Below are 143,824 nucleotides of genomic sequence, written 5' to 3'. Positions count from 1 at the left end.
TCATTTTGGACTATCCAAATGAATAAACTGTCAGTCCAAGGATTACGTACTCAGTGGTTTAATAGAACCAATAACACTATTAGCAATAATTGCAATTATAGAGCAGGCAGAAAACAGGTTTTTGTTTGTTTGTTTGTTTATAGACAGGGTTTCTCTGTAGCTTTGGGGCCTGTCCTGGAACTAGCTCTTGTAGACCAGGCTGGCCTCAAACTCAGAGATCCACCTGCCTCTGCATCCCGAGTGTTGGGATTAAAAGCATGTGCCACCATCACCTGTGTTTTGGTTTTTTTGTTTTTTGTTTTTGGACAGGGCCTCACTGTATACCCTTGATTGGCCAGTCTGGAACTCACTATAGATCAGGCTGGTCCCTGCCTCTTCACTGCACTGCTGTGATTAAAGGCTTGTGGCACTACACCCAGCAGGTACAGTCAAAATTTTTTTTTAATTGAAAGTGGGTCTCTACATATCCACAGCTAGCCTCAAGTTCATAATTCTCCTTTTCCAGCTGAGATTACAAAGTGTTGCCAATTTTTACTTTAGAGCAAAATAAACATTTGGATTTAGGCACTAGCATAATTATAATTCCATTTTACCTTCATTACACTTTGGTGAATAGCTGCCTAAAATTAAGTATCTCGTTCATCGGTGAACCCAGACTTGAAAGCAGTTTCTTCTGACTTCAGAGCTTTGTGTTTAATCCTACAAACCCTCACAGTAACTGTTAAATGTAGGTATTTTTTACTGCAATAGAAGTTTTTTTTCCAAAATGCTCAGAGAAATTAAGTATCAATAACTTGTAAAAGTAACCTGTTAAAGAGTGGCTAAGACTGACACCTAGAATCCATACTGTTTCATACCTGAGTATAAACAGAGATAACTCTCTTGAAATATTTATTTATGATGGCTAGTCTCGTACTGTTTAAAGAATAGTACTATGAATTCTAATAATGTAAGACCATTTGAAGGCTAGTGCTTATCTTCCACAGGAAGCGGTAACACAGCAGGAAACAAATATAAACTAAGGAGGATACTAGCTATCACCAATACTAGATATTACTTAAGAGAATAAAGGAAATCACAGACAAAAGCATTGCAGCAGTCCAAGAGATTGGAGCAGGACAAGCAGCTCTGGAAACCTTAAAATCTTAACACTGTGAAAGATGTTAGCAAGAGCATTTGAACTAGGACTGTTCAATAAAGTGCAGGGTTACGATATCACATCATTGTTCTAGTATCTTAGCACCTGCTATTTACACAGGGATACTTTGCATCAGTCCATTTCATTGATTAAACATTTTTAAAGAAATGTGTATGTGTGGGTGTTCTACCTGTATGTATACGCATCAACTGTAAGCCTTATGTCTTCGGAAGCTCAAAGAGGGCGTAGCATCCCCTGGAACTGGGGTCACAGTTGGGACAACAGCTACGTAGGTTCTGGGAACTGAATCCAAATCCTTTGGAAGAGCAGTCAGTGCTCTTGACCACTGCTGAGCCATCTCTCCAGTTCTCATTTCATTTTTCTTTTCTTTCTTTCTTTGTTTTGTTTTTTGAGACAGGGTTTCTCTGTAGCTTTGGAGCCTGTAGCTCTTGTAGACCAGGATGGCCTCAAACTCACAGAGATCCGCTTGCTTCTGCCTCCCGAGTGCTGGGATTAAAGGCGTGCACCACCACTGCGCAGCTTCTCATTTCATTTCATTTTTCAAATAAAGCTTATTTATTAATTTTGTTTAGTTTTAGCTTTTTTCTCTGTGTAGTCCTGGCCATTCTGGAACTTGCTCTGTAGACCAGAATGGACTTGAATTCAATGATCCCCCTGCCTCTCAAGTGCTGGATTCAAAGGCATATGTGACCACACCTGGCTTATTTTTATTTGATAAGCATGAGCGTTTTTGCCCCCGTGAATGGTATGCACGCCCGATGCCTACCGAGGCCAGAAGATGGTGCCAGATCATAAGAAACGAGTTATAGCTGGTTGTTAGCTTCTATGTGGGTGCTGGGAATCTTCTACAAAAGCAGACAGTGCTCTTAATTAGAAAGCCGCCTCCAGCGCCTTTTCACTGATTCTAACATTCCCCTTTGCACAACTTTAAGACGTGCCTCTAACTATAGCATGTGTGGTCTGATTATACTGTTTCAGTAGTATACAATCAATATCATGTTCATCTTGGTGAATTCCACGTCAGTCCTAGCTTTAAATGCCGTGTAGTATATACTCCTTCTCATTCAAGCTTCCTAATGGTTTCATGCAGCTGGTGTCATTACCGTTTTTCTAGACAGCACAGGCTCAAAGATGTTAAAGAGTATATGCAAAAGCGACTGTCAAGCAGCAGAGCCAAAATCGAGAATTTGGCAGATTCCAAAGGTCACCCTTTTGTTCCATCTCAACATTTACCTTGGGTGATGTACAAGGTTGAATAAAAACATAACTTTGTCTGAATTACTCTAATCAAGACTGAGCTCAGATGTGACCTTTGTAAATACTCCAGGAAGAACCAGTTCTGCTCTTAACCTTTTAAGTATAACTCTATTATAGCTTACTACTAGCACACAACTTCCCTGGGGAATTTTGGAACCAAGGAATATTATCTTAACCCATCTTTCTGACCCTATAGTGCCCAGTACTATTCCTGACACATAGGAACTCCTTAGTGTCTGGTAAAACGGCTGCTGCTAAGTACATGAGAAAGGAAAGGGAATTTTAAAACTAATGTTATGGAAGATTTATAAATCGTGCACGGTGGATATGAAAGAACCAATGCCAGAAAGAAGTCAAGCGGGGCAAGGTGGCACACACCGGTATGGAAAGCTGAGGCAGGCGGATCTCTGTGAGTTCCAGATCAGTCAGGGTTGTCTCCAAACAAACACACAAGCACAAATCAAGATCACTGAGTCTGCCTGAAGTGTTTAGGACCTCAACAAAAGGTCCTTTCGGAGAAACCGCGAGCTCTTATCCGTCAGAGGACTTCCCATCATCTTCTTCGGTCCAGCTTGCACAAGGTAACTTACAGTCCCTCACGGAGGGCACTGGAGTTTACGACCCTCTCTAGAGACATTCTATTTGCTGCTGCTTTTACACACCATGCATTCTCAAACACCGTATCCCGTCCCGTCGTCCCGTCCCCGCCCCGCCTTTCACTTTGCCTAGAAAGTTCTTTGCTTTTTCTAAAACCACTTCTCATTCTCGAATTCAACGTTTCCATGTCTTCCCAGTCAACTGTGCCACCGCAGAACTCTGGCCCTGCTTCCAATAAAACCTTAGCCTCGGCGTGTGCAGCTTCCTCCGGCGCAGTAACGGTTTCTTTCAACCAGTGACCCATGGCTACCTCGTCTTGTCGAGCCCAGCTCCACGACTGGGGGCGAGCGTCCAACCCCTGGCGTTCGGGACGCGTTGCCGAACTTTTCGGAGGTCGGGAGTGAAGGCAAAATCCAGACGCCAAGTGACAGGCGTCTAGTGCCGAAGTAGGCGGGCAACCGGAGAGGAGCGGACCCCGACGCCGCCATCCTCCCAGAGGACTGGACTTCCGACTCTCGCGAAACCCGCCGAGACTTGCGGGTTGCTTTCTTCCAATACAAGCGGCCACACAGCAAGCGTGAAACTTGCAGTTCCGGGTCAGTGTCCCGGAAGCGGAAGCGCGGTCTCCGTGCTGTCAAAGTTGTAGGGTTCCTCGGTCCCGCGAAGGCTCGTCCAGGTCCCTCTCTGGCTTTGGAGCGCTTCCCCCGTGAAGGGTGGGAGCGCCGGCACGGACCAGCGAGATGAGCACCATGTTTGCAGACACGCTGCTCATTGTTTTTATCTCCGTGTGCACCGCGCTGCTCGCCGAGGGTGAGAGGGGCTGCTCCTTAGACGTTCGATTAGGCTCAGGGTGGAAGGGCACAGGGGTCCCCTCGCGCCCCGCGAGGGAAGATTGGGAGCCTCACTTCCTGCGGCCTGCATAGTCTGCTGCAAAAAATCCTGGGCGCTTCCTCGAGAAAAGCGTGAGGATACTGTGGTGGAATCTAATTTCCTTTGACATATTTGTGGATATGTTAAAAAATAAGTAACATGTTTTGATCTGACTTTGGAAGAGGTTAATTACTGATATAGAGCAAAATGTTGAAATCCTTTTGTCTCCATCAGTAACAATTAGAGATAGTTTGTTGTGACCATTCCAATAATTCCTCATTTGCATGTTCCTTTTAATATTTTAGGAATAACGTGGGTCCTGGTTTACAGGACCGACAAGTATAAGAGATTGAAGGCAGAAGTGGAAAAACAAAGTAAAAAATGTGAGTATGATACGTGTTGGTGGTTTCAGTTAAATTCATTGAGTGCATGTTCACAGTAACTTTTTTGATTTTTCGAGACAGGGTTTCTCAGTAGCTATGAAGCCAGTCTTGAAATTCGCTCTGTAGACCAGGCTGACCTCAAACTCACAGAGATCCGCCTGCCTCTGCCTCCCCAGTGCTGGAGTCAAAGGTGTGTGGCACACATTGCATAGTAACTATTTTAGGAGCACCAACTGATGCTAAGAATATTTAAAAATAGTTCAGTGTACTTGGTTGGGGCACACGCTGAAATCTTGGCACTCAGAAGATCAAGACAGAATTGTGAGTTCCAAGCCATCGTGGGCTACATAGAAACAGCAGTCTCACATTACAGATAAAAACCATAATCCAACTTGGTAAAAATAGAATTCGAAGATGATAGGGTTTCTGTGTTACAGTCCTGGCTGTCCTGGAACTCCCTTTGTAGACCAGGCTGACCTCGACCTCACAGAGATCCGACTGCTTCTGCCTCCTGAGTGCTGGGATTAAAGGTGTTTACTACCACCACCTGGCTTGAAATCAAAAACTTTTGTGCATTGTCATTAATAAAGCTGAAAGGAATCTGTGTGTGGTGGAGCTCCACTGTCATCCCAACACTCAGAGATAGGGCAGGTGTGGTCTATGTAGTGAATTCCAGGCTAGCCAGACCTACATATTGAGACTCTGCCTAAGGGGGAAACAAAGCTGAAGGGGAAAGGGGGTCATGGCAGATGTATATGTGCAGTCTTCATGCTAAAGAAGAGGGCCTGTTCTGCTGTGAGGGACCATGGAAGCCTCCTGATGCAGGTGGTCCTATAGTCCCTTGTGGGCTAGTTAGAATGTAAATAGAGAAGAAGCCAGTGGAGAAATTCTAGGTAAAGGAAAAATCACATTAGTAAACATGGAGATTTTACTGTGTAAGTTGTGTTTGGAGAACTACAACTAAGGGCATTATGATTAGTCTCAGTGTGAGTGGTACCCTTTAGGGAAGCCAAGTTTCAGTTGGGTGAGAAAGTTGAAAAATGTTTGAAAAAAAATGATGAAAAGAGCTAAAATTCATTGCCTTTGAAGTAAAGCTAAAAATGAAACAGGGTACAACTTATCACATAAACAAGGCCTAGTATAGTTCAGGCAGGCCTCAGATTTATGATACTGCAACCTCAGCTCCCCAGTTACTGGGACTTGACTACTTGAATGATTCTTTTTGTTTGCCTTTTGTTTTTTTTGTTTTGTTTTGGTTTTTGTTTGTTTGTTTGTTTGTTTTGTTTTGTTTTCAGACAGGGTTTCTCTGTGTAACTCTGGCTGGCCTGTAACTCACTCTGTAGACCAGGCTGGCCTCAAACTCATGAGATTCAGCTGTCTCTGCCCCCCTGAATGCTGGGAATAAAGGTGTGTGCCATCTCCCCTTGCCTTTTTTGAATGATTCTTTATAGGCACAATTGGTATGCAGTATTCTGTTTTGTTTTCTGAGGTGGGTCTCATTTAGCCCTGGTTGGCCTTGAACTCACTGTAGCTAAGAATGACTTTGAACTGATTGTCCTGACTACCTTCCAAGGGATGGAATTACAACCATTCACAACCACAGCTAGCTTGTTTTCTTAGAATTCCTACAGCTATCTTTATTCTCATTTCCTTACATCTTTGTAAGATTTTTTTTTAATTTTAGACAGGATCTTTTTTTTTTTTTAAGATTTATTTATTTATTGTGTACACAGTGTTCAGCTGTTCAGCCTCCTTGTATGCCCGCAGGCCAGAGAGGGCACCAGATCTCATTATAGATGGTTGTGAGCCAACATGTGGTTGCTGGGAATTGAACTCGGGACCTCCAGAAGATCAGCCAGGGCTCTTAACCTCTGAGCTATCTCTCCAGCCCTAGACAGGATCTTTTTTGTTTTGTTTTGTTTTGTTTTGTTTTGAGACAGGGTTTCTCTGTAACTTTGGGGCTTGTAGATCAGGCTGGCATCGAACTCTTGGAGATCCTCCTGTCTCTGCCTCCTGAGTCCTGGGATTAAAGGTATGTGCCACCACTGCCTGCCATTAGGCAGGATCTTAGGTAGGCCAGGCTAGCTTTGAACTCTGTTTAGCTGAGGTTAACCTTGAACTTCTGATCCTCCCATTTCTGCTTACTAAGTGCTAGCATTGCAGGTATGCGCTATCGCATCCAGTTTTGGGGGTGCTGGGGATTGTACTCAGGGCTTTGCGAGTGATAAGTAAGCCCACTCTACCAGCCGAGGTATATTCCTTGCCTCTCTTTCCATTTCTTCCCCCTTAACTGATCTTACTCGAGGGGCTGGAGCATAGTGCTGTGATGGAGTTTGTGCCTAGCACATTCAAAGCCTTGAATTCAGCCTTCCGCAGTAGTTCACATAGTAACCGCTGTGGTTGGTTATATAAACGTCTCCACCTTATGGGACAGGAGATTCAGACACAGAAAGCTAATGATAGACTTACATCACAAGAAAACAAAGAACTGGAGACTAAACTCAGACTTTTGTTTTGAAGCCTAGACTTCTACAATTACAGTTCACCGTTCTTTATTCAGTGTTGATAATGGCGGCTCACCATATCTAAGACCATTGTATTTACCGTCACAAACAGGACTCTCTTCCAGGATTTTCTTACCTTGGGGAAATCCAAAAATCTTTTAAAAAGTCATAAGATTTCTTTGTTGCTTGCTTCTACTTTCTAGCATAAAAATGCTACTTAGGGCAGAGTTTTTTTTTTTTTTTTCAGCGTAACTTTCTTGTAATTCATCTGTGATAAAGCATCTTTTTAAATATGTAGTTTTATGTGTTTATTTTTACAGTAGAAAAGAAGAAGGAAACTATAACAGAGTCAGCTGGCCGACAACAAAAAAAGAAGATAGGTGAGATAGTAACCTAAATGAAACTTAAAATTTTTATTATCTTTTTATTTTTGACATATTTTTAATTAGAGTGATATCACTTTACCCCTTTTCCTTCCTACAGCCCCTCCCAGATACCCTCTCTAGAACCCTTCCCTGCCCCCATGCTCAAATTGATAGTTTCTATTCTTTATTATTGTTACACACATGTATGTCTATGCATGTATAAGTATCTAACTACATTCTGTTTTGTCTGTTTTTGTTGTTTGTGTGTATATGGTTTCAAAGCTGACTAGTTTGTATTGGATAAACAGTAAGGGGGCTCATTCCTGAGCAAAGCTTGTTCTCCCTCTCCCATTAGTTGCCTAGTCATTTAGTTCTTTGTCTAGGGGGTGGGACACTGTGACATTTTCTCCCTTCCATGTTCATGTGTAGAAGGAATGGCGAGCAGGTCTGCTTTTTGTCCCGCCTGGATCCTGCATGGCTAGCTTTATGCCTGAAATAACAACACACAAATTGTATTCATTTAAACACTGCCAGGCCCATTATATCTAGCCTCTTCTTGGCTAATTCTCATATCTTATATATATATATATATATATCTTATATATATCATATAACATTTCTATTAATGTATGTAGCACCACGAGGTGGTGGCTTACTGCGAAGATTCTAACCTGCATCCATCTCGGAGAGGGGAGCTATGGCATCTGCCTCATTGCCTTCCTCCCAGCATTCTGTTCTGTCTACTCCGCCCACCTAATTTTCTGCCCTATTAAAAGGCCAAGGCAGTCTCTATTAACCAATGAAAGTAACACATAGACAGAAGACCCACCTACATTCACATCTATTGATACCCCATTGTTCTGGTCTTGTTTATGCAGCCATTTCTAGAAGAGACTGTTTAACAGCAGACTTCCTGGTCCTCTGGCTCTTACAATCTTTTCGCTCCCTCTTTTGTGATGTTCCCTGAGCATAGATGCAGGAGTTGTGATGTCGATGTAGTCGCTGGGATCAGGTTCTCCATGATCTGTTGATCTCTGCATTGTGTCCAGCTGTGGTTTTCTGTGTTGGTCTTCATTTGCTGCAGAGCAGCTGCTTTGATGCGGGTGGTGGCTGCACCTACCTGTGGTCTAAGGATAAGATGCAGAGTGTAGTAAGGAACTATGCTGGCCTAACAAAGTGGCAGTAGTAGATTTTTTTTCAAGCTTTTATTATGTGAGCCTCCATGTGGATGCTGAGAAGTAAACATAGGTCCTTTGGAAGACCAACCAGCGCTCTTGACTGCTGAGCCGTCTCTCTAGCTCCAGTAGTCTTTGCTGTGACCGCACTAGCTCCAGGAAGTCGGCTAGGTTTCTAAGCATGATTTTCCTCTTATTTAGTAAGCCTTGAGTCCAATCAGACAGCTGTTGGTTATCATCAATCTTTGAGCGCCACTTAGAGCACTTTTATTTAAATGGGAATATTTTGGCACTCTTCTATATTTAAACATTCTGTTAGTACAAAGTAAGTACTTACTTTGCACTTATTCACTTCATTTTGTTGAATGATATTGAAACAAAATGCTTTTATAATCTCCAGACAGTGTTAATTTATTCAAGAATTATGCTGTGTTCAATACTTTGTACTAACCAGTTTATTAATTCTTTTCAGAGAGACAAGAAGAGAAACTAAAGAACAACAATCGAGATCTGTCAATGGTGAGAGTCCAGAGAACCACATAAGCTGTTTGTTTGTTTTTTTAAGCAAAAGTCCTATTTGCATCAAATGCATTGCATTTTTGTTTTTTGTTTGTTTTTTGTTTTGAGACAGTGTTTCTTTATGTAGCCATTGCTGTCCTGCAATTTGCTTTGTAGACCAGGCTGGCCTCGAACTCAGAGATCCTCCTGCCTCTGCCTCCTGAATGCTGGGATTAAAGGTGTGTGCTGCCACTCTCGGCTACATTTAAGTTCTTTGGCTGATTTAAGTTCTTACAATTTATCACTTTTCAGGGGTGTAAGTAATAATAATAGGTATTATTGGACTAAGTAGAAAAAAATGTGCTGCCACATTTAAACTTCATTTTGAAGCTGCCATGGTGGTGCATACCTTTAATTCCAGCACTCAGAAGCAGAAGCAGTGGAATCTCTCTGAGTTCCAGGCCTTTCAGGGTTCCATGGGGATACCTTGCCTCAAAGAAACAAACAAGCACCACCACCCCGACATACACACACACTCAAAACCCTTCATTTTAACAGTTTGGTTATAAAGGCTGCTTTGAGGAGTTATATTTGTTTCCTTCAGAAGTGTCTTGCCCTTTTTTCCCCCTGCACTGATATATCCAAGTTTTCGTATGCAGTGCAGTGATGAGCACAAACAGTCACAGAGATAAAATGCCGGCACAAATAACATGTGCAGTTGTTTCCATCACTTAGGATACAGTAGTTACTATGACACACATGTCTCGTTTTTTTTGTTTTGGTTTGTTTTGTTCTGTTCTGTTTTGTTCTTTCGAAACAGGGTTTCTCTGTGTGTCTTTGGAGCCTGTCCTAGAACTTGCTCTGTAGACCAGGCTGACCTCTAATTCACAAAGATCCTCATGTCTCTACCTCCTGAGTGCTGGGATTAAACACATGCGCCACCACCGCTCTGCTCATGTCTTGCTTTTTAAAAAAGTTCTTTTTAAAGTTTTACTCTTTTTTAAATAACTATTATTACTTATTTTATGTGTATAGACATTTTACCTGCATGTGTTTCTATGTACCATGTGCATGCCTAGTGCCTTCAGATTTGAGTACTAGGAACTGAACCCAGATCCTGAGCAGCCAATGATCTTAACCACTGTTTCATATATCCAGCCCCTTTTTAGTTTTAAACACAATTATTTTTCCACCTGTGTTCATACTGAATCTGGGGTTTATGCTGTTTATATAGGGGTTGGCATGTTGTAAATATTTAAGAGTCATTGTTCATCGTACAAATGTGAGGAAAAGTGATTTCCTAGCCCTCTTACTCCTCACTTGACTCAGGACTGCCTTTAAGTTCTGTGTATTAAGCATGGCACATCTCAAGATACAGAGAGATCTTGGCTATGCTTCTTCATTTTCTAAAAATTCTTTTCTAGGATAACTATAATTTACAGATAGTACTTATTTTTCCTGACACATGGTCCTGCTGTGTACCCCTGGCTGGCCTGGAACTCACTTTCTAGACTAGGTTGGCCTCAAACTCAGAGAGATAAGTCTGCCTCTCCCTCCTTAGTGCTGCGGTTAAAGGTGTGTGGACCTGGCTACAGGAAGATATTTTATATTTTAGAAAGTGAGTTTTCTCACTTTTTAAAGCATGTTCTCACTTTTTAAAAGCATGTTCACTATTTGGAAATTATAAAAGATAAAATTGCCACTATCTGAAAACTACATCTTTATACTTGTTTTTTCTATATGTATTTATGGGATATGGAATTTAATAAGAATTTAGTTGCACGTAGCAGGATACCAAAATCACAGTGGTCTACCATGTTGCTTTCTTTCTGTTGCTCATGAAGTCAAGAGGTTGGCAGCCCTAAGCTTAGCATGCCCTCAGTCAAAATTCTCTTGTCTGATTGATGCTTTTCCTTGAGGCATTTTGTTCTTCATTCCAGCCACCCCAGCCCAGCCCTTGAAAAAAATCCTACGAATATTCAAGTGTGTCATTTTAAAAAGTGCTTTTCAGATCTGGGTATTGTGGTTGTACGTGTCTATGATCCTCAGCAGGTTTAGGCAGTCAGTGAGATCAAGAATTCAAAACCAGCCTTGGCAACATAATAATCAGACTTTATCATAATAATAAGAGAACATAGATCCCAGTGAACACTTGTTATTACTGACTGGCCATAAAGGGGCCGCAGAGCTATCCCAGTTCACACAAGTAAGGAGAGGAGAAACTGAGGTGGAAGAAGAGCTTTTGGCCAAGGAGAACTTTTTGTTTTTCATTTGTTTGTTTTTGAGACAGGGTCTCACTGTGTAGCCCTGTCTGACGTCAAACTAACAGATCAACATGTGTCTGCGTCCCAGTGTATGCCACCACACTCAGTGGAAACCTTTTAAGAGAAATTACATGACACTTCAATTTTGGGAGTATGCCTTATTTATTTCTTTATTTTTAGTGTGAAATGATTTTTTTTTTTTTTTGCTTTCCTTATAGGTACGAATGAAATCCATGTTTGCAATTGGCTTTTGTTTTACTGCCTTAATGGGAATGTTTAATTCCATGTGAGTAACCCTTTATCTTCTTCTGCCTAATACATGTTATTCTATGTTTGTATGCAAATGAGCGTAAGACTTTTAGCAATACTTTGTCAGAATTTTAAAGTTATAGCCTCATATTTGGAAAGCTGAAGCCATAGTATTCTGAGTTTGAGGCCTGCCTAGAATTTCATAGCCAAATCTTCTCTCAAAAGTAATGGAAGAAAGAAAACCAAAATTTCACAATTAAAAACGAAGTTACAAGAATAGTAAATCTGTTATCCAGATTTACAGTTATTATTTCACCTCAATTGTTTTTTCTCATATACATTATTGTTTTTCCTAATAAACATTATTCACATATTAAAAAACCCTTTTCATTGTATCTTTTGTACATGGTACTATGTCACAAGTATATACTGTACATTAAGCGTATTTCCCCTATACTGTTCACCGTTTTTGTTTGTTTGCTTTTTGTTTATTGAGACAGATTTTCTCTATGTAGCCTTGGCTGTCCTGAAATTCACTTTGTAGACCAAACTGGCCTCGAACTCACAGATATCCACCTGTCTCTGCCTCTTGAGTGCTGGGATTAAAGGCTTGTGCCACCACCACCCTACTTCCTACAGAGATTTTTTTATGAATATATAATGTGCTTTGAGCATATCCTCCCATCATATGTCTTTAATAATCATCTGAGAATATGTAGTAGGCTTCATGCTTCTGTACCTATAACTACTCATGCCTGTTAAAGCGCATGTGTGAAGGTCAGAGGACGACTTAGAGGAATCTGTTCCTTCTTTCCATCAGATAGGTCCAGGGATTTGAACTCAGGTTTTCAGGTGTGATGGCAAGTGCCTTTACCCTCTGGGCCATGTTGCCATCCTATTTTTTTTTAAAAAATAACTTCGAGACCAGCCTGGTCTACAAGAGCTAGTTCCAGGACAGGCTCCAAAGCCACAGAGAAACCCTGTCTCGAAAAATCAAAAAAAAAAAAAAAAAAAAAAAAAAAAAAAAAAAAAAAAAAAAACTTCAAAATAATTATCTAAATAAAAATTTTATTTTAAAAGAATACAGTCATATAGTACTTCTCAACCTATGGGTCATGACCCCTGGATTCCAATGATCCTTTCACAGAAAAGATCTAAGATCATCAGAAAATACAGATATTTACATTATGATTTATAATTGTAACAAAGTTACAGTTATAAAGTAGTAACAAAATAATTTTATGGTTGGGGTCACCACAACATGAAGAACTGTATTAAAGGGGTGCAGCATTAGGAAGGTTGAGAACCACTGACATATTTTTGTGGGCTTTTTGGTTTTTTTGAGACAGAGTTTCTCTGTCTAACCCTGGCTGGCTTTCCTAGAACTCATTTTGTAGACCAAGCTGGCCTTGAACTCAAGAAATCCTCCTGCCTCTCTGCCTCTCAACTGCTGGGACTAAAGAGTGTGCCACTAGTCCAGGCTCATAATAACTTTTTAAACCTACTTAATAGGGAGAACATTTATTTTTTAGATATAAACTTAGGCTTATATAATTCAATGTGCTCTTCTTTTTAAATTGCTTACTAATATGCTTCTCCAAACTGAAGGTATTCATATAAAAATGTTTTGACTCTTAAAATAGTCTTAACAACTATAATCTTGTTCAGCGATGAGGTACTGTTGTTTAAACAAGCATGTAGCAGACCGGAGCAATTATGGTACTGCTTTGACAGAACTAGATAAACATCCAGAGTTCACCTGAACTACAGCATGTCAATAGAATTGCCCTGGCTTTCTTGTCTCCTTACCTCTCGCTCTCTTTTCTCAAGCTTCCTTTTTATCTCTTCTTCTGTTTTTTCTTCATTTGTTTCAGTGCTATCACAATTTTACAGGAAGGCTAGGCCGTAGTGGTGCACACACTCAGGAGGCAGAGGCATCATCTCTGAGTTCGAGGCCAGCCTGGTCTCCAGAGTTCCAGGACAGCCAGAGCTACACAGAGAAGCCCTGTCTCAAAAAACAAACAAACCAAACAATTTATAGGAAGAGAAATAAGACAATGATACATTGATGCATATTATGATAGAAATGTGTGGAGGTATACTAGGGAAGGAAGAAGAAAGTGGTTATTTTTATCTAGGTGAGGGATTTAAAGAAAGTAAAATTCCTAGCCAGACATGATGGCACATGACTTTAATATCCCAGCACTGGGCAGGCAGATGCAGGCAGATCTCTGTGAATTCAAGGCCTACCTGCTCTATGTAGTGAGTACAAGTCAGCCAGAGCTACATAGTGAGACCTTAACTCAAAAACAAAACAAAAAATCCCCACAAATTCTCCTTAGATAATCATTCTTGGAATCATAGGCCTTTAGAAGTGGAAGGCATTGGGTAACTTTCCAGGGTATCTAAAAATCCCCACGATGTCTTTTATTATATTTCCCCCATTTATTGTTTTTGTGTATGGTAATGAAGGGCACACCATGGTATTCGTTTGGATGCTGAAGGACAACTTTCAAGAACTGATTCACAGCTTCAACTATACAGCGAGACCCTGTTTCCAAGAGGAAAAACAGCACCCAACATTAGACTAAGAAAGGGAAGGTGCATACTCGTAGTGCTAGGGAAGCAGCTGGAATGCCAAAGGGTGCTTTCTTTCCAAGTTGCTCCTCTTCTTGACTTGATTTCATTCAGTGGAAATAAAAGGTTAGAACTAGGAAGCTGTAGGCAATGCTCTAGCAATTAACTTGAAAATTTTAGTTCTATAAAAGGAGCATAATGTTTCCTGAGAGCCATACTTTGTGAACGGGTTTTCAGGTCTGAAAAATAATTCCTGGGGCTGAGTTGGTAGAGTGCTTGCTTGCCTGGCATGTGGAAGGTCCTAGGTTTACCACCTAGCACTGCATGAACTGGGCCTGGTAGCCTATGCCTGCAATCCCAGCACTTGGGAGGTGGAGGCAGTAGGTTCAGAGTTGTCTAGGGTTGCCTAGGCTAAATTTGACTGTTATTTAAAATGAAAATTGTTCCTTTCCTGAATCCAAATACGCTTCCCTGTACCTCTACTCATGAGTAGCAGTCTTGCCCTGGATTTGCAAAGCTTAAGTGAATTTAAGGAAACAATCTACCTTGCCCCAACTCCTTTCCTTTCTTAGGTTGGACACAATGTTTAGCTGTTTCTAATAAAATCTCCTAGTTCTTTTTTTTTTTTTTTTTTTTTTTTTTTTTGGTTTTTCGAGACAGGGTTTCTCTGTGGCTTTGGAGCCTGTCCTGGAACTAGCTCTTGTAGACCAGGCTGGTCTCGAACTCACAGAGATCCGCCTGCCTCTGCCTCCCGAGTGCTGGGATTAAAGGCGTGCGCCACCACCGCCCGGCTAAAATCTCCTAGTTCTATGTTAAAAAAATACTACAAGTAAGTCTTTGCCAAGGAGCTCAAGAAATCTCTACAGCTGGATGGTAGTAGAACACACCTTTAATCTCAGCACTCAGGAGGCAAAGGCAGGTGGATCTCTGAGTTCACTATCAGCCTGGTCTACAGAGGGAGTTCTGGAACAGCCAGGGACACACAGAGAAACTGTCTCAAAAAACACCAACAACAAAGAAAGAAAGAGAAAGAGAGATGGAGATATCCTTGCAGCGGGAGAGTTTTCATAATAATCCCAAGATGTTACTCACATTCACTCCCATTGCCTCCTGAGCGTGCTGTGGATTTTATCAGTTTGCAGCATCCTGAAGACTAAGAGAATTGTGAACCCAACAGTTTCCTATGAAACCAAACATTAAATTCCAATCTATTATGAGTTCTTTGTTTTAGAATATATTTTACCCAAAATACTTTTTAAAGCTTTAAAAGATTTAATTTTTTTTTTGAGGTTGAATATTTATTCAGGGGAGTTATGAATGGGGAAGGGGGAGAGAGAGAGACAAAGAGAGAGACAGAGAGAGAGACAGAGAAGGGGAAGCAGAGAAGTGGGGAGAGAGGCAGAAGCGAAGCTGCCTCTCTGAGAGGAAGATGGAAAAGAGAGATTTAATTTTTTTTAAACTTAAAAAAAATTGTTTGTATATGGTGGGAGAGTTGCCTGTCCGGAAGTCAGAGGACAATTTGCAGGCGATTCTCTCCTTTGTCATGTGGGTTACAGGATGGAACTCAGGTCATCAGGCTTGGCAGCAGGCACCTTTACATAAGGAGCCATCTTGCTGGCCCCTAAAAGTTACTTTTCATTAAAATTTGCATGTTCACTTGTGGGTGATACTTATGGGTGTTTGCCTGCATGTATGCGCCTTGTGCAAACATGATGTCTGCAGAGGTAAGGTGACATCTCTTGGAACTGGAGTTATAGACTGTTGTGAGCCATAATGTGAGTGATGGGAACTGAACTCTGGTCACCTGGAAGAGCAGCAAGTGATGGCAACTGCTGAGCCATTTCTTCAGCCCCCCCACCCTTTCTTTTCTTTCTCTCTCTCTCTTTTTTTTGGGGGGGGGGGTGATAGGATTTTTCTGTATTACCAGCTCTGGCTGTCCTGGAACTCACTCTATAAATCAGGCTGGCCTTGAACTCACAGAGATCTACCTGCTTCTGCCTCTTGAGTGCTGGAATTAAAGGTGTGCACCACCATGCCTGGCTTAGTTCAATTTTTAATGTAGCATATATTAATAGCTATAGTTGGCACAATAAAAGTCTGCTGGGTCCTCTATAATTTGACAGGTTCTGTTCTTCATACCAGAAGCATGGAGAACCACTTGTTTAGAGAGCACTGGTTAGCCTGGATCCTTTCCCACATCACTGCACTTTCAGCCTTTGTCAAAGTGTTCTAGCTGTGCCCAGATGTTTTTCTAAACATAACAGTTCTTTGTTTTTATTTTTCCATTTTAGATTTGATGGTAGAGTGGTGGCAAAGCTCCCCTTCACCCCTCTTTCTTACATCCAAGGGTTGTCTCATCGAAACCTGCTGGGCGACGACACCACAGACTGCTCCTTCATCTTCCTGTACATTCTCTGTACTATGTCAATCCGACAAGTGAGTATTCGTACCCTGCATTTTATATGTATAGCCTTCCTTTCTGTCCGTGCTCAAGCTCGCTGTACTTCTGAAATGCTGGGAATGCTTATCTGGGCTACTGAGTTCTTTCAGTTGCTCGTTTTAGAATTCTAGTGTATTGTTTACAACTATATTAAATGCCTGAAAATCTAGATTACCGACTTTAGGGAAAGCAAAAGGAAGCTTTAGTGTCCAAGGCTGAGAGCAGCACAGAATATGGGGTGACTTGCTTTCACTGCTGCTCTGAGTGTCAAGGTTAAGTTCCCCGCAGTAGCACGACATCTTAGTCTGCCCGCTCAGCATCTTGTTTCTACAAGCAATTTTTCCTTTCCATTTTTCTCCTTCATTTCAGTAAACCTGTCATTTAAAAGCCATCAGAGTTTTTAAACTGGTTTTTATTCTCAAAAATGACAAGGACTCATTTAATTGACCCCTGTCCCTGCAGAATAACTGAGCAAAGATTCCTTGTATGTTTTGTCTAGAATTATATTGCTATGTTTGTTGGCTGGACAAGTGTGGTATCGTTATGTGTTCTCAAATGTCTTATTTCAAATTGTTCTTATTTCTCAGAATCCTTCGTCTAGTGCTAAATACATTGTAGGTGCCAAGGAAATATTGTCAGTTTTTGTTGTTTTTAATTTTATTTTTTGAGACAATCTTATATATCTCAAGTTGGCGTTAAATGCCTAATCCTCCTGCCTGTACTTCCCAAGTGCTGTGATTACAGGCATATGCCTTCACACCTGGCTTTTAATGCCCAAATTTTAAAAACTGGGAATTGGTCAGGTATGGTGGCACATGCCTTTAACCCCAACACTCAGGAGGCAGAGACAGGCAGAAGGAAGAAAGAAAAGAAAGAAGGGCGGGGGAGGGGGGCTGGAAAAAAAAAGAATCATGTTTTTGCCATGTTGTGGCAGTGGTGGTATTCACCTTTAGAAGCAGAGGCAGGCAAATCTGAGTTCAGGTCATCCAAACCTGGTCTACAGAGCAAGCTTAGCCAAGGCTACATAGAGAGACCCTGTCTTGAAAAACAAAAACAGAAAAACCCTAGAAATTGGTAGCATATTACTGTTTTGTGCAGTGGCAATGTTTTTGTTTTTAATTTTTTTTTTTTTTGGTTTTTCGAGACAGGGTTTCTCTGTGGCTTTGGAGCCTGTCCTGGAACTAGCTCTTGTAGACCAGGCTGGTCTCGAACTCACAGAGATCCGCCTGCCTCTGCCTCCCGAGTGCTGGGATTAAAGGCGTGCGCCACCACCGCCCGGCTGTTTTTAATTTTTTTACACATATATGTGAAGTTAATTAATTTGATTTTTGGTTTTCAAGACAGGGTATCTTTGTGTAGCTTTGGATCCTGTCCTGGAACTTGCTCTGTAGACCAGGCTGGCCTCGAACTCACCATGATCCGCCTGCCTCTGCCTCCTGAGTGCCTCTCGGATTAAAGGTGTGCAACACTACTGCCCTGCTGTGAAGTTAATTATAAAAGTAATACAAATTCAGATATTTCTTTCTTTAGCCTGACCTACTAATTATTGGTCTTTCTAACTCATTCTAAAATTTTTCATTAAAATATGAGTTATATTGTATGCTACATATATTTAAATGCTTTGTGATAAAAGGGGTCCTTTAAGTTATGTTTGTTGCTTCATTATATTCTGAAAAGGGATTAAAGGGAGTTTGTACTTCTAAAGGAGCCTAAGTCTGGGCATTTTCTGTGTCTTAATTGCAACAGATAATGAAGGAGTAATGAAGGATAGGTAGTTGAGGTGTATAAAACTGTCTACACTGAATATCATTTGTTAAGCAGAATTTTAGCCTAGTAAGGGTGGTGGAAGAGAACCCACTAGACTAAGAATCAATTGTGTAGGTTTAAATTATAACTTTTTTGAGATAGGTCTAATGTGGCTCAGGCTGGCCTTGAACTCTCGATCCTCCATCCTTCACCTCCTGAGCACTGGAGTTACAGATGTGTGCCACCACATCCACTTCACCTCTGCTCTCAGCTTAGCTTTGTTGTTCTGGAGCATCCGTATGCCTTTTCAGAGTTTAGTTTCTTCACATACCAAATGAAGGAATTGAGAAGAGAAAGGAGATAATCCCTGAGGTTTTTCTTAAAAAATGCTGGGTCACTGTTGGCCTTTACTTCACCTTGGCTCACTCATAAGCCTTCTCCATTCTTGTTAAAGCATATGCCAATTGATTTTCTAGTCAGCTGTCTGTTCATGAGTGCTCTTTAGCACACCCACGCCTGTCTGCTCCAAGAGTCCATTGTTTTCCAAAACTTGTTTATACTGGTTTTGCTTGTTATTGTTGTTATGTAATTAAATTTAATGTTATATTAGCCAAAGAAATCAGAACATAAAATACTTATTTTTTTTGTAGGATCTTCTTCAGTACTTTTTATAAAACTAAATAGTTTTTTTTCTTAAAAAAAAAAAAACTATTTGTTGCATTAGATACTGTTGACAGAAGTTTCTGTCCCACTACCAGCTTCCAAATAAATACACTGAGGTTTATATTACTTATAAATGCTTGGCCAATAGCCCAGGCTTGTTACTAACTAGCTCTTACTTTTTAAGTTAACCCATAGGCCTTATTTATGCTCAGCCACATGGTGGTACCTTTATTAACATCCCTTGCTCCCTCTGAGTCGGCCTGGCAACTCCTGACTCTGCCCTTTTTCCTCCCAGCCTTTTCCTAGTTTGACTCTCCTGTCTAACCTTATTCTGTTCAGCTTTTGGTCAGTCAGCTATTTATTCAACCAATCGCAGTGACATATATTCACACAGTGTAAAGGACTGTTCCACAACAAGATACAATTAAGATAAAGAAAAAGATGGAAAGGATGCATAAATATAAAAATTCGACAGGCAGTGGTGACTCACACCTTTAATCCCAGCTCTTGGGAGGCAGAAGCAAGCAGATCTCTCTGAGTTTGAGGCCAGCCTGATCTACAGAGTAAGTTCCAGGACAACCAGGGCTGTTACACAGAGAAACTCTGTCTTGAAAACAAACAAAAGGCCAGCTGTTTGGATTAGCAGACCCAGGTCCTGTCAAGTATGTACGGCTCTTACTTTTGTGATCTTCATTATTTATAAATATGGCATAGTCACCCTATTGCAGGTAACAGGTAAGTACTTTGAGTTTGTGTGCATTCTCATTGCTGAGAAGGGTGAAAAGCACTTTTTATGGCTTTTATTAAAATCAGTTATTAATGTGCTTGCTTTACAGAACATTCAGAAGATCCTTGGCCTTGCCCCTTCTCGAGCTGCCACCAAGCAGGCTGGTGGATTTCTTGGCCCCCCACCTCCTTCTGGAAAGTTTTCTTGAAAGAAAGCAGAATTCTTTATTTCCTGTCTACTTTCTAGACATTCATATTAGACTGCCAAGGCACCTGTCTACATTCTAGTTTTGAGTTATTTCTCAGCTTTTTGGATATGATCGGAATGAGAATGGCGTTTAACTAGTGGGCTAGCACTTTCAGTCATGATGACTTCTTTAGTAAGTGGACACATTAGTCAAATTTGGGTGATTTTTATGTAATCACAAAGATCATCTTCTATCACTTAAGTATTTCTATGGGACAATGATCAAGCCTGTGTATGTGCCATGTACCATAGAAGCAGACTGTCTAGACTTCTGTTAGACAGCTAGGAGGAAAAACAGTTGTGTAACAACTTAATAGGAAGTTCTTGTTGTTTTTTAAAAAGCCAAATATGTCACTTATGTTTGGTAACAAGCCAAATTTTTAGCTGTTTCATTTAGAGAGATATTTGATTTTTTTGAAAATTTAAATAAAATATTTTCTTTAATCTGAACATAAGGGTAAGCATTGGCCCAGAAGAGCAAAAAAAAAAAAAAAAAAAAATTGTCATGTGTTTCTTTACCAACCTTGTCTCATATGTTCAAAATATGGAATTGTCCTAGCGTGCAGTTTGAAAGTGTTCTAGTTTGCTTTCTGTTGCTTTGATAAAGATTGTGGTCAGAAGCAGCTTAGGGGGGAGGAAAGGATTTATTTCACCTTACACTTCCAGGTCACGGTTCATCACTGAGTGAAGAAATTCAAGAAAGGTTAGAATTCAAGCAGGATCCAAAGTAGACGCTATGGAAAAATGCTGCTTACCAGCTCACTCTCTGGCTTGCCTCAGCTAGCTCTTATACAGCCCTGGCCCACCCTATCTAGAAGACTCCACATTACAGAGGCCTGGACTAGGCCTTCCTACATCACTCATCAGTGGAGACAGTCTCTCCCAGACATGGCTATAAGCCAGTCTGACCTGGGCGATTTCTTAAGTTCTTTTTTGCCAGGTGACTCTGGGTTATGTAAAGTTGACAATAAAAACTTAACTAGCACAAAAAGTAAGAGTAAAAAGGAAAGGGAGAATGCCATGATTAGATAGTCTGTGCTTATCTGGTGTGATCCTGCTTGACTTGAGAGAAACAGCTTCATGGGAGAGGGCTGGCTTCTCTTTACTGGAGATAGTACTTGGAGTCTGATCTCAGAGCACTGCTTATGGAGACCGTTTCTGTGAACATAATATTTGCTGTTTTAAAGCAGATTACATCATGAGCTCATACTGTCCAAGCTACAGCATCTATTTTACTTCTCTGGTTTGTATTTCCTTTATCAAACCATGTTTAGAATTATAGTTTTTAGTTCAGACCACATGGAAGTGGAATACCACACAATTGCCCTCTGGCATATTCTCAGACACACTCAGAAGTCTCAACTGACCGCAAGTGTTAGCCAGCAAGGTAACTAAAGCTTCTAGAATGTATTGATTTGGGTAGGGAACAGTGCATCGCATTGGGAACTTACAGTCATATAACAAATTTTCAGTAATATTTCCAAGATCTTAATTTTCAGAGTGATTTATTTAGCAGTGTCGGGAATACCACCCAGGCCTTGTGCATTGAGTGCTCCATCACTGAGCTGCATCCTGAGATCCCGAGTTTGCATTTGAAATTCATGTTACAACTGTACAGTGTTTTAATGGGTTTCTAGGCCACCAGCAAAATCCTAGAAATGGAGGTGGTTACACTTGTGTAATGAGTGTAACTCTGTTCTTAAGACTCTACCTGTGAGAAGATGGTGCAGAAGGTTACCCAAAACAATTTCAATTTTAAACTAGTGGTGGGGTCATCAAGAACACCCCTGAAGCGATACTTCTGGGGAGCACAGGAAATCTCGAGTGAGTGTGTGCTGTTGATGAGTACAGCCATGTCAAGGACCCCCATGTCTCAGACGCTTGAGTATGGAAACAGGCTGTGTTCAGAAAGTATCAACCGCAGCTTTCTCTCTGATGACTTCAGTCTGAGTCCATTCCCCTACAAACCCCTCACCCTCCCCACACTAATACTAGCTAGAGATGAGTTAACCTGCCTCTTATATAACAAACACCGAGTTTCTAGACCGTTGGTGTGTCTCTATCAGAGTGCACAGCCCACCTGATCTCAGATTTTCTCTGCATGTCTGTCATTGACCATTTAGGGCAATCCCAAATGCCATGCTTGTCTTGGGAGATACTGCTACCTTATTCTTTTCCAATATTTGATGACCCACAGACTTTGGTTAACGAAATCGCTATAAAGGGGATGTCACCAACACTTGCTCACTCATCTCCCGGCTCTCAACCTGGTACCCCACTCTTCTTCCTTCTTTGGCAATGATTTTTATGTAATCGTATCTGATTGTCTTACTTCTCTGAGAACAGCCACTCCATGGCTCCTGCTATCCTCTAAGTCAATTTAAACTGTTGAGCACACATCATCACCCCAAGCCAGATCTCAGTTCTTCCTCCTACACCTCTGTTCCCTGCTTCCTGAATCCTAGGCTTCAGTTATCAAGGCTGACTAAATAAATTCTTTATTTTTCTTGTGGGTTTTTTGTTTGTTTTGTTTTGGGGCTTTCCTGTCTGTCTGCTCTTTCTGGTATGTTGTGTCTGATTTTCTCCTGCTGTCCTACAAGTCACCATCATCTTGTGCAAGGTTTCTCTGACCTTGACATGGTTGGGTTAGACTTCCCTCCTTATACTTCTGTTTATGCTTCTCATAAGTTATTTGTTAAATGATGAACAATGACCTATCTAAACCTCAGTCTCCTGATCTGAAAAATGGGACTAATAACCTTGGGAAAGCTCTTTACAGTCTCTATGTATCTGAGTCTTTGGATAACCTATCTTGATGCTTGCCCACCTTGCTTTGAATGCTCTCCATGTTCATGTTCTTTGGTTCCTACAGTGGTTGCATAAGTGTTCTACTTGTTATTTTAATAAGTTGGTTACATCTTATATGACTTAATGAAATACACAAGTGAGTATTTGCTTCTATGAAAACTAAGTTGAATGGTTTAGAATGACCTAATAAATCAACTTCCTGCCATGCCACCATTAGAGAATAGTGTCCATCACCCTTTGCTACTTCATGGTCATGGGCCTCAGCAGGAGCTACAAGGTAATAGAATGTCAGCAAGCTGGGGCATAACCCATTCCACCAGAGCCCCCCCAAACACACCAGAGTCCTGCTGGACATGATCCTGGAGGTGTGTGACTTCACAGGAATGCTGCGTGCACTCAAGGTCTCCAAGGACAAGCATGTTCAAGCTCATCAGGTAGAGGATGAGGAAGTAGAGCGTCATGTGATAGTGGCCATGAGCTGCTGCCAATGATTGATCACCCATTGTCCCCCTGTAACCATTTATGCTGTACACATGCAAATCAAGTTGTTTACTTGTAACTGACATAGCAAAGACTTAACAAAAAATCAGATTCTCTGTATGATTTGCTTTCTTAGGTGTTTCAGTTCTTATTACATTTTAATGAAATCAACAGAAATCAGGTGATACTCTCAGCATGATTTATGTAGAAACAGTGAGAGTCCAATCAATAGACTAATAGATGAGCAAAAGAATTGACCCTTCATCAACCAGCTGGAGGGAAAGGAAACCAGAGAGGATAACAATTGAGAACAAAATACAGTGACACAGTTATGCAAATGTCATGATGAAACCCAATACTTAGTTGTTGAAGCCCGTGTTGCTCCAACACAGAAAACTATCTTCCCTAACCAGACTGGTACGGAGACGCAAAGAATATTCAGACACAACTTACAGGGTCACCATTGAAGGGCATCTCACGGTCTTTTTCTCCTCACAATCTCCTGACAATCCCTGTATTTATTCTCTAAACAACTTATATACCATCACATCAATGGGGGGGGGGGATACATTAGGCTGTCTCCTAGGTAACCAGGTGAATGGCCTTTTGTCATGTTTGCATCTACCTGTTTGCGAGTATGCTAGCTGTCATGCAGGTCTGAATTAGCATCTCTATAAGACATCCTCCAAATTACAAAAGAAGAAGCACCAAACATCCTGACCAGCTTCAGCTAACACCTCTTCTCAGGAGATCTACATTAATAACAAAAGTGGAAGGAGCAGCACATCCTGGCTATTGTTAGGCAGAGACAGCTTGTCTGCAGAGCTTTGTGACCACCTCAGATAGGGCCTATGGCTTTTGTGCCTAGTAGCCACACCATACAGAAATATGGGCCTACACTTAGTATGCTAACCTAAAAGTTACCTTAAAAAAAAAAAAAAAAAGTGGATGCTGGGCTACCAGGTGGCTCAGTGGGTAAAGGGCTTGTTGAGCCAGGCATAACAGGTTATGCTTGTAATTCCACTTATTTTTACCATATACTAAGTTCTGATGACACTAGACAGGAAAAAGAAAAGCCTATCCTAAACAGGAAAGAGATTTTTTGTTTGTTTTTTGTTTTGCTTTTGGAGACAGGGTTTCCCTGTAGTTTCTAGAGCCTGTCCTTGGAACTAGCTCTTGTAGACCAGGCTGGCCTCGAAATCAGAGATCCCACCTGCCTCTGCCCTCCGAGTGCTGGGATTAAAGGTGTGTGCCACCACCGCCCGGCTAGGAAAGAGTTTTCTTTCTCTGTGGACTTGAAGTATTAGAAGAATCGGGAAGTGAGTGTGGTATGGCGATTTGCCCTCTCTTGTAGTCCTGCTCCCGAGAGACTGAAAGGGGAGGGAGGGTCACATGAGTCAGCGTCTGGGACACCCATCACAATTTTTGTCATTTTGTTGTTAATCTTGGGCACTGGAGAACACTGCTCACCTTAGTTGTGATGTTGTTTTTTAAGGCTTTAAATGTGTTCATGGATAACTAGGTGAAAAAGGTCAAGCCAAAACAACCAATTTTCTAGAAAGGCAGCATCCAGAAGTGTGACTTCTGTCCTCAAAGATGCAGGAGTCTACCTTCTGGCAGCCTCTGCCACTGTAGGCATCAAGGTATGACTGCATTCCTTCCTCTGTGGACCAACAGTGTCTGACACATCTGTGCAAGAATCTGCTTTGATACCTTACAACTAGTAGGTACTATGAGAAAAGGACAAGGTCCAAAGTGATCGGAGTACTCAGACAAAAGCCAGACAAAGATGCCATTGTGGTGCACGTCACTGACTCAGTACCTCCTGACTTTTCCTAAGACTTCTGGACCACAGTCAATCACACCATCCCCTGAAGGGTTTAGGTGCAATTAGTGATAAAAGCAGACATACCTCCAGGAGGAGACTGGAGGAGAGCCAAGCTGGGTCTCTCAGGAATTGTACGTGAGATAACAATATGTCCGTGCTAAGTCCACACCACAGTTACTGTATCAAGCTGCTCCACAGCGCTCTCTGGAGTTGGACATATTTCCCTGGGAATATGGTCTTCCTTTTCTTTGGTCTGCACTAGTGACTTGGTCCAATGATAAATATGTGAAACATTTTGGAGGAGACAAAACAACCCAAGTTGGATATGGGTTAGTTTCCTGCAGTCAATTGTTTTACCAAAGAACTAACTCCCGGAGACCTAGATTAGTCTGTTAGGTCCCTTTGTCCAGTAGATCTTATTGATAAAGTGCTAGGCTGGGAGCATGCACATTCCATTTCTTTCAAGGCTTAGTTACACTCAATGTTCATTCATAGATAGTTTAAGATACACCATTTAAATAAAAAATCTTTCTTCCCTTGCTTATCTCAGTAGAGAAGATTTACTGGTGCACAAGAAAGATTAAAACACCTAGAAGACTTGAAATAATGATGACTCCTGCATCTTCTCTGGACAAAGTTCACGGCTGCAGATCATCTCAGCTACAACTCAGTCCTCAAGTGTTCTTGCACTGTGAATATCACCTTCATAGAGTGATTTTTTTTCCCACCCTTGTCAAAGCAGCTCAGCAACCATTAATAACACACAGTATCCTGGGTGGGTGGGGGTAGATTAGCAGTAATGCTGGCAATACATTCTGCTGTGGAGGTAGGTACACAGAGAAGGAAGCCACTGATTCTGTTTGGGGAAGTCTTGAACTATTGTGTCAGTGAAAGTTAGTAGACCTTCAGGCAGTGGTGATGCACACCTTTAATCCCATCACTCAGGAGGCAAAGGCAGGTAGATCTCTGAGTTTGAGATCAGTCCGGTATACAGAGCAAGTTCCAGGATAGCTAGGAATACACAGAAAAACCCTGTCTCAACAACAAAATAAAAAGCTTTGCCTAGGAGGAGAAGGAGATTGGTGAGGGAAGATAGAAGAGGGAAGAAGGAATATGGGTTTATCAATGTACAGTGATACACGTGTATGAAAATGCCATATCAAAACATTGTTTTGTTTTTGTTTTTGTTTTTGTTTTTTCGAGACAGGGTTTCCCTGTAGTTTCTAGAGCCTGTCCTGGAACTAGCTCTTGTAGACCAGGCTGGCCTCGAACTCAGAGATCCGCCTGCCTCTGTCTCCCGAGTGCTGGGATTAAAGGCGTGCGCCACCACCGCCCGGCTCAAAACATTGTTTTATATGCTAACCAAACTGGTACAGCATAAAATAATAGTGAGGCACAGTGGCACAGCCTGGAATTTCAGCTCCTCAAAAGGCAAAGACAGGAGGATGGAAGTTCAAGGTCTGCCTGGGCAACTTAGTGAGATCCTGAATCAAGAAGTAAAAATGGAAGAGTATTTGCCTATTTCTGCTGTCCCTGGCTGCCTGCCAATTCCTTTGGGGAACCATTAGACTTCTGCATTTCATGGCCAAAACCTTAGAAAACAACTTGAAAGAAGGAAGGCTCATTTGGACTCACAATTCCAGTCCACAGACACTCAGCTACTTTCCCAGCCTTGATGAAGTGTATATCATAGTAGAAGAACACGCAAGTGCAAAGTTACTCACATCGTGGTGGCCAGGAAGAGAGAGAAGGGCGAGATACCTCTTCTCAGGACATGCTCCTCATGACTCTACTCCCCACTTTCACCATCTCCCAATAATGCCATCATATTATTTCTCTATCGGAATCAATCATCGATGAAGTAGGAGCTACCATGAGCCATTCATTGCCTAAAAGCCTGTCAGTTGGCAACCATGTTGCTAACACTTGACCCTGTGAGGACATTTCATATTTAGACTATGGTAGGAAACTATCTCCCCTACTTCAATGACCCTGGGTGGCTGTGACGGTTAATACTGACTGTCAACTTGACAGGGTCTAGAATGACACAGAAGACAAGCCTCTGGGCGTGCCCGTGAGAGATGTCTAGTCTAGATTAGGTTGAGGTGGAGGACTCACTCTAACCACTGAACACAAAGGGAAAGATAACTAAGTGGGTTTCGGCCTTCACTGTTCTCTGCTTCCTGGATGCAAGGGCAATGTGACCAGAAGCTTCAAACTCCAGCTGCCATGACTTCTCTGTCACAACAGTCTACACCCTTGGACATTAAAACCCACATTAAGTTGCTTTTGCCAGGTATTTTATTGAAGCAACAGCTGAGTAACTAATACAAAAGTTATTAGTCACATTGTCCCTTCATCCAGAATGATGGCTATTGAAAGACCCCCAGTGTGGGGAGACTTTCACTCAAGTCTCGGGATAACACGGCCCCCCTCCCTCATAACTCACGAGAGACCATCCTTGCTGCAATCACACGAGGTTTAATGATGAGACGAGACGGGAACCAGTGCACTGGGGCCGAGACTCATAACCCACGCAGGGGAAGAGTTCGACCCCAAGTGACAGGTAGAAGGAGTTTTTAAGGGAAGAAACCACAGCCCAGTGATCCGAAAGGGTCAGGGAGGGTGCAGAAAATTCCGAAAATACCAGTGATGGTCACAAGGGGGCAGCTCCCTGCCTCTCAAGATCACTCTCAGGGTCATAATCAGCTAGTTCCTGAAACACAGTATTCCAAAATCCTGATGATAATCACAAGGGGGAAACTCCCTGTTTCTCAAGATTATTCTCAAGATTACAATCTAACTTTATCTTCAGCTAGTTCCTGAAACACTGGCTAATCCTAGATTTCTGATTCTTCTCTTCCTGCTTAGATTTTTGGCTATTTTCTTCCTGCTGGGGGTGGGGTGGGGGAACCTGGATTTATCCAGGTCTTTCACTATATAATCAGGGTATCAATCTTGGCCCAGTGACTGGGTTCTAGGATGGTAGGAAAAAGAATGAAGGTTCTTACTGTTTTTTCTGGGTATGTGCATACGTTACTAGGGACCAATTCCAGGTTCTTATACACATTAGGCAGGTGCCACGCCATTGATCTATATTCTCAGACCTTTTATTTTATTTATTTTTTTAAGTTTTAAAGATTTATTTATTACGTATACAGTGTTCTGCCTGCATGTATGCCTGCAGGCCAGAAGAGGGCACCAGATCTCATTACAGATGGTTGTAAGCTGCCATGTGGTTTCTGGTTGTTGGTTGCTGGGAATTGAACTCAGGACCTTTGGAAGAGCAGCCAGTGTTCTTAACTATTGAGCCATCTCTCCAGCCCCAAGACCTTTGATTTTAGGAGTTAAAATGTTCTTTTCTTAGAAGATGCTCCATCTTTACTACTCCTTGGCTGTTTACTAGGAAAGGTTAAATGTTTTTCACACACACACACACACACACACACACACACTCCAAATGCTAACCATCAGAGGTGATGGACAATCATTAGCTTGACTGTGATGATCCCATCACTATGTGTTCTCAGAAAATCCCACTCTAAACCTTACAAAAAAAAACCTTATTTAAGAAACAAAAATATTTATGTTATGTGAACAGGTATTTTGCCTGCATGTTTATCTGTGTACTACATGTGTGTATTGCCCTAGAAGGGAGAAGAGGCTGTCGAATCCCCCGTAACTGGAGTTATAGACAGCTGTGAGCCACCATGCAGGCGATGGGAATTGAACCCGGAGTAGCCAGTGAGTGTTTTTTAACAGCTGGGTCAACTCTCCAGCTCCCCAGAACAATTTAGAACTACAGGTATAAAAGGGAGAAAGTCTACAACTCTCCGAACTCTCTCCATAAAGCTCCCTTCTTTCTGATACCGACTCACAGTCTGGCCACCTTTTCCTTTCTGACCTCTTCCTTTTGCTGCACTTTTTTCTCTTTATTTGTTTCAGACTGCTCACTTTATTTCCTCCCTACGTTGAGTTACCTGAAAATAGTTTTTTTCTGTATTTTTTTCTGGTTCCTCAAAGAAAACTGGCCCTAGGTTTCTCCAGGAGTTGGAACCTGTAGTCGGCTGAGGACAGCTGAGGACATGGAGCATCGTGGATCCTAAAGCACCACCCAGTGGCTCTGGTGGGAACTACATGGTGGGTTCTCAGATCTTCACACACTCCCTCAGCAGCTCCTCAGATGTGCGGAAGCCCTCATCACCTGGAGTATTTGGTCTTTGCTATCCCTTTTCTGCCATCATTTCTGGTCTCTATAGTATCCACACACTTGGTCACTCCTATATAAATACCTGCCACTTATCAAGGCCACAATGCTGGGTACTTTATAAGTCTACTATGGCACACGGCTCCTTACAAATGGTTATCATCTCCTCTTAATACATGAGTGAAGACAGAGGGACGGGATTACGCATCAAATTAAAATTAATTTGTTAAGGGACAGAACCAAGCCTTTTTTCTTTTCATTACATCATCTAAGTAGTCCTTATCGAATCAATGTTCCTTTCCAGTTCACTCCAATGATGAGTTTGCATGAGCTTATCTAACCACCGTCTAAAACTTTGCATTATTAAATACAGAATCTCCAAACTGCACCCCCCCACCCTGCCCCGCTACAAACCCGCTGTTCTTCCACCCGGGAGTCTCTGCACCTTTAATCCTCCTCTATCTTCTCTTTTTCCATTTTCTGCCAACCATAGGAAAGTCAACAATTCTGCAGCACATTGAAAAAGGCCTCAGCTGTTGTGAGTGTGCTTCGTGTGTGTTTATATTAAAATCACTTTGCATGCTTATTACTAGTGTAAGAAACCATAAATAAAGAAGGATGTCACTCAGCTGTGGAGCGCTTGCCTAGCTTTGACAGGATTCAGGAATGAATCCCTACTACTGCAGATATAGAAAAAAAAGTTTTTTGTAAATTCTGATTCAAAAAAGACTTCTCAACTACATCATTATAACAAGAATATAGGGGCTGGAGGGATGGTTCAGTGATTAAAGGCCCTAGCGGCTCTTTGAGAGGACTTAGGTTCAAGTCCCAGTAACAAGTGTCTCTAACTCCAATTTCAGGGATCCAGCGCTCTCTTCTGGCCTCTATAGGCACTGCAGTCATGTGGCACACAGACATGCACGCCAGCCAAACACCAAAACACATTGTGTTAGTCACTGTTCTGTTGCTGTGAAAAGACATCATCACCCAGGCAACTCTTAGAAAGAAGAGTATTTGATTGGGGGTTGACTTACAGTCTCAGAGGCTTAGTCCGTTATCATGGCAGGGAGCATGGCGGGAGGAAGGCAGGTGTGCTGGAGAAGTAACTCAAAGCCACATCCTGAACAATGGCAGAGAGAGAGAGAGAGAGAGGAGAGGATGAGAGAGAGAGGAGAGAGAGACGAGAGAGAGAGAGAGAGGAGAGAGAGAGAGAGAGAGAGAGAACACCACACTGGGGGCTTGGCTTGGTATGGGCTTTTTGAAACATCAAAGCCCCATCACCAGTGGCAGACTTCCTCCAACAAGGCCATTCCTCCTAATCCTTCTCAAATAATGACATCCCCTGATGACTAGGCATTCAAATATATGCTTCTATGGGGGCAATTCTTACTCAAATCAAATCACCACACACATAAAATAAATGTTGCAGGTAAAGTTTGTAGTCTTTATCATATAAGTTTTCTATTGTATTTGCTTCTTTTACTCCTATTTCTTTGCAAAAGTTTCCTATTTTAAGAGTAAGAAAAATTCATATACCAGAAATATTTCCAGGAACAAATATTTTTGTTATCAACAAAGATTAAAGTTACATGATCAGATATTAAAATAAAGGGAAAATTTATAAACCAGAATAAGTAAAGGACTCAACATTTAAAGTTTACGTTTAGCTAGACCCATTGTCTTAGCTAGGGTCACTGTTGCTGGGATGAAACACCATGACCAGAGCGAATTGGGGAGGACAGGGTTTGTTTGGTTTATATCTCCACAGCACTGTTCAGCAGCAAAGGAAGTCAGGACAGGAACTCACACAGGATAGAAACCTGGAGGCAGGAGCTGATGTAGAGGCTAGGGAGGGGTGCTGCTCGCTATTTTGCTAATCATGGCTTGCCCAGCTTTCTTTCTTGTAGAACCCAGGACCACCAACCCAGGGATGGCCTTATCCACAATGGCCTGAGCCCTCCCCCATCAATCACTAACTAAGAAAAGGCCCCACAGGCTTGCCTACAGCCTGATCTTATGGAGGCATTTTCTCAATTGAAGGTCCCTCCTCTCTGATGACTCTGGCTTGTGTCAAGTTGACATAAAACTATCCAGGGCACCTATATTCCGGTAGCCCCAACAAAACTCAGTGGTTAACCAGGTTGGACTTTAGTGGTATCTATATTTTGGTCTATTGTGGGTTCCCTACCTGGGGTGCAGAGATGTTTGTGCTTTGTCTCCCCTGGAAAAGTTTTGTCACACAACAGCAGCTGCTAGACGACATCACTACTGAAATAAGGGAATTTAGAAGAAAGAGAAAGATTTCCAAAGACTGAGACAGGAGGCTGAGATAAAGGAAGGACAGTCTTTGGGCAGTAGCTCGGAAAGCAGCTTGAGAGGGTCCAGTAGACATGGAGGTTAAAAGACTCCCAACGAAAACCAACACACCAATTATCTAGTGGGTTTGCGCATGTTGAAATTCTGTTGCTTCACAGAGCGGCTCTTACAGCCGTGGGTCAGAGCTAGAGGTTTCTAGGTTCTTGTGTCCCAGAACAATTAATTGGACCAGAGACACATGGCTAGCGATAGAAATAGAAGCAATGGATTGAGAAATAAAAAGGGGCCGGGCAAAGTGGCTCAGTGGGCTAAAGGCTGCTAAGTGTGAAGGCTTGAGTTCCATTCTTGGGACCTACATGATGGAAGAAAGAACTGAAGCCCATAGCTGCCCTCTGACCTCCACACTTGTAACATGGCACATTCACCATGGGATGCCCCTCGTTCCAACCCCACACACAAATGTAATAAAATTTTTTAAAGGTATTCTGAAAAGTAGAAGTGGTCTCGTATGCTGGGAAAAGAGATACTCAAAGACCCTATATCACGTGATTTCTGATCTTTAAAGTCACCTACGCAGCACCAGCATTTTCCAGATCTCTGGGGCTCTTCTTGTTTTGTTATACGGAGCCCTGGTAGGGATGGATTTCCAGTTTTCCTACTGTATTGTTTAACTGCTAATCTTTTTCTAAAGATTGTGTATGTGCACATTTGTGTGCGGGTGTACACACCTATGGACACATGCAGAGGCCAGAAGAAGGTATTGGGTGCCTTCTTCTGTCACTTTCTGCCTATTCCTTTGAGGCACTGCCTGTCCCTGAACCTGAGGTCTCCATCTGGTTAGGCTGGAAGTCTGTAAGCCCACGATTCTTCTGTCTGCACTCACTGCAGAGCTGAGGTTAAAGGCGTTTGTAGGAATCCTTGCTTGTTGCTTGGGTACTTAGACCTGATATGAGTCGTTATGAGGGCAGAACGGTACTTTCTCCATCCCCCATTGTAGATTTTTTTTAAACACTTTGCTCTTTGGGGGCCTGCAGCCCAGCTCCCTAATAAATACATGGAGACCTATTCTTACTTATGAATGCCCAGCCTTAACTTGGTTTATTTCTAGCCATCTTTTCTTAAATTGTCCCATCTATCTTTTGCCTCTGGGCTTTTACCTTTATATATACCTTTCTTTACTTTTTACTCCATGGCTTGCTGTGTAGTTGGGTGGATGGCCCCTGGAGTACTTCTCTCCTTCTCCTTTTTCTTTTCTTTTTTTTTTTTTTTTTTGGTTTTTCGAGACAGGGTTTCTCTGTGGCTTTGGAGCCTGTCCTGGAACTAGCTCTTGTAGACCAGGCTGGTCTCGAACTCACAGAGATCCGCCTGCCTCTGCCTCCCGAGTGCTGGGATTAAAGGCGTGCGCCACCACCGCCCGGCTTTTTTTTTTTTTTGGTATTCTCCTTTTTCTTTACTCCTTCCTTTTCTCTCTCTTCCTTTTATTATTTCTGCCTGCCAACCCTGCCTATTTCTCTTTCCTGCTTAGCTATTGGCTATTCAGCTCATTATTAGATCAATCAGGTGTTTTAGACAGGCAAAGTAACACAGCTTCACAAGTTACACAAATGCAACATAAAAGAATGCAACATGAGCCAGAGCCAGAGACTGCTGAGGGTCCAGACATGAATCTGGGACCTTCAAGGGAGTAGACCTAAGCCAACACCCCGGTGGGTCTGGGCAAGAGTCTAGGACCTCCCAGGAACTAGGCTGGAGTCAGGACCTTTGTCAGCCTGGGTGTGAGTGAACCTGGGTCCTCCAAGGGAATAGGCAGGAACCAGATATCACGGGTGGGGCCAGGCGCGAGTCTGGGACGTCAGAGAGAGTAGGCCTGAATCAGGTTCTGTGGGTTCGAGCATTGGTCTGGGACATCAAAGGGAATGGGCAGGAACCTGGAACCCCCGCGGTTCCAAGCTTGAGTCTAAGACCGCTGAGGAAGTAAGCAGGTCCTCTGTGGGTTTGGGCGCACCCAAGCCTGGGACCTCTGAGGCAGTAGACCAGAACCAGAAACCTTTTCCTACCCCAACCCAGGGACTTCTGCAGGAGGGAATCCAGACCAGGATTTACAGATACAGGTCAAAGCCAGTAACCTAAACCAAAGTTGCCCTGAAGCAAGGAATTGTACCCTGGGCAACAAATTCCACAGGAGTAGAACTGTAGCAGACTCCAAGGACAGAGAGGGCCAGAGGAAACAAGCTCCACTGGGAGCAGAAGCCAAGAGCAAATCCAGCCCTGGGAGCTAACCCAGTCCTGGGACACTGGCAGATCAGGATTGAGCCAACCACCTGACTCAGAGTCTGAGATCTCCACCGAACAAGAGTGGGACTGAATCAGTTAACTAAGACACAGAACAAGCTCCACCAGGAGCAGAAGCCAGAAGCAAACCCAGTCCCGGAACATGGGTGGATCAGGACTGAGCCAGTGACCAGATCCAGAGTCAGTGATCTACACCACAACAGATCCAACTCCAAGATTTACAGAAACAGATCAAAGCCAGAAGCCTAGGCCAAAGTAGGCCTGAAACAGCAAACTCTAAGAGAGCAGAGCAAAGCACAGGAGCACTGAGTGACCTCTAGGAACAGGAATAACCAACAGGGTAACTAGAACTGTGACACTGACTGTAGCATGAGGAACAACCATCTGAGCTTTGGATTCATTGACACCTAGAAGACTATTCAACAGAATCTCAGACAGCCCCAACCACACCTATTAGAGGAAAAGATGAGTAGAAAAGGTAAGATCACATGATACACCACAAAGAGCAACATAATATCAGTAAAACCTAAAGACCCTACAACAGCAAGACCTGAACAACCAAATATGGATGAACCAGAAGAAAATGATCTAAAGAAAAACCTCAAGAGAATGTTTGAAATTCTTAAAGATGTAATGAGAAATTATCTTAAAGAAATGGAGGAAAAAACAAACAAAAACTTGGAGGATATCAACAAATCACTTAAAGAAAACCAAGAAAAAGAACTCAAACATATAAAAGAAAATATTCAGGACTTGAAAACTGAGATAGAAAAAAATAAAGAAAACACAAGCCAAAGGAATTATAGAAACAGAAATCATGAGAAAAAGATCAGGAACCACAAATGCAAGCATGAACAACAGAATACAAGAAATGGAAGAGAGATCTCAAGCACTGAAGATACAATAGAGGAAATAGACTCATCAGTTAAAGAAAATATTAAATCTAACAAAAGCTTTATCCAAAATATCCGTAAAATATAGGACACCATAAAAAGGCCAAATCTTAAAATAATAAGTATAGAAGAAGGAGAAGTTAAACTCAAAGGCACAGAAAATTTATTTAACAAAATCATAGAAGAAAACTTTCCCTACCTAAAGAAAGATATGCCTATGAAGATACAAGAAACTTATAGAACACCAAATAGACTGGATCAAAAAAAAGTCCTCTCACCACATAATAATCAAAACAATAAACATACAGAGTAAAGAAAGAATATTAAGAGCTGCAAAGGAAAAGGCCAAGTAACATATAAAGGTAGACCTATCAGAATTACACCTGACTTCTCAGTGGAGACAATGAAAGCCAGAAGGTCATGGTCAAGCATTAGGCAGACATTAAGAGACCACAGATGCCAGCCCAGACTACTATATCCAGCAAAACTGTAAATCACCATAGAAGGACAAAACAAGATATTCCATGACAAATCTAGATTTCACCAATACCTAGTCACAAACCAAGCCCTACACAAAATACTAAAAGGAAAACTCCAACCTTGTTGCGGGAGCTCCTTCCACTCCTTCAGCCAATAGCTGCTGAGATACCAGCCCATTAGGGGCATGGTCTCTCTCTTTAAAAAAGCTGCCACTGCCCTCTGCTCTCTCTCTGACTTCCGGCTCGGCTCCGCTTCCTGTGACTAGTCTCCCTTCCTGATTGCACAGAGGGCTGTTGTGTGGGATGGTGATCTGTAAGTTTTCCCCCTTTAAATAAATAACCATTCTATTAATCATAATTGCAAACTGGTGTGGGATTGTTTGTGACTTACGCCTTCATAACCCAAGGAAGATGGCTACACCAACAAAAACACAGACAATTGATGATCTCATTACAGCAAACCCCAAAGGAAAAGAAATACACAAATTAACATCACCAAGGATGAAAACTAAATTAACAGGAGATAGCAACCACTGGTCATTAATATCCCTTAATGTAAATGGACTCAACTCACCCAATAAAGGCACAGGCTAACAGACTGGATACAAAAACAGAATCCATCCCTCTTCTGCATACAAGAAACACATCTCAACCTCAAAGACAGACATCATCTCAGAGTAAAAGGTTGGGAAAAAATATACCAATCAAATGGACCCAAGAAACAAGCGGGTGTAGCTATTCTAATATCTAACAAAATAGACTTCAAGCTAAAATTGGTCAAAAGAGACAAAGAAGGACATTTCATATTAGTCACAGGGAAAATCCATCAAGAGGAAATTTCAATACTGAACATCTATGCCCTAAATACAAGGGCACCTTCATATGTCAAAGAAACACTTCTAAAGCTTAAATCATATATTAAACCCCACACACTAATAGTGGGAGACTTCAACACTCCTCTCTCACCACTGGACAGGTCAATCAGACAAAAAATGAACAGAGAAATAAGAGAACTAACATGTTATGACTCAAATGGACTTAATAGACATCTATAGAATATTCCATCCAAACAGAAAAGAATATACCTTCTTCTCAGCACCTCATGGAACCTTCTCAAAAATTGACCACATACTCGGTAACAAAACAAACCTCAACAAATACAAAAAAAAAAAAAATGGAACAACACAATGTACCTTATCAGATCACTGAGATAAATCCAGACCAGGATTTTTTTTTTTTAAAAAAAAACTTTAAAACTAGAAGTCAACAGCAATACTAATTCCAAAAAATCCACAAACACATGGAAATTAAACAATGCTCACCTGAATCATCAATGTGTCAAGGAAAAAATAAAGGGGGAAATTAAAGACTTCCTAAAATTCAGTGAAAATGACCACACAACATACCCAAATTTATGGGACACAATGAAAGCAGTGTTAAGAGGAAAGTTCATAGCACTAAATGCCTACATAAAGAAGCTGGAAAAATCCCACATTAGTGAATTAACAGAACATTTGAAAACTTTAGAACAAAAAGAAGCAAACTCACCTAAGAGAACTAGATGGCAGGAAATAATCAAATTGAGAGCTGAAATCAACAAAATAGAAACAAAGAAAACAATAGAAAGAATCAATGAGACAAAGAGTTGGTTCTTTGAGAAAATCAACAAAATAGATGAGCCTTTATCCAAACTAACCAAAAAGCAGAGAGAATATCCAAATTAACAAAATCAGAAATGAAAATGGAGACATAACAACAGACACGGAGGAAATACAGAGGATCATCAGGTCATATTTTGAAAACCTATACTCCATAAAATTGGAAAACTTAAAGGAAATGGACAACTTTCTGGATAAATATCACTTACCAAAATTAAGTCAAGACCAGATAAGCATATTAAACAGACCTATAACTGCTGAAGAAATAGAAACAGTCATCAAAAGTCTCCCAACCAAAAAAAAAAAAAAAAATGCCCAGGACCAGATGGTTTCAGCTCAGAATTCTACAAGACTTTCAAAGAAGAACTAATACCAATACTCCTCAAATTATTCCACACAATAGAAACAGAGGAAACATTGCCAAACTCTTTTTATGAGACTACAATTATCCTGACACCCAAACCACAGAAAGACAATACTAAGAAAGAGAATTACAGACCAATCTCACTCATGAACATTGATACAAAAATACTAAATAAAATACTAGCAAATCGAATCCAAGAACACATCAGAACCATCATCCACCATGATCAAGTTGGCTTCATCCCACAGATGCAGGGATGGTTCAATATACGAAAATCTGTCAACATAATCCACCATATAAACAAGCTGAAATATAAAAACCACATGGTTATCTCATTAGATGCCGAAAAAACATTTGACAAAATACAACATCCCTTCATGATAAAGGTCTTGGAGAGAGCAGGAACACAAGGAACATACCTAAACATAATTAAGGCAATATACAGCAAGGGGGGCTATTAGGAGGTAGCTTTATCAAGAGTATGGCTAATTCATGGCTGGAGCTTGTGACTTCATAAGAGAGTAAAGTAAAGCACTATTTACAATAGCCAGGCTATAGAACCAGCCTAGAGGCCCACTAACAGATGAACAGACAAAAAGCACATGGGATAGATACACCATTGTGGCGCCTGCACCACCTGGAACCGTGATCCGGCAAGGGTCTGGGGATTAAAAAACAGACATGGGTTACTCTGGAAACAAGAATGCCAATTTTATTATGTTCCAGGGCAGCTTATTTAGGGCTCTCCTAATGACTAATGGCCACACCCTAGCTCTCGGAATTTCTCAACTGCAAACCTGCCAGAAACCACTCCCCTGCCATCAGGAACTCATGAAGGTCTCATGCCCAGAGCAGCTGCAAGCACAGGAAAACAAGCTGTTTACTCCAGCAGACAAGGGGTCATAGAAAATTCAGGGTCTGAGGCTCGGCAGTCCCCAGCAGCTCCCTGTTTTCTATGTAATCAACCTGTCCGGCTAGGGTATCAACAGTGTCCGGCTAGGGTATCACAGCCACCATCTGGCTAATGGCAATTCCAGTTGCTGCGGTGGGGGCTGCAGCGATGACAATAGTGGCCACTACAGTTATGGTGATCCAAGTCTCTGCAGGATGGCTCAGCACCTGCTATTTCACTGGGATAGGTACCAAGCCTGGAACCCGGAAAACAGTGGCAGTCATCTCATTAGCCCAACCATTGCTTAAATGACATGAAACTTGAGAGCAGTTAAGGGCAGAATCATTGAAGGTATGATTAGTTACAGACAGCAGTGTGAGAAGCCTTATTTTGGCTCTGGTTTAACTGCCAGGTATTCATTCCATTTTGCTGTGCCATTAAACAAGGTAGAATCCTGCGCAGCCAAGGGTCTGAAAACACAAACTGCCATATAAGTTCCACATACCAGTAACATTAGTGGGTCCCCAATTAATGGGAATGGCTGGCTGTCCAGTAGCCCAATCAATGGAAACTATGGGACTATCCAGGCCCACCAGCATCAGCACTGGTGGATTCCTGACTGGGGCTTGTCATACCTGTTGGCCATGGCTGATGGTATAAGCCCAATGGCCTCCCCAAGCTGCTTCCCAACCCCACAGCCTTCAGTGAACAATCATTTAGGGAATTTGAGCATAGTTGTCTCCAAACTGCTTCCTGTTTTTTATTGGGCAAAGTAATTTTTGGGGGTGTTCACTGCAACCTTTTGGAGGGCTTTGTCCATAACATATCCCTAGACTCAAACCTTAAAGTCAAGATACATAAACCAGATTTAGGCTGGTTTATCTTAGCAGCCCATACAATAAAATGTCTCTCTGTGTGTATTTCATTTTTACATGGCTTACTTTTCTTTACTCCGATTACTTTTTCTGCAAGCTTACTGTCTCTTTAAAGATTTTGTTTAATCCCGGTATCCTGTTTTTTTCAGTAGTACCTGCAATTCCTTGAACTTGGAAGAATCCGCTCCCATCCTTACAATTCACCCTCTCGCCTTTTCTTTATTACTTTCCTGCTGGCTAGTCTTCCGGAGGGTGTCCCTCAGAGTGTCCCTAGTTCCCTATCCAAGTGGGGCCTCCACCTGTAGCGCCTGCACCACCTGGGACTGCAGTCAGGCAAGGATCTGGGGAGTAAAAAACACACAGAGACACGGGTCACTCTTGAAGCAAGAATGACGATTTTATTGTGTTCAAGGGCAGCTTATGTAGGGCTCTCCTTGACTAATGGCCACACCCTAGCTCTTGGGATTTTTTCAGCTGCAAGCCCGCCAGAAACCGCACCCCTGCCATTAGGAACTCATGAGGGTCTTGTGCCCAGAGCAGCTGCAAGCACAGGAAAACAAGCTGTTTACTCCAAAAGGCAAGGGGCCATAGAAAATTCAGGGTCTGAGTGTCTGCAGTTTGCAACACACCATGGAGTAATAAAGAACAAAATTATTGCCATTTGCAAAGACAAGTGAATGACACTAGAGATCAGCATGTTAAGCAAATAAACCAGACTAAGAGAGACAACTGTCACGTCTTTGATTGTATATCCAATCTAGATTACATATACATGTATACATGTATATATACATGTATATATATATATATATATCACATATAAATCATGAAACTACAAGTGGGACTACTGAGGACTGAGGTGGGGGAGGGAACCAAGGGACAGCAACATCAATCATAGGGAAGAATTTGAGCAAAGTAGATGCTACATATCGTTAACAATACCATTGAAAGACCCTAATTTCTAGGGTTCAGGGAAGGATCTCCCAGACTCAATAAGCCACGCCAATGGATGCAAACAGCAAGAGATTCTTTAATGTTGAAGGCACCAACTGGGAACTCAATACTCCAGTGAGACTGAGCCCCCTTGGTATTTTTCCAGCAAGCATTTATAGGGTCTCAGGGTTACATAACAGGGAACAATAGCAACAGCAATATCATTGGTCAACTCAAATTAACATATGGGGGGGGGAATCAACATCAGGATGAAAACAAGTCTAACAGGATAAAAACAAGTCTAACAGGATAAAAACAAGTTTAACAGGACAAAAACAAGTCTAACAGGACGAAAACAAGTCTAACAGGAAGAAAACAAGTCTAACAGGATAAAAACAAGTCTAACAGGATGAAAACAAGTGCATTTCCTTTTGGTAGAAATGGTCCACAGCACTAACAGGTAAGGCTATTGTACAGTAAACTGTCAGTATTCTCTGGTTTAGCATATCTTATAACCTATATTAACTGTATAGATTGTGCACTTAAAGCTGTTACCAAGTTGTCAGAACCTTAAGAACAAAAACAAGTCTAAATTAAGCCAGTTTTCAGCCAGTTTCTGTCTCCTGAGCTTTTTGATACACAAAGGACTGGGTGTTTTTCTCAGGACTGCTCCTGCCGCCCACAGATATCCTGTGTTGCCCCCTTGGTAGGTGCAGCTGGTCTCAAGGCTGCTTCTGCTACTCATAGGTATCCTGTTTTTCCCTAGTTGATCACAAAAACATCTTAAGATGGAGACTAAGGTTGGGGTCTTTCACCATAACACAGCCTATCACTTTGTACAATGCCTACACACATTTTTTTTTTTCTGTAAAAAATAGATGCACAAGCCAAGTGGTGGTGATGCATGCCTTTAATTCCAGCACTTGGGAGGCAGATGGATCTCAGTGAGTTCGAGGCCAGCCTGGTCTACAAAGCAAGTTCCAGGACAGCCAGGACTGTTACAAAGAGAAACCCTGTCTCAAAAAATCAAAAGAAAAAGGAAAAGGAAAAATTCATGAGAAACCCCCCTAGCTCCTTTATGCAATAAAAGAACTTGGCAAGAAGGCAGCAACTTTGGAATAGAGCAGGTACACAGTAAACACTAAATCTGTGGCTGACCTGGGTCTAGAACTGTAAGGAATCGATTTCTGCTTTTTATTACTCATGAAGCTGAAGGCATTTCCTTATAACACCTAGATAGACTAAGACAGCATGGCTAGCGAGCTGTAGCTATTACAATTATTTATGGTCATAAAATTATTTATGGAAGTAGTTTAATTTTTTTTCTTAAAAAAAATCCTTGTACTTTTACATTATGGCATGAACCTGTAATCTGGGAGGTTGCGGCGGGAAACTCATGAGTTGGATGCCACCTTGAGCTACAGAGGGAGCATGAAACCTGGATAGTGAGATCTCGTTTCAAAAAACTAAAAATATATGAATTAATCACAACAAAACAAAAAGCAAATAAACAAAAATCCACATATGTGGTTAAGGGCTGGGATTCTAATTCTGGCACAGCATTTGCCTAAGGTGAAGAAGGCCATGTGGGTTGTTGTACATGTGAGTTAGCAACACCAAAAAATAATCACATTTTAATTGTTTTATTTTTAGAGTGACCATGAAGTCTATTTTTTAAGCAACTGATTTTGAAATACTATAGACATAGAAAGTTACACTAAGTATTTGCTTAACTTCTGAAATTTTGTTTTTAGCCGACTATATAATAACACATAGAGATTTAGGATACTAAAGTTCTTCCTGGTTCTAGAATAAACGCTGAGATGACCAATTACGGATATAGCTAACACAGATAAAGGGAACTGAAATAATTCCTGCTTGCTCAGCTAACACATGTTGTAAATGTTTCTGGGAGCTGCCTGCACTTTCTAGGTTATTATCAGCTCTAAGATCAAATTCCGAAGTGAATGACTCTGAATTTTCTTTGGAAAAAAAAAAAAAAAAAAAACAGGACGACCTGATCAACCATGGAGATTGTCCTTACTTAAATTGTTTTGGTTTATTTATGTATTTTTGAGACAGGGTCTTAAAACCAGGACGACCTGATCAACCATGGAGATTGTCCTTACTTAAATTGTTTTGGTTTATTTATGTATTTTTGAGACAGGGTCTTACTTTGAAGATGTGGCTGCCCTGGAACTCAGTATTAGACCAGGCTGGCTTCCAAATACCAGATATTCACCTGCCTCTGCCTCCCAAGTGTATGTGCGTTGCTCGTATAACAGTTATACAGTGTTTCCAGCTTCTGTACCAATACCTTACATCTCATCCAATGCCATGTGAGCATTAGGTATTTAACCTATCATTCAAAACTGCTGAAAATAAAAAGACCATCCTCTTAAGTTAGAAAGCTCTAACCGATCTGAGGGGACATCGTCACTGGAGTGGTGGGTTCAGGCCTTAACGGGTTTCAGGTCTGTAACAGCTCTGGTTTCAGTTACTTCTCGTTTGCCCATTCAACACATATTCATGAAGGACCTGATCCAAGTGATAGGCTGTGTGGAAACCTACTAGGCCCTGAATAAGAGAGTTATATTTTATATGTGAAGAAAGCGAGGGCACTCACACTTAACATGGAGTTCAGCATGGAAACTGCTTTAAGAAAGAGGCCCACGGACATGGTCTGGAAAAGGATTTGGGAGAATCTTTTTCTTGCTGTATTTCTTTGTGAAGAGCTTTCTGGCTTATGGAAGGAGTAACAAGAGTGATAGTCATTAATGTTTAGGGAATAAAAGCATGTGTGGCCTGGTAATGGTGGCGCACCACTTTAATCCTAGCGCTTGGGAGGCGCAGAGGCAGGTGGATTGCCACTGTGAGTTTGAGGGCCAACCTGGTTTACAAAGTGAGTTCCAGGACAGCCAGGACTGTTACACAGAGAAACCCTGTCTTGAAAAACCAAACCAAACCAAACCAAAAAAACCCAAAAAAGTGTATGTGTGTAAGAGTGTAACTAATGGGAAACTGAGCCCTAACAATACAGAGCTTGACACCAGGATGCTTGGGGATTGTGGTTAAGAATGGCCTTAGATGACAAGGTGGATTCTCAAAGACTTTCTCCTTGGGAGGCCTGGAGATGGGAAGGTGACCAAGTTATACTCTTTATCTCTTCCTTTAACAATGCTGGCTGGGCCCAAGATACTCCCCCTCATGCCACTCCCCCCACCCCCCCATCCCCACCCCCATGGGCCGCCTACGCGCGGTCTCGCCCTCCCCACTGCCCCTTCCTCCCAGCAGGCTCTTCCGGGCTTTCCTTGTTCGCCCCATTCCCGCCCCCTCGCGGTCCAAACTCGCCCAGGGTCGCCTCCTTCCATAGGTCCCGCCCCTTCGCAACCCCGCTCCTAATCGGTCCCGCTCCTCCGCTCCGCCCTCCCCGCGTGTGGGCTAGTGGGGCTTCCCTCCGAGCTGCGCACTCGACAGATGTTTCTCCGTGCAGTTGGCTGTGGACCGACGTTGCTCTTCCGCACTCCCGGGCTTGCAGCGGTTGCCGCCATGAGCACTGGCACCTTCGTCCAGTTGGAGCCGCTCAACTACCGCGGCGGGGCCCGCGTGGAGCCCGTGGACAGCAGCGGCACGGAGAAGGCCTTCGAGCCGGCCACCGGTAACCGGGCTGGACGCGGGTGGAGTGGGCTCTCCTTGGCCCAGTGCACTGAGTCTGCTGCCCCTTGTCCGCCTTCCGAGCACTCCGCAAAGGGTTGCTGGACTTGCACGGCCGCAGTGTGGGGCGCAGAGTGCTGCGGAGGCTCGTGGAAAAGTGGCAGCTGGGGCAAATGAAACCCATCTTAAATGTTTACAGCAGTTTTTATTGAATGGTTGGTAGAGCCCCCTGAGCCTCGTGGTAAGTGAGCAGTCCAGGGTTCTAGGGTTCTCAGATCTCTGCTGCTAACTTAGACTATATTTCATATATATATATATATATATATATATATCACTTATGAGAGTTTGTTTTATTTTTAATTTTTTTCTTTTTTGAGACAGGGTTTCTCAGCTATGGAGCCAGTCCTGGAACTCTGTAGACCAGGCTGGCCTTGAACTCACGGAGAAATGCCTGCCTCTGCCTCCCGAGTGCTGGGATTAAAGGCATGTGTCACCATACTTGGCTTGTTTTTATTTTTAAAATATGTGTTGAGTGTTTTGCCTGCATCTGTGTTGTTTACTACCTGGAACTTTATTGGACTCGAAAGGGATTCCTGGTCACAAAATTAAGAACGAAATGAGATCATGGTCACAGAGATCCCCCGGAGAAGGCTGATAGAAACAGTTTAAATGTGTTTTGCAACCACTTGCGATAAAACGGACTTTCTGTTTCTCTCTAGGCCGAGTGATAGCTACTTTACAGTGTTCAGGAGAAAATGAAGTAAGTTTGGCTGTTAAAAGTGCAAAGGATGCCTTTGAAATCTGGAGAAAGAAATCTGGCATGGAGCGTGGCCAAGTCCTTTTAGAGGCTGCCCGGATGATAAAGGTGTGTTATCTGTATCGATACTTTCCTTTTGAGCCAAACTCCATTCTCACTGCTCTGAGGGTGGTCGCAGTTAACATCGATGCAGCTTCAGGTTGGGATAGCTCGTGTGAAATGGAGAAACGTTCATTCCCCGTGCTCACCTTGGTATATAAAGCACACGTCCGCCGAGGGCTCCCTGGGACCTTAATTGCTTGGGAAGAGTTCAGAGATACCAAAAAAACAAAAAAAAAAACCTTATCAGAAACTTAGAAGACTCAGAGTGATGTACATCAGAACGTGAATTCTATCTTTGGTGGGAATGTCGGGTTTCTTTGTCTTTTTTGTCCTAAGTATGCTGTGAGAAACCTTGAAGGGTCTGAGAGTTAACCTGTTTGCAAGAATGTGTTTATATGTATAACCAAATATCTGTATGCACACTTACCAGTGGTATCAGTGCACATGTATTCTGATAGATTGCACGGAGCTTTGGAGTTCAGGGAAAAAGGCTTCTTACAGCACACTGTCGCAGCTTGTAGGTGCAGGGGTTTTCACTATGGGGAAATTCGAGTATCAGAAGACTTCACTTGCATCTTCTCATCATATTCTGGGGGAGGTATTGAGATTAATTGCTCATCAAGCAAGTCTGTGGGACTGAGAGGGAAGAGCCACTGTGGTTATTATTACTACCTTGGAGGATAAACAGATGGCTCTAGGAGCAAGAAATTATAGCTCCAAAGGTCTCTCTGGGGGCATGCAGTCTCTTCCGAGATCTTTGCCCTTCAGTTAGCGTGCCTGTGTTCCGTGCGCAGATAGCCTGGGCCCTGTAGAAATGTCAGAATATATGCTCATATACGTGTTCTCATTCATCCACGTGCACATACTTGTTCTTAAAACTTCCATTTTCTAACTTATCCTGACGTGGTCTCCATCTTTGTCCCCTGATGACCTGGAAGGAGGACAACAGGTGTTTGTCTCCCAGCCCAGCACCGTTATTCTGCCGAGGTTCCTCACAAGTGCCAGTCTTTTCTAGGCTTGGAACTTGAGTGACACATTTCTTTTTAAGCACTGGCCATTTTGAAACATCATAATATGAATTAAATCTCCTCTTCTGTTTTACCCAAAGGAACAAAAGGATGCAATTGCCATCATGGAGACAATCAACAATGGAAAGTCCATATTTGAGGCCCGCCTGGATATTGACACTTCGTGGCAGTGCCTGGAATACTATGCAGGCCTGGCTGCATCCATGGCAGGTGAGCCCTGGCGTGGCCTCAGGTGACCATCTAATCAGAGGGCAGAAGAGCAGAGCCTGGTGGTGAAGGGCAAAGTCTTAAGTTGATTGTTACCTACTTGGGTGGCTTATGTTAGCTTATCATTCCTTAACTAAGGTGGAGATAGTAACAATTTCTTGGATTGTTCTAAGGATTCAATGAGATAGCACATGAAAGCATCCAGTATTAAACCTGAACTGTAGACCAAATGGTTCGAGCACTAGTTTGTAAGAGTCTGCATGATGCTTACCATTGTTATCCAGTTCAGGCCAGGAATGTAGCTAAATTGGAGTGCTTGCCTAGTATGCCTGGAGCCTTGGGTCCAGTTCCAAATATCGCACACTCCTGAGTGTGGTGATACCCACTACCCATGTGTAATCCTAGTATCTAGGAGAGGGATGCAGGAGGGTCAGAATGTTAAAGGCATCCTCAGCTACATAGTGAGTTTGAGGCTATCTGAGGTAAATGAAACATATCTCAAACAAATGTTTACAGCAGTTCATATTGAATGGGTGGTAGAGCCCACCTGAGCCACAAGTGGTAAGTGAGCAGTCCAGGGTTCTAGGGTCCTCAGACTTCTGCTGAGTTGTCCCCCATTTCTATATTTGTCTAAGTTACCCAGTAGCACTTAGGAGAGTTTGTTTTGTTTGCTTTTAAATATTTATTTTTGAAATGGGGTCTTATTATATAGCCATGATTTGCTTGCATGGAATTCGCTACATAGACCAGGCTGGCCTTGAACTCAGAGACCCACCTCTCTGCTTCTCCAGTGCTGGGATGAAAGGCATGCACTGCCATACTTGGCTTGTTTTTATTTTTAAAATTATGTGTGTATGGGTCTTTTTGCCTGAATGTGCGTCATATACTGCTTGCATGTCTGGTATCTACAGAGGCCAAAAGAGGGTGTATGATCCCCGGGGACTGGAATTAACAGATAGATGTGAGCCATCACGTGGACGCTGAAACCTGAACCTGGGTCCTTTGGAAGAGCAGCAAGTGCTCTTCAATGCTGAGCCATCTCTCCAGCCCCTACAGAAGAGTCTTTGAGAGTTAACTAGGATGATCTTGTGCTAATGAAATTGTGGGAAGCATAGACTTGCATCATTTCTTACTCTATTTTACTCCCAGGAGAGCATGTCCAGCTCCCAAATGGGTCCTTCGGCTACACCAGAAGAGAGCCACTTGGGGTGTGTGTGGGGATAGGAGCATGGAACTACCCCTTCCAGATTGCCTGTTGGAAGTCTGCTCCTGCTTTGGCATGTGGTAAGAATAAGTCACTTAGCCCTCCGCAGACAGCAAGAGCTGCCTTGGGGCAGTCAGTCTAAGAGGATGTGGGTCTGTTCCTGCCTTGCCTTGCACCTGAAGGAATTAGAGTTGAGGTTGCACACACAGGTCATGTCTTGGGGTTTCTATTTTGCATCTGTCCAGTTTGTTTCTGATGTAGGAACTGGCTGTGTATTCTAGGCTATCCTTTTTTGGGGGTGGGGAGAGGTGGCTTTTGAGACAGGGTTTCTCTGTGTAGCCTTGGGTGTTCTAGAACTCATTCTGTAGACCAGGCTGGCCTCAAACTCATAGAGATCTGTGGGCCTCTGTCTTCCGAGTGCTGGGATTAAAGGTGTTTCCACCACCACCTGGCTAGGCTATCCTTTTGATTCAGCCTTCTAGTGTTGGAATGAAAGGAAATGGAAGTTTTTGGTCTTCAGTTAACTTTTATGAGACTAATTATCCCTACTTCACATTGAAGTTGCAAGCTTTAAATAGGATAACCCATGTCCAAAGACCTTGATACATGAGAACCGAAGGTGGGGAAACAAGGTATGTCCTTTTGTAAAAAAATAATTTTAGGTTTATTGGTTTTTTATGTATGAGTGTTTGCCTGCATAGATAGATAGGTAGGTAGGTAGGTAGGTAGGTAGGTAGGTAGATAGATAGATAGATGATAGGTAGATAGATAGATAGATAGATAGATGGTATATAGTATACCATGTGTACCACTAGTACTTGGATTCCCTGGATCTGGAGTTACATCTGGTTCTAAGCCATCCTTTGTGTACTGGAAACTGATTTCAGACTCTGCCAGAGCAACAAGTGCTCTTAACTAATGGGTCATCGTTTCAGTCTCATGGTTCTAGAATTAGTAACATCGTTGGTTAATTTAGAGGACCAGGAACCAGTTGGAATCGTCTAGTCTTGTCTGAGAGGAGCATTTGCTTTTCTACAGGTAACGCCATGATCTTTAAGCCTTCTCCCTTCACACCCATGTCTGCTTTGCTCCTGGCTGAGATCTATACCAAAGCGGGCGCGCCTCCTGGCCTCTTCAACGTGGTGCAAGGTGGGGCTGCCACAGGCCAGTTTCTGTGTCAGCATCGCGATGTGGCCAAAGTCTCCTTCACTGGAAGTGTGCCTACTGGCATGAAGGTACAGACGACACCAGCTTTGTTCGACACAAATGGCTGAGTCTGGCAAAGCTAGTCCTGCCCACTGTGTATTTTGCAGATTTTGAGTTTATGTTGGGAATGGGTCAGGAAATTCTACTCTTTCTGTGCACGTGACGGGGGAAAGAGGGCCTGTGTGGGTGGTTTGTGGTAGGCCAGGTGGGGTAGAAATTCTCACCTGCTTCAGGAGATGATGTGTGTGAGGGATTGGGGCCTGGGCTGCACTGTGCTCTGTTGGTGAGTTAACTGTATTGTATAGAAGAAGGAATATTCTCTTAGGTTACTTCGACCTGGATTTATGTTCCAAGTTTTAAATAGCCCTAAACATAAGAATGCAAAAAGAATTCCTGGCTGCAAGAATCCTATGAATTGTCAGTATGTTTTAAAGGAACTCTTGCTTCAGGATTTTATGTGATGTTCTGTAAATTCTTAGAAGCTTTTGCCAAAGAATATTCTAAGTGTATGAAGAGCCCAGTGCTCATGAGGACAGGTTCTGGCTCCTGTCAGACAAAGATAACCTGGTAGGTTCAGGTTGAGTTGACCTAGCATGCAGGCTGACTTACGTTAAACTTCCGGGTGCTTTGTTTGGTTCTGTAGATCATGGAAATGTCCTCTAAAGGAATCAAACCTGTCACCTTGGAGCTTGGAGGCAAATCTCCTCTGATCATCTTCTCAGACTGTGACCTGGAGAACGCTGTGAAGGGGGCATTGGTGGCCAACTTCCTCACACAAGGCCAGGTATGAACTCTTCCTGGAAGGGCTGGGAAGGAATCCCTGCCTCTCCCCCTGGCAGCATGCTGACATTCTAGACACACTGAGAAGTACAGGGTAGTTGTGAATAAATAGTACCAAGAGTTCCTGTATATCTCTGAACCAGATCCCTCTAATACGGTGGTCCTTGGCCTTCTTGAGGCTGCCACCCATTAACACAGTTCCTCCTGTTGTGGTGGCCCACAACCGGAAGATGATTTTCATTGTTATTTTGTAGCTATAATTTTTGCTACTGTTATGAATCACAATGTAGGTATTTTTGGAGATAGAGGTTTGCCAAAGGGGTCATGACCCACAGGTTGAGAAGCGCTGCAGAATCTAACCTGTTTGCTTCACCCTCCTTCCAGTCTGTGTATATACATCCTACAGAATCAGTGTCTTCCTGAACTATCTGAGAGAAAGTTATAGACACAAGGTCCCTAACTATCAAATACTGTAGCACAGCCCCCCAAACCACATTCTTTTACATAAGCATAGTGTGATTAATACTCTATGAGTGTTAATTTATTGGCTTTAATCCTGGCACTCGGGAGGCAGGGGCAAGCGAATCTCTTTGAGTTCAGGCCAGTGTGCTCTACAGAGCTAGTTTTAGGACAGCTAGGGCTCTTACATAGAGAAACCCTGTCTTAAAAAAAGAAAAGAAAAACAAAACAAAGTGTCTCACACACACACAGATATGCATTCCCTAGCCCTGGTCTGAGAATTATGAGCAACATGGACACAGTAGCAGTCAAGATCCTGACACTGAGATCTTGGTAGGATATTTTTTTTCCTCTTGGCAGTACTGGGGGTTAAACTCGGGATCTCAAAACCAGCAGGTAAGCCTTCTACCACTGAGCTACATCCCCAGCCCTAAAGCTTGGTTTCTAGGTCTCACTTTGCACTTAACTGAAACCAGGGCTGCCTAGACAAATGGCCAATTCCAGAGTTTAGTTGGAAAAAGAATGAGATGGGTCTAGAATACCTCAACTGCCAGAAATCAAAGAAGTTACTCAGGTCAAAGAGTTAAAACTAGGCATGGTGCACATGCCTATGACCCCAGCACTTGGGAAGCTGGAAAGTCAAGGACAGTGTGGGCTATACAGAGACCTTCTCTCTCAAAAGAGCTCACAGTGGAAACAATGCTAATTACTCCAATTATTCCAGATTGTACCCACTGGCTAGTTTGATACATGTACCAAATGATCACATTATACCACATAAACATGTATAGTTAAGAGAAATAATAACAAAGGTGGGAGAGAACGTTGTTGTTTTGAGACAGGGTTTCTTATGTGTAGCCCTGGCTGTTCTCTTTGTAGACCAGGCTTGCCTCTTAAGTCAGAGATTCTCCTGCCTCTGCCTCTCAAGTGCTGGACTAAAGTGTGTGCCACCACTACTTAGCCTTTTTTTTTTATACAGGCCGAAAGCTATGTTCAGAAGTTACATAGATCTGTTCTATTCCCCCTGCTTTCACATGATGATCCAGTGTTTCAGATGCCTGTGTTGTAGTTTCCTCTGAGTTCTACATCCAGAGCAGTCCAAGGCTGCTGGCTGAGACGATCCAGGAGGAAATGCTGTGGGATAATGCTCTTGTACACTGTAAAGATTTGTCATTCATGCTAGTTTAATAAAACACTGATTGGCCAGGAAGGAAGTATAGGTGGGGTGACCAGACTGAGAGAATTCTGGGAAGAGGAAAGACAGAGGTAGTTACAAGCCAGACACAGACGAAGAAAAATGAGAATGCCTTATTGTGAAAAGGTACCAAGCCATATGGCTAAACATAGATAAGAATTATGGGTTATTTTGAATTGTCAGAGGTAGCTTAATAATAAGCCTGAGCCAGTAGAACAAACTGTATAATTAATGTAAACCTCTGTGTGTTTATTTGGATCTGAATGGCTGTAGGACTGGGTGGGACAGAAACTTCTGTTTACACACTATGGTTACAATGTTCATTTAGAATAGCGGGTTCTTTGGTTTCTGTTTGTGTTTCATTTGAGGTGTCTTTTCCTTTGTCCTTTAAAGATTTTTAAAATCTGCTTCGATCAGGCAAGATATGATCATAGGTCTGAATATCAGAGTTTTTTTTTTTTTTTTTAAAGAACCCCACTCAGAACTGGAACTTCTCCTCATTCCTTCTACCTATTCCCATCCCTTCTTCCTGTTCTCACCCATTTCCCATTCTGCTCTTTGAACAAAATGACCAGATATTTGTATATTTTTATTCCTCTACTTACAAGCTAGAAGCACCATTTTCCCCCCACTTACTATATCCTGGAAATCATGCCATTTAACTTCATAGGGATATTCTATTTCTGGGACTTCGTTCTCTGTTCTACTATATGTGTGTATGGTATTTGAACAGTATTGATGTTTGTTCCTGTAAGAACGAGTAAGTTGTAATTTTTTAGTTTTAGAGATAATACTAACTGAAATGTTCAGTTTTTAAAATTAGGCTCAAGACTAATTTTAAAATTAGCTTAAATTTTTTTAAATTTTTAAAAGAGGCAGGCGGATCTCTGTGAGTTCGAGGCCAGCCTGGTCTACAAGAGCTAGTTCCAGGACAGGCTCTAAAAAAGCTGCAGAGAAACCCTGTCTCGAAAAACCAAAAAAAAAAAAAAAAATTTAAAAAAGCTCTTAACCTGTTTTATTTTTGACCCACCCTCACCTCCCACTCCTCAGAAACAACCAGAGTGAGCAGCCAGTACTGCAGAGGGGTAAGCGAGGGCTCTGATCCTGTGGGCCATCAATGGTCTTAAGACAGTTTCAGCAGAGTAAGGATTAACTTTTCTATTAAAGGGCAGATTATGCCTGTGAGATGTGTGTCTACAATCATATAACCGATCCTTCCTAATTACTTAGGGAAGTTTTTAGAAATGAAAATATTCTTTAAAAAATGTGTTGTAGGGCTGGAGAGATGACTGAGCAGTTAAGAGCATTGACTGCTCTTATAGAGGATCTGGGTTCGATTCCTAGCACCCACATGGTGGCTCAGAATCATCTGTGACTCCAGGTCCAGGAAATCCAATGCCTTCTTTTGGCCTCCACAGGTACCAGGCACACACATGACACACAGACTGACATGCGGGCAGAGCATCAGTATACATAAAATAAAACATTAAAAAAATGGGTCATGACCCATAAAAAGTTTTTACATGTTTTTTTCCTCATTTTTTTTTTTTTTATTTGCCACACAAATTGATGTCTTCTGTCTTTTAGGTTTGCTGTAATGGCACCAGAGTGTTTGTGCAAAAGGAAATTATTGACAAATTTACAAAAGAAGTCGTGAAGCAGACGCAAAACATTAGAATTGGGGACCCCCTTCTGGAAGATACAAGGATGGGGCCACTCATCAATGGCCCACATCTGGAACGGGTCCTTGGGTTTATAAAGTCAGCAAAGGAGGAGGTGAGAAATTAACGGCAGCTGGGAAGGGGCGGGTTACGTCATGGCTCCTTGCCCCATGCTCTTTTTTGCATTTACATTGGTGATTAGTATCCACGAGTGTTCTGTCTTGGGAGGGTAAATGCTATGTGCCTTTGCTCGGGCTACCTTCGTCCTTGTGGGAACACATATGGGGTTGTGTGTTCAATACAGAAGATGCCTGCCTTTTCTTTTTCACTTAGGGTGCTACTGTGCTATATGGTGGAGAGCCGTATGAACCAACGGATCCTAAGTTAAAACATGGATATTACATGACACCTTGCATTTTAAGTATGTCTTCTTGTTTGCTTTTAAATGACTTGAATTAAATAGTAGATAGTTAGAAATGAATATTTATGAACTATGTAATGTCATAGAGTAAGGGTTGGCAACTTTAATGATTCCACTATCCAGGTTTAAGAAGTAGCACTACTTCATTAGTTTTGAAGCCCCATAGGTACCTCTAAGCTAGGACAGTCATGTATATTGGTTTATGTACTAGGTACATACATCCATATGTACTGGAGACATTTGTTCTTGGAATAAGCTTTAAATAAAAAACCCAATACATGTTTGATTAAAAAAAAGTATTGAACTCCTCAGTAGTGTAAAACATGCTTTTCCTTTGAACTGTAACATATCAATATAACAGAATCAATTTTTCAGGTGTAAGTTTAGTAAGTTTTATTACATATTTTCACTCTTCAAACTCTAGTTTGAACAGTCAAGTATACATGGGCATCATATCAAACCTGCTTGCCTCCACGGTCTCACTGACCTGGAACACTCTGGCCATGCTGGCTTTGAACTTAACAGAGATTTGACTCTCGCTGCTTCTTGAGTGCTGGGTTAAATAAAGGCAAATACTACCACACCCAGCTAAACCCTGCTTTTATTAGTCTCATTTACATTTTTTGTTAGAACATTCATACAAATATTGTTTTATAGTCTTTAAGCAGTACCTGTAAATCTTATATTAGCAATTAAACTGATTCTAAACCTGTGACCCTGTTGGTGGTGGTGTTAACCTTTAACCTAAAGAAATAGCCACTGGTATTGAAAAGCTATGAGCCTAACTCCATACCATGGATTAGGTTAGTTGTAATTGAATGAGTAACAAATAGGGCAAGTTTATATGTTAAGTGAAATATATGGGTTAGACGATAAAATTGTGATACTATTCTAAATCTGTTGAAGAACCTGAAGCAAAGGAAGGAATAGAGTACATAGTGAGACCATATTAGTGAGTTCTCCGTATGCTGGGGTTAAGGCTCCTTTCATTACATTTTGTGTATTTCTGAATATCATAGACTTTCCACCAAGAACATGTACTTTACAGTTAGACTTTATGCAGATTGTGAAGCCAGTCAAAGAGTGTGGAGGATTATAATAAAGTCGTCCCACACTCGCTCAGAATGGAGTATAATAAAGGTCTCTTTATTTAGGTGTAGACTCACAGATCAGCAGTCCTCTGCATGAGCAGGGAACAGGAACTGAATCCAACAGCCAAAGGGGCTACAACCGTTTCTACATCTGTTTATATAGTACATGTGGCCATGCCCAGAGTGTGCCAGTATCTTAAAGGCTATTGGCTAAAGGAGTTCCCACAGCAAAAGGAGAGGGAGCCAGCCCTCTTGTGATTCTGGAAGCTAGCTTGTGTTTTAACATATGTGTGACTTAGAACACCTGTTAAAACAGATTTCTGCTGTCTGCCTAGCGATGTGCATTGTAACAGACCCACAGTTCACCTTTATGCACTAGGAAGTTTAGAACTAATTTAGAGCCTCAGTCTGACTTGCTCAAGACTTAAGGACCGCTCTGTGTTTCAGACAGCATGCTGCTGCCTTTCATACCCGTCCCCTCCAGCTCTCGAGCGTAAAGCCCAGGGCCCACAGAGCCATTTGTGTAGCCATCCTTTGTAAGCTGACAGAATCTATTCAGAGAGGATTGGATAATTGTTTTGAGTAATTAAAATAGAATTTACATGTGGATTATTAATTTTCAAAGACTTAGAACACAACCAAGAACACAGCCAGTTATTAGGGAATGCAATCTATTACTTATCCTTGAAGTCCAGCGTCTCTAGTGCGCTGATACAGTGTGCTATGTGCAGGGCAACAACTAACCTGCCTCTGAAGAGATTTTTTGCTTTATTTTAAAATTTATTCTCTCATATAATACATCCCAACTGTAGTCTCCTCCCCCTTCACTCCCCACCACTTTTTTTTCTCCGAGACAGTTTCTCTGTAGCTTTGGAGCCTGTCCTAGAACTAGCTCATCAGGCTGGCCTCGAACTCACAGAGAAATGCCTGCCTCTGCCTCCCAAGTGCTGGGATTAAAGGTGTGCACCCCCACCACTTCTGAAGAGATTTTAGAACTGGAATCTTTGTAAATCCATGAGTTATTTTAGACTGAGCTGTTCTTAGACTCTGGTTATAATGAACCAGGGTGTCTAACAGTACTCCAAAACATGTCATTAACCCGTGCAGTTGCTTATGACTGTTCCTGTGCAGCGTTGCTAACAGTGCAGGTGTATGCTCCCTCCTTTTGAGGCTCGCTGGGGCTTGGTACTGGTGCTTCTCAGCTCTAAGGACAGAGTTCAAATGTCAAGTGTGAACTGAATAATTTTAGGGAGTTAGTCATTTTTAGAAACATTTAAGTGCATTTTTAACAAAGCAAATATACCTTAATTTATTTTTAAATTTGTTTTATATTGCATTTTCTTTTTAAAAATGTTTTTGTGTGTGCACGTATGCATGCAGCACGTGAATGCATGCATGAAAGCATACGTGGATATGGAGTGCCTGTGGAGGCTGGGGGAGGGCACTGGATTCCCGTGGAGCTGGAGTTACGGGAGGTGTGAGCTGCTCGATGTGGGTGCTGGGAAACAAACTTGGGTCTTCTGCAAAAACAGTGCACACTTGAGCCACTGAGGCATCTTTCCAACCTCTTCATTTCCTCTATAGCATTGTTTCTAGTTGTAATTATATAGGAGTTAACATTTAACAAAATGTGACTATATATATATTTATACAGTATACACACATATATACTTTGTCACAGTATACACACACTATATATACATATGTCTATATATATCGATATATCTATATCGATACATATTGATATATATCTCTATCTCTATCTATCTATCATCTATCTATCTAGATATATAATATCTAGATAGATATATAGATATATAATATATATCGATCTATATAAATCTAGATAGATCTATATAGATCTATATATCTATATAGATATATATCTATATAGATAGATATAATATTTAGATATATAATATCTATATAGATAGATCTATATCTATCTAATCTATCTATCTATATATAGATATTATATAGATAGATAGATAGATAGATAGATAGATAGATAGTATAGTGCCTTTGCTAGTCATGACTTTGGCATTTCTGAGGCATTCAGGCCAGTCGTTCTGTCACGTGTTTTGGTGTTTGATGCACTTTCATCGTTACACTGCATTTGTATAGCTATAGTGTGTGTGTGTGTGTGTGCATCTATCTATCTATCTATCTATCTATCTATCTATCACAACAGAAATGTGGTGATACAATTTTGGGTCATTTTCTATCGAGTATTTTATGAGCATCTATTTAACGTTTTCAAAAACATTGCTTTTAGACGCTTTATAAAAGTTCATTAAGGTGTTTCTAGTTTGTGTGATTATTTCCTCTTTGAATGTTTAGTTTATGGCTTTCTGCTTTCATCGTTGTAAGTAATACTGTGGTGAAGATCTTTGTAAATAAATTTGCTTAGCTCACTGGGTACTTCCTTAGGAATTCTAAAAAGTGGTTTCAGAATTATACAGGATGACTCTAATATGTATTACCAAGTTTCCATGCAAAAGGACGGTCTAATTAATAATATTCATGGTGGCTATATCCTCTTGAAAAATTTTCCCCCTAAAGCTACGTGTTTCACTGTTTAGTACAGATAATGTATAGTATGAGTTTATGCTCCCCTTGCTGCTGTTGGTTTCATTGTGAATGTTGGTAGCTAATTGCAGAGATGACATGACCTGTGTGAGAGAAGAGATCTTTGGACCAGTCATGTCCATTTTACCATTTAAAACCGAGGATGAGGTTCTGGAGCGGGCCAATGACACCACTTTTGGACTAGCAGCTGGCGTCTTTACCAGGTATGTGGATCGACACCCACAGCATCTCGGAAGGAAAGGATTATGGTGTTGTCTTGGGTCTGTAATCATTCTTACTCCTCCTTACTTTGCTGTCATGAGAGCCATCAGCATCTCTGTTTCATGATGCTGAAGATCAGACCGAGCTACACCCCAGCCCTGTTTGCTTCTTTTTAATTCAGAAAATGCTAAAGCTGTATTTTATAGTTTTTCATTGATGGCCAAAGGAGTTTAAACTTCTATGGAGTTTAAACTGAACTTTATTAACTTTATTAATGAAAGTTCTGGCTTTATTATTTCATTGAATATTTAAGATTCTGATCTATGTAAAGCTTTGGGCTAGATATTGAAAACGTTCACATCAAGGAATTTAGAAAGCTTTTAACTCTATGAATACTGGACATTGTTCTTCAAATACAACATTTTTAGTGCAGTGTAATAGCTCCTAACAGGTGGGCATTGTAACCTACATAGACTTTGTTAGTGTGTTGCATATTTATGATGTTGCTCCGATTTTAAATATTGTGTTACTATTGTAAATATATTTGTACATAAATGTTAACCACTATAATAGAGATAAAAATGATTTGATGTAAAACTTCTTTCAAAACCATCTGGATGTGGTGGTACGTCCCTATAACTCCAGCAGTCAGAGGCAGGTGGGCCATTCGTTTGAGACCAGCCTGGGCTACATAGTGAGACTACAGTACAAGAAAACAAAAGAAAAAGAAAAGAACTGTAAATCTCCAGGTCATATGCAAACTGATTGGTCACTGGCCTTGGGAAGGTAGTGAGCCTGCGCTACATAGTGAGACTACAGTACAAGAAAACAAAACAAAAAGAAAAAAAAAACTGTAAATCTCCAGGTCATATGCAAACTGATTGGTCACTGGCCTTGGGAAGGTGGTTTTCTAGGGCTTCACTGAGAGTGCAGAACATTTGGTGGTACCAAAGTCAAATGCTGCCTTGTGGTCAGATACCTAGGAAGGAAGGCCTGAGTTTTCCTTCCATGGAAGTGCTTTGAAGCTGGTCCTCATGTGATTGCTTCCCTTTGGGCCCTGACAAAAAGACTGGGACTCTGCTTTTCTGATTTGGAGACTGAGTGGGCTAGGTGCTCTTTATGTGTGTGTTGGGGTACTAAGGATTAAACCTAGGACCTTGGCAATACTAAACAAGCATCCTACGATGAGATGTATATCTCCAGCATTACCAGTCCTTTTTTATATTTTTTATTTTGAGTTAGGTGCTCTTTGTTAAAGATGAACATGACATTGTTCTGTAGCCTAGACAGGCCTTGAACTGACTCCAAGTTGTCCTCTGGCCTCCACACATGTGCTATGGCACACACATGCCCACAAACATACACACGAAATAAAAGGCTCTAATTTCTCCATACCTATGTCAGCCTTTGTTGGCATGTTTTACTTTCAGCCATTCTCCTGAGTCTGAGGTCATATATTCCATTGTGGATTTGGTTCTCATTTTTGTGGATTTTGCTTTTGCTTTTGTCTGTTACTTTGAGTGTTATATTTAAGGAAGCTTTATCTAATCTGGGACCATGGAGATACATTTCCAGACTTTAGATGGTTTTATAGTTTTCACACCTGTGTTCTATGCAAGGGCATGCTTGTGTACCGTGTAAGGGCTCCACCGTCATCACTTTGTGTGAGGTGGTGTAGTTGTTCCACACGCGGAATAGCGGCACTCTTGTTGCTGCTTAGTGATTTTTTTTTTTTTTTTTAAATCTGGGTCATCGTTTGCTTTGGCGATGAAAGGGTTTTAAACAGTCTGAAGAAACAAGAGTTTGGCAGGATTTCAGGAACCTTCCAGTTTATGGAGGTTTCCTGTGAAGTTAGCGTGAACTGTGAATAACCAGCGCTGTCTTTTCCCTCCCAGGGACATCCAGCGGGCTCACAGGGTGGCAGCCGAGCTTCAGGCGGGAACATGCTACATTAACAACTACAACGTCAGCCCAGTGGAGTTGCCCTTTGGTGGCTATAAGAAGTCAGGTGAGGAGGTGGGAATGCACAAGCCAGCCACTGTAGCCAGTGCTGCCACACCAGTGTTCCTCAGCCTGTGACTGGCATGGCCTGAGGAGACAGACTCAGTCCTCCCCAGCCTCACTGGAATGCAGGCCGGCATCGCCAGGAAGTTCTCCTGTGTAACATGGCGTGTGAATGGCTGATCTGCATCTCATGGCGTGTCTTGTGGGTAGCATTATCTTTTCTTAAGTGTTGGATTGATTGCTCTGAGCACTAAACACTCCTGCAGGGGGTCCACATCAGGTATGCCCATCAGTAGGGCTTAGGGGCTTCTAAAGTTATATTCCAGAAAGCTTATATTAATGGTTTTTCTCTTTGGGGCCCAAATTTATAAAGTCTCTCAATTTGCCATGTGCCACAGTTCTAGCCATCATCTCTGTTCTGGATGGCACCAGAGTGTCCCCTAAGCTACTGCTAATTTATTTCTGCCCTCAGATGTGTGGTCTAGTGTTTCAGGGGTTTGAGGCACAGGGATATAGCCACCACTTTGAGGTTCTTTCTTTGTATTCTGTTAACCTGTATTCATTTATTTCCCGTACTTTTTTCATTTAAACTAAAAATTGATTTGAACACAGTTTCAGAGTCCAACCCATAGTCTTTGGCCACCTTAATATTACGAACACTGAAGTGATTGTGGGTGTCGAGTCTTACCTGGTACTCAGTGTTACCCTTGCGCTCCTCAGCGACATCCCGCCAGTCCTCCTCCTCCCAGCGTGGTACACGAAGGAGCTGTACACGTGCATGGTGCGAGTAGAAGTCAGGTGCTATTTCATTAATAGCTAACTTCTAGGATAGGGCTTAGGCCTGAGGGTTTTCATCCCTTTTGAGTAGCACGACAGTGGACACTGTGATGAGAGAGAGCGATGGCTGTGTCTGCAGAGAGCCTGTCCTCAGGCTTAGCGAGCGTGGTGTGGACCAGGATACAGCACAAAGCCCAAGCATGGGATGCTGTCTTTTTTACACATTATTTGATGGGTGTTGGGAAGTGCTTGAGGATATTAAGTAATCAAGGAACCCGAAGTCTGCTCTTTGTACATTTAAAAGATTGATAAACCTTGTTAGTCAAGTTTTAAATGAACACTGCTTTCCAGGGCTGTCAGGTGGATTGCTTTAGAGGCTGCTTTTAACAAGCTGCTTTGCTGGGTTTTTTTTTTTTTTTGTTTCTTTTTTTTTCAGGGCTGGGGTGGGGAACACAGTCTCATGTATCTAGAGCTTATTGGGTAGTGGAGCAAACTTGAACAGGCCCTTGTCTGTGTAAAGTGGGATTACAGGTAGGTGATACTCTGCCCAGGCTATGTGCTGCTGGGGATGGAACCCAGAGCTTTGTGCTTGGTAGGCTGTAGCACCTGCTTTTTAACATGTTTCCTTAGAGAGACTGGACATTTTTCAGATGTTCACCTAGAGCAGCGGGCACCGGATGTCAGGACTCATGCTCTGAGACGAGGCTGTGCTACTTCCCTGTCCTAACACTCGCTGGCCCCAACTCCACAAAAGTACCTGGTTTGAGAAAGGGCTTCCCACCCAGACCAGCAGAGCCTGCATTTGGAGCAGTGTGTGACTTGAAACCACTATAGTGTCCAGCTCACCCTGGCCCCGTCTTGTCTTTTCAGGATTTGGCAGAGAGAATGGCCGAGTGACGATTGAGTACTATTCTCAGCTGAAGACGGTGTATGTGGAGATGGGTGAAGTGGAGTCACCTTTTTGAAAACCTGTGAATCCCGTTCACGTAGCCAGGCTGTGCAATGAGCTGGCTGCCTTGATAGCAGTATAACTGAATAGTCCCTTACGTGCAGGCTCTGGGCCACTCAGGAGGAGAGGTTGGGGTCAGTATTGTCCTCTGTCTTGCAGTTACCCTTCCCAATTGAAAATATGCACAACTGCCTTTCAGATACCAGCCAGGGGACTTGTTCTTCCCGCAAGTCCCTGAGAGGTCTGTACACCCCAGCAGTACACCACTCAAAAGGCAGGCCACAGCTCTGCTCACACGTCTGTCCCACCAACAATGGCAACTTTCTAGTTTGCTCTAAAGACTCCTTCCTTCTTGGGTTCCTGATGACTCAGTACACATTTTCTTTGTTCATTGACAAAAGATTTTTTTGCGGGGGGGGGGGGGGGGGGGAAGCTGAGAGATGGCTCAGAAGTTCAGAGCACTGACTGTTCTTCCCGAGGTCCTGAGTTCAATTACCAGTAACCACATGGTGGCTCACAATCATCTGTAATGAGTGAGATTTGGTGCCCTCTTCTGGCCTGCAGGGATACTTGCAGGCAGATGCTGTATACATAATAAATAAATAAATCCTTAAAAGAAAATTCTTAAAGCTTTTATCTGGAGCCAGAAAAGTTGTAATACTTATGGAAAAAGTGGTCCACTGGCATTTAAAAAGCTCCGTTCCTTTTGGCTAGCAAGACAGCTCAGTGGGTAAGGTCTTACCACAGAAGCCTGATGCTTCTGTACCCAGATCCCATGTGAAGGCTGTGTGCCCCTCCCTATATCATACATGAATAGTAATAAAATCTTTTGCAAAAGCTGTGTTCTTTGGTCATTTCGTTGAGAAACCTGACGACCTGGCTAGCGAGAAAATCGTTGATGCCGCAGCCAACACCCATCCCATCGTTCCGTCGCAGACACTGATCCCCGGTCCTTGCACAGCGGCCTGCTGTCCTACAACTGAGGAGAATCGTTTGACTACACAAATTATGCTTCCGTGACAGAGCATTGGAACCAATCACAGTGTTAATCTTTTGTCTTAATTTGAATCTCATCGCATCTTAAAGACTGGATTGGACAGAGGAGAAAGTATAGGACCAGGACAGGCAAGGGAAGTTGAGGCATGACAACTTTTTGTGACCCTGTCCTTCCCTGCTGCGGCCTACCCTAAAGAGCTACCAGACCTTGTAGCTGCAGACTACTACAGCTGAGGCCTCGCCCGTGCTCCTTTCTGGGGACTAGTTAAAATAGTGAAGGTGGCATTTAGAGATAAATGATGTCATGACTGGGCCTAGCTCTCTTGCCCTTGCGTGGGTGAGTTAGGGCAGTTAGCACTGGGATGATTAAAACAGCCTTTCTTGGTGTTATTTTCTCTGAAATATTTATGAATCCTTGTTCTTATACAAAGACCTTCTTGTCTTCCTTTTCAAGGATGGGGGGAGGAAGTTGACAAAAGAAAGCCATTAGACGGCAGCAGTGAATGAGCTCGCCGTGATCAATAGATTACAACGTGCTCTTGCTTAGGCCGCTGCAGCTTTAAACTGCAGTTGGGATAAAGCTGATGTGCCTTATCACGACCGCGCACATTGTCTTCCGTCACTTCCCCCTTCTTTCTCTGCCAGGCTGTTCCCTCGTCACTGCAGACCATGTTTCTCAAATTCACCTTGCAGGCTTCTTGAAACCACATACTAGCCAGGAAGTGGCAGCCGCTCACACCTTTAATCCCAATACTCGAGAGGCAGAGGCAGGCGGATCTCTGAGTTTAAGACCAGCCTGGTCTACAGAGTTAGTTCCAGGACAGCTAGGACTACACAGATAACCTGTCGCAAAAGCCAAAAGAAGAAAAAAACCCTACAAACTAAAAACGTGTTCCGAGGTAAGGGAACCAGCACACACCTCCTTTTTCCATCTGTGTATGGATGACCATTCGTTGTCAGTTGAAACTGTTCCCCTGCTAACTATAGCTTTTCTGAACTAGGATGCGAACTAGCAAGCACTGCCGCCATTGGCCTCAAACTGCAGAGTACATGAGCAGCTGCCGCTCAGTGTGGCCCAGGGAGCTGCAGCACCTGCCCGTTAAGAGCGCTGTAGATTCTCAGCCCACCCCAGACCCGTCAGATCTGCATTCCAGGAAGCTCCTCAGCTGCGTCATAGGCGTTATAGGCGTTATAAAGCTTGCCAGGCCGTGCTTTGAGAGAACTGGTTCTCGAGCTCGGGCTTCATTAGAGCTGCTGTTGAGCATTTCAAAGACGGAGATGCTAATGTAATTGATCTGGGCACCTGGACTCTGAAGAGCTTCCCAGGTGAGTTCCTAGGCAGATGGAGTTGAGGATGGCTCTGAGCACCAAGCTCGGCACAGTCGCTGCGAGCCCATGTAACCGCTTAAGCTTAATTAAAACAAAGCAAAAAGCTTTTGAGTTGCTCTAGCCACATAGCAAGGCCTCAGTGGCCAAACACAGGTGCCAGTTAATTGGACAGAGTATGTTATGTCAGAAAACACCTGGAAAGTGCTGCTTATGAGGAATGAAGCAGAGACTGCATATGTATCTGTCCGTGTAAGGGGATGCGTGTGGCCGTGAGAGTGGGGGTCAGGAGACCACCCAGGGGGAGTGGGTTTTCCCGTTCCACTGTGTGGATTAAGGGAGTGTAACTTGGCGGTGGTTAGGGTTGGTGGTCAATGCTTCTACCCGCCTAGCCGTAAGTCTCACCTCTCTTGGTCATTTTGATTAAGGTGGGAGAGCCTCTTAGGGATGTAAATGGGAAGCGGGGCACACTCTGGCAGAACATAGATGATAGCTTGGACTTCTGCTAGGTTACACCAGCAGGTAGCGCCCAAGCTTCCTACCATAACTTGTGGGAGCCTGAGCCCATCCAGCCTCTGGTCTTGAGTACCTTTTACTGTGCATGCGTGATCAGTGGATCCTCAGTAATCGTACATGAACGTTTCTAGTTCCATACAATTAGGGTTTGAATGTAAAGGGTCCCTGCAGACTCATGTGCTTGGAACGTGGGTCCCAGCCGGTGATGATGTTTTAGGAGGCTGTGGAATCTTTGGGACATCCTACCCAGTACAGAGGTCTCGCGGGGAGACACTGTTGCCTCTCCTGAGCCGCATCACTATACCCAATAAAAGCTGTCCCCCACTGGTCTGGCCTACTCTGGGTAATGTGAGTGCAGTTGGTAGCAGAAGGCAGCACAGAGTGGCAGGCAGGCTACTAAGGGGTAAGGCTGCTGGCTGCTCAATGGCGTAGCAGCAGCAGCTGCAGTTTGAGGAAGGCCAGCGCAGGAAAGTGGCAGCAGCAGAGACAGCAGGAGGCAGGGGCAGAACTGAGACAGAAGGACAAGGTCTAATAGGATTCAGAGATGAGAAAAGCAGTCTCTGGTTGCTACAAGTCTTAAGAGCCTTACACCCTGGGCCAAGGACTGTAACTGGCTGCTGTCAAGGGCAGAGGAATGCCAACATCTACAACAGTGGTTCTTAACCTGTGGGTCATGATCCCTTTGTGTGGGATCAAACAACCTTTTACAGGGGTCACCTAAGACCATCAGACAACACAGATACATTATGATTCGTAACAGCAAAATTACAGTTATCAAGTAGCAATGAAAATAACTTTACGCTTGTGGTCACTACAACATGAGGGACCTTATTAAAGGATCTCAGTGATTGGGAAGGATTACTGAGGTAGAGGCATGCCTAGGAACTACAGTGCCTGGGGCCTGCTCAAGGACTGTAACAGTAGAAGGTACCCCAAGCTGCTGTTGACACCTGCTTGCTGGAGGGAAGCCAGTATTTGAAAGACCAGCACTGGGTCATTGTGCCTTGCTGAGCCTGCAGTCTGCAGCCAGAGCTGAGAATATCAGCAAGATCTCCAGGCCTATTAGGTGTGTTGTGGAATATTACTTTATGTAGAGATGTGTTATATTTGTTTATGCTGCAGAATATTTAGCTGTGAAAAGGTGCATTGCATTTGTTTATGTAAAGATGTGGTACATTTGTCTCACCCTGCCTGCCTAAGGCACCTGATTGGTCTAATAAAAAGCAGAATGGCTAAGCAATAGACGGCAAGGCAGGGCTGGCTGGCATAGAGAATGAGGAGGAGGAGTCCAGACTCTTGAGACAAGAACAAGGGAGAAAGAGAGGGAGATGCTCAGGGCCCGCCAGCCAGCCAGACAGGGAGGAAGCGGGAAAGTAGGATACAGAACAAGCAGTTTAAAAGCCCTGAGGCAAAAATGTAGATGAAGAGAAACGGGTTAAAATAAGCTCAGTATAAGAGCTAGTGGGACAAGCCTAAACTAAGACTGAGCCTAAAATAAGGCCAAACATTCATAATTTATTTACTAATAAGTCTCAGTGTCATGATTTGGGGGCTGGTGGTCCAGGAAAGCTGGCTACATGGATGCGTTTCTGATAGAACACGAATAAAACCCGACTATTACAGAGGCTTTCTGATGCCGTCTTTCCTAGTCCAAACCCCAGACTTCCCACCTCATCGCTGTCAATTCATAAAGAAACACTTAATGCTAAAATGAAGGCAAATCTAGGGCTCTATTGGGGAGGAAGAAGCCCATTTTCTTTGTGTTTTTTCTGTACACTGTGACAACTTCTCATGACCTGAGCTGGGAGTGGATTCTGATATAATCCCCAAGGGAGTCACAGCCATCTAGGCAAAGCTAAGTCACTCTCCACTGTTCATTTCCGAAGGTTGAGCAGTTCAGTACGATGGGAAATGCATGGGTTTTAGAGGTATGCCTCTGCCCAAAGCCTAGCTCTAATGCTCAAAAGCCACAGAGCGAGTGAAGTGTGGCTTGCACCAAGGAAGAGGACGATCTTGGTGGGTTTTATTTTATCCATCTGAAAGCCATGCATGCCTCGTGGACAGCAATGGTCTAGACACTATTCTTGTTCATACTTCATAGTCAACTTTAGTTTTTAGAGCAACGATCTTATTTTGCCAATCTACATCATTCTCTCCATTGTAAGGCCTTTCTGATTTGTTCTTAAAAAGACATCGGCACAGACATTTTTCCTCTTTTCAGTCTTTTTTTTTAAATTTTTTTTTATTTTATGTGCATTGGAGTTTTGACATGGGTCAGGTCCCCTGAAACTGGATTTACAGTTGTGGGCTTCCAGGTGGGTGCTGGGAATTGAACCCAGGTCCTCTGGAAGAGCAGTCAGTGCTCTTAACTGCTGAGACACCTCTCCAGCTCAGGCACAGACATTTCTAAGCCTGCTTTCTCACCTACGAAATGGGCTGTTAGTAGTTCTAGATTTACACTCATCCCTAGTTCTATCATCTGAGTTTCTTGCTTAACTTAAAAAAAGCTTTAGACAAGTGTGCATGTGTGTGTGTGTGTGTACGTACATGTACGTACATGTGCAACAGTGCACATGTAGAGGTCAGAGGACAACTTGCAGAGTCAGATCTAACATGTGGGTTGAACTCAGGCCATCAGACTTCATGGTGAGTGTCTTTACCTGCTAAAGTCATCTGACTGAACCCCTGTTACTTAACCTTTTAAGCAATATAAGCAATCTTCAATAGATTTTTTTCAAGTCCATACTGTTAATTATTAGCATCAAGCAGTACTACATTTGAACTGGAGCTAAGACTTAATTTTTCAGCACTGTGGCATCACAAATACATTACCATAATCAGACTTTGTCTCAGCTTCACAGACGAGGTGAGGAGGGATACTCATGGCTTTACTCCCATTTAGTAGAAATAGCATAATTATTTAGGAAAGAGACTCAAAAAGAAATGCAGAGTAGAGTCAGGAGGTTTAGGTATGAGGCTGATGCCAGATAAGTTTTTATTATATTTTAAAAAAAAAAACAGTGGAACTGGAAATAAAGGTAAGTCGTTCAAAGTGAACGAGAGTTGAAAGGTCTACCATTCCTCAGTGGCAGGCCTTGGGCCCTCTGCCCAAGCCAGGTTGAACCCAGCCGAGATGCTGGAAAGCAGAGCACACGGTTGTGCCCATTAAGGCAAGAAGGGCAAGAGACCCCACGGCTCCTCGAGACCGCTTGCTGGGGTCTGAAAAACAAGAGAGCAGAAGTTACCAGAACATCCACAAGCCATTCTGTTCTACCATCTGAGGTCATATGTTCAACCACCTGTTTTTGGGAGGCTGACCGACTCTACCGTTGGGCTATCAGTATGCAGGAAGCTATATGCAAAGTAGTTCTACAACAGCATTGCCTAGCAGCACTGTCTTAGGACCTTCGGAAGTGTTTGTTTCCTTCCAGAATGAAGCGCAGCCTTTTTCTCTCTCTTTGCTATCCATTTATCTACTTAAACAGTGGCCAGATTTCGTCCCCTGGATTTGATTCCTGGGGGTTATGGTTAGCTGCTCAATATTTATATGCCTGTTTCCTCATCTATAAAACAGGCTGTTACCTGTACCCAGAACTGCTACAAGGTTGCATAGCCTACATAAAGTTCATAGACAAGCAACTGGCACACAGAAAATGCTCAAAATTTGTTACTATTCTAAGGGAAGTGAATAAATAGACCTTTCATCTGAATTATTAAGCCACTTCCTCATTTAATTTAATTTTATCATATTTTATATACATGGGTATTTTGTCAGCATGTGTGTCTGTGTACCACTTGCATGGATCCCCTGGAACTGGCGTTGCAGGCTGTTGTTGGCCGCCATGTAAGGTGCTGGGAATCCAACCTGGGTCCTGCAGATGAGCAGTCCGTCCTCTTAACAGCTGAGTCATCATTTCTCCTGTCTTAACCTCCCTCTCCACTTTAAAGCTCAGCTGAGAGTCAAAATACAGAAATTTCAAATTTGTTTGGGGGCTGGACAGATGCAATGGTTAGGTGCACTCGCGGCTCCTGCCGAGGATCAGCAGTTAGCCGTCAGCACCCATGGCTGGTGGTGCACAAACACCTATAACTTCAGCTCCAGGGGATGGTCTAGCATGCTCTCTGCCCTCTGTGGGCACATACACACAGCTGCATAATGCACATTTAAAAAGATACATCTAAAATGTGTTTCCTTGGCTGATGTCAACATGTACTTACCTCCTGTGTAGTAGCCATATGCATAAAGAACTCGCCCAACAATCCAGGCTAGGCCCAGGCCAGAAGCTATGCGCTAAGATAAAAGTACAATTCAGTGTTTGAGTTGAGGAAACAGACCTTGGTGAACACCTAGAGCTGACTACACTTGTGTTGGCCAAAAGTGTTGTATTTCCCATTAAGGAAAGAATGTCATTATTTGTTTGGTCAGGAAAAGTCAAGACCCGTTGTTGTCTATAATTGCATGTTCAACTGGGAGGTGCGAATTAGCTTTCCCCATGGGGATGGGTGCAGTTTCTTGCTCTGGGCAACTGGGGGAATTGGTGCTGGAGCTCAGGTCAAGCAAGGGCAGGCAGACCTCAAGATTCCAGGGTGAGTCAGAAAAGGAAACCTGATGTCTGAAATGGGACCCTGAACCCCACACTGACTCAGCAGCTGCTGGGCTGCACTGTTCCCATGATGACACCTGCTGGAAATGGTCGGAAACATAGGGGTGGAGATGGATAAGAAAAGGTGAGGAGGATGTATAGTGAACCCCGAATACGTGTACTCTGAGAGGAAAAAGCTTCTCTATTCCCAACACCCTTGACTAGGGAGAGTAAAACCTATGTAGGATGAGAAATATTTTCCTCTCTTTCATCCTGAGTAACTCATCTATTTGGCCAGAAAGAGTAAGAGGGAAAAAGGTTGGGGTAGGGTGAGTAGGTGACCCTCCACTGGTATGGAAAGTCCTTCTGACTATGTGTTGCTTTTATTGGTTAATGAATAAAGAATCTGTACTGGCCTATGCAGGGCAGAATAGAGGTAGGCAGGGCAAACTAAACTGAATGCTGGGAGAAAGAAGTCGGAGTCAAGAGACACCATGTAGCTGCCAGAGGGGAAAGATGGGAGCTGCCAGCTGGAACCTTGCTGGTAGGCCACAAGCCTAGTGGTAAAATATAAAATAATAGAAATGGGTTCATTTAATATGTAAGAGCTTGTTAGGAATGTGCTATAGTGATCAGTGATTTAATTAATACAGTTTCTGTGTGGTTATTTCAGGGCTGAGCAGCCGGGGAAACGAACAAGGGTGGTCCTACAACACTCCACAAGTCCTTTTCCAATTTGGTAGTGCTGTCAGTGGTGCTGGTTGCTATGGCAGGGTTTTGAGTTGACTCTGGGTAAGAAGTCTTGGCAGGAGGACAAAGAACTATAGACAAAGCCCCAGCTACTCTCTGCCTAAGCTTGGTCTCTGCCAGGCTGTTCTTTACTACGGGCTGAGTAATTCCTAGCAATTTCGGAACAATGGTTTGGTGTTCAGTTGTACAGATGCCTGCCGGTCCTGGTCACTTCCGTGACCTGGGTTTGAGTAAATCTCTGCTAGAGCCGTCACGATGCCATGGCCTTGACGCTGGACGCTCCAGATAGCAGCTCTTGCTTCCTCACGTCTTCTGAGTTTAGCTTACCTGTCACCTTCTCAGTAAGAGGCTGACCACACCATATTCAAAATCTCTGAGCTTCACGCCCCCTTTCCACTTCCTTGTTTGCTACTGGGCCCTCAGCACCTTCTAACATCCCAGATAATTTACTTATGATGTTCTTTATGACCCCAATTAAAGGGAGGCTCTGCGAATCCTGGTGGCTGCCTGTCTTGTTCACTGCTCTAGGGCGTGGGTAGATTTTGTTTTTCATAGATGAATGAATGAGGAAAGTAAAAACACTCCCTATGGATATGGACCTTTTAGAATTCTATAGACCTGGATTCAAAGTTCCATTCTTCTGTGGCTTAGCTGACCTTGTGAAAGTTAAACAGTGTCTAAGAGGCTTGCCCTCAGTGGGTAAAAATAGGTGAAATGCTGCCTACTTTAAACCACTTTGTAACAAATCACTAAATAAATAGATGGCGCCTTGACACCGAGGCTCCTCACTCAGTGTTCATTTCCTTTTCCCTGCATCTGAATGGATGACCAGCCCAAGGAGAAACTTACCGGGTGGTACACACCTCCCACGGTTAGGAAAAATAGGAAGGGAGGATACACTTCCAACCTGAAATAGACAGAAAGTCATGTTTCAAAAAGTGTCCTCATGATGGCTGTTTATACAGAACCAAGGGACTTTGCATGCATGCTGGCAGGCTGGAAGCTCGGGAGCACACACACCCTGGCTGGAGGGAGAAGGCTGGCTGCCAGGACCGCCCCCTGCTTTTGCTCTGGATAGGAGTGGGTGAACTTGATATCCTGCAAACTCACGAAGAAGGCCTGGCTTGGAGTAGGCTTCCTAACGGAAGCACAGCCTGAAATGCCCTACAAGCTCGTGTGTCAACACCTGCTCTCTACTTGGTGGCACCGCTTTGGAGGGAGGATTGTGGGATAGTTTTAGACAGGGGCCTGATTGGCAGGCATATGCCACTGAGGGTGGGCTTTGAGGGTTAGAGCCCAGCAGAGAGAGCGCTCGGTTTCCTGTCTGCCTTTGTCATCAGCTTCCATCACCATGAGAGTCTTGCCATTATATCTTACATCATGGACTATGTCTTTTTAAAATTGTGAGCCAAGATAAAGCCTTTGTCCATTCAGTTCTCTGTATACACACACATACACACACATACATATATATACATATATGTATATATAATGAATATATATACATATATTCATTATAATGAAAAGTAGTGAATATCAATCATTTAGATGGGACCTGCAAACACTGCAGAGGGTCATATTAAAGACATTGCCATGACTGCTGTTAATTGTCAACAGTATCTAGAATCACCTGGGAGATGGGCATGCCCATGGAAGAATTTCTTGACTGTGTTAATTGAGGTGGAAAAAAATTACCCACTGTGGGCGGCACCATCCCCTGGCTAGGCCCTGAACTGTGTAAGCAGAGAAGGGAGCTGAGCAACAGCAGGCCTTCATAACACTCTCTGCTTGCTTTTATTTCTATTTTTTTCCCAAGACAGGGTTTCTCTACCCTGGAAGTCCTGCAACTCATTCTGTAGACCAGGCTTACCTTGAACTCAGAGATTCGCCTGATTCTGCCTCCCCAGGGCTGGTTATTAAAGGCGTGCGTCACCACTGACCAGCTCAGAAGTTTTTCCGTCCTAAAAAGTCTTAGTTTTGCTCACTATTCAATCTGTTCACCCAGTAATTTAAAATGCTTTTTTATTTGTATGTGTGTGTGTGTGTGTGGTGTGTGTGTGTGAGTGTGTGTGTGTGAGTGTGTGTGTGGTGTGTGTGAGTGTGTGAGTGTGTGTGTGAGTGTGTGTGTGTGTGTGTGTGTGTGTATCAGTAATATGACTCACGTGTAAGTTAGGCTTGGTTCTCTCCTTCCACCATGTGGGTCCTGGTGATCAAATTTAGATTATCAGGGCCAAAAGTGCCTTCATTTTCTGAGCCCCTGCCTGCTCCCCACTAATGTTTTAATCATACTTTTAATGAGGGAATCATGATTGCCTGTTATCTCTCAGCAAATTCAGAGACTCGGGGCTGAGACGATGGGCATCTTTGCTGCCTGGTAGCATGACACTCACGTGTTCTGGTGGGCTCGCTGGATGCAGTTGAAGATATGCCCGTTCTCAGGATCTGTGCTGTACATGGCCGGGTACTGTAAAAGCAAAGGCCAAGCAGAGGATGAGTGTTGAGAATTAACCAGCCCTGAAACTGAGACATTCCAAAGCACCTCCTACGGTACTCCTGATGGACGAGCACTGACTTCTGCTTCAGTGTTTGTAGTGACAAGGCTTTCAGTTCTCAGAAGCAGGTTTGGTGTTTCTAGCTGCCAAAGCTAGCAAGAACCTGTGACTTACGTTCTGGTTGCAAAAGAGATGGGAGTGGCCCCTGCCTAGCCAGTGCTTCTCATTGATGCCATAAAGCAATGGTCTGCAGATGCAAATACAGAGAGACTGTAGAGATATGGCTGGTTCCCAGGAATCATCACATACCACATCCCTTTAAAATTTTCCTTACTGGGGCCGGGCGATGGTGGCGCACGCCTTTAATCCCAGCACTCGGGAGGCAGAGGCAGGCGGATCTCTGTGAGTTCGAGACCAGCCTGGTCTACAAGAGCTAGTTCCAGGACAGGCTCCAAAGCCACAGAGAAACCCTGTCTCGAAAAACCAAAAAAAAAAAAAAAAAATTTTTCCTTACTGGGGAACAGATAATTGAGTGTGTGAGACTGCTAAGCAAGTTCCCATTAGAATAAAAAGAGAAGCAGCCAGATATGAACACTCCAAAGAACCTCCAGAGGGAGTCTAATTACAAGATGCTAGATGCAAACAGACCTGTAATTGCTCCCCAGGGATAGCTTTAGAAGTTCCCCTTCTAGTTCAGCCAGAGTTAAAGGAAGTATTTAACAGACTTCCTTTTTACAACAACCGGCTAAACCCAGGTTAAGCCCAGCATCTCTTCTCTACTTAGGAAACAGGGAAATCAATTGAAGCTATCACTTGTAAAGTGGCAAACTAGGAAACAATGCTGCTAATTCATCCTTCTTTAGGATGTCCCTAGCAAATAGCTCTAGGTAAGATGGGACTTTTAATCCTAGTAGGCCTGGTCTTTCCACAGAGGGGCCAGAGTCCAACGAAGTGCAAACAATATTCCAGCAACCCTAGTATTTCCTGCCTCTCAGGAACAGAATTCGAATGGGCGCTATCCAGAGACAGCTACTACCTGCCACTAACAACTCAGCTCTCCTTTCCACGATGGAAAGCTCACCTTTGGATTAGCCTGTGGCCTCAGGAAGCCCACGCGAGCACCCGCCTGTGACCCCACTTACCTCCACCTTGTACTTCTTGCGGGCTTTGCCCACGTTGATGGCTAGGTGGAGCACCATCACGAAGCTGGCAGCGCCAGTAAGGAGCACGAATCCATATTCCTTAGAGAGGACAGTCATCTTGGCTCTGTGGAAGAAAGCATGCCACAGTGGGAAACTAACCCAACACGGTGGACACTGTGTGGTGCGAGGCCTTAGAGAGCACGGCGCCTCATTACCGGGAGATGTATACAGATCAGAAAGTCAGCTCAGTGCGGGGAAGGTGGCTCAGTAGGTCAACTGCTTCGCAAACATGAAGACCTGAGTCTGGATCCTTGGAGCTCACTGGCTAGCCAGTTTAATGAAAAAGGTTAGCTGCAGGTTAGTGACAGAACAAAACCCCAAGTCAACCGCTGGTCTCTACATGAGCATGGGCAGGTGAGAGCCCCTGCACAGACAAGTGGGTGCACACACACACATATATCATACATACATCACAAATGCATACACCATACATACATACGACACACACACCCTGCTCAATAAAGAAGGTGTTTTTAAGACGTTATCAAAAATACCACTGTGTATTAGATGACAGAATTAAAAATTACTCCACTATGCAGTATAGTCTCAGAAAAGTGGATAATCATACAGGTCCTTCCTTTCTCCCTTCTTCCGTTTCTTACCTTTTTTCCTTCCTCTCTATCTTCCTTTCAGTTTTAAAAACAGATTTTATTCCATTCTTATTTATTTTTGTGTGTATACACACACCCACGTGCACATGCGACAGTGTGCACACGGGGATTAGAGGACCTGCTAGGAGAAGTCTGTTCCTGCCTATCACCACGTGGGCCCCGGGGGGCAAACTCCAGTATCAGCTTTGGCAGCTGGCACCTTCACCCACTGAGCCATCCCATGGACTCCTTAATTTCAGTTTTTAAGGCTGTGTAGCCCAAGTTGGCCTGGTACTCAAGATAAAACCCAGAGTGGTTTCAAGCTCACAGGAACCATCCTGCCTCGGCCTCGCAAGTATTGAGATTACAGGTGTGTGCTGCTCTAACCAGCTATGTATTCTCTTTGACTGAACACCCATTTACAGATTTTACCTGTATCGTTGCGGTAGTCACTGTTGTGTGCTGCTAACATTTGCAGTTGGAAGTATTTAGCACAGCGCCCTTTAACAAAGTAGTACCCTCGACAGTGGTTTCTGGGGAGGGCCACTGTGAGGTCAGAACCTTGTGACCGCCCTTCCACCTTGATCCTGGTCACATGCTGGCATGGTTTTAGAAGTCAAAATTGTGAAACCCTGCTTGGTGTTCTGATATCAAAACGTGGCTCCCCAGCTGATGGTGTGGACAAGACACATAGCCTGGAAGACTCCTGAGAACCCAAGCTGCCTATCAAACCATCACTTCAGAACAAGCCCCACAAGAGTCCCGATGGCGGAAACTTATTTTGAAATCCATAAAAAGTTGGCAATATAAGCTAAAGCTAAACAAGTGTTAACTACAGATGTGGTAGTGGCTATGTGGTTTGAAGATACAATTCTCTGAACTTTTCTGACCACGCAGGAATTGTTGTTATAAACTGCTTTGAGGAAAAGCTAATCCTGGCTCAGCTTGCAATATTCAGCATTAAAACTCTTGTCTCAAAGCAAAGACATCAAATAAAACAAAACTTAGTAGGTGGAAGAAGCTCTAAGCATCTCATAGCCCACTGGGCTGCCCACTAACTTCTGTGAAATTTGAACACTAGATGGAAGGGTTCAGAGCATGTGTGCAGACAGAAAGCGCAGCTGTAACACGTGAGTGTGCTAAGGTGACTCACCACCTCATGCAAGGCTGCCTGAGCCAGGAGCTCCTGTGTGATCTCTTCAGTTTAAAAATGCCCTTCTCACTGGGTTGTGGTGGCTCTTCCTGTAATACTAGTATTTGGAAGGCAAAGGCAGGTATCTCTGCGAGTTCAAGGCTAGCCTGATCTACAGAGCGAGTTCCAAGACAGCCAGTGCTTTTACACAGAGAAACCCTGTCTTGAGAGAAAAAAAAGAAGCACCCATTTCTTGCTGCTTGTGAAAGTACACAGCAGGCAAATGCTTAAAAGGATGAGGCAGGAGGATAATAAGTTTGAGGCCAATATGTTATACCTTTAAGGGCTGGGGAGGGGGTTTAGCTGATAAGATGCTTGATGAGTGTTAAGAAAAAATAATAAAAGGACAGCTCTGCCGGCACATGAAATCTGATTAGGTCAAATCAAACCAAATCAAAATGCCCATCGTTTTATTAAGTGTGAAGCTCTTGGATGGCCGAGTGCATGGCGGGGAGACAGGAAAGCAGGGAGCTCATGCAGACCTGAAAACCACAGGATTCTCCTCTGGGAGCACACTTAAATACCCTGTGGGAGTGGTCCTGACCCCTGGGCATGCTGGGATTTGGAGTCCAGACTAATGCAACTCCCAGGTCAGGGAGGCTGGGATGGATGCCAGGGGCTGGGGACTATGCTCCCAACTTAATACTGAGCAACCATGGGGACCTGAGTTCAATTCCTTGCACCCATGTAAAAAGTCAGGAAAGATGGCACAGTCATGTAATCCTACTGCTGTAGAAACAAGGAGATTCCAGGAACTTGTTGGACAGCCAGTGTAACCTGATTCGTGAGGCCTGAGTGTCAGGGAGAGACCCTGTCTCAAAAAACAAGTCAGCTTCCTCCCGAGGAACAATAACCACCCAAGTTGTCTTATGGCTTCCACATGCATGTGTATGCAAACACACCCACCTCACCCACCCTCATGTCTGCACACTCACCAAGATGGAAAAAGTCTGTCTCTGATGAGGAGTCAGCTTCCACTCCGGCAGCCAGTTCAGGGTGTTGCCCTGCTGCAGAATGTTTCTAGTCATTCTTACAAAGGACAGGATTCCAGTACCCCTACCATCAGAGAATGCCCAGAGCTTCACCCAGAGTCTAGAGCAGGAAGTGTTATGGGTAGGATTCAGTTCAGATTCATCTGACTCCAGTGGCCTCCTTCAGTCCTGCCTGCAGACTGAGAGCTGAACAAACCGTGGAGTCACAGTGTCCTTTTCAATATGAAATCTAGGGGTGAGCAAGTTGTTTGGGTCTTTAGAAAGTAAGTTTCTCAGGACTGAGAGATGGCTCGGCAGTTGACAGCATTGGATGCTATTCCTGGTTTGATTCCCAGCACCTACATGGTGGCTCACAACCATCTCTAACTCCAGTCCCAGGGGATCCAATGGCCACTTCTATGTAGCATCTAAGGGCACTGCATTCACGTGGCTTATAGACATACATGTAGACAAAACACTCATGCACATAAAAATAAATTGAAAAATAAGGTTCTCCTAGCTTAAAAAGATAACATTTGAGTTCTAAGCACCCCCAGATCGGTCACCTCCCCCACATCACAGCACACAGCAATTTTCAACAGCTCTCCCTTTCTGTGGTCTTTACCCTGCCTCGCCCACTTGCCCTTCATAGGGGCCAGACTGTGACTCAGCACAAGGTGCCTCCAGCACCTGCTCAGCTTCAGAGAACAAGGAAGCCTGGATGCTCTCCAAGTTTCTTCTTCCTTCTCTTTTCAAGCTTATAAAGTTAACACAAATTAGAAGCTACGGCAGTAATTATATACAAAAATACAGTGTGAATGCTGAACACCTCCTTGAAAATAAAAAGCAATCGAGCCTACTTGCTATCCTTGGAGGGAAACCACTGCGGTCAAACAGGCATTGAAAATGAATCTGCCTCTAAGGCTGTCGGCCTTTGTAAGGAAAATGAAATTAAACACAGCCACTCTAGCTTGGTTTGCTAGTCCAGCAGCTCCAGCGTGCTAGGGGAGAGCCAGGACCGGATCGGGTTTTAGAATTCATGAAAACATTCCAGTCAGGCAAAGCAGAACAAACGGGCTTAGTGGCTGACCCCTGTTTTCCTGATGTCAAGAGCAGCTAGATGGGTGGCAAGTGCTTTTGGGGTGAAAGTCTACTGCAGACAAGAACCATTCCCAATGCAACTGTCCTGTAATCTATAAATAGAAACTGACATGACCACCAGGTTCCTCTTTCAGGGCAGAAATACAGTCTGCCGGGTGTTCACACCTGGTGAGAGGCACTCTCTTCACTTCATCAAGGTGATGATACGGAGTATGATGAACCCGGGTATGAACCAAGTATGAAGCAAGCCAGAGCCAAGGTCAAGAGGTGCTGGCGACACTTAGGACACAGGACTTGGATGATTCAAGGCTTGTTCTGGCTTCAAAGCCTCTTTCCTGCACTTGAGCTTTTATGGTCCCAGAAAATACTATTTAAGCTCCCAAGGGCAGGAAGCAATTAAACGGTCCCACCCTACCTATGAACCACAATAATCGGCACGGTGAGATGCATAAAGGTACAGTCAGTGCCACTCACAGTTCGGTGGCAATCAACAGCTGACTAATTGGACTGAAGGTCCATTCAGCAGGAGTAAATCATGCCTGGTATATAGCCCAGGGCTAGTGAGATCACCTTGGAAAATAATCCACTCCTGCCACTTTGCTAGGCCAACATAGTTCCTTACTGCAGGCTAAATCTTACTCTGGTCCCCATGGGTAGGTGCAGTCACCGCCCCTCATCATAGCAGCCTCTCTTTACAGAGAATGGAGACCACCACAGAAAACCAGGGCAGGGCAGGATGCAGAGACTGTGGGGAGTCTCGCCCCAACTGATATTTATACCGCAGCTCCTGCATCTACAGCTCTGGGAACATCACGGCAAAAGGGGTGGAAAGACTGCGAGGGCCAGAAGACCAGAAAGACAGCGACAAAACAGCCTCTCCTAGAAATGGCTGCAATGGCAATATCAATGGCTATGTTTTCATGGAAGGGAGACAATTTCACAGGGTCCCACCTCTAGGCAAAGAACTTCAGGCCACTCATGGCTTCTGGGAGATGGAGAATGAGCCTGTCCCTGGGATGAGCCCTCTGACTGGCTGTTTACTGTAAAGTGGTCAGCTCTGAAACCATATACACAATAAAAATGGATTCAGCAGATTGTATATATATATATATATGTGTATATATATGTGTGTGTGTATGCATACATTCATAATATGTATATAACAATAATAAAGTCAAAAGGCAACCAACTTGAGGGAAAAACACAGGAAGAGTTTGAGGGAGAGCAGCTAGGAAGGGCTGGAGGGAGGAAAGGGCAGAACATGATGTAATTCTATTTCAATTAAAAACAGAAGGGACAAAAAGAGAGAGATGCTGGTGAAGTGGGCTCAGTGGAAAAGGCAGAGAATTAACCCGAAGGTGGGGGACTGGGGGACGGGGTGTCTGCAGAGACCACGTGATCTACGGTGGCACACCCTCTTAGGGAGGGGCTCTTCTGCAGAAGCTTTGGACACTTGTGCACAGATGCGGGAATGCTGGATGCTGCCTTCCAGGATGGCAGATGAGCCCTTCCGACACCTCCACATACCGACAAGCGAGGAGCCCTACTCTGGATGCCTGATCTGCACTCAGAGAAGACAATGAGAACAGGCCTAAGGTCTGTGGGAGGCACCGTGTGGCCTGGCATTCCTACCACTGCTCCTGGTGCTTGCAAGTGCTTGCCAATGGCAGGACTTAAGGTGGTTCTCAGGAAAGCTCCCCCCAGCCCCTCCCACACAAGAGACATTGCTCGTCATCTTATACAGTACCTGGCAACAGTGTCCATCTGAATTGTTTGCTTTTGCTTTTCTTCCCTCCAAAGCATCTACTGAAACCGTGACAGAAACTGGATTACGAATTACATAGAAAGAAGAATCTAGAACAGAGGTCTGCACCATAGTTCCTAAAGACCTGAGTGCAAGGAGTAAATATGGTTAGGCCTTCAGAATAGGACCAGCTTAATTCAGTCAAGGTTTGAAATCGCTTTATCATCAGCTAAATTCTTGTTTTCTGAGAGTAGGGAAAAGGAATGGATGTTCTCAGTCCTTAGAGGGTGGCCTGTAGGCCAGGGTGCACCAAGAAGGGGAAGGCAGTTCAGAATCCACACCCAGGCAGCTTCTGCCACACCCTGGGTTGTTAGGAATTCAAAGCCAGCAGATAGCTTACAGGGCCAGGCGGGAGGAGCCCATAACTGATAGACAAGCCCTCTGGTGTGAGTACCCTCTCTGGTGTGAGCACCCCCTCTGGTGTGAGCACTCACCTGGCCTGAACACATCTTGCTGCTCACACACCTGCAGCTCTTTTATTGACCCACCAAGATAAGGTTCTGGCCTGCGAGAACTTTGCCCTGAACCTGGCCTTCATGGTCAGGACACAGCAGCTCTGCAATGAATGCTCGTACCTGCGTTTCCCACAGGCTAACCAGTCACCGTAACACGCACTGCACACAGAGACTACAGGACACAATCCTCTTATTTGAGGTTTTTTTCATAGTCACTTGCACAGATACAGAAACTCGGCTGAGTGCTGCTGCAGTTCCCAGTCTTCTAGAGGGTGTGTTAAGACACGCCCCTTCCCAGTTTTTTTTTCCCCTTTGAGATTTTACCTAGTGAGCCTGACCTGTGACAGCCTCTGCTTTCCTGGTTCTCTCTCCACAGTCACAATCACCAGACATCAAAGGAGCTGGAGTTTAAGGCTTTTCACGCTGCAAGTGCGATGGTCACTATGCTACAAGAGGGCTTTGGGGAGACCGTTGCTGCTTACACCACGGATTGCTGTACCTCAAATTAAATGAGCAGCACCATAAGTTAAGTGAAAGACATATTTAAGGGCGTGGTAGGACCTTCAATAAACCTAACACGGAATTTTTTTTTCTGGCAGAAATAGCAAAATAGAAAATTATTTCACCCATACATGTTCAATACTTAACTACAGGACTGAGGGCATGCAGGGTAGAGACTTTACATAAACTAACCCTCTCCATCCTCAATAATCCTCTATGGCAGGGGCAATCACTGCCATTCTCACACACAGGAGGAAACTGGGCAAAGAGGAATTTCGTCATTTGCCTACGCCTTCATCACTGGTGAATACTGGGGTCTGGCAGACTCATACTAGTGTCTAAGCTGTTTGTTACTAAGTCGCCCTGCAGAGCTTGCATTTTACAAGTTAGAGGCAGCAATAAGGAGCAGTCCCTGGCAGAGCTTTTGTCCTGGCCGTACAGTCGCACCCTGTTCCGGAGTAAAGCAGCCTGCAGGAGGCTGGAGTTAAGCAGAGGCTTGTCTGGTTTCACGGCACCGGGGATCTAACCCTATACATGCTTGGGACTGAGCATATACAAAGTCCCAGCCTCCTGGGTCTTTCAACTATTTTAAACCTAGGGTTAGATCTGCCACTGAGAAAGAGAGAGTTAATACTTTCTTTCCAAGGAGGATGACCTTTTATAGCTGCTGTTATTTTCTTCTCGATTAATGGCCCTAGTTAGAACCAATACAGTGCTGAACAGAAGAGGCAAAAGTGGGCACGGTTGTCCTGCTCCCCATCCAGGGAGGAAGCAGTCAGTTTTTCACCATTACATGTGATGTTGTAGGAGGATTCCATCAACGCCTCTATGGAGAGTATGTTATAAATCTAATTATTTTGCTATGTTCAAAACATAGCAACATTTCTATCTATAACTTTAAAATTTTAATAAAGTATCTCCCCACCCCCTCTGCAAAGTGCTCCAGGCCATGGTGGGTTTCCAGGAGAGTGAGGGTACTCTGGAAACCAGCCCTTGATGTCTACAGGGACGGGGGCGGAACAGCACTCAAAATGACAGCCGTGTAGTGTAGCTAGTCAGCAGACAATAGGGGCGTAGATGTGCCACAGACATCACCAGACCCTCAATTTAAGAGCCATGAAATCTAGGATTAAAATGTGGGATTGCTGTGCTACTTCCAGAATATATTCCACTTCCGGCTGTGAGGCCGCCTCATGGGAGTGGTTCATGGGCTCTTTGGCTTGGGTGCTCTCTTTTAGGAATCCTGCTGAGAGATTCTCCTGAGAATAGCACTACACTGGTACTCCAGTTTTGATCAACACTGTCTTTAATTCCTGCTTCTGCCACGGCTGGCCTTATCTCACTGGGGCAGAGTTTCTTCAGATACAGAAAGGGCTCTGGGCAAGCCTACACTCAATTAAACATTTCTGGTGCAACAACTCTCTTTCACTGTGTACCCAAGTCCTCCTGGCTGCCCAGTGAAATTCCCGAGGGCACAATCAGCATTGCATAAGTAGAGCAAAAGACAGGATTTATGAATAGAGGCACTTGCCCCAAATAATTTACCAATCCTGAGTCACCAAGTCACACAGTACCTTAGGTTTTCCCAAATGACAGATTCTTTGGAGACCTATCTTTGACTTTAAGCAAATAAAATTCAGATTAGACAATGGCAACTTTTACTTTGGTTTGTGATATTGTTCTCTTGCAAATTTTTAGCTGCTGTCTTACTCGAATACAGCCAGAAAGTCAACCATGACAAAGTATTCTTAGCTCAGCTTGAAGTCATCATTCCCCCAAAGACTTGCAGCAACCCTTTCTTGGTTGTGCCACCAGTCCAATTATACGGCAAAACCCCACAGTTTAATGTGGGTGACACAGGGATGATCAATTAAATGTTTGGCTTGGTCACAATGGATGCCTCTCAAAGTTCCACATACCAGATGGTTCAGCAAACTCCCAGGTGGGACCGAGGGCTCACTTCACCCACTAAAGCTTCTCCTGAGCCTGCTTCGCTTCTGCCTCTGGATGTTTCCACAAAGAAACAGGCCTTCAAATGATCCTCGGATGGGGGTTTGCCCCAGGGAGATAAGGCCAGCAGTGGCAGGAGCAGGAGCCAGAGACAGGGTTGATCAAAACTGGAGTACCAGAACAGTGATGCCTCCAGGGGAGTCTGTCAGCAGAGTTCCAGAGGCGAGCACCTCTAGCTGATTCTCCGAAGCCCAGGAGAAGCTTGGTGGTGAAATACAGGAAGTGAGAGAGAGGGCAGCAACATGGAGGGAATTCCGTCTCCAGGAGGAAGAGACAGGTGAGAGGCACGAGACTTCCCTGTGTTCATCCTTTGTTTTCAGCATGGCAGTTCTAGTCCACTTCCACACATCAAACTTGTCTGTCAAACCTTCAAATAAGCACTGGTCAAATCCTCCTGCCTCTCCTTCCCGAGTGCTGGGACTACAAGGTGTAGGGTACCATACCCATACCCATAATTTCCAGGCATTTAAGAAAAGAAATAAGGGGCTGGAGAGATGGCTCAGAGGTTAAGAGCACTGGCTGTTTTTCCAGAGGTGTCCTGAGTTCAACTCCCAGCAACCACGTGGTGGCTCACAACCATCTATAATGAGATCTAGTGCCCTGTTATGGCCTGTAGGCATACACGCAGGCAGAACACTGTATACATAATAAATAAGTTTTTTAAAAAAGGAATAAGAACCTAAGTGCCGAATCTACATACTGCACCCAATGGCGATGCAGGTTCAGTAGTTATTTCTAAAGTGCTACAAACAGAAAGCTAGCTGAGCAAATGCAGCCTGATCTATTGAGCACCCGCTTGCTAATTCAAGCGAGGCCAGCTGCAGCAGGCAGGACATAGTGGGTCTTTTCCAGGACCTCATAGTCTTCAGTTCCTCATCAACGTACTGGTAGCATATCTGGAAGTCCGTCATGTTGGGAAGATGGAGGACCTGCCTCTTTAATTCAAACACATTCAGCGCTACATCCAAACAGCCACAGCTCAGCCATGTTCTGGCTTCAGATGATGTTTTAGTTCTAACACTGTGGTGAATTGTCTGTACTGAAATCAATTGTTAAATATGTTCCTGGGCTGGTAGGAGGTGGAGGAGGGATGGGTCCGGAAGGCTGGAAGCCAAATGAATGGCTCTTGGTGATGTGGGACAAGCTTGCACGGTTGTGCCAGTTTAAGGCCAAATCCGAAAATGACAAAAAACTAAACAAAAATGCTCGGATGACAATGAATCTTCTTTCAGAAGAAATGGCAGTTCTGTTCCCCAAGAATTCAAGGACATTAGATTTGTTAGTCAGGTTTCCCTGTGTGTATGATGACAGGTTTCTTAACATGATATGTGTACGCTGTAAAGATTTGTCACTCATATTAGTTTATTAAAATGCTAATAGGCCAGTAGTCAGGCAGAAAGTATAGGCAGGGTGACCAGACTAGGAGAATTCTGGGAAGAGGAAAGGCAGAGAGTCAGTCACCAGTCAGATGCAGAGGAAGCAAGTTGAGAATGCCTTACTGAGAAAAGGTACCAAGTCATGTGACTAAACATGGACAAGAAGTATGGATTAATTTAAGTTGTCAGAGTTAGTTAATAATAAGCCTGAGCTAACAGGCCAAATAATTTAGAATTAATATAAGCTTCTGTGTAACTGCTGCAGGCCCAGACGGGACAGAAACTTCCATCAACAGCTTTCTCTGTATGTATGACGGCAGAGACTCACCATGCATAATGTTCCATGAACCAGGGTACCCTGACACCTGACTTGGAATTTTGGGTAGTGGTAGATAGCCTAGAGCTGAGCCTCCCATGACACAGGGCTCCAGACACATTTCACATCATGCTTCTAACGGTTTGAAGGCAACAACGTTAGACAAGAAAAGAGAGATAATAGGGAATACAAGCAGAAAAAAAGAGAGGTCAAAAAGTTATCAGGTGAAGCCAATTTGACAAATTCAGTTAGGCCAAAGCATTTTCCGGTTGCCTCCAATTCCATGCCTGCCACTCCTTCAGAGCGAGTCCCTCTCTTCTCCACTTTGTTATACATGCCATACAGCACTCCAGAGGCAGGGCTGCAGTGAACTGAGAAGGAAGCTCTGAACCTCTAGAAATCTGCACAGTCAGGGTGTGAGAGCAGAGTGCACACACAGAAGAGGGGCAACACTGGGACGGAAGCCATGAAGGCTATCGCCATGATGTATGAGAGAGAACACCGGTACGGAGACAGCAAGGGTAGAGAGGTTCACAGACCCGTCCATGTTTCCACGGTAGAGAAAGGAGGCCAGAGTGACTGAAGGGTAGTTAGAGACTGGAGGAGGGTAGGAGGGGAGTATTATTTACAATACTTATTTATATGGATTAAGCCCTGTTCTAAGCAGTTCAGTATCAACTCATTTAACTTCCCACAGCATGTATTACTACCTCAGCTTTGCAGGTGAGGGAATTAAGCGTCAGAGAGATTAAATAATGTCCTTCAAAACGCACAGCTACCACAGAGCAAAGCCTGAATTCCCACACACCCAGGCAGTGTGTCTCCAGATCCAACAGTTTTGGCCTTGGCCACGGTGTCTCCGAACCAAGCTGAAGAGCAAGTTTGACAACAATTGACCCTCTCCTGAGTATAAAATATATTAACAAGAAGGTAAAGCTAATAATTAGCTCCAAGCCCACGCTTGATTACAGACTGTGGTGTTTCTAATTGGAAAGGGGAAAGGATATCTTGGGAAAGATCCAGAAAAGAACATTTTCATTTTAGTGTACAACAGTATGAGGAAAGGGGTCGAGTGAAGAACAAATGCTCCAGTATCCTGGCACATAGCTTGGCAGGGCAGTGCCGAAGCTGGCTGGCACTTCATCTCACCATCATGAATCCCACAAACCTGTCCATTAACTGACATTATACAGGAGCGTATGGTCACAGGGCAACAAAGCTATAACTTCCAGAAGAGGAAAAAGTCTTGAATGAGTCACACTGATACTAGTTGGATTTTCCATTACCAGAAATAAAGATATCTTAGAGCTATTTTAATTCTTAGCAGATGCTAAATCCCTGCGAAGATACCAGTCATGAAGTGAAGGAACCAACTACCTAGATGGTTGGATTACAACTGGCTTCACACTCCCATGTCTCTGGGAAGGTAAAGCGGACTTTGGCACAATCATTTGCATTTTTCTATCTTTAAAAAAACTTGCAGTTCTTTATTTTATTGTTATTATTTAATGTGTGTGTGTGTTTGTGTCTGAAAAGGCTAGAAATGCATGAGTGTATGCCACAGGTATGTGTATTTGTAAGGCCAGAAGGTGTCAGATCTCCTGGAGCTAGAGTTACAGGTGGTTGTGAGCCTCTGACGTGGGTACTGGGACAGAACTGCAGTCTCCTGGAAGAGCAGCAAGTGCTCAGAACTGCTAAGCCATAACCCTAGTTTCCATGTGCATTTCTTAAGCTGAAGGAGTACAAAGTATCATTTACTTAAAAAGAGAAAAACTCATCTGTCATGGGACACACTTATACTCTCCGTATGTGGGGCACTGAGGCAGGTGGATTGAGAATCCGAGGCAAGCCTGGGCCTGTGAAGAAGATCATCTCAAAACAAAGAGGTGGGCAATGGTACATGACTATTAGAATTCATATTCCAGTTGATAAGCAGATCCTGTCTGGAAAGAACTCAAAGGGTAATAAGGGGACCTATGGAAGTCTCAATGCATTTGGGAAACAATGTGGCTTTCCTGATCTAGCAGCTGCATTTCTCTCCACAGACAGACAAGTGGACCCTGAGAGAGAACTAATCTTACACAGTGACATCTGACGAGAAGAGCTAGTCTTTCTCTTTCCAGGGGACAGTAGACTCACAAACAAGATCAACAAATTCAGTTGCAAGGGCTGAGGAGGTGGCTCAGACAGCTCAAGTGCTTGCCATAAAAGCGTGAGTAATGGCATTCAGAACACCACACCCATGTAAAAAGCCGCTGGGGCAATCCCTGTGCTCAGTGGAGACAGGAGGGTCCCTGATGCTTTCTGACCAGCCAGGCTAGCTCAGTTAGTGAGATTCAGTAAGAGAACCTGCCTCAAAAATTAGGTGGAACGTGATTAAGGAAGACACAAGGTTGGCCTCAGGTCTTCATATGCACCTGCACTTGTAGCATGTATATAAGCAAGTTCAAAAATACACACACACACACACACACACACACATTTTAGTTGCAGAAGTAACAACAGTGTATTCTAAAGAGATATTGCTTTATAATTCTAAATGGTACTTAGTCAACTGTGGCTAGCAATGGTGCTCTGCATACAAATTCAGAATATTTAAGTATAAACATAGGGAATGATAGGTTTAAAATCAGTTAAATCGGTAGGTATTAAACTACTTTTGATAGGTTCTTCTGACATCTACTCATTCCAGGGGCCTTTTCAGCATCTCTTTGGATAGACACATCTTTCTTGTTTTTCTTCTCTGTGATGTCTTCCTATGAGTGAATCCACTTTTAGATCGTTTCCTGCAGAACTCTATGCCAGCAGGATGGATGCTAAGTAAGGGGAAGGCTGCCCTTGTCCTTTAACAAGGTCTCAGTTGCCCAGGCTGGCCTTGAATTACCATTCTCCTGCCTCAGTCTCTCTGGTGCTAGGATTCCAGCTGCAGGCTTCTGCATCCCTCTGTCTAAGGAAGCTCCAGGAGTGCAGTTTCTCAGGCTGGCCACCGTGTCACTGTCATTTTATATATAGTAACACTGGTTAAAGAAAAAAAAGAATCACTTGACAAAGTTTTCTATTTCTGTAACATTGTGTCAGGAAGAAGCTTAGCAGAAGTACTTCCCAGGGTGAAAGCCCTTGTTTGGATTTCAGATGTAAGTTTTATTTAACTCCTTAGATAAATTTAGCTCCTGTGAGAATAAACATTCTGGATCCCCTGACTCAGACAATATACTCTCCTTACCGATACACTGAAATAAAATACGACTGTAACCCCGACCAATAATAACCTTGGGTGCTTCCCGGAAACTACAGGCTGCAGGTGCCCTCAGATATTCCCCAGGGACGCCCTGGCTCCAACTCCTACAGCAAAATCTGCAGAAGACTCCGCAAGACCACACCTAAGCCGGCAGCATAGTCTGTGGAGAGCTGACTTCTCTCTGGGGCACCTCCTTTCCCAACTCAAGTCCCAACCCGCAGCGCTCCTTTCCTACCCATGCCACCATCTGTCTCTGTTTTTCCTCTACTTCCCTTGCCATACTCAAGTGTACCATAGGCTATTTGTATGTTGGTGCCTCCCAAGCAAAAAATTAGCAGAAGCCAAGACCTAGAGTGACTCACAGAGCTTCTACTCCTTGCCACCATCCTGCAGTTGCCCCACCCGTGGTTCTGGGTCTCCCGGCAGGGACACAAGATAAAAAGGAAAAGTTGCAGACACACAAGGAAAAGATCAATGAAGATCCCTCCCCCTCCCCCAGCCCTTCTCAGGAGAGAAGTCTCTTTCTTATAGGATGGAGGTAGGGAAATGACCACATTCAGGTTTCAATGCAAATATTTCTCTGAGGCGAGAGGAAAACAAACAATTCCCCCTGAGGCCCTCCAGAAGGATCCTAGCAACAACATATGCACAGCAGGAGCGGCGCTTGTACGACACTTATGAAACCTGTGCTAGATCCGCATGGCCACTTCCCACTGCAGAGCTCGGGTCTCCGGTCTCGGTACTACAGCTGCAGTGGGTAAGGTCAGGTGGGCCCCGGAAGGCCGAAAGAGGGAGCCCCAGATCTATACACAGCTGGAGTAGAGGAGGAAAGGAAAATAAAGAATTGAGGATGAGCTGACCTTGAGAATCTCCCTGAGTTATAGACAGCGAGATGAGAGTCTCATCTAGTAGCTCCAAAGCCACTCCAACAGGGAGAGGATGCAGGGCGGGAGGAGGGTAGAGAAACGTAGAAACCGACCGACAAGAGAGGGGTTGGAGAGAGAGAGACCCTTTTCCATCCCCAGTGGCTGAGATACAAGCGGCGCGCACGTAAGCATTCAGGTGCCTCAGCATAGCTAAAGCTCCTGAAGCTCGCAGGTGCCAGCGCTTACCTGCTTCACCTCCACGCGCCTGGTGCAAACTGGAGCTGCGCGCACTTGTCTGGGTGCGGTTCCAGCGGTCCCGCAGGACCCGCCCCACTCCACCCCAGGCAGCGCGTGGCCACGCCCCTGGGCGGAGCTAGAGCTCAAGGACCGCCTCTGGCCTGGGAAGTTCTGGTTGTCTCTGAAGAGAGATAACATTTTCTCCCTGTTGCTGACGGTCCGCACGTGCTTACTTTTCTCTAGATCTCTAGTCTACATATTTGCTCTCCTTCCCAGGTATCTTTTCGTGACCACAGGCCTAAGTTGATGCTGGTGTTTCACTCTTCTTGGTTGGAACTAGAAGAACAGAAGCGCGTTAGTAATTCTTCCCAGCAGAGCCACCGTAGCTCATCTCGCCGCGCGTGTGCAGTAGAGGGGTTTTTGGTGGGGAGGTGTGTGTCTCATCTTTGAACTCCTGGTGAGAGGAGTTTAGAGTCTGGGAGTTCCCTTAGCTAACACTGTTGGCCACAGGGCAGGCCGCTCCCTTTCTCGCAGGCAGGCTCCTGTGGTTTGCTCGCCCAGGTGTTTCTGCACTCCGCGGGTTTTTAACAAATCACAGGCGCACCCTCTTGTGCCACCTCGCGGCGGCCTCCAGGAGAGTCTTGGATAGGACCTACTGGGCAGAAGTAGACCTTGGCTGTTACTTTCTGTAAGTTCTGCTTTAAACCGATCACAGAAGGCACCAAAGTTAGCATTATTATTATTTTTAAGTGCTCCACGTTTCCTCTGGAAATTCAGCTTCCCACTACCTGAGCACCTGGTCTGACAGTGCGTATCTCTTAAATTAAGTCTCTTCCCTCACTCCGTCCTCATAAACACAAGGAAATAAATTTGTTCTGTAGCTAAATATGAGTGACCACGTCCTGGGGGACACAGATCCAGGTTGTTCAAATGCCACGTTTCAACTGGCATTTCATGAACTTACAATAAAAGAATGAAAGGAAATTATAAATCAACCTCCCCTTTCAAATACGTTGGGGGAACGTCAGGCATGCAGGTTATAGCAAAGCCCATGCTAGGTCTCCTATACTATCTGATGACATTCTTAGCCTTGAGTTCGTAGAAGCCGGTGGCTAGTTTGTACTGTCTGAAAGGAATTGACTCATAGGTACAAGGATAGCTGTTCGACTACATTAAGGTATTGAACTTAGACTATTAAGGGCGTTAAAGATATCTTGCCATGATTTGCTCAGAACCTGAAGGTTCCCATCCTTCTACAATCACTGAAATTTCAGTCAATCAGCATTGTGGAATCTTTAAAACAGAAGGGGCAGCCACTCAACCACTGCTCACGTTTCCTTACTTTCTTCCTCCTGTCTTTCTTTCTGACAGCCCAGGCTGTCTCAAACTCAACTATATTGCCAGGTAGCCCAGACTGGTCTTGAACTCCTAATCGTCCTGATTCCAGCTCCCAAATGTGTGCCCACCCTCCTCTCGTATCTCTTCTTTGGGGGATTTTTACCCTTCTAACAAAGAGGGCTTGAGAGTGTAACAGTTCCAAGCTGGGAAAGACTAGAATCTAAAAGAGGCTGAGGCTGGATTTTTGTTTGTTTTGTTTTTTGAGACAGGGTTTCTCTGTAGCTTTGGTGCCTGTCCTGGAACTAGTTCTTGTAGACCAGGCTATCATCGAACACACAGAGATCTGCCTGCCTCTGCCTCCCGAATGCCGGGATAAAAGGTGTGAGCCACCACTGCCCAGCAGGATTTTTGTTTGTTTTTACTGACTTGTCATGGCCACACTTCTAGATGTACTTTGAAGGCTCATAAAATCTTTACTATTGTCGTTTCAACACTTTTCAGTTGTTCTCGTGTTTTCTCCCTAAGTACGAGAAAGGTTCTTACTTCAGGGTTCCTGCTATGTTGGTTTTAAAGGACTTGTTTTATCTGAACATTGGAAAAGCAAACAGGAAAAAAATTCTGCATTATTGAGGGGACTTGTTCTCCTCTTGCTTTATAAATATATGATTATATATATGTATATATATACATATATATATGTATATATATACATATATAAATAAAGGCAGTCTAGGTGATAGAAGGGATGGGCAGAAAGTCAGGATAAGTCTGGCTGCTTTTTTTCCAGCTACTCCTGTTTGACTCTAACCAAGAATTGATTATGTAGGACCTTCTTTTAAAAACCTTATAAAGCCAGGCCAGGCAGTAGTGGCATGCCTCTAATCCCAGCACTTGGGAGGCAGAGGCAGGCAAGTCTCTGAGTTTGAGGCCAGCCTGGTCTACAAGAGCTAGTTCCAGGGCAGGCTCCAAAACTACAACGAAACCCTGTCTTGGAAAACCAAAAACCAAGCCAAAACAACAACAACAACAAAAACCTTACAAGGCTGGGTTAGTGGTAAATGCTTTTTATCTCAGCACTTGGGAGACAGAGGCAAGTGGATCTCTGAGTTTAAGGCCAGCCTGGTGTTTATAAGGTGTTTCAGAACAGCCAGGGCTACATAATGAGCAGCTATCTCAAACACCCCCACCCCCAAACCATCCAAACAAACAGAAATCAAAAACCATCCGAACAACAGTAAAACCACCAACCAAATAATCTAAAACCTCAGAAAAGCAATATTTTCTTTTGTAGCTTTGGGAAATACAGGAGAAAAACCGAAAAATTACACATGTACACACTGAGTGCAGTAGTAGTGTGGATAGTGTTTTATTCATTTGGCCCGCATAATAAATTATAATCTACTTCCCCTTCATTGACTTCAGTTCCTCCTTCAACAATTTTTGGTGGTGATCGTGTGCCACCTTATGCCACAGTCTTCTGTTGGAATTAGCTTGTTTTGATTTTCCTATCACAATGTACAACTTTGTCAGTGTCTTAGGGTTTTTTTTTTATTGTTGTTAAGAGACACAATGTATAGTTACAAAGGTTCAGTTCATTATCATCATGGCAGGGAACATGACAGTGTGCAGGCAGACGTGGTGCTGGCTATGTCTTGACCAGACGACAGCAGGAAGTCGACTGACTGTCACAGTAAGCGAAGCTTGAGAAGAGACCTCAGAGCCCGCCCCCACAGTGACACATTTTCTCCAAAAAGACCACACCTATTCTGACAAGGTCAAACCTCCTAATAGTGCTGCTTCCACTGGGGGCCACTTTTGAATTACCACAGTCCGAAATATGTGTGTGTGCCTTCTGATGATTTGACTGAATTCCTTTAAAGAGATGTTTCTGGGCTGGGCAGTGGTGCCACACGCCTTTAATCCCAACCCTTGGGAGGGAGAGACAGGCAGATCTTTGTGAATTCAAGGCCAGCCTGGTCTACAGAGGGAGTACCAGGACAGCCAGAATTACACAAAGAAACACTGTTTTGATAAAACAAAACCACAAAAACAATACAAAAAAGAGAAATTTCTGGGTCAGAGAATCTATATTTCTTCAAATCTTATGGTATCTGTAAACACAAGACATTCCTGGAAAACAGTGAGCATTTTCTCTAGTCCGGGGTATTGGGTATACTTTCCTCTGTTTCTGAATTGGAATACTTTTATCCTGGGGCTCTTGGGAGTGCTGCCCGAGAGCCCTGTGTGCTTCCCCCAGGTGAATGTATTTTAGGCCCCTTGAAACAACAGGGGTTGGATGTGTAGCCCTTGGCTCAGCAGTTACTGTGTCCCTGCTTCACTCTCCATTAATGCCTTCTCCACTTACAGTCTGGCTTCTGTTGCCCAGCCTCTGTCCAGACGGCTCTCTGAAAGGTCACCATTGGCCTTGTACACTCTCTATGGCGTCTCAAACGTAGCTTTTTCCTGAGTCTTTGCTGGTTGCGCTTCATCTCTCTTGATACTTAGAAGGTGTTCCAGATTCTCCAGAACGCTGCTGTCCTCTTCTTTGCACTCCTCTCTTCCCCCAGACCCTTCACGGACTCTCCCTCGATGGCTCAGCTGCCCGTTGACTGTTCTGGGTGTGGAGTCCACATTTCCTTTTGTTCTGTTCAGTGGAGGTAGAACTTAGTGAAGTTACAGGGCTGTTGTCTCCCTGAGCTTCATGGGAGTGTGAGCATTTGCCTTTGGGTCTGACAGTCAGGCACTCGCTCCCAGGATCTGACCCTTAAGAAAACGAAGTGACCTCATTAGTTTTTTATTATTAACTTGACACAATCTGGAGTTACCTGGGAAGAGGGAACTTCTGCGAACGCTTGCCCTGATCAAATTGGCCTGAGCCATATCTGTGAGAGACTGTTTTGATTGACTATTGATATGGAAGGCTCAGTCCTCCATCTGAGGCAACACCATCCCTCGGCAGGAGGGCCATGAACACCAGCCAAGTACCCACTAACAGTTTCACACTGATGAAAAATTACCAAGATAACAACATATTGTTAGTTTTGTCCAATAAAAGATCCAAAGTGAGAGAAGCCCAAAATATCATATCTTACAGCTGAGAAGAGAATGGTACTGCCTTGCATGTCAGCTATCTACAGTGAAAGAGAAGCTAACTCCCCAACAAAGTGAAGACCTTGATCAGAACTGGAAAGGACCTATCTCAGAAGTGGTCTCCAGTAGTGACAACACTTGTCTGTGAAATTTTCCCATAGCCTGGTGTGATGGTGCATACCTATAATCTCAGCACTGTAGAGGTTGAGGCAGGAGGATCCTATTTTACACCAGCTGTGCTACATGATCTCAAAAGGCCAAAAAATATTTTTCTACTTCCTTCTGTAGATACTTGAATGTTTATTGCAAAGATCTTCATGTCTGGGTCAGCCTTGACCCTCACTCCATGCGGTCACTATTACTTTTCCAATTTTAGTGTAAGCACCGGTCACTGTTATCTTAAAACTGCTGTTAGACTTTTAGTCTTTCTCATGTTTCTGTATTCTTGATGTAGTATTTGTTCATAGGCTGTTAAGGGTTTTGTGTCAACATTTTTATCTGATAGGCACTGATATATATATATATATATATAAACTGATATATATATATTAATTAATTTATAATTGACTTAAGAGGCTGAGACTTACCATGTTGATAGATATAGATTATTTTTGTTTCTTTTGAGAAAAATAAATTATTTCAAAATAAAATATTATAAACTATAAAATTTTATAAACTTCTACCCTTACCCTGTTTCTTTTTATTCCAGTGCTTCTAAATTTAACTATATTATGCATTTATAGACTCATTATGTTCCTTCTTCTTCGTACCAGCCCCCACTTTGAAGGGCACACATTCCTCAGTTGGTCACCAGTCAGAACAGGGTCTGGTACCTATTGCGTACTTAGTTATGCTTGTTATTGCATGGCGATCTGTGCTACAGATGCGTTTATTTTTTAGATTTCAGAATTATGTGCATGACATCATGACTTTGAATAAGAGAGAGCAGTGGGTCCAGGGAAGATAGAATCTGCTTTTCAGTAGAAGAAGACCAGAGAGGTCAAAATCAGGGCATAGCTAGATAATGTTTCAAACTGAAAGAGATAAAACTTCCTCTACTCAGAGACCTCCCATCAAGAATTCTTAGTAGAAAAGAAATCACTTTTGTGTTTTCTTTTTGTTTTTGTTTGTTGATACAGCGTTTCTCTGTGGCTTTGGAGCCTGTCTTGGAACTAGCTCTTGTAGACCAGGTTGGCCTCGAACTCACAGAGATCCACCTGTCTCTGCCTCCCAAGTACTGGAATTAAAGTCTTGTGACACCATATATGGTAGAGTATTACCACTAATACACATTTTTTTTTTTACTTTTAACTGCTTGTATATTCTTTGCTTTTTATATTTTGTTTTTTTCTTCCTATATAAAACTGTAAATTGAAAATCTTAGCTGTTTGCTTTTCTGTATTGCAAATATCTTTCCCCAGTTTGTCAGAGTTTAGGTTTTATTTACTTATTTTTGCTCAAAGAGAAATGTAGTTAAATTTATTTTATTTATTAATTTATTTTAAATGTAGTTAAATTTAATGTAGTTAAATTTATTACACTTCTGCCAAACTATTGGCTTGGTGTCCCCCCGGAAATGCCCTTTCTATCCCAGGATCATTTGCACATGGCTTACTCTCTAACAGCCTGTCTGTGGCCTGTGTTTTCCTTCCTTGTTGGAAATACCATGTTTTCCATAAATTACAATGTCACGTGCATTTGATTTCTTTCTTGATTCTCCACATTCTTTCAACTGAAGTCTGTTTTCAAAGACAGTTTTACATTTCACACCCTTTAGAGAGCAAACTGTTATGCACGGTGACGTCACTCCTCTGTGGACACAAGACTCATCCAGTGAGCGTTTGGATTGGACAGCAGCAAGCAGAGAGCCCAGGAACCAGCACTCAGGCCATTTTGCTTAGTTCTGCTGCTGCTGTTCGAGACAGTCTTTCTAGATAGCCCAGGATGGCTTTGAACTTTGCATCCTTCTGTCTCTTTCTTGTCTCCTGAATTACAGGCCTGTGCCACCCATACCATTATGATTCTGGGTGTCCTTCTGCTTCACTACAACTTCTTCAGCGAAGAGCCCAGCCCAGAGAATGTATACAGGCAAGCAGATTTCTCTGGGTGAGGTATTAGGAAGGGCAGAGCTATGGGGTTTTGGGGTAACTTTCCCTGTTTCAATTTTTCTGGAACCACCTAGAATAAGTTGTCTAAACAACAAAGTAATTATCCTAGTACAGAGGCTAAAATACAGAGATTAATGTGTTGGCAGGGTTTATTTCTTCTAAGACCTCTCTCCTCGCCTTGTAGATGGCCATTTTCTTCGGTGTCTGTTCATGCCTAACCTCTTCTTACAGGACATTAGTCATATAGGGCGAAGGCCTGCCTGTATGACATCCTGTCTCCAAACATAGTCACACTCTGAGATACTGCAGGTTAGGATATCAGTTCATGAATTACGGAGAGACGCAAGTCAGCCCATAGCCCTTCTAACATGATGAACCCATGTTCCTCAGTAAAATTTGCAAGCATCAACTCAAATATCAGCTCCAAGCTTTCAGGTCCTAAGGGTCATGACCTTGCTTTATACTTACAACTTCACTCTGTTTAAGGCCAGTATAGAGGACTAATAGGTCAAAGTCAGAAAGTGGTGCTGTTCCTTTGTCCTGCAGCTGTGCAAGGGGCCAGACTTCATCTAGGGAAGTTTTAAGTCCAAGGGAGTTCACGGGGACCGATTACTGAGAGAATGAGGCAGCCAGTTCAGTCAGCTTTTGGAGCCATTAATGCGACATCTCTCCTAAATTGGAGCTTTGGGCTCAGACCAGAGCACATGTGGAAGGAGTTGACTCCTGTAGCCATTAGTATTGACCCAGAGCATTGTGGATACCAACATTTACAATATCCCAGGAGTCCCGAGAGGAATAACAGGGAGCACTGACAAGAAAACTCTCTTAAGGGAAAAGCATCACAGAGTGAACCTCTGGGTACTCTTCTTTGGGAGGTCATTGAGCCGCCCCACTCCAAAGGGTCATGTCCAAGATGGGGACCCCTTCTATTTATGTGTAGACTTTGGTAGAGAACATGAACCTTTTCTGCTTCTTCAAAGGGTTAGGAGCGAAAGGAAAGGTGGAGAATGCCTCTGGGCATATAAAAAGTAATCCAGTCTCACCAGTGATGCCTCCTGTCATCATGCCTCCATTCAAATTCGGAGGTACCTCATTATTCACCGCATATATATACACACACATATATACATATGTATATATACATATAATATATATATACATAATATATATGTATATATATTAGGTGATAAGATGTAGAACAGAATAATCATAGTAACAAGTCAGAGAACTAAAATAATTAAAGTTGGAAGGACAGAGATCTAGTCTGTTCTTCATTTTTCAAATGAGGGGAAAAGGAAGAACTGATATTTATTGAATTAGATACTTCACATTATGAATCCTATAAGGTCGATATTATTACTTACCTTTTAGCTAATGAGATGCCATGGAGTTTGGAGAGAAAGGGGGCAGTCTGTGGTTATCATCCTGTGCTAATCTGTGACTACCTTATCACCCACCATCAAGTGCTAGGTCTTCTCATACTTCTGTGTATTTGTGTTTTTATTACCCGTACACCTTGGAAATCAGTGTCACTTGAGTTGTGCCCACAAGCCATGCTTAATTTTGTGGTAGACCTCAGGGCAACCACTGATTTCTTCGACCTCTCTTTGGTGGCATCAGTGTATTTCACTGAGGGTGTGGAGAGGTGGGAGGAGCGAGGTGGTGTGCAGAGGACACCACAGGTCTTGTCACCCAGAGCTGCTGGAGGAGATGGTTGATACCCACCCCTTACTTTGCAGCAGAAGTAAAGCTAGGTTTTATTGGTTTTTACACAAATGCCTGCTTGGATAATTAGTACTCTGAATGTAAGTTTAGCCTCCTGCAAGAAAGAAGTATATTCGAATGTAAGAGGACCTCTGTTCCTCTACACGTGGAGTGAGTGCCACTCGCAAGGTAGCGCTCTCATCAGGGTTTAGGTAGCACTTCCCAAAAGCCAGGTTCTACTCCAAGCACTTTATGTTATTAACTCACTTAATTTTCACAGTAAGTATGAACTTGGTACCATTATTTTCTCCCCTTTATGGACAGGGGAGCCAAACTAAGTAGCTTGCTCGGAATTGCTTAGATTGTAAATGCCGAAAGCTTAAGACCACAAGAGTGCCCTGGCTCCCTCTCACGGCTGTTCTGCCTACAGTCTAGTTCAGATTTTCCCATGAGCCTCACTTCTTCCTCTGTATCGTACTATTTCTAGAACAGTCTGCTCTGCCTACTCCTCCTGGCTAGTGCTTTGAGAGACGGCCTTCACATACAGATTCTCTCACTCATCTTTCCATTTCCCCCACTGCCTGTTCGCTACCCTGTGTGTAAAGATTCAGGAATCTTAAGGAGCGGTCAGATATTGTGGTGTTTGAAGGAAATGATGGACAAGTAGGAGCTGAGTAGAGTGAGTCCTTGTGGATTGTTTGCTTCCTAAGCCTTATCATGCAAAGAACTGTTTAGATGGGTTAAAAAAATGACATCAAAATCCACAGATCAAACTGCCTACGTGGTTTGGAGTGATGCTGACATCTGATGGCCCAGTGGATCTAAGTAACCATTAATAATCTTGCTTGTCCCCTTCTAAGGCTTGAGAACCTGAGATAGTATGTATCTGCATCCCGGCAGATAGAGCGCCTTCAGCATCAGGAACGTGCATCAGCTGTGTGAGGACATGAGGAGCGAGGAAACAGCAGAAGCCAAACAACGGCTGCATCGACCTGTTAGATAAAGACAAGACCCAACCAAGAGGATCCCCCAGCGGGACAAAGGGAGAACTGACTGGACAGAGCTGCTCAGAGAATTAATCAGAATAAAGCTGTTTTTCCCAAAAGCACCCAGAAGACGGTCAAAGCACCAGGTAGGCAGCATCAGTGCACTGCCATAATGAAAAAGGAGGAGCGCCTTTTTATTTCTTTATCTATTTATTTATTTTGTGAAGTTCCCTAGGAATCACTTGTTGGCCTTTTGGCTAAGATCTACTGTAATAAATAGAGAGGGACTCCGTGCAGGATGACCAGAATTCTGGCAGCCTCTGAGGTAGTAAGACACAAGTTTGGGGAGTGAAGTACATTCAATATAATGATGCATGCTGGTTAGTTTTATGTTAACTTGACACACACTGTAGTCATCAGAGAGAAGGTAATCTCAATGGAAAAACCTCCAGAAGACATTGATGTGGGTGGTGCCACCCCCAGGCTAGTGGTCCTGAGTTCTATAATAAAGTGGGCTGAAAAAGCCTTGGGAGAACAAGCCAGTAAGCAGGACTCCTCCATGGTCTCTGCATCAGCTCCTGCCTCCAGGTCCCTGCCCTGTTCAAGTTCCTATAAACAGAGACGTGGAAGCATAAGGCCAATGAAAATGAACCCTTTGCTCCCTGAGTTGTTTTGGCCATGGTGCTCTATCTCAGCAGTGATGAGCCTCACTAAGACAGAGGGGAGCTGTGGGAAGTTACTTTGGACAAATGGGACATAGGCACGGTGAAAACAGGATCCACCCAGACATATATCAGAAGGGAAGTGGGTGGCGTACAATGATTTGAAAGGGACAAACATACCACACATGTAGGACCTTCAGGAAAACCAAAGCACTCATAAATGTTTCTTCCAGAATAAGAACAAATTTAGAAGTAAGTACAATTTCATGTTTTATGTCCATTTAATGAAAACCAACCAACCAACCAACCAACCCAGAAACAAACACAAACTGATTATCTTCCCCCCATTCCAAAGCTTCCTGAAGAAATTACCTGGGCTGTTGAGGGAGCCCTTGCATCCGTATTTATTCATCCCTGGGTCTGGAGTAGTTTCGGGCCTATGAGTTGAGGCGGCTGTAGACTGACGACATTAATTAACCTTGTCTCTTAGCAGCAGGCCTGGTTTAAGTCTGCCAGGACTTTCCCCACAGTGCAGTTGCCTCTGTGCGCACCATCCCGATAGAGGGCCAGAAAACACGGTCATTCTGCCACTGCGCTCTCTACTCCTAGACAGTTTTCACTTTCTGCAGTTCTGCCACCCCTGGCTGCAATTTTCCTCTTTCAAGCATTGCAAATGCATCTCTCTCCACCCATTTGGTATCTTTCACCCTTTCTCTTTCTTGCCAGAACTCCAGTTTCCATGCCACTGTCTGCTAGAGTGAGACCAGAGGGATACTGATCATCCCTCCATGTTTTTTTTTCTTTCCTTGAGAGTGTTCCCTTCTCCTGAAGTCTCATTTTCTTTTTCTTCTCAGAATCTTACTTCTTTGAGCTTGCACAATGACCAGTTCTCATATGAGCCCCCACTTCCACCCCGACAGGGTTTCTCTGTAGTTTTGGAGCCTGTCCTGGAACTAGCTCTTGTAGACCAGGCTGGCCTAGAACTCACAGAGATCCACCTGCCTCTGCCTCCCGAGTTCTGGGATTAAAAGTGTGCTCCACCACTGCCCGGCATGAGTTGGTTTTTCCAGATGGAGCAGTTGTCAGGTTTCCCTCAGGAGTTCCTCTTTGCCATATCCTAGCAGCCGCTCAGTGACTTTCCCTACATCCCACGCAGCAGCCAGCTGACATTCACTTCTCTGGGTTCCTCGGAAAGGGCCCATGGGAAGACTTGGTTCACAGCTGTGACTTCTCAGGGATAATACCCAGAGTCAGTTGCTAACGTTGCTGAGCACACAAGGCAAGGGAACCTGACCACTGAGGTTCAGGTTTCGTGTGGTAGCACTGAATTGGTGTACCACAGAGAGCGGTTGTGGCGACAGCATGGCTTCCTGGCGTGGATGACCTGAACTTTGATCCCTTGGTCTGGTCTTTGGTTGGAAAACTAATTTCAGTTCTACAAGAGCACTCCAGCTGGAAACTCTGGTGGTTGCCTGCCTGGCAGTTTGTTGAGCCCAGCCAGGGTCACAAACCCCAGCTCCTTCAGATCTACAAAGAGAGATGGAATGCCCCCAATGGCTTAATCACTGTCAGCAAGTGACTTTTACTCCCTATCCCTCCCTTAGTATCTTTATTCTCCATCTTTAAAGTAAAATTGCACTTGCTTTGTACACGGACATGCACAATATTTATTTAAAATAAGTCAATATTTATATAAAGTAAGTAATCTGAAAATCTTTTTCTTTATTCTCTACCCTTGGTCTTTTCCATAGAAACATCTTCCTTGCTTTCTAAAATACCTGCTAGACATTTGCAGTTTGTTATTTGTATGCAATAGTACATTTTCTCCCTCAGGTAGAGATTCCATCCTAAATGCCTACTGTGTTCTGAAAAGTAGGTGCAGATCCCCTACTTGGTGGTTTTGGATGGGTTAAGACATGTGCAGAATGCAGAAGCGTAAACTGAATTGTTCCTTCCCAGTGGGATTGGGGTTGTCCATCCTGATGGGCAGTTCGCTGTTTCGTTCCTTATTGCCTTGGTTTAAAGGTACCAGACCAGGTGAGGGTGCTGAGGAGCAGAGAGAAAGAAGGGAAGATGGTACCAGGCATGTGTGGATACCCCAGTGTAGCCACGGTTTCCTTTCCTAAGTTTCTGATTTACATGTATATATTTTAGCTAATACTGGAAAAGCATCTGGAATGAACTTTGGGAAATAAGTATGTCAAGAAGGTGGCCAATGCCATTTTGGAACTTAGAAATGAAATAAAAATGACTGGTAAGAAATGTTCTGTTTTCTGGTGTAGCTTTGAAGATGGCTTCAAGGATCCACCCACAGGCATTTGACTATGTGGCAATGTCACCCGGAATCAGATATGTAGTTTCCCATGGCGACTTGTTGGAAGGCAGTCTTTATTTGGATGTGTAAGTTGGGCGGAGGGTTTTCTATGAGACAGATCTCTCTTCGTAGCCCAGGCTGGCCTCAAGAGTGCATTACTACTCCCGCTCCTTTCCAGAGTTTCTATATGGATCCCTGGCTGTCCTGAAACTCACTCTGTACAACAGGCTGGCTTCAAACTCACAGAGATCCGCCTGCCTCTGCCTCCTGAGTGCTGGGATTAAAGACGAGAGACACCATTGCCTGGCCATTTGTTTTGTTTTAAATCTTTATTTCTGGAGACTGGAGAGATGGCCTAGCAGTTAAGAGCATTGGCTGCTCTTCCAGAAGATGAGAGTTCGATCCCCAGGACCCACATGGTGGTTCACAAGTGCCTGTAACTCCAGTTCCAGGGACCAGTCACACTCTTCTGGCTTCCCTGGGCACCAGGCATGTGGTTGGTGCATATGCATGAATGTGGACAAAATATGCATGCACGTGAAAAAATCTTTGGTACTTACATAATTAAATATATAGATTGAATCATATAGAATTATCAGAATGTGTGAGTTTTATTTTTTTGTTAAGACAACCAAATATTGGTATTCATATAACTTAATCTAATATGTGAATAAAGAAAATTGCACTAAAATATTTTAAAGTCAGTTTCTTTTTAGTATTAACGATTGCCTTCTAATGTACTGATTTTATGAGTTGCGATTTTATATATTGGTTTGCTTACAGCAGGGCCCATTTAAACTTTACCAGACTTTCTGTTTTGCACATGTGTGGTATGATGTCCTGACTGGAAATTCAGGAATTTAAGGGCAACTAGAAATCTTTCAGCACACGTTTCTCACAGCATTAACCGCAATCCTCCCTGACAACTTGGAGGTTACTGGCTCTGAAACGTGGCCAGTTGCTGGGAATCCAGCGTGGATTCTTTCCATGACCCTTGGAAACTGGCCTGGTTCCCATTAATGAATTTTTCTGTTTCGTTTGAGGCATGTTATGGTCTAGTTTTTCTGGTTAACTCCCAGATCTTCTGCCGATCTTCTTGTACGACTCATTTTCTTTGTGGTGGGTCTTACCAGAAGATACCATGTGCAGAAGAAGAGCTTCTGGAAATTATCATGTTTCAGCAGCAGAACTGTTTAAACATCTGACAGTCATTTGCAACCAAACATCTCTGCTCTCATCCATGGAAAATATCACACATAGCAAAGAAAATCGAAAAGAGCTGGCAGAAGATATCTGTTGCGTTTGCACTGTGCAGTGTTCAGATGAGTTCCTAGGGGACCTCAGACGATGGTTACTTTTTCACTTTGGTTTAATGAGTTGGGAGTGCTCCTTTCTGCAGAGAGGGAGGGATCAGACCAGTTTTGAAGGTGAACTTGAGAAATTGGTCTTCCTATTCTAAAAGTCAGTGTCATGATGGAGGGAGATCTGGGGATGTGGCTTAAATTTTTATTTGGAGTACTTTGAAATATAAAACATGTAAGTGTGAAGCATAACTATTGTTAGTAGACCTTAAGGGGCACGAGGAAGACCGTCAGAATTCTCAGTTATACAAATCCATTCTTGCTGGCCCTGGATTATCAGTCACTGTTGTTCCAAGAGTCCCTCAAAAAAGTGATTGCATGGGGCTGGAGAGATGGCTCAGAGGTTAAGAGCATTGCCTGCTCTTCCAAAGGTCCTGAGTTCAATTCCCAGCAACCACATGGTGGCTCACAACCATCTGTAATGAGGTCTGGTGCCCTCTCTGGCCAGCAGGCATACACACAGAATATTGTATACTAAATAAATAAATAAATAAATAAATATTAAAAAAAAAGTGATTGCATATAGTTTGAACTAATGGGCTGATAAGTTTATCAGCCCCGGGACTTGCAAGCTACACTTGCCCTTTTAAGTCCTAGTTAGGAATGAATTTGCATGCTATTTAGAAATCCAAGAATTTTCCAAGGTTGTTTATGATGAGCCAAGAAACTAGTTAGTTTGGAAAAGAGCCTTTGGCTCTTTAATTCACAATGGTATTCTATCTCATCTAAAGGCATCTAACTATGGCTCAGTGGGTTAAGAGCACTGACTGCTCTTCCCGAGGACCCAGGTTCAATTCCCAGCACCCACATGGCAGCTCACAACTGTCTGAAAATCCAGTTCTAGGGGATCTGACACCTTCACACCAATGCACATAAAATAAAGTTAAATAAAGAAAAAAAATAAAGGCATCTAACTAGGCAAAGGTAATAACATCCTATAGTCTTCTCTGGAACACACTTCTGAGTGGAATGAATGTTGACAACTCCACTAAGAAAATTTCAATTTCTCTCTCTCTCTCTCTCTCTCTCTCTCTCTCTCTCTCTCTCTCTCTCTCTCTCTCTCTCTCTCTCTCTGTGTGTGTGTGTGTGTGTGTGTGTGTGTGTGTGTGTGCATGTATGTATGTGTGTAGAGGCCCGAGGTTGATGTTGGGAGTCATCCTCCATTAATCTTTCACCTTATTCACTGAGGAAGGGATTTTTCTTTTTATTGATTTTTGTTGAGCTCTACATTTTTCTCTGCTCCCCTCCCTCCCTCCTCCCTCCCCTTCAACCCTCTCCCAAGGTCCCCATGCTCCCAATTGACTCAGGAGATCTTGTCTTTTTCTATTACCCATGTAGATTAGATCTATGTAAGTCTCTCTTAGGGTCCTTATTGTTGTCTAGGTTCTCTGGGATTGTGATTTGTGGGCTGGTTTTCTTTGCTTTATGTTTAAAAACCACTTATGTGTGAGTACATGTGATAATTATCTTTCTGGGTCTGGGTTACCTCACTCAAAATGATGTTTTCTAGTTCCATCCATTTGCCTGAAAAATTCAAGATGTCATTATTTTTTTCTGCTATGTAGTACTCCATTGTGTAAATATACCACATTTTCTTTATCTATTCTTTGGTCAAAGGGCATTTAGGTTGTTTTCAGTTTCTGGCTATGACAAACAATGCTGCTATGAACATAGTTGAGCACATGTCCTTGTGGCATGATTGAGCATCCTTTGGATATATACCCAAGAGTGATATTGCTAGGTTTTGAGGAAGGTTATTTCCTAATTTTCTGAGAAATTGCCACACTGACATCCAAAGGGGCTGTACCAGCTTGCATTCCCATCAGCAATGCAGGAGTGTTCCATTCACCCCACAACCTCTCCAGCATAAGTTGTCATCAGTATTTTTGATCGTGGCCATTCTTACAGGTGTAAGATGGAATCTCAGAGTTGTTTTGATTTGCATTTTTTTGATGTCTAAAGATGTTGAACATTTCCTTAAGTGTCTTTCAGTCATTTAGATTCCTCTGTTGAGAGTTCTCTGTTTAGGCCTGTACTCCATTTTTTTATTGGATTATGTGTTATTTTGATGACTATTTTCTTGAGTTCTTTGTATATTTTGGAGATCAGACCTCTGTCTGATGTGGGGTTAGTGAAGATCTTTTTTCATTATGTAGGCTGTCATTTTGTCTTGTTGATTATGTCCTTTGCTTTACAGAAGCTTTTCAGTTTCAAAAAGTCCCGTTTATTAATTGTTTCTCTCAGTGTCTGTGCTACTGGGGTTATATTTAGGAAGTGGTCTCCTGTGCCAATGTGTTCAAGTGTACTTCCCACTTTCTCTTCTAAAGGTTCAGTGTGACTGGCCTTATGTTGAGGTCTCTGATCCATTTGGACTTGAGTTTTGTGCATGGTGATAGATATGGATCTGTTTTCATTCTTCTACAGGTTGACATCCAGTTATGCCAGCACCATTTGTTAAATATGCTTTCCTTTTTCCATTTGATATGTTTGCTTCTTTGTCAAAAATCAGGTGTTCGAAGGTGTGTGGATTAATATCCGGATCTTTGATTTGGTTCCATTGGTCTGAGGAAGGGACTTTCAATCAAATCCAGAACTTGCAGATATGACAACGCTTGCTGAATGCTGGACTTACACAGTTGGACCACCAGTTCCCCTTGGCACTTGTGTGGGCTCTGGGAACTGAACTCTGGTCCTCATTCTTACACTGCAAACTCTTTAACTACTGAGCCATCTCTTCAGCCTTTCATTTTCCTTAGTGTAAGAAATAAGGGTGTTCTTTATTGAGTCTGATCTAGCACATACATTACACTATTGTTAATGGAATCTGGAGGATGGGAATGGTGGGATAATTAGCCACCCACAAGAGACACAACTAGAGAAAGTCAGACTTCATTAGTTTCCAACATGACATGAGAATCCTGGCTAATAATTATAGTTTTCTTTTTTAAAAAATATTTTTATAGTTTATTTAACTTTATTTTATTTGAATTGGTATGGAGGTGTCAGATCCCCTGCAACTGGATCTTCAGACAGTTGTGAGCTGCCATGTGGGTGCTGGGAACTGAACCCGGGTCCTCTGGAAGAGCAGTCAGTGCTCTTAACCACTGAGCCATCTCTCCAGCCCCTAATTATAGTTTTCTTAATTGAGCCTTAGGTGGCAGCTTTTTGCCCATCAACTGAATAGGAGATAGATTTCTGTTTCCATGCCTGGGATCTTGTACTAGAAAACGTTCTTATTACAAAGTAAAAAGGTGGCAGCGAAGTCAATTTTAACAATATTTTAACCTGATATATCCCAAATTAATGTGATGTTAATGTACTGCCAATGTAAAAATCATTAGAGAGACAGTTTATAATTTGGTTTCTGATAAAGTCTGAGAATCAGTGTGGGTTTTATGGGCAAAGTGTGTATCAGTTTGGACTGGCCACATTTCAAGGTCTGGTGACTACTGGGAAGTAGTGTCTGTCAGATGCGATGGCACAGCTCTCGGCTGTTCCTGAATCTGGGAGGAGAAATGGGTCCAAGAACCCAAAAGAATTAAGGGAAGCTGGGGCACCAAATTTTCTAGGATATCTGTCCTCCACCACTTAAAATTTAAACCCAAAGCATCATTGTAAAGCTTTACTGAAGACTCCAGCAGGGAACTGCGATCAGAGCAAGTTCAAATACTCGAGAGTCCTCCGAAGCGAGACCAGCACAGGTGGTTTGGGTCTAGTTGATTGAGAAGAGACAGGGAACAGGGCAGGTAGACCTGAGTTCAAGGAAGCTGGCCTGTGCCTCTGGGAGTGAGCGCTGCTCTCACGTGATTCCTTCCACACGTGTGCGCAGTGTAGGGCAGGCTCCTCGCCTGCTGGGGCTGCCGTCTTTTCTCTCCGATCCCTCACACCCCCAGGGCAGTTTGCCCATTTTTCTCTTCCTGTATCCTGTTTTGGGGGCTGGCACTGATTTCTTATTCTTTGTTCCCAGAACCTCATTTCTTCAGCATCCCAAACACATAGCCCTGTTTTATAATTGTGTCACAAATATCAAAAGCTTATTGTTGAAGCACCAGTAATAACGGCAGTAACAATTCAGTTACAATTTCGGTAACCGCTCGAAGTCCTTGGGAAATGTTCCATTAAGTCACTCTTAATTAGGGGCAAAGACCAGAGGCAATTTCAGTTTTGACCTATTGGTGGCAGCATTGTCTAAGTCACGGATCTCCGAGCTGCTGCACTATCCCAGCTATTTACCAGGCCTATAACAGTCTGGCTCGGGAAGAGACCTTCTCATCAACAGCTCTTTAAACTCAGCTGCCAACATCTTTAGGGAAACACTGAAAACAGAGATGCCACCGTACAGGGGAAGACTGCCGGGCCCAGAGTCAAAGAACCAATTAAGAAATCTTACGGACCTTGGAAGACCATGGCAGGAGATCCTCAAAGATTTGTTGGTTTTTATTGGGTAGGCCCAACTGAGTTAGTATAACCAAGTGATTGACAGAGAACATTTGGAAATGTGTAAAATTGCCCATGAGAAAAAAACCTATTTTTACTGTTCCAGAGACTAACTCATAGAACTATAGTCAAGCTATAGGCACGTGGATGTGGGAGTTAAGGAGTGGGGGAATGAGGGATAATTCCCAGGCTTCTACTTTGGATGACAGGATGAGTTGGGAATATTGGGAACATGGAGGGTAGGAAGACCATGATCCTATCCAAATGATGGCAGCTGCACGGAAGTGGTCATCAAGAAAGAGACAGAGTTCTTCATCCCCAGTTTGTTTAATGCCAATCTCCATGTACTGGGGATGTACTATGTGCCCAGATCTGTTTCAATTTCCGTGTCACATTTTCAGGCACAGGATTTCTTTTTTCAGTCCGATGGCCAAAGCATGTGAATGTGGATGAAGGCTGATCCCACAGCTGCACTGTTAGTCACCGCATTCTACAGGAGTGGTCTTCATGCAGGTGAGAGCTGATGCAGCAGGTGTGCAGGTGAGACTTGCGTGGCCAGGATGAGAATGGGAGAAGTTGAGGACCGAGGCTGGCGCTCTGGGAGGGAGCATGGCCATCTGTAGAAATGGGGACACTAGGAAAGAGCTGCCTCAGAGGAAGGATACTCTCCAGAAATCCAAGTGGAGAACGCCAGGAGGGTCAACAGAGAGGTGAGAGAGAGACCGGACACTGTCTGGGTTTGTACACTTGTGTTTTCCCTGGCTCCAGCTCCACACTCCTAGCTGATGGTGAATACCGTGCACACACGCGTGTATGTCCCGCAGGCATCTTCTCCTTTAAGGTCCTTCTTTGTTGACGGTATCGATAGGAGAGGAGGTACGAAAAGAGCTGTGACGATTACCAAGTGAAAAAAGGTAACTGCAGAGGAAGAGTGGAAACACTCCTTACCATGTCGTCTAACAACGCAGCAAGCTCCACACAAAGCCCAAGAAATATAAAGGGGTGGGGTGTTGAACTGCTCTGTGGCCAGATGCTTTTTGGGCTCTATCCTCAGCTCACTACCCCACTTCCATCTTGAGGACGCCTTTTCCTTTCTAAATAAGCTGTCGGTTTCTAGTCCATGTCTAACTGAAAAGGCACAGCCTTTTCGCCATCTCCCTTCTTGGTGGCTGCCAGGATTGTCACATATCCTGTACTATATATTTTTTCTTAAATGCTAATAAAATTGTTGTTAAGGTTTCTTTTGAATCTGCTTCTAAATTATTTTATTGTAAGAACCACAAAAGAGAACCTCGGTCTCCATGGTAACAGTAGCACTAGCCTTATAGACAACCAGAAGATCCACTTCAGGATAATCTTTTATATCATTGTTCCACTGGCTCACCACTGGCCAAACCTGCGGCCTTGGCAGCATTCCCCTCATCCAGCCCGTTCTCTTCACGTCTTTACTGATATCCTAGTTCTCTCTCTCTCTCTCTCTCTCTCTCTCTCTCTCTCTCTCTCTCTCTCTCTCTCTCTCTCCAATTATATTTTTGTCCTGATTGATATTCTTGCCTCTGGTTGCATTCTGTTTTAACGTGCCTTGCCCACTTAGTCCTGAAGCCTCACCACACCCCCCACCAGCTCACAAACCTCCAATAGCCACATTGTTTGGCATATAAACCCCAGTTCTTGCTGAAAGCTAGACGAAAGCAAATGCCTCGCTCCCGTGTGTTTTGTCAGACTTATGCACAGATCGCCCTTCCACTTCAGTGCACTTACCTTTGTCTTTCAGGTCCAAAGGTCATTTTAAACGCTATTTTTTTCTGTGAAGTTTTTCTTGATTTCTTTCACCAGAAATAATTCCAAAATCTCCAAACTCTCCTGAGTATTGTACTTTATATGTACCACTCAACAAAAAATTAATGCTTTCTAGCTTATTATTATAAGATACATAGTATTTAGCTTCAGAAGTCAAGGACTAGGTCATAGCTCAGCTGGTAAAATGCTTGGCTAGTATGCATGAAGGCCTGGGTTTGGTCCTCAGCACTGCATAAAACCAGGTATGGTGGTGTGTGCTTACAATCTCAACATTCAGAAGTGGAGGCCAGAGGGTCAGAAGTTCAAGGCTATACTTGGGCACACAGTGAGTTTAAGGCTAGTCTGAGATATGAGACTTGGCTGAGAGAGAGAGAGAGAGAGAGAGAGAGAGAGATTAGATAAGTATATTAGTGTCGCCCCCCCCCCTTTGGTATGGTTGGAGATTAAGTTCAGTGCCTTGCTTATGCTAGGCATATATTTAATCATTGAGCTTGGCCAAGGATGAATCATCTGATTTTTTGAAGATAATTTTATTATGATTTGTTCGAGAATTTGACACATTAGTACTGTATTTACATCATTTCCATTCTTCCCCCTGCAACTCTTTCTGTGTACCCCACACCCTTTCAACTTTATGACTCTTCCTAATTTTTACTGTTACTTATATATATACATACATAAATATACATACCTAAGTACAGTCTGCTGAGACTATTTAGTGTTACTCATGCATTTGTTTAGGGCTGACTACTTGAAATCAACTGTTTTTATATTCTGTATTTCCCTATCACATAATATTCTATGTGAGAGTTGTTATGAATATTTTTATTTTGAAATTACATGTATGTGTCTGTCTACATGTGGGCATGTGCGCATGTGTATAAGTGTCTGCAGAGGCCAGAAGGAAGCATGAAGTTATAGGTGGTTATGAGCCACCAGATGTGGGCGCTGGGAGCAAAGCTCAGGATTACAGTTAGAGCAGTATGAGCTCTTAACTGCCAAAGAGTTGCTCCAGCCCTAAGAATATTAATGGAAGGAGCGAATGAACAACCAGTGTTGCTCTCAGGATCTGAGTCATCCCTTCTTAATTTTCTCTTTAACCCAAGCTTCCACAGTATCTCAACCTCTCAGCTAGGTGGTGAAGACCCATAGCTAAGATTTAAGAAAAGATAGTTTTGAGGGGTGTCAGTGTCTTTGACAGAAGGGTGGAGGTAGGCATTTGGCTCCTCAGATACACTCTAGAGAAGCGCGTTCTTATTTGAGGTTATATTTTCAGTTCTCTGGAGCGTCTCCACCTCTGGCCTGGTAGTTCGTGAGATGTTCAGTGTGCTCGTCCTCTTGAAGGATGATGTTCAGTGTGCTCATCCTCTTGAGGGATGTTCCAACACCCACCCCCAGACAGGAAAGTGTACAGAGGAAAGGAAAGATGCTGTCTTGGGGCTGGAATCCTCGATCCCTTGGGAATATCTTCATGCCTGGTGACTGTATAGCATTTGTAGGTTTCTGACTCATAGATGGAACCACATTAGGGAATTCTAGGGAATTAGAAGCCATAAGTGGGTTGCTGAGCCCAGTTTGGTGGTGCCTGACTGTCCGCTTGTGAAATTCAATCTTGAGTGTGGAGTTTCCATGGCTGCTCGTTGGCCTCCTTTGGCCTTTGAGGGCATTTTCCTCTCTGGCCACACGTGGATGAGCTGTCTGTGAAACAAGATGTCCTGGAACTCCAAGGAGAGGTCAGTGGGCAGTTCTTTATGGAATTATCTTTATGTATATTTCAGTGTCAAATTTAAACCTTCTAATGTGAGCACACAGCAGTTGGAGTTCTTAGTTTCTAACCAGCTTTAGTGGAGTTTAATTCCTCTGGAATAAGAAAGAAAAAGACAAGTCAGTTGCTTTCTTTGTTCTATACCAGACAAAGTCAGCAGCAAATGTAATTTCCCTTGATCTTCTGTCATGAAGACAGCATACCCATCCATCTGCTCCTCCTTATGGTTCTTACCTACGTTCTTCCCTCTTTCCAGTGATGGATTAGCCAGTGGGCAGTCAGGAACTGCTTCATTCCATGCTGGTTACTGCCAGTCACAGGGGTTGGGTTGAAGAGGATGCTCAGTGCTGTCCAGGTGGGTGCTACAAGGGATTATTCTTTCCCCACCTGGCCAAATTCTAGACGTGAAACCTGGAGATCAAGAAGGTCCTAGGTATGGGTGCCACGATCCTGATGTCTTGTCACCGTATGTTGAAGGCTGTAGCAGGCCCTGGCATGACAAACAAGGTGCTGACAGGCCTTGCTCTTCCCCCTTCCCTCTACTCTGTAAGCCATAGACTATATCTCTAAAGCTAACCACCAAGTTCTATCACCTTGTTTGAACACTTTGATATTGCAGACTCATTTCTAAGAGTGATCACCAAGGTTCAGCTATCAAAGTATTGAACTGCAGCAACCAAAAGCCCCCTTCAGCTACCCCAATCAACATGTCTAGTAAAAATATAGCACCACCCCCTAGCCCATTCTAACACAGACCTCCCCCCTTTTCGTCTTAAAATCCATACACCCAAGGTCATTTGCTCATGTTTTCTGCCTGAGTTAGAAACCAGCCACTTTAGTTTTCTTCCCCACTTAATAAAGGATCTGTCTGTGAAAATAGATGTTTGCATATGGTTTGTGCCTAATCTAGGGTTTAGGAGGGAGCAACCCACCGTGTGCAGGTCCCTTCAATTGTGTTCCTTATTTTTTACTATCTATCTATCTATCTATCTATCTATCTATCTATCTATCTATCTATCTTCTAATACCCCAGGTGGGACTTGAATCACAATCCCTGGCTTATGATACCTTATCCATCAGATGACTAGGTACTTCTTTATTTTTAAAATAATTGCAAGTGTACATATGTGTCAAGTCATATGTGGAGGTCAGATTATAACCTTGGATGTTGGTCCTTGCTTTCTACCTTAAGATAGCATTGTCTGTCTTTTGTTCAATACCAGATTAGCTGGCCCATGAGCTTCTGGGCAGTCTCCTGCCTCTGCCTGCCATTTCACCATGGGATTCTAGGCTTATAGACACACAGGGTCACATCTGACTTTATTTGTGTTCCGGGGATCCAAACTCAGGTCTGCACACTTGCATAAGAAATACTTCACTCACAGAGCCATTTCCCAGTCCCCATTTGCTTTCATCGCCCTATTTTTATGTCTCCTTAGCTCAGTCTCTGATATAGTCAACTCATAGCTTTCGACATAGAAATGAAGGGGGATAATTTAGAATGATTTTTGCTGCAAATCAGTAGATTTCTGTGTGCTCACAAAATTCTCACCTGCTTTCTTATTTTTTAATTAAAATTTACTTGTGTGAGTGCGGGTGGCATTTGTGTGTGTGTGTGTGTCCTTCTACACATATCCATGTGTGGATGTTGAGGACAGGGCAGGACATCAGTTATCCTGCTCTGTCACCCTCCGTCACATTCCATTGAACCTGGAGCTGGGCAGCATCCTCCTGTCTCTGTACCTTACAAGTGCTTTGGAACATAACCAGCTTTTTTTTTTTAATGTGGATTCTAGGGATGTGAAGTCAGGTCCTCATGCTTGTACAGCAAGCACTCTTACCCACTGAGCCGTACCCCCAGCTCTTCGGCCCGATTTATTTATTTATTTATTATTTATTTATTTATGTTTTATGTGTATGAACATTTGCTTGCTGATTGCTTCAAAGTCACTTGCAGTGACAGACAGCCTAGATCAGCTGACTTCAGATCTTAGACTCCCATGATTCCAAGTCTGCATCTCAGGGAACCAATGTGACAAAGGAAAGAAATGGGCACATGCACATTCAAAAGCCTTTCCTCTTCAGCTCTGCAAACAGAAGCCAGCTCTTGGATTTTAGGGATAGCTGGATGGCTGTGCGTTGTTGGTGAGGACAGAGCAGCAGCAGAGGGAAAGGAGAACGTGCCAGGAAAGGAGCAGGGCTGATGACTGCAAGGCAGGCTGAGACTTGAGAGACAGTTTCGGGGGTGTTTGGGGAGCACTGGGCGTAAAATTCATAGTATGCCTGTGTTGTCACAGTAGGCAGTGGATGGGGAGAGGCTCTTGAGAAGTTTTATTTTTGTGACGAGTGACTGTTCCCCCAGTGCCTCGGGAAGACGTCTCTGTAAAGCTTTCTATCGCTTTCCTGATTTCACTGAGGGCTGACTTGTCCTTTGGGTTCAGTTCCTTTGCAGTTGGCCCAGCTGTATGTTACCAGACTTATCCCATCTCACTCTCTCATGTGCAGTTGTGTCAGGACGGGGAGGCCAACCTTGTCAACAATGCCAAAGAGGACTCTGGAGTAGGCAAACGGATGGCTTTTCCCTCATCTACTTGGCTGTGTTGGTGGAGGCCAGTCTCAGATTGGCATTCTGATGATCTTCACTGTGAAAGTCCTAAGCTAGGGATTCGGCGCAAACCCTCTTGCCCCTCCATAACTGCCCAAAGACGACAGATACCCTTGCACTCACAGTGAGAGAATGGCATGGCTCCAAAGGCAGATTTGTGTTTTTCTACAAGCTTGCTGTAAGCATGGTCTTGTGACCTGATCCCACTGGTGTAACAGTCTGGGCAGCTAAGGGGATGGAAATGTGCTGCCTTAGCTGAACCACAACCTTGTCCCAGGAGAGAAATCACAGTCTCTCCAGTCCTGGCTGGTTAGAGGAGACTGAGGCTAAAGGTAGACAACCTGCCTTTTAACTTGTCTGAACATCAGAGGACTCAAGGACTGGTTTTGCCTACAATGAACAGTCTGTTAGTTCATGGGAAGTGGGAAGCTGATTGCTTACATGCCGATGTCCAGGAAGGACTTCTCTTGAGCTAATGGATAGAACAAGACATTGTAGTTTGAATAAAAGCAGAAGCAAATGCTCTTCTTTTTCTTAATTTTTTTGTGTATGTGTTTATGTTTGTGTGTGCATGTCTGGGTGTGAGTGAGGACACATATGTGTCACAGCACATGTGTGGAGGTCCTACGACAACCGTGAGTTGCTCCTCACTTTGCACTTTGTATGAAGTAGAGTCTCTGTTGTGTGTCACTGTGGACACCAGGCTAGCTGGCTGGTGAGCTGTGCACATCCACTGCCATCACATCTGGCTTTATGTGGGTTTTGAGAGTTTAAGCTCAGGTCCTCACGCTAGTGCCACAAGTATTTTACTCATTTAGGACCTTTTCCCAGCTCCCAGAAGCAAAACAGTTTTTAAAAGTGAGTATTTATTTTAGTGTATTGTGTGTGTGCCTAAATGTATGTCTGTGTGCTACATGCATCAGGAGCCTTCAGAAGTCAGCAGAAGCATCAGCTCCCCTGGGACCGAAGGTAGAGATGGTAGATGGTAGTGAGCTGTCAAGTGGCGCTGGGAACTGAACCTAGGTCCTCTGTAAGAGCAGTAAGCACTCTAACCACTTCACCGTCTCCCAGCCCCCACTTTTATCTCTTGCACTTGAGCTCTTTTCTATGAAAATATGAAGGAATTATACCTCTAAATGTGTACATTAGCTAAAATACAGGCTAGTGCTTAAGCAGCCCTGTAATTTGGGGGCATCTTTTCAGAGCTCTGTCCTTTGACGTTTACAACTTCATTCTCCCTAAAACAACTGCCCTCATTTGGATAACTAAGCTTTGGTATTGTGGGTTTTCAGAAAGTTATCTACCAGGCATGGGGATGCACACCTGCAATCCCAGTACTTGGGAGATAGAACTGAGCTTGGCGCTAGCCTGAGCTACTTAGTGAGGCCTTGTTTCAAATGTGAAACAAACAAGCAAACAACCCAAAAAAAGCTCATCTGCCTTACTCAGAATATAATATTTTGTATCAGATGAGGCTCTGGGTTGCAAGCAATAGTTTGAAAAGCCAAGCGGTTCATAAACAAAGGAGCATAAAGTGCCTTACAAACAGCAGGAATTCATTTCTCCCAGTTTTGGAGACTGAGAAATACAAGAGCAAGACGAGGGCATGTTAGTCATCTGGCAAGGACTCATTTCATGGCCCACCTTTGTTCTGTCCTTATACATTAGGAGGGGTAATGGGTCTCTCTTAGACCTTTTTTTAAATAAGAGTGCCAGTCATGTTCATAAAGGCTCCTCCCTCACTCCCCTACTCCCCCATAAAACCTCATACATCCCCACATGCTACACTTTTTTTGTTTTGTTTTGTTTTTTTGAGACAGAGTTTCTCTGTGTAGTTTTGGAGCCTGTCCCAGAACTTGCTCTTTAGACCAGGTTGACCTCGAACTCACAGAGATTCGCATGCCTCTGCCTCCTGAGTTCTGGGATTAAAGGCGTGCGCCACCACTGTCCCGCATCATGTTCCACTTTCTAATACCAACACTTTGGGGGTGGGGTCGGATTTCAGTGTAGGTTTTGGGTGATATAAATACTCATGTTAAGTTATAATAAAATTTAATTCAATAGTTCATGTGACTGAGAAGATGATTGGTCCTCTTCTAGCAAGGCGTGGCTGTCCTGAAGGCCCATCTTTTTCTACCTCTCAGCTCTGCTTTCCTTCAGGTTGGCCATAATTCTGTCCATGTTGGCACTCTGACTGTCAGCACAGAGCAACAAAGTTATGAGTTATTGCAAGGGTTTAAATATCTGACATCTTCTGAGTCCATATATAATCCATAGTTATTTTGTGTATTTGCATGTGTGCATATGTACATATTTGCTCGCAAAATTCTGTACCCATTTGTGCATGTGTGCATGATGGTCAGAGGTGCTACTGGCTGTCTTCCTCAGTTGGACTCCACCTTAGCTTTACGGTAGGGCCTGTCACTGGGTCTGGAGCTCATCAGTTAGGCTAGGTTGATTGGTCAGGAAGCCACAGCAATCCTCGTATCTCCAACTTCCTATTGTTGAGATTACAAGCAAGTGTTGCTGTACGTGGCTTTCTATGTGTGATCCAAACTCGGGTCCTTAGGCTTGCACAGAATGAGCCATTTCCTCCCTCCACAATGAAGTTATTATATGATTATTTAAGGAGCTAATAAAAGACATGTTCTTCCCAGGTTCAAAACTGTGTGGTGGAATCAGACCTGGTTCTATCACTTCTTAAGTTACATGTGTATCAGAATGTTTACAATACTTGATCATAGAGTGTCTGAGATTGAAGATGTTCTGGTGTACGTAAGACCTCTAATAGCTTGTCTGCCATGTAGAACCACTCAATAAATGACAGATATTTATTTAATAGGAGTTTGAGGCATCTACCAGCTGTAGCAATGCATACCTGTAATCTCGGGTTTGAACCAAAAGGTAAATTAAGGCATGTGAAATGGCAAGAAAAGGGAATAGATGGGGACTAAAGGGAAAACTTGGGAAGCATGTGTGTATAGAATGTGCCTCGTAACACCTGTGTCAAAACCGTGATTAGAAATAGAAGAACCAAGACACGGTTTGTAGACTGTCAAACCAAGCAGGGGTTCTGTATGTGGGGGGCAGGGCTTGCCTCGTCCTGAAAGTATTCTTGTAGAAATGCATTATTTTCATTAATATTTGCCTCACTGGCTCACGTTGTTTCTAAAGTCAGAGATGAACTTATTGGTGCCCCCAGGAAATATTTCTTCTGAGGTGAATTTTATAATTCAGAGCTAATTTAATAGGCAAGGCAGGGGCTTAATATAAGTGATTATGATTCATATTAAAAAGGAAAACTAAACTAGTGTGATTATTTTTCCTCTGATTAAAACTAGCTTTTGAGAAGAACAGTAATAAGACTTTAAATTCAACTTTTTACTTTTTACATATGGAATGTATTAACTCAACCAATTACATATTACATAATACTCGCTGGGTCCCAGGCATGCTGCTAAGTGCTGGTTTATAAAGATGGATAGTCACTGCTCTGCCAGAACCTGAGTTTGGTCACTGTAATGCAGTGAGATCTGGGTGTGGAGTTTGTTCAGGTTCGGTGGGCCGTCGTGGGCAGTGGGTGAGGGTGGGTGGGCTGTAGCTGTGGAGTGCGGAGAAGTTTGTTCAGGTTCGGTGGGCCGTTGTAGGCAGTGGGTGAGGGTAAGATGGGCTGCAGCTGTGGAGTCTGGGGAACTTTTAAAGTGGTGATAAAACTTGCTTGCAGAATTTAAGGAAGAGTATGAATTTGCAAGAATCTGAAAGGTATAGGTGTGTGTGTTTCAGAAAGAAATGCATCTGCGAAGTCCTGGGGGCCATGGATGTCAGCACAATATTTCCTGGTGAATGAAAAAGATGAAACACCTAAGTGTTCGCCGGGACTGCTCCAGGAGGTGTTCAGTGGCTTATGCTCACTGGAGTTAACATTTCAAGATCTCGCCTCAGGTGTCTAGTTTTGAAAGTCATTGGGAAGAAGAGGTATGGTGCCTGCATGGTTACCCTTCCCAACACTCCTTGGGGACTTCACGGATGAGGAACTTGACTGCTCAGAGGTTTAATTAACTTCCCAAACTCTATAGGGGAAAAGCTAAATTGAGATTTGGATTGGCATCTGCCTCATCCTCAAACCCACGTTACACCGTACTTATCATTTTCTCTTTCTCCGATGACTCAGGACTTCAGCTCACCTGATGGTAATTCTGGGTACGAGGTATCTGGAAACCACAGGTACAGGACTCTGAGAACACAGGCCACAGGCAGTGCCTGGACTCATGGTTCTTTCTTAGGGATTCATGACAGTCCTGAGGCCAGGCTCTATGACTGAGAGTCTGCCTTCTTAAGGGGCATATAGGGTACCTCTGACCTAAGTGTACTCTGTTTATATTTGAATTAAATTACCATGTGTGGAATTCTTATGTGGCTATGGGGGCTTCCCTTCCACCTCTGGGGGGCAACCAAGGGGAATATCAATAGCTGATATGTCTGGGAGTCTCCTGGACAACCTGTGCCAACAACTCAAAAGAAGGCTTCTGGTGCCTGGTGTCTTGTTTTCTTTGTGTGTTTGTTTTTAGGTGGTCTTTGGGTCTTGGAGAGAGCATTGTCAGCTGAGGTGAGAAATTTTCTAGTTTTTTTTTTATTTTAATGTGGGTGCTGGGGTTCGGGCTGTCAGGCTTGTACAGCAGGCGTTTTAACAATGGCACTGTCTCTCAGCTGTCGCCTTCCTTTCCATGTTGTTTCAGAGAACTCTGTGAGCCTCACCCACGCTCTGCTTTTCTAGCTCCTCTGCCCTCCCCGGCACCCTGGAAGGTCCTGATGGATCGAGCAAAGACACACATTGGGGAACCGTCCTCTAGCCGGCTCCCAGCCTTTCTTGAGGCCGCTGGGGAAACTTCCTCCCTGGGTATCCCCAGATCTATGCTTCCTTTCTAATGCTATCCTATTGGCTTCTCTTTCTACCTTATTTTTCTAAAAACAGAAATCCCCCTTTAGCTTGCTTTGGTTCAGTTCTCCTTGTTTCTGTCATCTTAATAACTAGGGTAACTGCCGTCTGGTCATGACAGCCCAGCTGGGCAGTTACTTTTTGCCCCTAGTGAGAGAAACTAACCTTCTCAGCATGCTGGATTTTTTTTTTCTTTGCACAAAGCCACCCTATCTCCAAAGGCAGACCACCTGAGTTCCATCCCCAGGACCCACAAGGTAGAGAACTAATTCCTGTAAATTGTCCTTTGACTCTCACATGTAAACTGTGGCATGTACATGTCTATATATGTGTGTGCGCATGTGTATGCACTGTCCCCCCAACATAGATGCAATACATTTTTTTTGAGGACATGCTAGTAATGGATTTCCTCCTGGATTTCTGCCTTGGTCTGGATAGCTAGATTTTAGTGTCAGAATTCTGGGTTCAGATCCTACATATTGCCTGTGAAATTGGACAATTTTAAAAACCCTTTTAAGCCCTTATTTCTCATCTATAAAATGAAGAACATAAAAAAATATAAATATAAATAAGTGAATTCTTGACGTGAGAGCTGATGCAGGGATTGCCTGTAGACAGTTATTTTCCTTCCTCTGTTTTCCAGGTTCAGTTTCTAGCCACCTTGCGAGGCTCAGGGAGTCTACTGCAGCCAGAAGGAAACTCTGCCTTAAACTGTCATAACCCCCCATGTCCCAGATTCTTGCTTAATTATTTTCTTTAACATTTAACATTGAGTTGTTGTTGCTCTAGGTGCCCATGGCTTTATCCATGGTCTCCAGTCTACAGAAAGGTCCGAGGATATAGAACGTGTAGACTTTAGCTTTTTTTTCAGTTGTCTGGTTTAAGGGTGCACTGAGATAAATGGGCAGCACCTACACTGCAAACGAGAACAAATGACTGGAGCGAGGGGTGGCCTGGCTTTGACTCTGTTTTTCTGATGATTCTCAACCCTGGATATTTAGTGGGGTCACTTAGATTAAAAACAAACATTGCTACCCAAGCTACCTTCTGGGGAAGTTAAATCCAGATCTTGGTGGATGGTGCCCAAGCACAGGACTCAGAAAAACTCACCAGGTGGTGTTATTGTACATCAAGGCCCTATCCAGTTGGGAAAGGGGATTTAGTTTGAATTACCTGCCCAGACTGCTTTTCTGGGAGGGCTGGCTGTGATATTTAGTAGGAGTTAACTTTTGAAGAGCACAGGGAGGCTACAAAAGAGACAGTTATTTGCCAGAATGCCTGCCACCCACTGGAGCCAGGCTGCTCCCCGGCAGTCACGTGCTCCAGGTCACTGGTGCCATTGCAGAGTTCCCCTGGGCCCTGAAGTATTTATAACACTTACTGTGTTTCTGCAAGGTGAGCTTTGCTGCTCGATGCCAGAGCTGGCTGCTGTAAGGGGCAGCCTGAGTTAGCTGTGCAGGCTGCTGGGGAAATACTTTCAGGCTGAAAGAAAGAGAGAATCATGTCTTTCCCAGGGAATCAAACGTAACAGCCCTGGGGAGGAGACTTACTAGGGAGACCGCCTTATTATTGTTTGTGGTCTTTGTCAGATTAATTAATGCTATTTTAAAACAGATTATGGAGATACAATCCACAAACCATGAACATTGTCTGTTTTAACTAATTGAGTTTTAGCAAATCTCCAGAGCTGTGTAATGTTAAAGCATCGCCACAGTTGTGTTTAGAACACTTCTGTCACCTATTAAAGATCTCTGTGCCTGCCAGCAGTCGATGCCTGTTTGAGCCCCAAATTCAGAGACACTGGAATTGGCATGGTTTCTATTTGTTTTTTGTCTTTTTTAATGACACTTCATATAAATGGAAGCATACACTATCTACTCCTTTGTGTCTGGCTCATTCGCTTACACAGTTTCTGGCGTCCTTGAAGCACGTACTAGTAATTTGCTTTTATCGTCCCTTCCTCCCTCGTCTCTCCTTCCCCTCATTGTTCTTTCTTTTATCTGAGTAGCATTTACTATGCTTCTTTTACTTATCCATCCATTAGTCGACGGGCACTTAGATTGTTTTCACTTTATGCACATTATAAATAATTCTGGTTTGAATATTATATATAGCTTTAAAAAGTTTTTACTAATATATATCGGTTATGTGTAGAATGGGTCTGGTGGCATATTTTTACAGGTATATACTGTATTGTGATCTAATTCTTCCACTGTCCCCCCCCCACACTTCTGCTGATCTTCCCAACCAGTCCTCCTTCTCCTTTCACATCTGGTAAGAAGCCCCTGAACTACTTTCCAGAGCATTCCCTATCCCTCTCTCTGTTTCTCCACAGTCTCACCAACACGCGCCCTTGCCTGACACTCTGATGCTGGCAGATGAGATGGCATCTCACCCGGTTACCTTTGTATTTTTTAATGATTACTCATGTTGAGCATCTTCTGTTGTATCCATTTGTCATTCTTATATCTTATTTGGCTAAATGTCACTTTAAATCTTTTAAATAACTTTATTTTATGAGTTTGTGTGTGGTCCTGAATGTGTGTATGTGTGCCACATTGGTTCAGGTGCAGCAGGGGTTAGAAGAGGTTATTGGATCCTCAGAACTGGATTTATAGGTAATTGTAAGCCACCATGTGGGTGATGGGAACTGAACTCAAGTCCTCTGCAAGAGCATCAAGTGTTCTTAACCACTGAGCCATCTCTTCTAGCCCCTCTTTAAGTCTTTTAAAGTAATTTTACAAGTTTGTTTGGTGAGTTGTATTTTGCTTAGCCTCTGGGGATTCGACCTGCCTAGAAGTTAGTGAGGAAATGAGAAAAGACAAGCACAAACAGACACCCAGAAATAGCTGGGTCAGACAGACGGGGCTCTTGGAGAATCGAAGCACCCCCAAAACCTCAGCACATTTATTATGTACAGTTGAACAGAGAGGTGGGGTTATTGCATTTAGGTAAACAAGGAGGCAGGGTTTATGCTATACAACTGGTTCGGGGAGGCCAATTTGGCTTATTTCAGTAGAAGCAGTTTCTATAGGGGAGCAGTCTTCAGGATGTAAATATTCTGACGGAGATAGCTATGATGAAATTTTCTGCACACAATATCAATATTCACACTCGGACAAGAAGGAAGGCTTTGATATTTCCCCGCATCTAGCCTGGAGAAAGCTTTGCCATTTTCCAATGGGTCTGAGTCTAGGGTCTTTGACATGGCTGTCCCCATGCATGTGTTCACTCAGGACCTCAGCCACTCAAGGCTTCCTCTGTTCCCCACAGTTCTTTATATTAAGTTCCTTACTAGACATGTGACTTGCAGATAATACTTTCTCTGTGCCTAGTCCTTTTGCATGATTATTGATGCATTTTGAAGCATGAGTGGCCACTTTTGCTGAAGAGAACTTTAGCATATTTTCCCTTTTTGAATCATGCTATAGGTATCACCTGCAAAACACTTGTTTCCTCAGGATCATGAAGGTTTTTCTCCTAGATTTTCTTTGAAAACTTTTATAATTTTTATATTTATATAAAACTTATATAATTATAATTATAATACATTTATAATGTATTTTGGTGTGGCATTAATTCCAAGTTATTTTTTCTATTTCATGTAAATATGGTTCTCCATTAATTTTTTATATATATGTACATCTGATTTTTTCCAGTACTTCCTTTTTCAAAGTGCTTTTTCCTCTTTTGAATCACTTGAGACTTTTGCTGAGACTACTTTGACCTTAAAGATAAGGGATTGTTTTGGAATTTCACTCTTGTTCCATCAGTATATGTGTGTCTCTTTATAGTTTAGTGGAAAGGACATTGTCTTCATTATGCAGCTTTGTGGGATATTTTGCAATCACCATGTGTAAGTCTGGTGGGGGAGACTGCTCAGTTGGCAGAGTGCTTGCCTTGAAAATATGGGGATCTGAGCTCATCATCAAGAAGGCATGTGTAAAAATAAAAGCCAGTTGTGGTTGCACACTTGCCGTCCTGGTGTGGGGGCAGACAGGTTTGTGGACCTCTGGACAGCCAGCCACATTTACTTGGTAAGTTCCAAGCCAGTGAGAGAGCCTGTCTTAAAAACAACCAAATGAAAACCTAAGATGGGCAGTGTCTGAGTAGGATGCCAAGGTTGTGCCTTGGCTGTCACATGAGCACATATACAGAGAGAGAGACGGCGGGGGAGGAGAGTGTTTGGGATATTTTTCATCTTTTACATCTCTGTGTAAACACTAGAATCAACTTCCTAACTTCTGCAAAACAAATTACTTTATTTGAGATGAGTGTGTTGCTTCAACTTATAGATCAGTTTGGGGAAGCAATTTCCATGGGAACAATATTGAGCTTCCACAGAATCAAGATGGGGGGTCCTCTTTATTAATTCAGGTCTTCCTTAATTCCCTCAGTAATGACTTGTAGCTTTTGGTGTATAAACTTTGCAATCAATGCCTTTTTGAGAGTTTGCGCAGTTCTACCAGGAGAGAGTTTTTGTTTGTTTGTTTGGTTGGTTACGTTTGTTTTCTTTGTGTGTGTGTTTCTCTAAGAATCTCCCTGAAGGCCACTGATATAGCAATGGGCCACAGCAGCTAGGAGCTGGAAGGCAGCATGACAAGTGGGAAAAGTCAGTGGCCTGGGGTCCGAGGGTCAGTTCTGATCTTCTGCTGGCCACTCGCCTGTCTCTCAAGTGAGTGTACTGTACACTCAAGTGAGTGTAAGGGTTATGCCCTTAGAGGTAATGTGTGGAAAGGACAGAAACTGAGTAGTCACAGTTTCGTAATGGTATGGTTGGCACCTGTGGTGACTGTCCCTCAGCAGGCAAGACATTGAAGGGAGAGGTGGCAGTAAGGGGAAGTGCTGATTTCAGGGTCTTCATCCTGGCCCTGGAATCCCTCTGCAGATCAAGGCAAGTAGCTTACCACCCACAATGGAAAAGTGAGTATTCTCCCTCAGTTGATCTCCAGACAAGTCACCGATGGAGATATCATCCATGTTTCCTACCGAGAAAACTGGCGTTTAGAGAGATAAAGGTCCCAGCGTCAGAGAGCTGGGAATGGCAAAGGAGAATTTAAACCCACACTTTTCTAATTTTAAAGCTTATGCCTTTCCTGGTGTCTCTGGGGCTTAGGTAGGAAATCCAAGGGAGGATCATGACGAGCTATGACCACTGAGCAGATAAAAGAAAGTCACTTGGGCACATGGCTATAGAGAAGGAGACAGAGTGCAATCTTTGTTTCTGGTTTTTGGTGGCACTTGATTGAGCACCAGACTTGAAGTTGTGAGGCCTCCTGCCTCTTCGTATGTGGGAGGAAGGAGGAGCTCACACAGATGAAGTTTTGATATGGCTGTCCGTATCCTCCTGCTAGTTGCTCTGAACTTGCTGCGTGGTATCAAAGTTCTCCAGGTTTTTCATTTTCAAATTTTTTTCCTACTTGTGTGGGAGACCTATATTTGGTTTCTAGAAAATCCTTCAACTTGGCAATTTGGAGGGTATGTGCATCAGAATTCGATGGATTTCTGTTCTGGTTCCATTATTTGCTAGCTTTGCGGTCTCGGGATCGGTATGAAATGTATTTGAGCCTTAGTTTGTCATGTTCAGTGGTAGAAATAATTGATTAAAATGGGATGGTTTCTAGAAAATGCATAGTAAGGCTAGATTTACAGTAGATCTGGTTAAATACCTTTTCTCTCTTCTACGGAAGCTTGATAAATAGCTAGATTTAGCTTGAAGGAAATCTCACTGTGGGGAGTATACTAGTCAGTCAGCCTTAATTGCCAAGTTGACACAATCTAGAGTCATTTCAAGTGCCTAGACCAGAAAGATGCAGCCCACTGTGGGCAGCACCACCTCTAAACAGGTAGTCCTGGTTATATAAGAAGGCTAAGCAGGAGCCTAGGTGTAGGCCAGTGCAGTTCATGTCCTCTGTGGTTCCTGCTCTACATCCTTGGTTGTACGGGAGTTCCTTACTTGAAAGTAATGCTTGAATAGTAAGCAGTCCTGCCTTGACCTTCCCTTCACTAAGCTGCTTTTGGCTAAAGGGTTTGATCACAGCAACAGAGAGGAAACTAGACCAGAACAGTCCAGTTCCAGAGGCTACACGACACCTGGATTCATTTCTTGCTCAAGTCTTCTAGGAGCTGCCTGGCAGTGGCTTGGGTGACATTTGCTGGGTTGGGTTCTGATCTTTGTGTCTTTTCCTTCCAGGACCTCAGATGAAGGTATTTGCTGTTAGATGAAAGCAGTCATTTTAGAGAGCTGAAGCCCCTGCATATGAGTCCGTGTGAACTTCCTGCTTGGCCAAGGTGTGTACCACATAGCACAACCATGGTTACCTGGACAACCTCTAACTTCGCATTGTCAAGGAAGTGTCCTTTGCTTAAAGAAGTGTGAAACTTTGTAAATGGATAAGACAATCTGTCTTATCAACTAAGAATTTTTAATAAAGGCATTTATTTCTTGGTAAGCAAGGGTTAATCATGTACATAAAATATTTTAATCTTTTCTCTTTTTATTGGCCTACTGCAACTGGTTGGATTCCGGCTTTTCTTATTTAAAATGGGCTGATGAAAGATAATTTGTTAATGGGTAAAAAAGTTGACTATTTTTCTTCTCACCTCTTATTCTCAGTTACTTGCTATCCATCCTTCACCTGCTTAAATGCTGGTGTGCTCCAGGCTTTCCTGGGTACCTTCCTGTCCTTCTCTGCTCTTTTCAATGGGTGATCTCCTAGGGAACTGTGGCTGCTCTTAACTCTCTTCTACTGAATATTTTTTATTAAAAAATTATTTTTATTTTATGTTCACTGGTGTCTTGCCTGTATGCATGTCTGTGTGAGGTGTCAGAAGTCCTGTAACTGGAGCTACAGACAGGTGTGAGCCACCATGAGGTTGCTGGGAATTGAACGTGGGACCTCTGGAAGAGCAACCAGTGCTTTTAACCGTTGAGTCATCTCTCCAGACTCTAGAATTCTAGTTTTGGAATCTTTGAGATGTGTGTTTAGTCAGGTAGAGATGTCTAGTTGGGTATGTGACTCTGAAGTTTAGAAGAGTCCCTCATGTATAAATGTGGAAGTTGTTGTCAGAGAAATAATATTTAAAGCCATGAGTAAGCGAACACTCAATAATAAAGAACCCTACTAAGAACTGAGCCCTAGTCTATCTGTCTTAAAAGTAGACCAGGAGGTAAGTTTAGAATGAGAAAAATTAACCAGTGAGGTGGGTGAGAACTGTGAGGGTCTGTGTTCTAGACTCTAGTAGCAAAAATATGATAAACTAAGGAGATGTGGTGCGATGGGAGGGCCCAGAAGACAAAGACTCATAGTTCTTTCCCAGGGTCTTCATGTCGTCCTTTTGTTCCCAAGTCCTTTGGCAGGGTTCCCAGTACTCTAACTGCTGAGCCATCTCTCCAGCCCTCTCTGACGATTCTCATTTCACATTTTCAGCTCAGACGACATAGAGTCCCAGAGCATGCAGCCAGCCGTCTACCTGATGGTCTGCCATGATATCCCTCTACGTCTGAGTATAATAAAGCACCAATTCTGACCACCCTCAGTTCCTTCTAGGGCCAGACCCAATCATTAGTACACACAGGACACCTAGATCTCATTTTGTCTCTTCCCTTATGCTTGCTTTATCGTTAATCTTTTTAAAATTTATTTTTACTTTATGTGTATGGGTATTTTGTCTGTCTGTATGTCACATGTGTGCAGTGTCTGTGGAGGCCAGAGGAGGTTTTGTTTCTACTGGAACTGGAGTTAAAGAACTGTGGACTGTAAGCTTCCATGTGGTGCTTAGAGCAGAAGCCAGGCCCCCTAGAAAAGCCAGCAAATGTGTAACCGCTGAGCTGTGTTTTCAGTTCCCCTCCGTACTTCCTTTCCACAACCATCTGTGAACCCTTTCCCCTCTGCAGGGCCTCATCAATCTGCCACTTCTCTGTCTCTACTGCTGCCACCAAACTATGATTTTTTTCATTTGGAATCTTGAACTATCCCTCCTCTGCCTTCTTACACCAGCTTTCCCATTGAATTGTTGGATTGTGTGTGTGTGTGTGTGTGTGTGTGTGTGTGTGTGTATGTGTGTTGGGGGTATTGCATATACATACATACATATCTATCTATCTATCTATCTATCTATCTATCTATCTATCTATCTATCTATCTATAGCGCCATAGTTTAAAAACTCAAACTTGTCAACATCTCATCTTAGCCTAAACTTTTCAATGACTTCCCACAGTTTTTAGGGTAGAGACCAAATCTTTTCCATGATATGATCTGGTATTTTTCTGTCTCTCGTTTTGTATGATTGTCTCACTGCCTATGTTATAGCTACAATCTTCTCTTCTCTCAAACCCTTGAGTGTGTCATGATCCTCCCCACACCTATACCTTAGAGCTTTGCACATGATTCCCTCTTTTTGGAAAGTTTTTACCCTGATCTCCATCCTGGAAGCTTTAGATCAGATGTGTCCTTCCTGGTGAAGCCCTCTCTTCCTTCTCTAGACTGGAAGAATTATTTTTTCTTTTTGTGGTCTGAAAAGATTATATACTAATAATGTTAATAATATGCGATGCATATTATACTAGCATTTTCTTATGTGACTCTTCATCTGGGCTGCTAGGTCATAGAGAAGGTTCTGTCTCATTTCCCAATTTTTAAAAACGTCAGTAAAAAGTTTTAAGGTAGCATATAGTCATTGTATAAATTTATGGGGTACAGTATGATAGTTCAATAAATATTTTAAATGTATAATCATCTATTTAGGGTAACTGGCATATACATCATTTCAAACTCCTAATAAAAGTATTGAGTGTGTATGTGTATGTATGTATGTATGTATGTATATGTTTGTGTACTTGCCCATGGAAGCCAGACTCCTGTATCTTTCTCTATTGTTTTCTACCCTACTTATTTAGAGACAGGGTTGCTTTTTGTACCTGAACTGGGGCTCACCATTTCAGCTAGATTAGATGGCCAGATAGCGTCTTGATCAGCTTGTCTTGACCCTGTTAGTGCTGAACACAGATGTACACGTATGTAATCCTTTTTATAAGGATGCTGGAGACCTAGATTCAGGGTCTTATGCTCGCATGTCAAGTACTTTACCCACTGAGCCATCTCCTCAGATCTCCAGTCTTATACAAGATGGTATAAAAATCCAGTTAAGACTTAGGAAAACCAAAGTTCTGAACTGGAAGAGCTCTTTTGGCCTAAATTTCTATTCACAGATGTGGAAGATGGGAGGCAGGAATTGTATCAGAGTTCTTGACCAAAGCTTTATCTAGAGGAGTGATGCAGTGCTCTGGCATGATGTTCTGCAGCTGGCAAGTGTTAGCAAGCCTGATGCTTCCATGGTGCATACGAAGGAGGAACCTGGGATCTGGGGTGCTGAGAAGGCTCCTTATGTCCTCAAAGCCACCATTTTTGTTGAGGACCTACTTTTTGCCATGGATTATGTTTGTCCTTCACACAAAGAATCGCTCAATTTCAGCCTTACTGATTGAATTCAACCCATTTGCACTGAGGGAAAAATGAGTATGACAGAGATTGGTAATGTGCTCGCTCTCACATGGCTCCCGAGGAAATGTGCCATTAACAACACTGCTGCTCACTGTGGTAAATGTCTTCCTGCTTGCGTTGGGGAGGGATGAGGGGTTAAGACTAGATTAGCCTAAGGAGATTTTCATGGGGAACTGTAATACCAGAGAAGCTTCTTAGTGAGAGGCTCTCGGGGTTCAGCCAGTTGCTACAGGCAATTGTGTATCACAATCTAGAGAGACAGGCAGAGAGCTGCTGGCACTGCCCTGGCCTTTACCAACTTCTGAAGAGGTAAATAAAGAAGAATTATAAGCCATCAGCAATTTCTGAGGGAGGATGGATCAAAGGGACAGGCCAGTTTAGTGATTGTTAATTGGGAATGAGCCCAGAGTCACTGGAATGAGTCCAGGGAGTGACATGCAATTAGCATCAGGTTGTCTACCTGCATGCATTGTTCTTATAACTCAGCCTCTTGGCCTAAATAAGTGGTGTGCTTAAGAAGCCAGTCAGTCTGCACTCTTTCATCATTTGGCTCTTGTCAGACACTTAGCTTTGCCCTACAATTTCCCCATATTTTCGGTGGTTCTTCGGTGCTATCAGACAAGTTATTACCATCGCTGATGACTAGGGTGCCATTTCTGCCATCTGGCTCCTTGAAGAGAATGCATAATCCTTTTAAAGTCTTAGTGATGATTTGTTTGACATTTTTTCTAACATTAGTTTTTCAGGTGTTTTGCCCCAAATCTACAGGTTTTTAACTTGAATGTTAGGAGACAGCAGTTAGAAGCTAGATGGCGTTGAGAGTAGGATTTACAAAATCAGATTTGGAAAACACAGTTCATTAATTTCTCTGACAAGGAAATCTTGGAAGAGAGAGGGGGAGAGAGGGGGAGAAGAAGGACAAGGGAAGGAGGAGGGGAGGAAAAAGGAGGGAGGAAGGGTGTGGATGTGCATTGCTGGTATAAAACGTACCAAACATGGTGTCAGGAAGACCTATATGACTATCATTTCCGTTCTAAGTGCTCATCAGTGGAAATGGGATGTCTGTAGATCTTTCTCACTTGTCTCAGCTATAGAGTTTGTGTGTGTGTGTGTGTGTGGCAGGGGGCTAATGTCTTTCCATTTGTAAGTCAACAAGGAGAGTTAACACTCTGTTCTGCTTCATTCCAAGATGCCACATTACAAAGATATTAGGTTTCAAGGAATCAACATCCCATCAATCCATACAGCAAAATTTTGCTGACTTAATAGTACTAACTTGATACCTCTTTGTGTGCGTATTTGTGTGTGCACGTGCATGTTTGTGTATGTGTGTGTGTGTGTGTGTGTGTGTGTGTGTGTGTGCATGCATGCAGGTATACATTCATGCTCAAGTGTGTGGAGAGAAGCTTAGGATTAGCAGATTAGTTCTGTGTTTTCCTCTGTCACTCTCTGCCCTTTTTTCTAGAGGCAGAATCTGTTAACCTGGAGTTTAGTGACTTTTTGCTCGGTTGGTTACCTGTAATCCCCTGCAGTCCTGTTGTCCCTGCTTGCCTGCACCCTGTGCTGGGGTTATAGATATCTTTTTTATGTGGGTGCTGTGGATCCAAACTCAGGTCCTCTTGCTTATGTAGCAAGTATTCTTACCCACTGAGCTATCTTTCCAACTCCAACACCTCTTGTTTTGTGAATTTCTTTGATTTCTAATGAGATTAAATACATCTTTGTGTGCTTGCTGTAAATTGTCTTTTTCTATCCCCAGTCAGTGTTTCTATAGAGTTCTCTATTTTCTTTTTGCTTTCCAGCAGTCTCTTGAACTTTCTGGACAACCTATGGATGATAATGCATAGGTTACATTTAGAGGTGTCCTTGGAGCTATATGATCTCCAAATTACCTCATTCGAGGAGACTGAATCCAAACCCTGAAGCTCATCTACAGAAAAGCTGTGGCTTGAACTCAGAGCTATTTTACTTTATCTTATGAAGCAGGAACATTTTCATAAGGCAGGCATTGCAGTAAGCAGGAATGGCTGGGCATTGCTGATCCTACCATCTGTTACTCTTTCTAGGCAGAAGGGCCATTTGGATTGACCAGTTAGTTGGAGCCTACTATGGACCAAAAAAGCTCTTGAAGCCTGTGATGCCTGAGTCTCATTATCCTCTCACATAAGTCTCAAAAACTGAAGAACGTCATAGAGTATGCATTGATGACTACCCCTTCCGAGGACCTAAAGGACTGAGACCTGAAGAGCCCTATGACAGACAGGTAAGAGCTTTACTTGGAGAAATACTTAAAGTTTCATAAGCCTGCTTGATCGCCCACCGTCTTGTGAGTTCGCTTATCTTGGCAGCTACCAAACAGAACTGCTGGTGTTCCCCACACACCTACCTTCGCTGTGCCTCCGAGCTTCCACTCTTAGCATCCAACTGAGATGATTCCTCCTGCATAAAATTCTGTGATCTCTTCAAGATCTGTGCTAAACATGGCCTCCTATACAAAATACCCCATTGACTTTTCTGGGACTCCATTTCAGGGGCCAAGTGCCAGCGAAGTGCAGTGGGTAGGGAGCATGGCATGCCACCTTCTGGAGTCATGATGGCTACCCCTGGGGAAGGTGGGTACCAGGTCATCTGTTCTTCTTATTTTAAGCACCCATTGGTATGGCGTATCCATGCGCATCTTTAGAGAGCAGCAGCTGTGCACCAATAGTCATGAAAACAGCACATCTGTCCACTCCCGCGAGACAGACGTGTGAAACCCATCGCACTGACTCTTGATCCCTCCAGAAGACACACATTGCTCCTCTGTGAGTTTTCAGTTTTAGATACTGTCTGTTGACTCCTCTGAGAGGGAGCAGTTAGCTCCTGGGTCTTCCTCATTCTCTTCCTCACATTGTATAGATTAGCCAGGTGTTGGTTTTTATTTTTGCCTCTAGGGTGCTGGGAGACTCTGTCTTAGTGACTCGCGTGACCAGCTCCCTGGCAGTTGAAATCCGAACTTTAGGCACCCTTAGCTTTTCTATTCTTCCCTCCAATAATTCTTCCCCATCTTCATGCTTAGCACCCATCACACTGTACTTTTGATCTTACCTCTAAAATTCCTCCAGTTCTCTTTGTCCCACATCTGCTGCCCTTGGTTGGGTTTCCTTATTTTGCTGTGGAAGATGCAGCAGTGCTGGTCTCCCATGTCTCCCTCAGGCTCCCTCAGGCCTCGCTCATCCCTTCTGTACCCAACAGCCAGGGTGCGTGGGAGTGACGCTTCCTCCCCTCCTTCTCCTCTTCTTTTTGGAGTGATGGGACAAACACAGGACCTGAAGTCTGCCAAGCAAATGCTCCAGCCCAAGAATGAGCTATCCAAAGCAAAAATTAGTTAGCTATCATTTTTGTGAATAAATTCTCGAGTGTATTTCGGGAGGAAATTCAAATTCCTTACCTTGGTGAGGTAGAGGCAGTTTTTGTTTGTTTGGTTTTTGTTGTTGTTGCCATAGCTTTCATCTTCCTGGCCTATGCTTTTCCTTACAGTAAGGTCGGGGCAGCCATACACAAAAGCAGTTCCATTTCTTCTGCCAAGACTTTCTTGGTAGTCTAAATTTCTGAGGTCGTATTGATTAATAATTTGGTGCTGGGGGTGAATGTGACCAAAATATACGGTATGAAATTCTCAAAGGATTAATAAAAACACTGAAAAATATCTTGAAGAAAACTATGTATAATCAGAGCCAGTCTGACTTCTGGCCTTGTTAGCTGTGTAACATTTAGCAAACAATTTTATCTCTTAAGTCTCAATTTCATACTATAATTGAGTAATATTGATCTCATAAAATTATAATGATTTAATAATTTGTGTACATGTCTATACACACACACTTAAAATAATGTATGGCTTCTAAAACTAATATATGTGAGATGTAATTACTGTTTTTATAAAAATGTTCCAAATGTCAGTGTGGTGTTCTGCACTGACTCATAGAACAGAAAAAGGGCATTAGGAAGAGACTGGTAAACTCCAGATAAGCCTAGATTTTAATTAAAAGTGGTATTTCTGCTGGGTGGTGGTGATAGACACCTTTAATCCCAGTACTCAGGTGGCAAAGGCAGGTGGATCTCTGTGAGTTCAAGGCCTGTCTGGTCTACAGAGCAAGTTCCAGAACAGCCAGAACCACAAAGAGAAACCTTATCTCAAAAAAACAAGGCAAAACAAAAGAGTGATATTCCAATATGCTTGTTAGTTTTGACAAGTATACCATTGTAATATGAGGTGACTTTAGCAGAAGCTGGATAAGGTACATGGAGACTTTCATTGCAAGTTGTCTGTAAGTCTGAAGTTAATCCACAACACAAATAGATTTTCATGATTGACACTCATTTTATTTTCACAGTTTCCCTGGATGACATAAACTGTGATTCATGTCATGTACAGAGGAAGAAACAGGCACCGTACAGAAGCGAGATAACTCATCCATGGTCACCCCTCACTTGAGGACCACACAGCCCGTTGCTGGGCTGGGCTTTGATGGAATGCAATGGCTGGACACTGAGCCCCTGCTGTGTAGGGGGCACCATCGTAGAGAAGAGAGGCTCATGAAAGAAGATGGTCTCTGCACTTCAGATCATTCTTATGAGCGGGAAGCCTGAATTTACATAGCAACTAAATACAAAACTGGACAGCGAGCGGATCTCAGCTTCTCATTCAAGGCTTATGCTCTGAATCATCGCCCTAGACAAACTGGAGGAAAGTGGTGATCAGAGATTTCCAGGTAAGACTCGGTCTAGTGGGAGTTTAGGGACAGCTGCCTTCATGGACGGGGATTATTATCTGCATCGTCGCCAGGAGTTTGGTTTGATCTGGGTAGCAAGCATAAAGAAACCTGGAGTGTGTCTTCAGGCCTGCACTGAGCTGCCTTTCTCTTCTCCCTTCCTTTCAAGAGTACAGTACCAAGAGCGGGAACACAGCTGTGTTCACTTCACTAAGTGTGCAGCTCTGACAGTGGGAACACACCCGTGTGCACTTCACTGCTGAGTGTGCAGCTCTGACAGTGGGACCACCACACTTGTGTGCACTTCACTGAGTGTGCAGCCCTGACAGTGGGAACACACCTGTATGCACTCCACTGCTGAGTGTGCAGCCCTGACAGTGGGACCACACTTGTGTGCACTTCACTGAGTGTGCAGCCCTGACAGTGGGAACACACCTGTATGCACTCCACTGCTGAGTGTGCAGCCCTGACAGTGGGACCACATCTGTGTGCTCTGCCCTGCCGAGCACTTCAGGGAGGACAGCAGCTCATGGAGCACAGAGGCATCAGTTTTAGTGTCAGACAGCCAACAGTTCAACAATGGCTCTGCTTCTTACCACACTCCTCCAAACTGGAGTTTGCTACTGTGTGGCCGAGTACCTTAGAAATACAAGGGTCACATTAACCGCCTGACCCCGCTGTTGAGAGAATTAACCTAGTAGTGAAATTGTGTACAGAGCTGGTTAAGTGCAAGGCATTTGATAAGGATTCTGTTGCTAGTGATACCCGGTGTCTCTCACACCTCTGTTTAGCCAAGGCATTGTAATTATAGCTAACTATATTAGGTGATAAACCTGTGCTTGTGTTGTTAAGTGTTTGTGGACACTGGTAGGCTATACTAATATCTGATCATTGAGATAATTATGAGATGGTATGTGAAGATAACTCATGGCCACACAGTACTTTTGACTTCCCTGCAGATTGTTTGCTCTTTGAGAAAGATTTACCTTGGATTTTTTTAACTCTCTCGGGCATTTACTTTTGAGACATAGTAATTAAATACAAGTCCACTTGCTTTTAGGGTGGACTTCCTTGGCATTTAGATGAATCCAACAACTTTTCTGGACTTCATTTGTCTGCTGAGTTCAAGGAAGTAGGTGTGGGCCGGTGGAGCAGGAAGGGACCAGCCTCAGAAATAACCACCCAATATTTTTTTATTTTACTGAGAGTCTTCAATGCCTAAGACAGTGGTGGTAAGATGGGAGGGCGAGAGAGAAAGCAGGGAACTGGACCAGGAAAGGCACAATTGGTAGTACGGTCTGACAGCTAGGTCAGCTGAGGGAATCGGCTCTGGCTGAAGTAAGAGTTGCTTCGAAAAATCTGGTTGGTGACCCGATTCCCCGACTCATCTTCGGTGTCATCGCCACTCGACTTTCGATGGGCATTCTGGTATAGCACAGCACACACACCTGTGAGCCAGGCAGCCACGGTGCCGGCAGCGAAGATGCAGAAGCCGATGAGCAGTAGGAAGATGTAGTCTTGGTGGTCCAGGTGTGTGATGCACATGTACTGGAGAGGGTTCCCCACCCGTGTGATGGGCCACCCTGACAGCTCAGTGGGCTCTGTGCACGTGGCGTTCTGGCCATCTATGAGAGAAACACAGCAGGCAGGGTGCTGAAACAGCAGGCTTCCCATCGTCCTAAGCCAAAGGGTAAGGGTAAGGGTGTTTGGAGCCCACGGGTCAAAGTGTGGCCTGTGGGCCAACAGCACTGGTGTTGCCTCGACCTTGTTAGAAGTGCAGACTCTCAGGCCCACACCAGGCTATCTTAGTTAACTGCTTCTCAACAAGAATCCCAGGGTATTTGGTGGCATACAGAAGTTTGAAAAGTGCTGTGCCCAGGACTATGTCTTACCCCCAGGCTTAGCTACATGCAGACCATGATAATGCCCTTTACTTAAAACCCTCTCTAACAGAAGGAGAGGGTTGGAAACTTAAACATGGAGTGTTGGAACTTTTGCACTAAGGTTAGCCAGCTGTCTCCTTTCTCTTTTTCAACCTATTTCATCCATCTCCTGGTCCCCTTCTCTGTACTGGAGCCTGAGCCCGCTCAGGGACTACTTTATGGTTTGAATGCTACTTGTCTGCCTAAAAGATGTATATATGGAAACCTTAGTTCTCAGCTGCTGGTGCTATTGAGTGACTGGCCCGTGAGGGGCTAACCTTGTGAAAGGACTCATTAGTCCATCAATGACATCACAGCAATGGGCTCTTTGTGGAGGGGGCTTAGTTGGAGGAGGTGGGTCTTAGAGGTGTGACTTGAAGGTTGTGTCTTTCCCCTGGACCCTTGCTCACTGTCTGCTCCCTGGCTACTGTGGGTGAGTAGCTAACTTTGTTCCACGCTGTGATCTCTGCCTTAATGCTCTGCTTGAACCCAGGCTCACAGCAATGGGATCAAGCCATTGTAGGCCGAAGGCTATGAAATAATCAGTCAAAGTAAATCTCCATTCCTTTAAAATTTTTTCTCTCAGGTATATTGTCACATTGATGAAAAGCCAATTGACAGAGACCATTAATATTGCCCGAGAGAATCAGAAACCATTTACCTCAACTTTAGGGAAGGACAAGATCCCTGGGAAAGTCTCTGGTGTGTTCTTTGTATGCAAGTCTGGGAAGCACAATGTGAAGACTTTGCCAGTAGGCAAAGCAGTTCTAGTCCTTAGCAATGCTATTGACACTCACCAGTTGGTTGAATCCTCAGTCCCTTTTAGCAGCTGATGCAGCTCCATGGATGCTCCTCTAAGTGCCTCCCTATATCTAGTAACACGTACTTTAGTATAGAGCAGAGGGGAAAGAGGCTTCTTGAGCTATCTACAGGATCCAATCCAAATCGTCACTTACTAGTCATGTGGATTTTGGCAGTATAACTCACTTCCTCTCTGGGCCCTATTTTCCCATCTCACAGGCACAGACTGTGATGTGTATTCTCAGGGTAGTTAGCAGGGTTGACAGGCATGGCTGAGAAGACAGGCTACTGTGCCAGGTGTGCACAGTGCTCGGAACACTGTCCTCAGCTCGGTTTTTCTAGCTCTGCGTTCTCTGCCTTGCTGATGCTGAGGTGTGTGTTGAGGTACCCAGGTAAACATGCCCGGCATATTTGTGATGAATAGAAAAGCTCCAGCCTAGAGTCAAGACCAGGGTTTTCCATCACCACAATCAATCATAACCATAACTGCTATTGTCTACGCTTTCAGTGTTGGCTGACCTATACATTTTATCTCATGTAATGCTTATAACCATCTTGCTGTTTATAATATTTTCATCTTTGTTTTATAAACAAGGAAATGGAGACTTAGGAAGTTCCATTATTTGTGGCTCTAGATAACTCAAAGGCTCTAGATAACAGAAAGCCAGGACTGAGCTGTTCCAGGGCGCGTAGAGACATGGGGACTAGAACCAGAAGACATTACAAAGAAGACTCTTCTAACTTTGGAGTAGGAACTGTGCAACTATGTGGTGGCGTTGATGTCCTTGGTGACAAGGAAGTTAGGGAAGTGGGTTTGCTGGGAAATCCAACAGAAGCTAGAGATAGGAGAATCATAGAGGAGGAGGCTGGAAGGACACGCGTGGGTGTGGGTGTCTGGAGAGAACAGTGGGAGGGATACCGTTCCCGCCCCTTTTCCCAAGCGGTAGGAGAGTTACAACTGGACGCAGATGAGCTGTTGGAGGAGGCTGTAAACCTGGGAGCACAATACTGTGCCACATCATTGCTTGCAGTGATCACTAAGGACAGGAGAGGAAGCCATTTCCCTCTTCACTGAGTGTGGCAAGTTACCCTGTGGGCCACCCTGCTCCAATTGATGGTGTGTATGTGGAGAGCAAAGGGTCTGTGAACGTGAAGACTTCCTGGGCTCTGTCTGAGAGTTCAAGAATGGAGCTGGGGGGAAGCTAGCTGCTGAAACTTCCAGGGTTCCATCCAGACAGGATTCCCAGGTCACCTGCTCAAACTGCCAGAGAAAGACAGATTTGAAAAAGGAAAACGTGGGATTCTGAGGGTCGGAGCTGTGTCTAGGGGTTTATCTCATTCTATTTTTAAAAAGATTTGGCTTTCAAATTGGGGCTTGGGCGGCAGAGATGAGACTAAACATTAAACACACACTTCCCCATTTCGGAGCATTAACTTTGAAAGGAGCAATTAGGCAGTGATTTTAATGCATTGTTAGGCTGCTGTGCCAGTGAGGGATGTGGGTGGCTCTGTTAGGAGGAGGCTTGGGCTTTTTTCTACAGTTCCCTTCTCTTCCCTTCCCCCATCACATCACTGTCAAGGTTGAGCTCTCTCAGTCTCTCTGCTCCATGCTTCCAAGTGTATCAGCTATGGTCCATGTCACCCACAAATGCTAAGCTGCTTCCCCCAGGTTTAGCTTTGTCTAGACTGATATGATCCCCTTGTGGGCCTCGGAATAACACCCGCAGCACCTGCTCTGGCTCAGCGTCTGCCCACTTCGTCCTTCCTTCCTTGCTGCACTCCTGGTAGCTCACTTTCTCACCAGTCTAAGCGTCTTAAGTTTTGATGGCATCTTGCCCTGGCCCTCATCTGCAGCTGGCTGTGTCCTACAGCTCCTGACATTGCCAGCCTCTTTCTTTAGTTTTTGCCTGATCAAGCTCTTCTCGCTCTGTGAGAACTAACCCTAAAGCATCTCTTCTCCTACAAGACCTTCCCCGGCGTCAGTCCTCCAGGTCACAGTACATGCGGTTGGTCGTCTACAGCCTGGCCTGGTATCATTAGAAAGCACAGGCCAAGTCTTCCCTGTGTGCGATACTTATTTACACGACTGCTTTTTCTAACTACCAGAGGGAGTTTTAGCTCTTGGAGATGTAAAATATATCTGATCTTTATTTTTATTAATAAGAGCTATTATTCACTGCTATTTGTAAGTATTTGGAGATTTTTTTTTTTTAGTAATTTGTAAAGATAATTGGATTCTAGTTAAATTCTTAAAGACAATTGGATTCTGGTTTAATTCTACTGTTGGTAGAAACATGTTCTGTCATTTTGAAAATCCTTAGAAATTTTTCGATGATTTGCATTATGGCATAGCATCAGGCCAATTTTAGTAAATTTTCTTTGTTCTGAAAAATACATTTATCTTTATTTAGTATATTGTTCTGTTTAACATCCCTTAGATTAACATCCCTTAGATTGTGGCACCTTGCTGACTTTTAAATTAAAGTTTTATCTTTGTACGTGTGTGTGTGTGTGTGTGTGTGTGTGTGTGAAGGCTGGAGGTTGACATCTTCTGTTAGTCTCTCTCTTACACATTTGAGACAGTCTCTCACTGAACCTGGAGCTCACTGTTGTGGCTGGTCTGGTCTGCCAACAAGCCTCGGGAATCCGCTGTCTGCACCCCCTCCATTACTGGGTTATAGAAATGTGTGGCCATATCTGACTCTCATTATGGCTGCTGGGGATCTAGTCTCAGGTCCTCATGTCTGAGCTGTAAGGACTTTACCCACCGACTCATCTCCCCAGTCTCCCCTGCTTACTTAATCTATAATTATCAGTTTCCCTGAGTTCTTGTTGGTTGTCTATTTGTTCCTGTAAGAAGGAATTTTACCTTTTATAGACACATTCTAGCTCCAAACCCTCACCTAACAGTCAGTGTTCCTTTTAGTTCTGTCCTATTTTAACCTATGTTTAAAAGATGCATAGAAAGTTATACCTTTGCTTTCCAGTTATTGACTAATAGCTCTCAATGTCAGTAAAGATTCTTGTTGTAAAGGGTGCCTTCCCCTTAGTGTGGCTGGACTGGATTCCTTTTGGCTAGTGCTTGCATTGCTTATCTTTTCCATTCTTTTAGTGTTTCAGTTTTCCTATATTTAAAGTATGTTTTTGTGAGCAACTTACAGCTGGGATTTTCCCTCCTCCGAAGCTAGTAAAACTTTCTGTCAGTCCACTGACATTTTGTATCTAGTACTTACCTGTTTCCATTTATGTCCCATTTCTTTACTTTTTTGCCTTCTTGTTTTATTATTTAAGTCTACTTTCTTAGCTTGTTAGTAATGTATTATTTTTCTAGTCTGATTTGGTGACTTCAGAGATTATATACCTGTGTACTGATGGTGGGGTATTTGTGTGCCAGTTACCACATGAATCATTTATAAGTTTAGCTGTAAAACCTACTGTGAACCAGCTTGGAGGGTTGATTTAAATATTGCCAGGCTAGGGAACGAGTAAACTATAGTCTATCCTTCCCTCTTACATAGGTCTGCCACATGCTATCCTCTGACCAGCTCCAAGGGGCTCCTTTCTCATTATGGATGTGTATCTAGGCCCTGATAGCCCTTCTTTCAATTACTCCAGTGGGCCCAGAGCATCTGCCCCAGTTAAAACTCCCAGGCACAATTACAGATGTTATTAATGTTTAACTACCTGAGAATAGTTCCTCAGGAAACATAAACTATCATCTTGTTTATTTCTGCACAGAGCATCTTACTCACAGGCAGTAAACATGTCTTCCAGAACCAGGTGTGTGCAGACACCAGGGAGTCTGTGCTTCAGAACCACGTATGAGCTGTACAAGGCTATGAAGCCTCCCTTTGAACTTGGCCTCCTTCTCAGAGGAACCTTTCTTTGGCCTGCAGAAAAGATCATAGTTCTGGGCAAGGGCCATGCTCCAGATGTCCAGGTATTCGGTAGAGAATTTGTGTGCTCGGTGAACTCTCTTGGCTTTGGTGGGGATGAACTTCAAGGAGGTGGCAGGGTACAAGGAGAGGACAGAATTGGAGGACATCCCTTCAGTGATTTCCCGAAACACCAATTTTTATTTTTTTCCATTTCTTTTCCTTCCTTCCAGGTTCTTTCTTTTCTTCCCTGCTGTATTTAGGATTCGATGTAGGGACTAGTGCATGGTAGGTAACATTTGTCACTGAGTGAGATTCCTAGCCTCTTTAAAATAGTTTGAAATAGAGTCTCATTGGGTTTCCCAGGCTGTGAACTCATTCTGTCTGTATTCCAGGAAGGTTTGGAATTTAGCAGTCCAACACTAAAGCTGGTGGGCGGGCAAGGCCTCCGCCATGGCTTTAAGAATCTTTTTACTTCTGACGTGGGTTCTACTTTGCCAGCCAGGATCTCTGTCTCTTCAGCACCCCAGTGACCTTCCCGTGATGTCCTAAGTCGGGCTCACCAAACTACAACCTGTCTGTTTTCATAATCTTTTCTGTCATTAAATTACTCTGTGCTGGCTAGATTCATGTCAACTTGACACAGCTAGTGTCATTTTGGAAAATGGAACCTCAATTTAGAAAATGACACGACCAGATTGGCCTGTGGGCAAACCTGTGGTGTACCCTCATGGATTACAAGCAGTTTATAACATTCCAGGAGTGAAGGGCACTGCTACTCCCCAGTGGACCAGGAAGAAATAAAGAACTCTCCTTGTGCACATCCCATATTCAAGGCATAAGCAAACACTGGGTGCCGCCTTCACTATTTTGTGCCTCAATTCTTAGTGTTCTTACCACGTGCAGTGTTACCCTGGTCTGAGTCACCATCCTCCCTCACTTACCCCCGGTTTTTGACAACCTCTCCTCCATACAGCAGGAGCCAACTGTCAATCACAAAGCATGTTACTACTCTGCCAAAAGCCCTTCTAGGCCTCCTTGTCACATTAGAATACAACCCAGCACTTCCGTGGCTTGTTTGCCGTGTGGCCTGCCTTCTGACTAGTGGTTTCTGTCTGTCCTTTCCTTTCCCCTGTTTTCCTCTACTCCAGCCATGCTCGCCTTCTAGTGTGTTAGACGCATTCCATCTTAGAATCTTTACTTCCGCTCGTCCCTTGTCTAGAAAGACTCTTCCTTACCTCGCTTCTGTTCTCCGTGGCTTGACCCTCAGTTTATTCAGCTCAGAAGTCATCAACTGGAGACCTCCTGATCTGAAACAGCTTACCAGAGCTTCTGTGCTTGGCCCTCAGAGTCCTTTATGCTAAACCTTCTTCCCTTTGCTGTTCTCATTTTGTTTGAGTTCGATGATAGCAGAGACCGTGATTCCCCATACGTGTATTTAATGGTGTGTTCTCTAGTCCGAATTACTAACACTCATGGTCTCACAAGAATCTGTTGCTCAGGAAACTCAAGAGTTGGGCTGGTTATCCTTAGCCTTCTTAGCACCGCTTCTTCAAGAGCACTGGGAACACCAGGAATGGGAACTAACAGGACTTGTGACTGGGCTTGAGATTCCTAAGCTGACCGGAAGAGAGGATGGACGGGGCTCTGGGAGGGTGAAGTTAGGGTCAGCGGGTTCCAGCTGGCCCTGACTCCCACAGAGCTCTTCACCCCAAACATGCGCAGGTATCATTGACCTTTCACACAGCCCACCTTCTATTGCTGTTAATTGTAATAGGCTAAATTAGAAGTAAAAATGGCTTCTAAATAGCCCCCAGCTGTGACAGACTGTTCCATAGAAAAAGAGCTGGATGTAAGGCAACCAGAGAAGACCCCAACTACATCTCAGTAGCTTATAAGAGTTACCTTCAAGCAGGCAAAGCTAAGGTGGAGTTTGGCTGCTGCTGCTGTTATAAGGTATTGGGGATCAAATTCAGGGTCTCACAACTACTCAATAAATATCCTACTACCAAGAAATAGACTGAACCCTGAAACACCTGCTGTTTGTTTTGTTCTTGAGACAGGGTCTCACTGTGTAGCCCTGATTGACCTAGAACTTGATACAGACCAGATTAGCCTCAAACTCACAGAGATCCTCTTGCCCCTACCTGTAGCCTGAGTGTTGGGATTATAAGTACATGGATGGAACTGCCTGGTTTGAAATTACTGTGTCTTTCATTTAAAAACTACTTGACTGGGCTGAAAAAAATAAAATTTCATTCAACCCAGGCCTATCATGGCAAAACTACTTGCTGCTTATATGAACAAACGTGAGGACCTAGTCTAATTAACAGCTACTAGACTTCATCAAGGATCTAAGACCAGGAACACCTACAAGTCAGAATGTAGCAACTCCAGCATTCACTAAATCTCACACACAGGCAAGATTAGTAGCTAAAAAGATGAAGTTAGAGATATTACCTCTAACTGGGGGGCAGTATGTGATTATCTCCTGGTTGAGCCGTGAGGACATGCAGTGTCACCCCCAATTGACTTGGCCTCCGATATGCTCAGAAAATTAACCAATCTCAACAGAAATCACCCCAGTCTTTGTCCAGTTTCTGTCATCTTGCAGTGCCCCCCCCCCCAAGCAGCTTAGTGGCTGCCCACGCAGGTCCCCCATTGTCTCTGGAAGCTGCCCTGACCACTTTCTTCTGCAATAAATCTTTAGCTTTGGAAGTTCCCTTTGGTCTCTTTAATTTCTCACTTCCCCTTAATACAGTTTGCTTTTCCTTTGCTTATACTCCCGTGAGTTCACATATTGAACCATCATGAGCATGAGGCAATGAACTAGAGAGCCTCTGTCCCAGGTTGGCACCTTCAGTTCTTGGGTCACAGCTCTCTGGACCCCAAATCCTCACTGCCCTGAAAGGAACTGCATTTCTGCCATGGTGTGCTGTCTCACCGCAGGTCTAAGACAATGAGGCCAATTGATTATGAACTAAATCCTCCCAGCTCTGAGCCAATATTCACGTTCTCATGCTAAGTTGGAAATGTCAGGTATTTTATTATGGTGGTGGGAAGATGACTGAGCAAGTGTGCAGCTCAATGTATCTCCCACAATCGTCTTAGCTAAACCTTAGGAGTTATCCTGTAATTTTCTCTTCCTCCAATTTTTCCAGTTTCATTCATTCATTGATGCAGTATTTATTGGGCATTTTCTTTGTCAGACTTTGTGCTATCTTCTAAAGGTGCAGGCATACTGTCATAGTTCTCCCAGTATATTAAGAAGATAAGTTAATACAAATTTATTACCTACGCTTTTGCCAGGGAGGAAGTATAAGGAACCACGAGAAGGCCAGTTCAGTCCTAAGTCCTATTGTTTCTACCTTCCAAATTCTTTCCTACGTCTCTACACCTCCATTCCCACTGCTGCTAATAGGCCTCCTGTATGTCTACTGGAGCTTAATTCCTAACTCTGTCTCCAGACTTGCCTGCCTTTCAGGGCTTCTTCGCACGATCCATAGCATGGTTCCCAGATAATTATTCAGGGTCAGTTAGGATAGACCCTCATCTCACTTTCTAGTTGCATCCATCATGCTGGATCCAGGACAAGGTGTTCTTCATCTGCAGAGAGGAGGAGACTCAGGCCGGCTGTCTTAGTAAGCCTTGTACTGAAGCTTTCCAGAAGCCTGAGTTTGCTGGGTAGTTTGAGAACCCACATGGAGAAACCTGGTGCTTCACAGACTGAAACAACTTACTCTCTGGGATCCCCTTTGGGTTGAGTAAGGGAGTCTATCAGAATCACTAGTTAGCCATTCTTTTGGGGGGTGGTTTAATCACTTCCCTTTCTGCCCCTTTACTGCTCTCAGAAAGATGATCATCTAGCATTAAGGCCAGGGAATATTTTATAAGACATGATAGCCAGGCTGGCAGAACAATTGATAATGTTTGAACCATCTGCTGCATAGAAATTAGTTCTCATTTTCTCTCAACTCCTCTTCCCACATCTGCCTCTGGTCTTTATTTCAGTCTCTCTGGTGGAGGAACCTGGAGCTGGGTTAACATTTATAGTGAAATGGTGAAAGACCTGAATTCATTCTGGAAATCTAAGTTTTGACGCAGCTAAGGGTGACTTTGTATTGGTGTGTTGAAATGGGGCCCATTATCCCATTACAGCTGCCTGGATACCGGATGAAATAGCCTCAGAATGAAACTAAGATGTTCTCTGCTCAGATGCTTCCAAAATGATCTGGACCAGAAGCAGCACATGACCCAACCCCTCTGCTCCCTGCAGATGTCCCTTAGTTGCTTTGTGTACCCACCTCTGTGACACCCTTGCCTTGACTTTTGGGCCCCACCACTGGACTCGATTGGATCTGCCTAAGGACTACAATTTAAGAGTTGACACAAAGGACCCTCTGTCCTAAAACTGCTCCATTCTCAATTCTGGTCTCCAGTCACTTTCTGAATTCTTAATTTCTGATTGTTTCCTGTCAAGCTGCAAATGCCCGAGAGGGAAACATTTCAAAACATTGTTACCCATTAGCATCTCAGTGTGAATTAATTTCTCCTCTCCTTGGAACAGCCCCAGAAACTCTAGAACACAGAATATTGACAACATCTCTCTGAGAAGTGGCCTAAGCACACTTGTTTTGGTAGTTGGATGACTCAGAACTCAGAGTGTGGGATTTTTGTGCTCATTAGAGTTGAAGGATCTCTGTTTGGGTGTGTCAGGCCTGAGAAGAAAGACTGGGGCACTGGCTTCCTTGTGGCAGAGGACAGTTGAGGGAGCTTAACACTGGCAGTAGAGAATGCCAGTTAGAGGCTTCCTGCTTCTTAATTCCCTTGCTAACTGTGGTTGTAGGCATCTTCCCTAGGAATACCTCCATATCCACTTTTCCCCACGTGCCCTTGTTTGCCTGGGATCCTGTCTGCTGAGCACTGCTCTCTTCTATCACCAATGTCTAGTTTTTCTATTTAGGTACGAAGCCTGCCAGATGCAAGGGTCTTAGAGAATTTCAAGTTCTCTTCTCCCACTTTAAAGGCAAGAAGGGTGAAGGAGTAGATCTCCTAACGTTGCCCAGTGGGGTTGCTGCAGCTTTCTGGCTCTCCACTCTGTTTTACAACTGTCTCTTCTGTCCCTAGGTGGTCTTACTAGGCAGGAATTAGGACCTCTTTGTGCCACAACAATCTTCACAGATTTTGCATATGTAAGAGTATATTAAATGTTCTAGAGGCAAATAGGTTGATGTGCACAATAACAAAAGATGCTATAAAAACGGAGAATAACCTGAATACATCCATGCTGGGCCAGACCCACTGGTCACTTACCTGTGAGGACACTGGCTATAGGTTGGGTATGAAACAGTTCCTAAAATCTCATTTTGACAGCTTGATCTTCAATGCAATGTTCAGCTGTGGGGGCTTTGGGAAGTGATTGAATCATGTGCTCGCTGACCTAATCCATGGGTTAACTCATTGAGGAATTCTTAATTTGAGGCCATTATTGGAAGGAAATAGAAACTAAAATGTGGGGCCTTGTAAGAAGTAGGTCACTTTGTTGTGGATTCTTTCTCCTTTATGTCTCCGCCATAAACCTAAAACCATGGAGCCAGTCAACTGTGAACTTAAATCTTTGAAACATAAACCCAAACAACTTTTTTCTCTTTTAGGTTGTCTTCTCAGACATATTATCACAGCAAAACAAAACAAAACAAAAACCCCAAACAAACACCAACCAACCAACCAACCAAATAGCCCTTCCAACACAAACCTAACACACTAGGGATTCTAAAGCCTCAACTTCCCCAGTGTTGCGAGAGCCACTATCCTGTTTGGCTATCAAACAGACATGAAATAACAATCAGAAATGCAGTTCTAGGGTACTTCAAATTTCAAGAGCTCAATAGCCACATACAGATAATGGCTACTGTATTGGATATCACATATAGAGTGTTTCCAGTGCTGCAGAAACAACTGTTCGGCTGCCTTGGGCCAGACTTTGGGGGCAAAGGAGAAACAGACATAGAGACCTGGAGCTCAGAGCTGAGTGAGGTTGTGGAGAACATCCTAGAAATATTTAAGCCTGTCCCACTAGGGCAAACAAATATCCCGGAGAGAATTCAATTGCCACTCTCACCTTCAGATAGCCCTAATGACTGGAAAATTACAGCTTCGGCCAGGAATTAGTTCACCTACTTGCTGAGCTGGGCTAAAAAGGAACTGGAAAGCACGCATCTGTTTTTAACCCTGTACTCGCCAAGGCTCAGCAGGATACCTGACCACTGGCGTATCAGGACATGCTTCCATTTCTGCTGTCCTCTGCATTTGCAAAGTGAACCGTATAAGACTGAATGCTTTAATGCATCTGGTTAGAGTGTCACTGTAGGATTTTGTTTGAGTAATACTTTCGATAATAGTGCCAAGTGTCTTGCTAATTTGGGAAAGTTCCAATATTCCTGTTTTGTGCAGTATTATGATGAATTGAGGTGAGCAGAACATTCCAGTTTCCTGCACAGCCTCACTTGCAGGGGGTCCCCTGAGGCCAGGATGTGATATAGGAGAAGGACATATCCTCATATATTTTCTTAAGACCCCTTCATTTTCTTTCAGCATCTCTATTTCCTTCAAGGCTTTCCACTGCTGCAGAATTTGTCTTACTAATTAGAGATCCCAATAGTCTATCCCTTCCTCTTATAGGAGAGCTGATAACAGTGCAAGGATACTTGTATTATTCTAACTCAGGAAGTTAGTATTCTTGCAGGGACCTTTTCAAAGTCATGGCATTGGGGATGTGAATATCCTTTATCTAACTTCGGCTCAGTAGTAGGCAGCAGTTGGGAGGGAGTATTGGAACGAGGCTTTGCTCAGCAGTTGCAAGTTGCAGGGCTATGCCTCCCCCCCTGCCCCCAGTTGAGCTGACTTTCTTGCCTACTTCCCTGGAAAGCTGTGTCCATCTATAGCTGCCTCTAGAAGTGGGATTTTCTCTAGGGTGAGCTTTAAGATCCAGACTCAGTGCAGGCACAGCTACCTTGGGTGCTAGTCTACTCTTGAGTCTCATAAATCACTGATAGGTAACCAAGTCTTGATTTTGATCTTCACTTTGACTTTCTGAGAGTCTGTGTTCACAATTTATCTAATATTCAACTCCTTCCAGGAGTCCTCTTGCCTCTTTCCTTGTGCATTACAACTCTGGGATTTAATGATCACTTTCCCAAATTCTATGCACACCCAATCTGTGTCTCTATAGTCCTGTTTCCTGGACAGTATTTTGTGTGTTGAACCTTCCTGAAGTCTACTCCTGTTCAACAAGCCACTTGGCCGACATC

The 143,824-nt window shown here is 43.5% G+C and overlaps 4 protein-coding genes across 5 annotated transcripts in view; 2 read left to right on the top strand and 2 right to left on the bottom strand.

Annotated features, from left to right (window-relative positions):
- Positions 1-3,614: 3,614 nt before the first annotated feature.
- On the top strand, positions 3,615-20,170 carry Tmco1 (transmembrane and coiled-coil domains 1). The gene is made up of 7 exons (XM_038309492.1): positions 3,615-3,823; positions 4,189-4,266; positions 7,091-7,150; positions 8,783-8,829; positions 11,291-11,358; positions 16,190-16,334; positions 19,584-20,170. Exons 1-7 carry the CDS (start codon positions 3,754-3,756, stop codon positions 19,680-19,682), a joined length of 567 nt encoding a protein of 188 aa, XP_038165420.1. The 5' UTR covers positions 3,615-3,753; the 3' UTR covers positions 19,683-20,170.
- Positions 20,171-43,094: 22,924 nt separating this feature from the next.
- On the top strand, positions 43,095-60,454 carry Aldh9a1 (aldehyde dehydrogenase 9 family member A1). The gene is made up of 11 exons (XM_038349282.1): positions 43,095-43,403; positions 44,119-44,264; positions 45,367-45,496; positions 46,643-46,777; positions 47,736-47,932; positions 48,547-48,687; positions 51,925-52,113; positions 52,332-52,419; positions 56,161-56,302; positions 58,196-58,308; positions 59,952-60,454. Exons 1-11 carry the CDS (start codon positions 43,223-43,225, stop codon positions 60,044-60,046), a joined length of 1,557 nt encoding a protein of 518 aa, XP_038205210.1. The 5' UTR covers positions 43,095-43,222; the 3' UTR covers positions 60,047-60,454.
- A 5,378-nt stretch (positions 60,455-65,832) lies between these two features.
- Positions 65,833-86,694, bottom strand: Mgst3 (microsomal glutathione S-transferase 3). 2 transcript variants are annotated; one of them, XM_038350135.1, is made up of 6 exons: positions 86,562-86,694; positions 71,836-71,959; positions 70,592-70,665; positions 69,051-69,108; positions 67,087-67,159; positions 65,833-66,087 (listed from the first exon to the last, which is right to left on the bottom strand). In XM_038350135.1, the coding sequence occupies exons 2-6, from the start codon at positions 71,950-71,952 to the stop codon at positions 65,951-65,953; spliced, it is 459 nt and encodes a 152-aa protein (XP_038206063.1). In that variant the 5' UTR covers positions 71,953-71,959; positions 86,562-86,694; the 3' UTR covers positions 65,833-65,950. The 2 variants fall into 2 exon arrangements, with proteins under 2 accessions (XP_038206063.1, XP_038206064.1); XM_038350136.1 differs by lacking the exon at positions 86,562-86,694 and adding an exon at positions 74,613-74,742.
- A 44,527-nt stretch (positions 86,695-131,221) lies between these two features.
- Lrrc52 (leucine rich repeat containing 52) overlaps positions 131,222-143,824 on the bottom strand; it is a 19,856-nt gene continuing 7,253 nt past the window's right edge. Inside the window, exon 2 of the mRNA XM_038348552.1 lies at positions 131,222-131,541. Coding sequence (XP_038204480.1) covers positions 131,222-131,541 — 320 coding nt within the window. The remainder of the gene's footprint in view (positions 131,542-143,824) is intronic.

Source organism: Arvicola amphibius, chromosome 12, assembly GCF_903992535.2.
Source record: "Arvicola amphibius chromosome 12, mArvAmp1.2, whole genome shotgun sequence".
Taxonomy (NCBI): domain Eukaryota; kingdom Metazoa; phylum Chordata; class Mammalia; order Rodentia; family Cricetidae; genus Arvicola; species Arvicola amphibius.
Note: the sequence above shows the minus strand (reverse complement) of the source record. Positions and strands in the feature narration are given on the sequence as shown.

What these genes read in the sequence shown, in the direction of transcription:
- Mgst3 (XM_038350135.1), bottom strand. Translation starts at nt 71,952, where the DNA reads ATGACTGTCCTCTCTAAGGAATATGGATTCGTGCTCCTTACTGGCGCT. An exon ending in GCAAGAAGTACAAGGTGGAG is followed by an intron (nt 70,666 to 71,835) that starts GTAAGTGGGGTC and finishes TTGCTTTTACAG; the next exon opens with TACCCGGCCATGTACAGCAC. An exon ending in TGGGAGGTGTGTACCACCCG is followed by an intron (nt 67,160 to 69,050) that starts GTAAGTTTCTCC and finishes CTTTTATCTTAG; the next exon opens with CGCATAGCTTCTGGCCTGGG.
- Tmco1 (XM_038309492.1), top strand. Translation starts at nt 3,754, where the DNA reads ATGAGCACCATGTTTGCAGACACGCTGCTCATTGTTTTTATCTCCGTG. An exon ending in ACAACAAAAAAAGAAGATAG is followed by an intron (nt 7,151 to 8,782) that starts GTGAGATAGTAA and finishes AATTCTTTTCAG; the next exon opens with AGAGACAAGAAGAGAAACTA. An exon ending in ATGGGAATGTTTAATTCCAT is followed by an intron (nt 11,359 to 16,189) that starts GTGAGTAACCCT and finishes TTTCCATTTTAG; the next exon opens with ATTTGATGGTAGAGTGGTGG.
- Aldh9a1 (XM_038349282.1), top strand. Translation starts at nt 43,223, where the DNA reads ATGTTTCTCCGTGCAGTTGGCTGTGGACCGACGTTGCTCTTCCGCACT. An exon ending in GTGTGCCTACTGGCATGAAG is followed by an intron (nt 47,933 to 48,546) that starts GTACAGACGACA and finishes TTGGTTCTGTAG; the next exon opens with ATCATGGAAATGTCCTCTAA. An exon ending in GCAGCTGGCGTCTTTACCAG is followed by an intron (nt 56,303 to 58,195) that starts GTATGTGGATCG and finishes TTTCCCTCCCAG; the next exon opens with GGACATCCAGCGGGCTCACA.